General features: G+C 39.0%; 1 protein-coding gene across 1 annotated transcript; it reads right to left on the bottom strand.

Moving 5' to 3' along the window:
- Positions 1–10,430: 10,430 nt before the first annotated feature.
- Positions 10,431–102,851, bottom strand: adamts18 (ADAM metallopeptidase with thrombospondin type 1 motif, 18). Its single transcript, XM_049471147.1, has 23 exons — positions 102,617–102,851; positions 102,162–102,219; positions 99,428–99,753; positions 65,425–65,740; positions 63,767–63,975; positions 63,226–63,309; positions 62,953–63,112; positions 60,469–60,574; positions 58,287–58,424; positions 56,759–56,912; positions 51,209–51,304; positions 49,223–49,371; positions 39,832–40,004; positions 35,477–35,607; positions 35,144–35,267; positions 33,838–34,085; positions 26,524–26,644; positions 24,952–25,078; positions 17,344–17,548; positions 15,433–15,627; positions 12,805–13,038; positions 11,493–11,658; positions 10,431–11,242 (listed from the first exon to the last, which is right to left on the bottom strand). Exons 1-23 carry the CDS (start codon positions 102,677–102,679, stop codon positions 11,124–11,126), a joined length of 3,702 nt encoding a protein of 1,233 aa, XP_049327104.1. The 5' UTR covers positions 102,680–102,851; the 3' UTR covers positions 10,431–11,123.
- Between the last annotated feature and the right edge of the window lie 41,328 nt (positions 102,852–144,179).

Below are 144,179 nucleotides of genomic sequence, written 5' to 3' on the forward strand. Positions count from 1 at the left end.
TCTGGTAGTTAAATTTAATAACAGATATGTTAACGACTTCTGACTGATGGGAAAGAAAAAGTAAGGCTTAACAGTACAAATGACTATGACTGGCAAACTATTTGGCCACTGCTGTCCTTTCTATGTATGTATTGTAAATGCTTATTAACAGTTTATAAGTATTTACAACCTAATTACTAACATTAATAAACTATTTATGAACCCTTTAAATAAAGGAGCCCTATTTTAAAGTGGTACCAAACTGTTTATCTATCATTTTTAAAGGTAAGTTTGGTAACACTTCCTATGAACCCTGTATTCATAATGCCTTATGAATGCATTTATAATGAATTTTATGACATGCAAAATACCTTATAATGACTGTAATAAGCCTGTATAATTGCTCATAAGTACTTACAGCGGCATGCATAACACATTATAACTTACAAATATAAGGGTTTATAAAGAAACGGCGTGTAATGCCTTATAATATCTGTTTATAAGAACATTGTACAATGTAGTGTTATAATGCACTATAACACAGATTTGGTATATTTTGGTATAATGCATTAGTAGTTTCACATGCTTTGTTAAGTATAAGTGAAGTAAATTTTATTATGCCTCACTGTAATGTCTTATAGAGCATTATGAGTGCTCTTTATTGGCTTTACATGAAGTGTGTTTTAAACATGTTTTTAAACAGGTAAATGTTATTATGCCTGATTGTAGGCATTTGAAAAGGCATTTGAAAAAACACACTTCACTTAAAGCCAGTAAAGAGCACTCATAATGCCTTATAAGACATTACAGTGAGGCATAATAAAAATTACTTCACATTTAAAAAAGCATATGAAAACTCACTTCAGTTAAAGTCAGTAATGACTGTTTTTAAGGCGTTATAATGTGTTACACACTTTTATAAAAGCTTAATTTGGGAAATCATAGCTGCATATTATAATGCATTATGCCAAAATATACCAAATCTGTGTTATAGTGCATTACAGCAATGCATTGTACAATGTTCTTATAAACAGATAGAGATTATAAGACATTATACGCCGTTTCTTTATAAACCTTTATAAATGCTTGTAGTTTATAATGTGTTATGAATGTCGCTGTAAGTATTTATGAGTTATTATACAGGCTTATTACAGTCATTATAAGGCATTTATAATGCATTATGAACACAGGGTTCATAGGAAGTGTTACTGTAAGTTTTTTTTTTAACCAGAACGTTTGAAAACCTGCAAGATAAACCGGAAACCAGAATCCTTGGATAAAAAGTTTAAGGTTTTGTGTTTATTCTTTCAGTTGTTATTGAAGAAAATCTGTAAAGTTATTAATCACACCACCAGTGGTTTAAAACTTTTCAGCAGTGGTGTATGTTAGTCAATAAAACAGTTTCTAATCCTCGGCCAGATTTGGGCTCGAATGCACGCTTCTCTTTAGAACGATGTCAGAAAGCACCCGGGGCCTCGTCCAAACGGCACTTTGTTGCTTTGTTTGTGAATCAGTCATGGCTCTGACCTTGCCCAGATCACTTTGTGTTGTGTTAATGCTTTCCCCTGATTATTTGAGAATTCAGCAGTGCCCGCTGAGTGACGGAGAAGACGGGGGTTCAATCCACTGTTCGCCGGCACCGCTGCACCCCTACTGGGCTTTTTATTCTCTGTTTTGATTTGCATCAGAATCCGAAAGGTTTCTCGGCTGTGCCACATTAGCAAAGACTAATGAATGAGCTCATAAAACAGAGAAACGCCTGATGATCATCTGCATAATCAGGGTCTCTGACAAAGTGTTAAGGCATGCTTTAAAATTTCAGGTTCCGAAGGGTGCTTTGGTTCTCTAAATTTGGTTCTCTAAAGAACCTTTCAGTGGGTGGATGGGTTGTTAGTCGAAGAACATTTCCTAGTGATTTCCTAGTTTTTTCCTAAATAGGAAACTGGTTTTAGACCACAATAATTTATTGTGGTGACAGACAGTTCTGGTGGAAACAGGAGAGTTGAGGTGCACATTGAATTCTGTCGTGATTTGATCAGCCGTGGTTTTATGTTTTTTGGATACAGAAATTCAGGTTAGCACCCGAACATCCCTTTCAGACAGCTTCCTCTTAAAGCGTCCACAGTTAATCCTGTTGGATGTGGTTGGTCCTTCTTGGTGGTATGCTGACATTACCCTGGATACCGTGGCTCTTGATGCATCACAAAGACTTGCTGTCTTGGTCACAGATGCTCGTGTACCAACAATTTGTCCTCTTTTGAACTCTGGTATGTCACCCATAATGTTGTGTGCATTACAATATTTAGAGCAGAACTGTGCTCTTACCCTGCTAATTGAACCGTCACACTCTGCTCTTACTGGTGCAATGTGCAATTAATAAAGAAAGACCACCAGGCTGCTCTAATTTAGCCATGAAACCCACCACACTAAAATGACAGGTGTTTCAGTTTCATTGTCCAACCCCTGTACCTAGAAATATTTCTTTATTTCAGTATTTCAGTTGAAAATGTGTAGCTAATATATTATATATTTGTATTGTTGAGGATAATGGCTGACAGACAATGAAAACCCAATAATCAGTGTCTCAGAAAACCAGAATATAATATAAGACCAGTTGGTACTTTTGGCAGTGTGGGCAGTGTTCCAAGTCCTGCTGGAAAATGAAATCCACATCTCTATAAAAGTTGTCAGTAGCAGAGGGAAGCATGAAGTGCTGTAAGATTTTGTGGGAAAACAAAACTGAACTGACTTTAGACTTGATAATAAAACACAGTGGATCAACACCAGCAGATGTCTCTTTGTCCAAACCATCACTGATTGGTGGAAACTTCACACTAGACCTCAAGCAGTTTGGACTGTGTGTCTCTCCACTCTTCCTCCAGACTCTGCTCCCTTGATTTACAAATGAAATGTAAAATTTACTGATGATCAGTGATGGGAGAGATGGGAATTTCATTCATCCACTGCCTAGAAATTATAGCAAAGAACCCCATAGTAACCACCTGGCAACTACTTAGGAACATCCCTATATCAATTAAAAGCATCTGAAAAACCTTAGCATCCATCTATCAACATCCTAGCAACACAGAACAACATTGTGGAACAGCAAAGCAACTGTCTAAACCCCCTCGAAATGGCTTCCACACTAGCACCCCCCTAAAGCAGCATAACATCTATCTAGCAACACCTTAGCAACTACTAGAAACAGTTTTGACCAAGCAAAACCATAATAACCAACTGGGACACCACAGCAACCATCTGGGAACATTGTGGAACAGCATTGGGTCTACACCCCCTTAAAAAGGCATTCACCCTTGCACCCCCTTAAAGCAGCGTTACATCCATCTAGCAACACCTTAGCAACTACTAGAAACCCTTTCCACCAACAACCCCTCAAGAACAAACTGGGACACCCCAGCAACCATAGAATAGAATTCAATATTTGGTGGAATAAACCTGTTTTTTAATCACAGTTTTCATTCATCTTGGCATCATGTTCTCCAGTCTTACACACTGCTTTTGGACAACTTTATGCTGCTTTACTCCTGGTGCAAAAATTCAAGCAGTTCAGTTTGATGGCTTGTGGTCATCCATCTTCCTCTTGATTATATTCCAGAGGTTTCCTATTTTCAAATGTCTTGTTTTTCCTTTTCTTTCTCTTAACTCTTGCTGATGTAGTAAAACCACTCCAGATGATCCAGAACGCAGCAGCACGTCTGGTCTTCAACCAGCCAAAACGGGCACATGTCACCCCGCTGCTCATTGAGCTCCATTGGCTACCAATTGATGCTCGCATCAAATTCAAAGCTCTTACAATCGCCTACAAGGTGATGACAGATCAGGCTCTTCCTACCTGCACTCGCTCCTGAAGGCTTACGCTACCTCCCGGCCGCTGCGCTCCTCCAATGAACGTCGCCTCGCTTTGCCAAACATTCACACAAAGCAATCCAGACTGTTCTCATACAGAGTTCCCCAATGGTGGAACAAACTACCTTCCACTACCAGATCAGGAGAATCTCTCGCTATCTTTAAGAAACTCCTGAAGACAGAGCTCTTCAAAGAGCACTTACTCTCCTAACACCTCTAACACACTAACTACTTCTAACCTCATTTCCTTCTTCCCCTCCTTCACTCCTCTATCCTATTATTCCCCTTTGTCCTCCTTTTATCCCTATCCAAAGATGTTTTACCTTTAAACCTATTTTACATTGTACTTGACTATTGTAAGTCGCTTTGGACAAAAGCGTCTGCCAAATGTAATGTAATGTAATGATGTTCCATATTTTGCCGGGTGCTGGTATCATGAACCTGGCTGATCGGCTATTTGAGGGGGGTTTCATTAACGTCTTTGGTTGGCAAAGTCTTTCCTGGATTGACCATCACAGAATTTAAAAGGGGCACTCATAGAGTTTCTTGTTGCATCCAATTTATAACCAGCCATTGTCTGGCGGCTCCAGGCCAGTTTGCGGCTCTAGGTAATTGATTGGTTTGCTTGCCCTGATGCAATGGACCTGCACATATGAACACCCAAGCAACTACAGTACTTGAAACAGCATAGAAACCACCAAGCAACCCACAGTAACCACTTTAGGTGGTTTTTGTTTGCAGTTGTATCACCGGTCAATTGCGTATCATGCAGCTGGATTTAGGGCGTGTCTGTGTATTGGTATTTGGTATTGTAAAGATGCAAAAAAAGCACAAAATGCGCAAAAGACATGTACTAATTTTCTTAATTAAACATGGGTGTGTTTTGGGCATGATGTGAAATAAACCAATCAGTGTGAAGGTACTACAGCAGCTCATTTAAGGGAACAGCAAGGATATTTTATTCTATATTCTATTTATCAGTCTGCATGGCTAAGATAGTATTGGGCGGCTGACTGTTGACTGTTGTCAGGGTTTTAACCAGTCGGTGGAGCTCCTGTATTTCCCACCGCCAAGATAGAAACATGACAGAAATACCAGAGACTACTACTAGATACTTTTTTTAACAGTTTGTACAGTTTGTATCTAGTAAACTAATCATATCACTTTGTAATCAATGTATTATCATTATATTCACACATATAAAGCTTCATTACATTCCAGAAATCCACCTATTAGTGCCTTATTTTTTTCTTATTTTTTATGTTGTCTTTAAAGGCCAGAGTGAAAACCAGCAGCTCAGAGAACCCTTTGTATGATTATATGCCGGAGGTCAGATGCAGCAAATCCAGCTCAGGAGCAGCTCAATCGCAGAGCACTTCCACCCTCCAGTGGTTGGAGGGGGAACTGCAGTGGCTCTGCTGTTCCTAAGTCCAAGGGATGCTGTTCTCAGGAACGCCTCACCGGTGGGTAAAATATGCATCAGGCTGAGCCCCAGGCCCAGAGCCTCGGCACTGATGCGGGGGTGCCAGCCGCCAGCGCTGGAGGTGACCCCCCCATACACACACACACACACACACACACACATGCCCGGCCGCCACTGTTTGTATTACTATGTTAAATAAATCGATGTCCTCCAAACCAGCGTTCCTCCAGGGAAGGGAGGGAAGCGTTACGCACACATGAGTGTCTATGTTTGTGTGTGTGTGTGTATGAGTGTGTGTGTCTACTGAGTTTGTTACCATCTCTCAAAATACTGTGTTAAAAACAGGGTGTGTGTGTGTGAGGGGGGGGGGGTCTGAGCTCCGGGCATTAAATTGATTAATTGAAGGGTGTCAGGAGGAAGGTCTTCAGACTGGCTGCAGTTTTTAAAGGCAATCCATTACAACAATTTAGGAGTCATGAAACGCATCCGGGACAGGCCTTGGAGAGAGAGAGAGAGAGAGAGAGAGAGAGAGAGAGAGAGAGAGAGAGAAGAGAAAGAGAAGAGAGAAATTGTTTGAGTGTGCAAAAGTGAGGGAAAAAGCAATGAGAGAGACAGAGAATATGTGCACGAGAGACTGTGAGTTTGTGTGTGTGTGACAACATAGCAACCACCTAGCAACATCCTAGCAACACACAAGCAACCACCTATAATATTAAAGAAACATCAATCTAGCAACACCTTAGCAACCACCTGGTATATGTCAGCAACTACTTAGCAACACCATAGCAAACAAATTTGTATATGACAGTGATAAAGAGACATAGAGAATGAGAGTGTGTGTGTGTGTGTGTGTGTGCGAGAGAGAGAGAGAGAGAGAGAAAGAGGCATTACAGTAAGCAAAAGAGAAGAGAAAGAGGAGAGAAGGAGAGAGAAATTGTGCACAAGAGACTGTGAAAATGTGCGTGTGTGAAAGAGAGAGTAAGAGATAGAGAGTGTTTGTGTGTGTGAGAGAGATAGAGAGAGAGAGAGAGAGAGAGAGAGAGAGAGAGAGAGAGAGAGAGAGAATGAATGTTGAAAAAGTTGCAACACACTTATAGAACTATAGTTCCATCAAAGACAACATAGCAACCACCTAGCAACATCCTAGCAACACACAAGCAACCACCTATAATATAAAAGTAACACCAATCTGGTAACACCTTAGCAACCACCTGGTATATGTCAGCAACTATAGCAACCTAGCAACATCATAGCAACACACATGCAACCACCTATAATATAAAAGTAACACTGATCTACCAACACCTTAGCAACCACCTGGTATATGTCAGCAACTATAGCAACCCAGCAACATCATAGCAACACACAAGCAACCACCTATAATATAAAAGTAACACTGATCTAGCAACACCTTAGCAACCACCTGGTATATGTCAGCAACTATAGCAACCTAGCAACATCATAGCAACACACATGCAACCACCTATAATTTAAAGTAAAACAGATCTGATAACACCTTAGCAACCACCTGGTATATGTCAGCAACTACCTAGCAACATCATAGCAAACCAACTTGTGTACGACAGTGATAAAGAGACAGAGAATGAGAGTGTGTGTGTGTGTGTGTGTGTGAGAGAGAGAGAGTTGTATGAAAAAGAGAAGAGATACAGACACCACAGCAACCACCTAGGAACATCATGTGCCAAAGAAGTCTTTCAGTTCTCTAAAGAACGTTTTTACATGATGGTTCCTTGGAAGTGATAGTTCAATTGGGATGGTTTAAGAATTATCGTTGAAAAAGTTGCAACACACTTATAGGACTATAGTTCCATCAAAGACAACATAGCAACCACCTAGCAACACCTTAGCAACACACAAGCAACCACCTATAATAAAAAAGTGACACTGATCTAGCAACACCTTAGCAACCACCTTGTATATATCAGCATCTACCTAGCAACATCATAGCAAACCAACTTGTGTACGACAGTGATGGAGAGATGGAGAGAATGAGAGTGTGTGTGTGTGTGTGTGTGTGTGTGAGAGAGAGAGAGAGAGAGAGAGAGAGAGAGAGAGAGGAATAGTGTGTGTGAGAGAGAGGAAGAGTGTGTGTGTGTTTGAGAGAGAGAGAGAGAGAGAGAGAGAGAGGAAGAGTGTGTGTGTGAGAGGGGAAGAGTGTGTATGTGTGTTTGAAAGAGAGAGAGAGAGAGAGAGAGAGAGAGACAGAGAGAGGAAGAGTGTGTATGTGTGTTTGAAAGAGAGAGAGTGAGAGAGAGAGAGAGAGAGAGAGGAAGAGTGTGTGTGTGAGAGGGGAAGAGTGTGTATGTGTGTTTGAAAGAGAGAGAGTGTGTGTGTGAGAGAGAGAGGAAGAAAGAGAGGGTGATAAAGAGACATCAAGAATGCATGTGAGGAGAGAAAGAAAGAGGGACAGAGAGATAGAGAGACAGTGTGTGTGTGTGTGTGTGTGTGTGTGTGTGTGTGCGTGAAGGTCAGTGTGGTGGTCCGCTGTGTCTCAGTGGGGGAACGGTGATCAATTCCCTCACCTGAGGGGGAGGATCAGAGCAGCCGCTCGGAGGAAGACTGATGAGAGAGAGTCTGTACACACACACACTGATCAATACCTATCATAACACACACACGCACACACACACACACACACACACTCTCACACACACACACACACACACACACACACACACACACACACACACACACACACACACACACACACACACACACACACACACACACTCACACACACAAAATAATGGGTTTAATGGATGACCTGCAGCTGCAGCACACAACACTACATTCACCCCAACCACGTCCCACTTAGCCAGATCAGACAGATTACAGATTATATTACAGATTAGATTATATTACAGATTAGAAAACAGACTACAAATTAGATTATAAATTCATTACAGATTTTGGATTAGATTATAGATTAGATTACAGATTAGATTATATTACAGATTAGATTAGATTACAGATTAGATTACAGACTACAAATTAGATTACAAATTCATTACAGATTACGGATTAGATTATATATTAGATTACAGATTAAATATTATATTGCAGAGTACAGATTAAATTATAGATTAGATTACAGACTAAATATTAGATTACAGATTATATTACACACTACAGATTAGATTACAATTTACATTTTATTACTTATATTACTCATTTGACAGATTAGATTATGTTCTGTACTATAGATTGAATTACAGATTAGGTTACAGGTTTAACAACAGATTATATTACAGACCAGATCATTAATTATGTTACAGTTTCGAGTAAAGATTAGGTCACATATTAAATTGCAGATTAGATTACAGATTACTACAGGTTAGGTTGCAATGTATTTTACAGATTAGATTACAAGTTTCATAAGGGTTGATATTACATGATAGATTACAAAATAGATTAGGGCCAGGGTTAGGGTGAGGTTTTGGGTTAAGATTAATATTAAAATAAGGTTTGGGGTAGAATTGGGGCTAGGGTTAGGACTAAGGTCAGGATTAGAACCTAGGTTAAAGGGTTAGGGCCAACATTCAGTCTTTAAAGTTTTGGTTAAGGCAGTGGACCATTATTAGGCTCAGGATATAGATTAGGATTAGGCTTTTGGTTGAGATTAAGATTGGGATTTAGGATTAGGATTGGGTTTTGGGTTGTGATATAGGTTAGGGTCAGGGCCAGGAATGAAGAGCAGTGGAACTGTGTCCTCTGGAATGATGGCGCTCCATTCATTATAATACTTTTGGGCTAAGATGAGTTTAGAAATGGGGATGAGGTGAGATTGTGATCATTAAACATCCTGACCTCACGAAACTCTGATAGCAATGCGAATACAAAATTCAATAGAAAACCTTCTTTGGTTAGTAGAAACACCCTCTCAGACTTAGTCAGACTTATCTGACCATGGTCCCTCGTGGAAAAGCACTTTCAGCAAAGTCTGTTAACTGGATAAAATGATTTCAAGTGCATTGTACAGGTCTTACACCAAGAGGAAACACTTTTTATGCCCTCTTGTGGAAAGACCCAGAATATATATTTAGAGAGAGAGAAAGCAAGAGATAAAGAGAGAGAAAGAGAGAGAGAGAGAGTGTGAGAGAGAAAGAAAGAGTATGGCTGAATTTGTGACAATGGGATAACGCTACCAGTCAAACTCCAGCATGCCTGCCGAGCCTAAAGAGGGAGCAGCTGTCAGTCCGTCTGAGATGATAATCTCTCTCTCTCTCTCTCTCTCTCTCTCTAACACACACACACACACTCATACACTCACACACACACAGAATGCGACAAGCAGGGCCATGGAGCCTGCCATCTTTATATTAACGAGAAAAGGGCAATACAGTCTGACAGCTACAAATGAGGCTAGCGCTTCAGACCTGAACACACACAGCACCCACAAAACCCACGCAGACGCCTTAATCCCACCCCAAATAACCAACCCTGCCAACCGCACTCACTCAGACCAGAGAGAGAGAGAGAGAGAAAGAAAAAAGAAAGAAAGAAAGAAAGAAAGAAAGAAGCCAGTGATTAGAAGTACAAGGTAACAGGTATTTCTAACAAAGTATCCCAAGTATTAAAGAGCAATGAAAAGAAAGAAAGAAAGAAAGAAAGAAAGAAAAGATGGAGGCCAGTGATTGGAAGCACAACGTAATAGATTATTGAAAGTATTTAAAAACAAGGGAAAAAAAAGAAAGAATAGAAAGAAAGAAAGATAGAAAGAAAGAACACATCATCACCACTGTAAAACATGGTGGTGGCAGCATCCTGCTGTGGTGATGCTTTTCTTTAGCAGGGAGAGGGAAGCTGGTCAGTTGAGTTGATGGGAAGATGGATGGAGCTAAATACAGAACAATCCCAGAAGAAAATGTTCTTTTCTCTTTATAATTACGTGCTGTTTTTATGTTGATCTCTTACCTAAAATCTTTAAATAAATACGATTAAGTTTGCGGGTTGTAAAATGAGGAAAAGTTCAAGAGGTATGAATACCTTTGCAAGCCACTTTACAGTTTTAGACATTGCAGAAATGTTCACTCCAGAATTTCATGCATTTAATTTATTACAATTTATTACAAAAGCGTTTGCGTATTTAATTTAAAATAAAATAAGAACCTTTAAAAAAAGAAACACACAAGACACAACATTCAATGGGACTGTGCAGTTTATGTCCTTAATATCTTTAAGACAAACACAAAATTATTTCCACAAAATATGATTTTGCACCACGGATAGATATGGAATTATGGGTATTTACAGTACGGTCTAACATACAAAAGCACCAATACACAGAAACAGACAAATAAAACAGACAGAATGACGAATGATGTTTTTACTGATATGAACTGATGAAATTATGGTATGCTGTTGTCTGAGTGAGTTTATGAACAGGTCACGATACCAAAACAAGGTCAAAGGTCAGGTCAGATCTACGCTGGACAAATGCACAGTCACGACTTGATCAGAATAATTTAAAGGGACTCGAAATGTACAAAATATATAAATGAACTGAAATCAGCTGTATAAAGACCAGACTAGGCACTTTTACAGCACCAAACTTCCAGTTACGCCTCAGTTTCCCAGTCCTGGAGATTTTGTCCTGATCCCAGATGAGCAAAAACACCAAAAAAGTCCAAAATAAAGTTTGTCTTTTGTCCAAAATGTTTTGCCATCAGGTTCTCCAGGAACAAAAAAGAGCACTCCAGTTCCATATCTCTCTTTCATTTCTCTGCAGTTTCTTTCCCAAGTTAATCCAGTTTGGCTCCTCTGGGTATCCACAGGCTCTTGTATTCTCAGTCAGTAAGAGTCAGTGAGGGTGCTCATGGGAAATGTGGTCCTTCTAAAGCTTATTGGCTGAACACGACTTGCAGCACTGCTCGCCGTAGAACTTGTGGTTGCAGACGCCGTGTTGGGGCACCAGGTGACACCAGCCGAAGTAATCGATGCAGTTGTGATCACCTGGAGGAAAAAAAAAGAGAGAAAAAAATGTATTGAGGTGTTGATGTGTTTGAATCCCGGTCATGCAGCTTGCCTTCAGCTGCCGAAGCCCTGAGAGAGCACAATTGGTCTTGCTCTCTCTCTGGGTGGGTACAGTAGATGGCTCTCTTTCCCCTCTTCACTCCTAGGGTGATGTGGATCAGCACAAGGCTGCGTCTGTGAGCTGATGTATCAGAACTGAGTATATATATATAAGCAATGAGGTTAGTACCTTTGTGCACTGGTGGTAGTAGGAGTCCAGGGGCGGGGCAGAAGTGTGTGTTGCACGCTCGGGAGCTGACGGGTCTGTGGTGGGGTAAACATCCGACCGCAAGGCGGCCGTGCCTGAGGCACTGCACACTGCGGGTCTGCACACCTCCTCCACACGACACTGTACACTGAAACACACACACACACACACACACACACACACACACACACACACACACACACACACACACACAGGTTAACCTGATGGTCATTAGACATAATTCACACTAATATATTGCTAAAAACATATAATAAACGTATATAAACATATAAACTAATTAAATAGTAAAAATGCATCATAATGCTCCATAAAATTACGCTGACTTTCTTTATTTGTACTTTTTTTTGCAAAGTATATAGTGCTACTATATATAACGTTTTTATATACTGTAAAGTTGCCATTATATATATATATATATATATATATATATATATATATATATATATATATTTATGTGTATATATATATATATATATATATATATAGTACCAGTCAAAAGTTTGGACAAATCCTCTCATTCACTGTTTTAATGCATTTTTTTCAATACATTGTAAATTAATACTAAAGTGATCCAGACTATGAAGGAACACACATAATGAATCATGTAGTAACTTAAACATGTTAAGCAAACCTAAATACAAGTTTCTGAGGTTGGTAACTCTAAACTTATTCTGTACAACAGAGGAAACTCTTGCTCTTCATTTCCTGGAGCGATCCTGATTAATGCCAGTTTCATCATCATAACATTTGTGATGGTCTTTGCAGTGACTACACTTGAAAATACTTTCAAAGTTCTTAAAATGTATTCAGATTGACTGACCTTCACTTTTTCTTAAAGTATTTTATTTCTTTATTTAGCTAAGTAGTTCTTTCCATAATCTGGATTAGAGCATTACTCAAATATTCACTATTCACTGTATACCTGTAACTCTACCTCTTCACTACTTTACTCAACAACTGATGCTCTCAAACTAATATTAAGAGGAAAGAAATTCAAGTGATTAACTCTTGATGAGTTCAGCAGCACAGCTGTTAACTGAAAGCCTGAATTCCAGGTGACTCTACCTCATAAAGCTGAATGAGAAAATCCGGCAGAGATGTGATTTTGAAGAATGGCAATGGCTGTTTTTTTTAACACTTTTAAAGGTAAAGTTGTGTCCAAACTTTTGACGGGTACTTTGTAGAGTTGGAGTCCATTGGTTTACAGTATTGTGCTGTAGACAGACAGCATAGATAACATGTTCTCTGCCTCTCTGATGGTGATAATATGTACCTGCTGCCAGGGAGAGGAGTACCAGCCCAGCCCCACAGTGCTGCCCACTCTGCCCAGGCTGGGTGGGGGGAGCTGGGGACAGGGGGCTTTACTACAGGCCTGCTGGAGCTCAGCCTGGGGCTTCCGCACGTTCCGACAGCGGCGCTGAGGGAATTCTGTAAATCCTCCTGTGGAATCTCTCTCTCCACAGCGCAGCTCACGCCTCCTAAACCCTCCGCCACAAGAGACCGAGCACTGTGGGAAATAACACACACACACGCACACACACAAAACATAATACAAGGTTATTTTTTAGAAACACCTGTATACCTATAATGCACTCACTGACAAAATAAAATGACGCACCAGGAAAATGATTTGGCCTGTGAGTTGAACTGCTTGAACTTTTGCACCAGGAGTTAAGCAGCATAAAGTTATCCAAAAGCAGTGTGTAAGACTGGTGGAGGAGAACATGATGTCAAGATGCATAAAAAAAACTGTGATTAAAAACCAACCAGGGTTATTCCACCAAATATTGATTTCTGAACTCTCAAAACTTTATAAATTATGAACTTGTTGTTTTCTTTGCATTATTAAAAGTCTGACAGCTCTGAATCTTGTTATTTCATTCATTTCTCATTTTCTGTAAATAAATGCTCTAAATTACAACATTTTTTTTTGGAATTTGGGAGAAATGTTGTCTGTAGTTTATAGAATAAAACAACAATGTTCATTTTAATCAAACATAAATCTATTAATAGCAAAATCAGAGAAACAGATTTAGAAACTGAAGAGGTTTCTTAATTTTTTCCATAGATAATTTTTAATTACAGTTTTCATGCATCTTGGCATGTTCTCCTCCACCAGTCTTACACACTGCTTTTGGATAACTTTATGCTGCTTTATTCCTGGTGCAAAAAGTCAAGCAGTTCAGCTTGGTTTGATGGTTTGTGATCATCCATCTTCCTCTTGATTATATTCCAGAGGTTTTCAATTTGGTAAAATTAAAGAAACTCATCATTTTTAAGTGCTCTCTAATTTTTTTTCCAGAGCTGTATGATGGGTGCGTCACTTAACATCAAATTTAAGATCTCTTTACAGGTTTTCAATGGAATTTAGCTCCAAACTCATTGCTGACTATTTCAGAACTCTTCAGCGCTTCGTTTCCATCCATCTCTGTGATGGGATAAGTTGGGGAATTGGGGATGAGGTGCTAAACGCAATCAAATCGTCACAGCAAAGCTGCTCCAAAATCTAATACAGGTCTTCTCTGGACGGCAGAGACAGTTAATCCAACAAAAGCAGGCAAAACTCTTTTTAATAAAGAGGCGTCCCGATGCTTTGGGCCATATATTGTACATATATGCTCAGACATGCAAACCCAGACATACACACACACCACAGGGAACTGCTGGAGGCAAGGTCATCCATTGTCTCCATAGCAACAGGCCAATAGCGGCGCTTGTTTGAAGAGGGATGTTGAGAGCAGCCGAGCGGTACAGGGAATCACGCAGTGACAGTCTAGACGGCCGATATGAGAGCGAGAGAGCTCAGACTCTTCTCATCCACAGCCGTCTGGACGCTACAGAGAAGCAGTCATGAGCTGGATCTGGTTTATGTTTAAGAATGTTCATTATTTTAATAGTTTTGCTTATTTTAGAATAGAAAATAGCATCAGAACTAGGCAGAAATGCATAGAACACTGAGGAAGACCTGCAGAGGCCTGTAACCTTTTGTCCAAAAGGTACGTATTAGTGATTTAGGGATAATAGTGATAAGATGCATAAAAGATTGTGTGTAACTTTCACAGAAAAGCACAGGAAAGAGATTAGGGTGCACTCAGGAAGTCTCTAAGGCTACATTCACACAGTATGTACAAGTGATCCAAATCTGATTTTCTTACAACATCCAATGTTAAGTTTAGGCTGTTCACACAATACTTTAAAGTATTTATTTTTTCATTTAGTATTTAGTATCTTTATTTCTGTTATGCACATCTGTCTCCATTTTTTTCTCTGTCTCCTTCTGTCTCTCTCTATATTTCGCTGATTAGGTTTGGTAAGGGAGGGAGGAGCATCGCCTTGCCATCCAATAGATCTTCCCTGTTAGATGTACTGCCTGCCAATGACATGCAAGCTCAGACCAGATGGGGAGGGCATTCTCTAATACAGAGTATGCAGATCTGTCCTCAAAGCTAAATGTGCTAATTTCTAGAAATTCGGCTCAGTTTCTCAAAACTCTAAACACAAACTGAAAATTATTAACTGCTTTGTTGAAACTCCACAAATCACAGTATAAATATAAACCAATAGGGTGTCAGAATGGTTTATGTGTATACTTCTCTACATCCAATCACAATCAGATTCACTCTATCTGGATGGAGGGATTTATCTGGATAGGGGTTTTATTGAACGATGAGAAGTCGGAATGAAACGAATGAACGAGCTGAAACTAAATGAAAGACTTTTTTAAAAATGTTAGTAGTAGAAAGTTCAAATAATTGTGTGAAAATGTAAAATAATTACTCCAGTAATGTATAGATAACCAGCATTTCCACTTAAGTAAGGTAATGAAGTATATTTTCTCCGTTACTTGACTCCTCCGGCCCTCACTGTATGTACAGTATAGTGATGTTCAGGGTGGTCCTACCTCTCCCCAGTTCGAGGGGACCCACTGTAGTCTCTCGTTTTTGGGACAGCGGCTCAGCACACACGTCTCCTGCGCTTTGGGCTTCAGATTGAGTTTACACATGTTATCCGGTACCACCACCGTCCGGGAGCCCGGGTCAGAACTCCTGCAGAACACACTCCGGGTCTTCAGACCACGCCCACACGTCTTAGAACACTGAGGACAGAGGAAGAGAGGGGGAAAGAAAATCAGTGGTGTGAATAGTTTCTCTGGACAGTAGAGACAGTTACTCCAACAAAAGCAGAATAAACTCTTTTCAATACCCTTCATTGTGAAAGAAACTATAATTTAAGCCCAATCCCATTCTACCCTTTGACCCTACTACTTAGCCCTACCTCTACCTGTTCTAATTATCTTAATTAATCATGGGCGTAACATGAAATAAACCAGTCAGTGTGCCAGTTGTCATTCCTCTGGAATAGTATCAAGAGGAAGATGGATGATCACAAGCCATCAAACCAAACTGAACTGCTTGAATTGTTGCACCAGGAGTAAAGCAGCATAAAGTTATCCAAAAGCAGTGGGTAAGACTGGTGGAGGAGAACATGATGCCAAGATGCATGAAAACTGTGATTAAAACCAGGGTTATTCCACCAAAATTTAAGAAAGAGTATTTCTGAACTCTTAAAACTTTATGAATATGAACTTGTTTTCTTTGCATTATTTGAGGTCTGAAAGCTCTGGATATATATATTTTTTTTGTTATTTCAGTCATTTCTCATTTTTTGCAAATAAATGCAATATTTTTATTTTTACATTTTTTGGGAGAAATGTTGTCCATACAAAATGTTCATTTTACTCATGCATATATCTATAAATAGCAAAATCAGAGAAACAGATTCAGAACCTGAAGTGGTGTATTGAGTTTATTGAGTTAATGCTATTTAATAAGTAAAAGAAGTAATTTTATTTATATTGTAACTTTTTATGATGTAAAGCAAAGAAAACTGTATAACATATAATATTGTTTAGCCCTATAAAGAGTGAAACACACAGAAACACTCAACCTTTAAAATGTGTTTTTATGTAATTGCGCATTTTGAGCAGTAGAGGGAGGTATAATATAAGCACAGAAGCCACAGTCTATTGTAGGGCCGTTTGAGACCGTACACCATAGACTGTACCACATCACACACATATATATATATATATATATATATATATATATATATATATATATATATATATATATATATATATGTATATATATATATATATATATATATATATATATATATATATATATATGATACCAGTCAAAAGTTTGGACACACCTTTAGACACAGCCAGTGTTTTTGCATCATTTTAAAATGTTCTGTATTGTAAATTAATCCTAAATTCATCCAAACTATGAAGAAAAACTTACAGAATTATTTAGTAAACAGAAAAGTGTTAAACAAACCAGAATATGAGTTACGTATTTCTTCCAATTTGCTCTCAGTCAGATTTACGAGGTAGAGTCACCTGGAATTCAGGCTTTCAGTTAACAGCTGTGCTGAACTCATCAAGAGTTAATTAGTTGAATTTCTTGCCTCTCAGTTGAAAAGTAGTGAAGAGGTAGAGTTACAGGTATACAGTGAATAGCTTAATTTGAGTAATGTTCTAATCCATAGTATGAGAAGCGAGAACTACTCAACTAAGTAAAGAAAAAAGTAAATACAAAAAATGTCAAGAACTTTGCAAGTATCATTAAGTGCAGTTACCGCAAAGGCCATCAAAAACATTATAATGATGAAATTGGCACTCATCAGGACGGCCCCAGGAAAAGAAGAGCAAGAGCTACTACATGAGTAAATTAAGATAAAGAGAAACAGGTAGATAGAAAGATAGATCTGTGTGTGTGTGTGTGTGTGTGTGTGTGTGTTTGTGTACCTGTGTCCAGGTTCCGGTGCCCCACTCCGGTGGGCAGGCCTGTGTGTTGCAGGGCTGTGTGTGTGCCGCCGTAGGGGCGGGGCAGTGTAAGTGTGACCCCGCCTCCTCTCGCTGATACATGACCTTCCTCACACACTGTAGCGTCCGGACCTGCCGTCCACCTCCACAGCTCACGCTGCACACCCCCCACTCCCCCACACTCCACCTAACGGCACAGAGAAACACAGTGTTACACAGAGTTACACACACTAATACATGCTGGTTCAATAAGATACATTACAGACATTATTAATATTAAAAATTTGTAATATACTTAATAGAAATGCATTTCACTGTTGAGAAAACAAGCAAACACTAACACCAGTTTCCCACTGGAAGAAATGAAACACCCAACAAACCAATTAGGCTACTAAAGTACTAACTTGATATTCGTTTTAAAACACCACAGCCACAATCTGGGATACCATAGCAACCAACTCCCTAGCAACCACCTTGCAACACCCTGGCACTCAATTCAAATTGGCTTTATTAGCATGACTGTTTTAAAAAAAAACAATGTTGCCAAAGCACACAAATATCAAAACCGAACCTATAGTGAAACAACGATGAAACATAAACATCAATTAATTAAAGAAATAATAATAATAATAATAATAATAATAATAATAGAAAAATCACAATAATAATAATAACAACAATGATGATAATAGTAAAAACAACAATAATAATAACAATAGTAATAATAAAAAAATTATAGTGATTACAACAGTGATTGCAGTTCAGCGATTGCACTCACTGAACAACACCATAGCAGCTGCCTACTAAAATCAATTTGCAACAGTAAAAACCCAAATTAGCAAGCACTTATAAACATGAAAACTCATAAACACCAAAATTACCAGCTGATAACAGTCAGGATGGTCCTATTTTTGCATCTTTTTACATTGCTTCCAAAAATATCTGGATACAAATATATTCAAATCATTGAATCCAGGTGATCCAATCACTTCGAAGGCCGAAGGTGTATAAAATCATGCTTCTATAAAGACTGCTTCTATGTAGACTGCTTCTACAAACATTAGTGAAAGAATGGGTCGCTCTCAGGAGCTCGGTGGAAATTATAGGATTTCTGCTTTTGCTCATGAATATTCATAGCAATGCGAGGCAGTGAAACAAACAACAGAAACGTTTTAAAAAATTTTTTACAGTAATAACAGTCTTTGCAATGTTATATGTTACTTTACAGCATGTGTAATAATGCCCTGCTAAGTGCATTTCAGCCACTGACCTAGTCTTAGAGTCTCTGTAAAACGTAAAATCACCGGAGATCCTATTTAAACCTATAGTTACTCACACACAGAGGTGGCTAGTCCAGGTCCAGAAAGTAAAAATCCACTCCAGGGTTTTGTTGGCTGAACCACAGCAGAGTGGAGTGAATTTTTACTTTTAACTAGTGTAAACAGAACTGTTGTAAACATACACCTACATATCTCAATTATACTTCGCTGGGGGTGTTCCTCCATAGACAAATTCTAACTATTTGTTCCTTAGCTCTTAATTACTGGGCAAAACAGGTTGATGTAGACACGGTGCTTTTCCTGATCGACTTGTTTTTCTGAATATTTTCTTTTTCTAGCTACTCCAAACAATGGAAGTTGAGGAACAGTTTCATGTGCAGCATCATAAACAACTCAAAGAGACCCACTGTATTTCACAAAGAACTAGAAAAAGAGGATTTTATCGAAAGGAGAACTTTAAGATTATTGTTCAGGTTAGAGTTGGATGTGAGGTTTACATTCAATAGAGCATCATTTACTTTCACCATAGAGTTCAATAGACATGCAGTTGAATGACAAGTAAAAAATCTATAATCTATAATAATGGACTACCCAAATAAAGTGATAGCGCACATTTTATGAGATTACCTTCCAAACCACTTTGTACGGAGGACCAAAACTGCCAAAATTAAAAAATAAATAAAAAAATTAATTAATAAAAATGTAAGTAAATCACTCAAAAAACTAATATGGTGATTAAAACTACAAAGAATAATTATAATTAATATGAAAATAAATACATATACATAAAAAATAAATATCTCAAATTGTTCTTTATGGGTTTAATTTCTCTTTTGATTCTTTTGTTTATTTATTTACATATATATTTATTTCTGCATTCATTTATTTCCTGATTTATTTATTTCCCAATTTATTTATTTCTGTTTTTCCTTTTCCTTTTATGATAATGAAGGGGCTGTCCAGCAATTATGTCACAGTGTCTTAGCATTCCTATTGGTTAATTGATGTCAGATTGGCTGTACATGTCTTGCCACTTTGGCGGTAACTTTGGTTACGTAGAAGATTATTATAAAACACACCCCTTCATTATCATATAAGGACAAGGAAACACAGAAATAAATAAATCAGGAAATTAATGAGTGCAGAAATGAACAAATAAATAAAGAAAATTACTATAGAGTGATTTACTTACATTTTTATTTTATTTTATTTTTTCTTAATTTTGGCAGTTTTGGTCATCCATAACTTTGAGATGTTTTGCACACCACCAGTACTACACATGCCACAATTTAAGAACCACTGATGTAGAAGTTTTAATACACTGATGTTCCACCCCTGCCCTGTTCTGTATGATGAACCCAGATGAGATGGTCCACTGGTTCATCACCCTGCTGTTCTGAGCTCTGATAGATCCTGTATCTGGGTGCGTTTCCTGGCTGTGGATGAAAGCAGGCTCTAAAATAGCTGTGGGCTCGGCGCTCACAGCGAGATTACAGCAAATCACAGACCTGACCGGCTCTGCGGGCACCAGAGCGGCGCAGGTCACCCTGTTTTTATCAGAGACCGCGCCCACTGCCCTGAAAAAAAAAACACGCCCCTTCATTTCCCTTTAAAGCCCAGCACAAATTGGAAAGAGAAGAAGCTAAACTGCAATTTGCATCATGGGTAGAAACACAAGCCGTCGCACAGCGTCTGTCCGCCCACCACATAAATGACAATGTGTTGCTGGTCAGCGAGGCCGACCGCGCTCGGCTCCGTGTGGTTCCAACCCACACTTCTGCTGGAACCGTCCAATAACTCACATATTTCAGGCCATACAGTTAAACTGGGAGCATGTTTGGAGACGGTTGAAGACGCTGGAGGACGATGGAGGACGGCGTCCGCATTCTTCTGCCTGGCACGGCTTCAACGTCTGACCCAAAATAACGTGTTCCAGCGTTCTGGAGCACATTCCGACTCTTCTGATGAAATCTGAGCTACTGTTGGTCACACAGTGGGTCAAAGCCTGGAATTCTGGGACATGTCTTGGAATGTATATACAAATATACAGTACAGGCCAAAAGTTTGGAAACACCTTCTTTTTTTCAATGTGTTTTCTTTATTTTCATGACTATTTAAATTGTAGATTCTCACTGAAGCATCAAAACTATGAATGAACACATGTGGAGTTTTATGTACTTAACAAAAAATGAGCTGAACCTCCACAGTCACCGGACCTGAACCCAATCCAGATGGTTTGGGGTGAGCTGGAGCACAGAGTGAAGAAGGTAAAGAAGGGCAACAAGTGCTAATAAACACCTCTGGGAACTCCTTCCTTCAAGACTGTTGAAAAACTTTTTTTCATTTCAGGTGGCCACCTCTTGAAGCTCATTGAGAGAATGATGCCAAGAGTGTGCAAGGCAGTAATCAGAGCAAAGGGTGGCTATTTTGAAGAAATTAGAATATATATTTTTTTGTACATAAGTACATAAGTACATAAAACTCCACATGTGTTCATTCATAGTTTTGATGCCTTCAGTGAGAGGCTTTTCTTAAAGTTTAAAAGGGTTTTAATGAAGCGTGTCAAGAAGAGTGACAGTAGTTATGGTTAAAAAAAAAACATTTGTGGGCAGAGCCAGGAGAGGTTAAGTGGAGAAAGAGAGAGAGAGAGATAGAGAGAGAGAGAGAGAGAGAGAGAGAGAGAGAAAGAAAGAGAGGCTGGATTTGCTCTTTCTGACCGGCTAGACATATTCGCTCCCCATGGGGATGCAGCCTGTAGAGCACCATAATAAAACATGGACAGACCTGCCAACAGTGCAGATATTTTGCTGGAAAGATAAGCAGAGTTTTTTCCTCCCTCTCTCTCTCTCTCTCTCTCTCTTTTACTCTTTCTCTCTCGTTCTCTCATTTTTATTTATTTATTTTTTGAATACAAAACATCATTTTTCATTTTCCCTCTTTATGGTTTCCATAAATCAACACACACAATGCGTCAGTGAGTAAAGAATACATGTCAGAAATGCAGAGTCAGTGTCCAGTACTTATGGCAGGGGTGTTATTTAATACCGCGTGAGGGTCAGGACTCGTGCGCTGGGGGCGGCAGTGCGATTTAAGACCTGTCTGTCCATCAATCAGTCTGAGACTGCGTACAAGACAACCGTCTGACCCACATTAAAAAGCCTATAGCCTCTGGGTTTTAGATGTCTTAAAACTGGAACACGGCTGGAGGTGGGCTGGATGGGTCATCTGTACTGATAACTGAACCCAATATATTCAGCCAGGGAAAGCAGAAAACAGCAAAGTTACTGCGTAAAGATGCTTCTGTAGAGAACATTACGCAAAGAAACAGAGGGCAACAGTAAACTTGAACTCCAGTGATGCTACAATCAAGATAAAATCCAGCATTGCATCACGATAAACTCCAACATCACAAACCCAAGGATCTCCAACACATTACAATACAAATAAACTTTACTATTATAATCAAAATGAACGTCAACAATCTCACAATCTGAAAGAATGTAAATATTACTGACTCCAAAGAACTCCACTAATCTCACAATCCCAAAGAACACCAACAACGTCAAAATCCCAAAGAAAACCAACAACGTCACAATCCCAAAGAACACCAACAACGTCACAATCCCAAAGAACACCAACAACGTCACAATCCCAAAGAACACCAACAACATCACAATCCCAAAGAACACCAATAACGTCAAAATCCCAAAGAAAACCAACAACGTCACAATCCCAAAGAACACCAACAACGTCACAATCCCAAAGAACACCAACAACGTCACAATCCCAAAGAACACCAACAACATCACAATCCCAAAGAACACCAATAACGTCACAATCCCAAAGAACACCAACAACGTCACAATCCCAAAGAACACCAACAACTTCACAATCCCAAATAACACCAACAACGTCACAATCCCAAAGAACACCAACAATGTCACAATCCCAAAGAACTCCACTAATCTCACAATCCCAAAGAACATCAATATCACAATCTCCAAAGAACTCCAACAACATCACAATCTCCAAAGAACTCCAACAACGTCACAATCTCCAAAGAACACCAACAACGTCACAATCCCAAAGAACACCAACAACGTCACAATCCCAAAGAACACCAACAATGTCACAATCCCAAAGAACACCAACAATGTCACAATCCCAAAGAACACCAACAATGTCACAATCCCAAAGAACACCAACAACGTCACAATCCCAAAGAACACCAACAATGTCACAATCCCAAAGAACACCAACAACATCACAATCCCAAAGAACACTAACAACGTCACAATCCCAAAGAACACCAACAACGTCACAATCCCAAAGAACACCAACAACTTCACAATCCCAAAGAACACCAACAGTCTCACAATCCCAAAGAACACCAACAACATCACAATCCCAAAGAACTTCAATGTCACAATCTCAAAAAAGAAAAAAAACTACAACAGCCTCACAATCCCAAAGAACACCAACAATCTCACAATCCCAAAGGACTTCAATATTACTATTTTCTAAGAACTCCAACAATCTCACAATCCCCAAGAACTCCAACCTCACAATGCCAAAGAACTCCAACCTCACAATCCCAAAGAACTCCAGCAATCTCACAATCCCAAAGAACTCCAACCTCACAATCCCAAAGAACTCCAACAATCTCACAATCCCAAATAACTCCAACTTCACAATCTCAAAGAACTCCAACCTCACAATCCCAAAGAACTCCAGCAATCTCACAATCCCAAAGAACTCCAGCAATCTCACAATCCCAAATAACTCCAACTTCACAATCCCAAAGAACTCCAACCTCACAACCCCAAAGAACTCCAGCAATCTTACAAGACCAAAGAACTACAACATTACAATCCCAAATAACTCCAATATTACTATTTCCAAAAAGACTCCAACAACCTCACAATCCCAGTAAAACTCCAACATCACAATATCAAAAAACTCCAACCTCACAATCCCAAAGAACTCCAACAATCTCACAATCCCAAAGAACTCCAACATAACAATCCCAAAAAGACCCAATATCACTATTTCCAAAGAACCTCCAACAATCTTACTATGCCAAAGAACTCCAACATCACAATCCCATTGAGCTCTAACATCAAAATCTCACTGAACCCCAACAGCACAATAGCAAAGAACTCCAACAACCTCATGATCCCAATGAGCACTAACATCACAATCCCACATTTACCATTTCTATGAACTCCATCACAATCCCCCTCCCAAGAAACTTCAACATCAGAATTCCAAAGAACTCTAAAAAACACCACAATCCCAAACATCCCAATCCTGCCCAGCCTGGTGGTTATTTCACTGCTCCTCTCTTATTGGATTATTTGTCAGGCTTTGAGGAGACAAGCCAAAAGCAGTTAAGATTTTGTGCTGTAAGGAAACACTCATATGGTCTTGATTTCCCCTTTAGACCCAACCCCTTCACCCCCCACACACACTAAATACACTCTACCTCTCGCCAAGATCCGTCGCTCTACACACAGACAGGCAGACAGCAGCAGGACAGAGGGGACGAATAAATGGTGTACAAAGATTTTGTGGCAACCACCTAAAAACCCCCTACCGACCATTATAAACAACATGGCAACTGCATAAAATCACCACGCCACACTGTATGGTGTTTATTACTGATGTAAAAGTTGGGTTTGTGTACCGTGGGGCGTGTCTGTGTGGCCAAGATAGCAATAAACATCTGATTGTTGGCGTTTGTCTAGCTTGTATTCAGTCAGTGGCGCACCTGTGTTTTACGTTGCAAGAATAGCAATAACACACTTAATTTCCAGAACACCACGCCCATCAGTGCAAGTATATTTATAGTATCTGCTGCTATTTTAATGACGTAGAGGAAAGGTGTGAAAATGGACTGTTGGTGGGATAAGATGTAAGATAGCAATGAGCATACCAAAAAACCTTGCACAGGGAGTAAGATATTGGCCACTTAGCCACCTCCACCTCCACATACACCAAACTATCGCAACCACTTCATAGTAACATCGTATTAACTACCTGGCAACCCTTTAGCAACACCATTGGAACCACCAGGATACTGCAGCAATCATTTAGACAGCAGACACCTCCCCTTAAAAACTATAGCAGCCATCTAAAGGAAAATGTAACAACAAATTAGCAACGAGCATCGTGGCTAAACACCTAGAAAACAATTAGCTACACCATAGCAACCACCTTTTTTTATCCGAGAATGCATGAGAAAACACACACAAACACACACACACACACCCAGAGATCTATACTATAAGAATAAAGCCATGTATCGTACTGTGCAGGGCAGGGGTGTGTGTTGCAGAGCTGGGAGCCCATGGCTGGTCTGGTCTGAGGGTTACAGTGTGAGGAGTTAACCTGAGTGCTCTGGTCCTGCAGGCAGATGGCCTTCATCGACACACGTCCTGAAAACACAGAAATAGATTCAGTTTTATTATAGTAACTTATTTTTATATACAGCACAATATGTCCCAAACAACACTATCTAGAAGAGGGAGCATCTCTAAGATCATAAGAAAAAAACACAAAGAGGTACCAACACTCAAAGACCTCAAATGTAGAGCATAAATAGATACTGTCTTCTCAATATACTAGTTCATCAAAAAGAAAAAATAAAGAATATCATTGAACAGTCATTATATAGTTTATTTCAGTAATTCGGTTAAAAAAAGTGAAACTCATTTCATTGTTGATGATTATGGTTTACAGCCAATGAAAATCCAAAAGTCAGTGTCTCAGAAGATTAGAACATCATATAAGACCAATTGGTACTTTCGGCAGTGTGGGCAGTGTGCCAAGTCCTGCTGGAAAATGAAAGATTTTGTGGGAAAACAAAACTGCACTGACTTTAGACTTGATAATAAAACACAGTGGATCAACACCAGCAGATGACAGACATGTCTCTTTATCCAAACCGTCACTGATTGGATGACTTGGAAACTTCACACTAGACCTCGAGCAGTTTGGACTGTGTGTCTCTCCACTCTTCCTCCAGACTCTGATTTCTCCCTTGATTTTATAAATAAAATGTGAAATCTACTGATGATCAGTGATGGTTTGGATAAAGAGACATGTCATCTGCTGCTGCTGATCCACTGTGTTAATTGTTTCTTGTAACTTATATTTTTCAATTTCTTCTGGAAGTAACTATTTTTTAAATTTATTTCTAGTATAAAATGGTCTGGTAAAGGGGATGAGCGGTAGAGCTGCACTGACTCTAAGTGAAGGAGAGAGAGAGAAAGAGAGAGAGAGAGAGAGAGGGAGAGAGACAGATAGAGATGTGTGCTGTCATAGCTTTGCCTGTTCGTCTTCAGCTCCCACTGAGAGTGTATGAATGGAGACTGTATGAATGACACACACACACACACACACACACACACACACACACCACACACACACACACACGCACACACACCACACACAAACAATGATGAGTGAATGAAAGGGTGGGCCGTGGAGAAGGGAGGAGTGTTTTTGTCTTTCACAAAGGTGCTTTTGATAAATTCAGGCAAAATCCCTGGCACACACACACACAAACACACACACACACACACACACACACACACACACACACTCAGTGTTGCTGTTCTTTTCATTCCCAAATATAAAGACACAAAACTCTGCACTCTCTTTCTCTCTCTCTCTCTATCTCTCTTTCTCTTTCTGTTTCTTACTCTCTACCTCTAACTCACTCTTACTCTCTCTCTCTCTCTCATGTTCTACCTCTCTCTCTCTTTCTTTCACACTCACACTCTCTCTCTTCCTCTCTCTCTCACTATCTTGTGCTCTCTCTCTCTCTCTCTCTCTCTCTCTCTCTCTCTCTCACACACACACACACACACACTCTTACCCCCAGCGCAGGGTGCGGAGCAGTCGGAGCGGATGATGCTCCAGGTGTAGTTGGGTTTTCTCTCCTGTAGGGGGAGTGTGTACTCCCACACCACGCCGGGGTTCTTCCCCTGCAGTAGGATCTGCAGAGAAAGATAAAGAGTGTGTGAGTGTGTGTTTGTGTCTGTGAATGTTTTTGCATTTTTTCTCATACTTACATTTTTCAGAGTTTTCAAGAAATCACTTAAGTAGAACCTGTCTGACAACAGATCTTAAAAAGTAAAACATCATGCCGTTATAAGAGCAAATTCATGAACAGGTGAGAAAACAAAGTTATTGATCATCTATCAGTCTGGAAAATGTTATAAAGTCATTTGTAAAGCTTTGAGACTTCAGAGAACCACAGTGAGAGCTATTATTTACAAACGGAGAAAACACAAAACACTGGTGAACCTTCCCAGGAGTGACCGGCCGCCTGAAATTACTCCAAAAGGGCATGGACAACTCATCCAGGAGGTCACAAAAGAACCAAGAACAACATTTAAAGAACTGCAGGTCTTACGTGGGGTAAATATCAGTAAGACAAAAAAGCAAAAACAAAATAAATCTGTATAGGGGCAAACCCTATTCATTACACTGATCAATAGGACATTAAAGAGAATAGAAGAGGACAGGGAGCAGAGAAAAAGAAAGAATAGGCATTTATCAAAGCTGTGGAGTTTAAGACCTGTTTATCGTTGCTGTCAAATTGTGAGATCATCTGTAACACTGATTTACACTGAAACACACTCTTCCTTTCCTTCCTTCCATGGCTAAATCCGCCAGTTAAAGAAGACCCAGTGGTCAGACGAGGCACTGACCACTGCTCAGACACTGGGAGGATGTTTAAATGAGTATGTATACAAGTCCGAACTGAAGCGTACCGTTTTTATAATGGGTCATAAACCAGGTCTAGAACAGATCTGTGAATCAGCGTTTTTTGTGAGAATGTGAGAATACTTTATGTGATCTTATCATGGAGTCTGCTGTGTGTTATTACACTGTTTATATCACACACAGGAGTGTGTGTAGTGTTGATGATCAGGTGGGTGGTCCTGGAGAAGAGCTCTGAGTGAGTCAGGTTTGGGACAGAACCGAAGAGGAAGTCCACTAGACCTGAGCCGGGCTGAGGTTGAGTCAAATGGAGTGTAGAAAGAAACAGTGTTCTTCTTCTGCTTTATAAAAAAGAAAGGGATTTCTTTGCTACCTGGCAACCTTCAGCAAAATGAATACAAGTTCAGATTGAATTATATGGAGCTTAAAGTGGGACAATGAAGCTTTAGCAAAGCTACAATTAGGTTGACTAAGCAGGTAGTCCTGATCTGAGTCTAAGAGCAGTAGGTTGGGTATAACATGGCTGTTCTAAAATTATATAACTATATAAAATATTATTTTTCCACAACCACAGCTTTGTAATGTGTGCAGCAGGTGTTTTTGCATTGTCTTGTTGAAAAATGTTTTGTTTTGTCAGTTCAAACAAAGAAAAAGGCAAAAAAATGAGAGGGGTAGTTGAGGAGGGGCAATGGGTGATGTATGGGTTTAGAAGAGGGACAGGAGGGAGAGCTGATTGGTATTAGTGAATATAGTGACTATGTATTGTAGTAGAGAAGTGGGCGGAGCTTCTGAACATGGTGAATATAAGGCTTGTGTTGTGTACAGTAGTAAAGTTGTAAGTGGTATTAGTGAATATAGTAACTCTGTATTATAGTAGAGAAGTGGGCGGAGCTTCTGGTCATGGTGAACATAAAGTAAGGCTTGTGTTGTGTACCGTAGTAAAGTTGTAAGTGGTATTAATTAGTGAATATATTAACTCTCTATTGTAATAGAGAAGTGGGCGGAGCTTCTGGACATTGTGAATGTGTTATAAGGCTTGTGTTGTGTACAGTAGTAAAGTTGTAAGTGGTATTAGTGAATATAGTAAATCTGTATTGTAGTAGAGAAGTGGGCGGAGCTTCTGGTCATGGTGAATGTGTTATAAGGCTTGTGTTGTGTACAGTAGTAAAGTTGTAAGTGGTATTAGTGAATATAGTAACTCTGTATTGTTCTAGAGAAGTGGGCGGAGCTTCTGGGCATGGTGAACATTAGGCTTGTGTTTGTGTACAGCATAGCATTTTAATTTAGGCCAAAAAAACAAAAATACAGTAAAGATAAAAGATTAAAAATCACATCAAACATCTGAGTTCCAGAGTCATAAGTAAGTAAGAACTTCCAAGGTGGACAATACACCCCCCCCAAAATCACTACCTCCCAAAGACCGACCCCCCATGAGCCCAGGGAGCGATGGTTTAACAGGAAACGGGTCGTGGACTTGTGCTGAAGAGGCAGATTATCTGTGATCTGGGTTACAACAAACACAATATCACTGTTCAGTTCGGCCTGAGAGACGCTGTCAGATTAACGGTTTAGCTTCAAGCGCAAAAGCCCTGCAGGCTGGATCAGGTTCAGTGACGGGGGGCATATAGGCTTTACATATATACATTCCCTCCGGAGCCGGGCGGCCTGCTGCGGATTTGTGTGTGTGTGTGTGTGTGTGTGTGTGTGTGAGTGTGTGTGTGTGTGAGTGTATGCATGTCCTGTGCTTGTTGGAGCAGGACGCTAGCAGAGCTACAGAGCTGATCCTCAGACAGGTGAGACACAGCCATGATTGAATAAACCAAACCAGATCTCATTCAGCATCCAGGTTCACACTAGAGCTATAAGGCTAATGTTGCTGGCAAGTCATGGAAGCTAGTACGTAGCAATTAGCATTGGTGCTAACCAACTGCATGGTTTCCTTCCTTAATCCATGTGGAGATGGATGGGTTAACTTTATGCATCATGGGGTAACTACTTGTATTGTCCATTATGGATGCCACATAGATGCTCGCCTAACATTCAACAAAAAAATCAACTAAATATCCATTAAATGTCACTGTACTGTCAGCTAAACGTAAATGAATCTTAGAAATGGAATCTAACACTAACCCTATTCTAAACCCTTAATTAACCCTCTCTACCTAACCCTAACATTGACCTAAAAAGTAGATATAACCATAAATTAACTCTTAAATATTAGGGTTAGTTATAGAGTTAGGTTCAGATTTAGATGTAGGGTTACATTAAATAGAAAGCTTCCTTATTGTGATATAACAAATAATAAAAGGAAACCTGTATATTGTTCTGTTATTTGTTTGTTGTTTGTTGTTTGTTTGTACTGAGCGGGTCAACCCGAGTAGGATGGGTTCCTCGGACTGAGTCTTGGTTCCTTCCAAGGTTTCTTCCTCTTAAAGGGAGTTTTTCCTTGCCACTGTGTCACCATAAAATTGGAATCTCTGTGGTGCTGCTCATAAGAGGCGTGGACCTGTTTTTCCTGTAAAGCGGCTTTGTGACAACCTTTGTTGTAAAAAGCGCTATATAAATAAAATTGAATTGAAAAAATAAATTGAATTGAATTATAGAACCACCCTGGGACCCCCCATCCATCATCCTTAACCAGAGCCCCATCCACTAGATCAATTGAAAAAATTAAATTTTGGTTGAGAACCTCCTACAGTATTACCCCGCAGACTTCATCCGTGTGAGGGACCTGTACCTACTCTTCTTGAAACATCAGCAGCTCAGATACTCTAAATCACTGAGGGAGCTCTACGCTCATTGAAGCAGTGATATACACTCATACAAAATCAATGGGGGGAGATCAAAATACTCTACACTTCTGGTCTTATTACCCTTTCCTTTTGTCAAATTTTAGATCACTAATAAAATCTGATAAAAAGCTGCTGAGCTTGCACAGATCTAGTGTTAAATGGCTGAAATAACAAAACAGATGCAGAGCTTTCAGACCTCAAATAATGCAAAGAAGAGAAGTTCATTTTCATAAAGTTTTACGAGTTCAGAAATCAATATTTGGTAAAATAACCCACTTTTTTTCATGCATCTTGGCATGTTCTCCTCCACCAGTCTTACACACTGCTTTTGGACAACTTTGTCTTTACTCCTGGTGCAAAAATTCAAGCAGTTCAGTTTGGTTTGATGGCTTGTGATCATCCATCTTCCTTTTGATTATATTCCAGAGGTTTTCAATTTGGTAAAATCAAAGAAACTCATAATTTTTAAGTGGTATATATATATATATATATATATATATATATATATATATATATATATATATATATATATATTATATTTATTTGAACTGAATTACTGTAGTAACTTTTCAATACTATTCTAATTTTTTGGGATGCACCTTTTACCCAGAGTGACCTATTCACTCTTGAACTCTCAGTTTTAAAGTTTTAAAGCATAAGGGACCGTTGCCGAGTCTACCACCCTGGAAAGCTTCCATGAGTCCTCGCACGCTAGCCTGTCCACAATCCGGGCCGAATTTACAGCCGGTTCTGTAACACGGAGAGAACGGTTCCAGCTTTAGCTCAGGAGGGGGTCCCCTGTCCATTTGCAACACAGCAAGACACCTGCCTGCAGACCTCCCCCGGACGGACCCGGCGCGGGGGACTGCGCTCCGACCGGCCCGGTCTCCAGTTTCAGCCTTAACCATCCGCACATGCAGCTCGACCCAGAACCTCCAGAACCGTCACTCAACACCTGAGACATTGCTCTCCATCCCAGTCCTACAGAAAACCCGGCTTTAAACTGAGATCTGGACTTGATTTGGACTCCACGCAATGGAGCTTCACTAATATATAGAATGGTTCCAATAGGTTCCTGCTGCAGAGAGTCCTATTGTATTGGCAGTACTTCATTATTGAGACTTAAATTGTTGGCAGGTGCTATGTAGCTAGGATGCTAGTAGCTTTGCAAGGCTGTGGTTAAATGGATATAGTGGTGCTTTAAGTGGTTGCTAGGATGTGGCTGGGTGGTTGCTGTGGTCCGGTTAGGTGGTTGGGTTGTGACTGTTACAGTTTTGTGCTTCTAGGAGGTCACAAGTGACTATACTGTAAATGTTTGCCCAGTTAGCAGTTGTGAGGTGGTTGCTAAGGTGTGGCTGGGTGGTTGCTGTGGTCTGGTTAGGTGGATGCAAGGTGACTGCTAGTGTGCTTCTAGGTGGTTACAAGGGGGTTGTTGGTCTGTGGCTATACTGTAAATGCGAGCCCAGTTAGCACTTGTGAGGTGGTTGCTAGGATGTGGCTGGTGGTTGCTGTGGTCTTGTTAGGTGGATGGAATGTGACTGCTATTGTGATTCCAGGTGGTTACAAGGGGGTTGTTGGGCTGTGGCTATACTGTAAATGTTTCTGGATTTATAAATCACTTCTATATCACTTGTTTTAATTACATCAATATCTTAACTTTCATTTTTGGGAATGCTACTTTCAAAATTTCCAGAACGTTAGTATTTGTCTAGCTGGGAACATCTAAAAATATTGTGATACAAACCATTATTATGTCACATCACATATTTTTAGAACGTTCCTGGAATAATATTTAGGTAACATTATATTGTAGCATTAATTTTCAAAATGTTGCTAAATATTCTTGCAATGTTCTCCGTTAGCTGAGTGGGTGCTGTGGTGCTTCAGGAGGTTGATATGGCGTTGCTTGGTCAATGGTACATGTATTATATATGGCTGCTAGAGCATTGCTTGGTATGGCACTGGTATGTCAACGTTATAAGAATGTTTAGCAACATTTTAAAGATGTTTCAGTAAGGTTCGCCTGTAACATTGACGTAATAATAATATTCCAGGAACGTTTCGAAAACGTGTGACATCATAACGGTTTGCATCACAGATTTATTAGAATAGTTATAGTTTCTGACATAACGTCCCCAGCTAGACAAATGCTAGCATTATGAAGACGTAACGTTAAAGTAACATTCCAAAAAAAATAAAATAAAACAATGATGACACAAGTGATGTTGCAGCAACGGTACAAAAACTTTTTAAAAAGTTAAATAAAAATGTTCTAAGACTTTTCAGAAAAATTGACATTCTAAACATCCAAAGAACAGTAATTGTAACATTCTGAAAATGTTCTACTTAGTAAATGAGTGTGAAAGTGAGTGAGGGCTCTGACAGTGCAGGCTGTGGGTTTGAGGGCATTTCGATGCCAGTGTGTTAAGCTGGCCTTAACTGACCCCAGCAAAACTCTGCCACAAGAATGCCAGTCCTAAACTAACCTGCTCCAGTGTTTCAAACAGAACCGCGTCAGGTTCTGCAGGACCGGTCTGTTATGTCTGCTGTGGACCACCACACCACACTCCAGCTCAGCAAGTTCTGAACTGACCCAACACGCTGACCCACCGAGAGTGCCCACCTCAGCTCAGTCACAGAGCAAATAGCTTTATTCCCAATATTTTAAAGGTCTTCTTCCTCTAAAATCAACCTTTTTCTTGTTCTTTGTGAAATACAGCAGGTCTCTCTGAGTTGTATATGGATGCTGCACATAAAACTCTTCCTCAAACTCCATTGTCTGGAGTTACAGCTCTGTTTACACCAGCTAGATAATGTTATCTATCTTGTGTGGACGTAACTATAGGTTTAAAACGGATCTCCGGTTGATTTCCGGTTGCATTTTTCAGAGACCTTAAATATATACACTAGGGAAGTGGGTGATGGTGGGGGTTTGTGGTGTTGGGGTTGTAGGGAGTTGCTCGTCCACGAGGCAAGCAGCCCTACGGACTAAAAAAAAAATTGTTTAAGAAAGGGTTAACTTTACCCAGCACCCAGTGCTGTATCTTTATAACTAAGGCTGTATCTCTGAAAACATTTTCTCCTTTGAGTTTTAGAGCTGTAAAGATGACTGTAGGGGAAGGCAGGTAGGCGTTCTCTGCTGCAGTGCTGTTAGCCAATCAGAGGCGATATATTTGCATGTATGAATATTCATGAGCAAGAGCAGATATCCTATTTTTTTCAGTAACCCAATTGTAATCTTTTTATCTTGGTCACCTTATTAGAATTTATTAGAAACACCTACCTAAAACCTTGTGATTCCACTCACTGGCCACTTTATTAGAAACACCTACAGAATCGTGTGATTCCACTCACTGGCCACTTTATTAGAAACACCTACAGAAAAAGCTTGTGCTTGCACTCACTGGCCACTTTATTGGAAACACCTACAGGAGAACTATGTGCTTCCACTTACTCTGGCCACTTTATTGGAAACACCTACATAATCTTGTGCTTCCACTTATTGGCCACTTTATTAGAAACACCTAAAAAACCTTGTGCTACCACTTACTGGCCACATTATTAGAAACATCTACAGAATCTTGTGCTTCCACTCTCTGGTCATTTTTATTAGAAACACTGTGTTAAGTGTGTAATATATTGTGTTAATGTGAGACAGTACTGAGACTCACCTCGAACACCAATGTTTCGTTAGTGGGTCCGGCTGTGTACAGGCTCTCCGGCTGGCTGAATGAACGCTGGTAGTGGAAAGTAGTTCCGGCGAAGTGGAATTTCCCTGGCCAATCCACTGTCCAGTCTCCGGTTAGATAATAGGAGCCACGTTTCGTCCCTCGGACCGCCAGGTAACTGGAGGAGATGTCCACTTCCTGAACACGGATACTGCGGGCACCAGGGGGCACTGTCACCACTGAGTAATACTCTACAGAGAAAAGGAAATTATACAATAATTAGATGCGCAGGTGTCTCAGTACTTTTGTTCATATAGTGTATTTTAAAAAATAATATCAGTTATTAAAAGTGAAACTACCTCCACCATGTAAGAAAGCTGTACTTTATTCTAGCTAGCTCCCATTGTAAGTTGCAATTGAAACTACCTCCACCATGTTTGAAAGCTGTACTTTATCCTAGCAAGCTCTCACTGTAAGTTGTAAATGAAACTACCTCCACCATGTTTGGAAGCTGTATTTAAATCTGGTTTGCTCTCACTGTGAATTGTTGATGAAACTACCACCACCATGCTTGGAAGCTGTACCTTAGCCTAGCTAATTAAACTACCTCCATCATGTTTGAAAGCTGCACCTTAGCTTGGCTAAGTAAACTACCTCCACCATGTTTGGAAGCTGCACTTTGTCCTGGCTTGCTCTCACTTTGAGATGTTGATGAAACTACCACCACCATGTTTGGAAGCTGTATTTAAATCTGGTTTGCTCTCATTGTAAGTAATTGATGAAACTACCTCCACCATGTTTGAAAGCTGTACTTCATAGTGGCTAGCTCTCACTGTGACTTGTTTATAAAACTACCTTCACCATGTTTGAAAGCTGCACTTTGTCCTGGCTAGCTCTCACTGTGAGTTGTTGATGAAACTACCACCACCATGTTTAGAAGCTGTACTTTAAGCTGGTTTGCTCTCGCTGTGACTAGTTTAGGAAACTACCTCCACCATGCTTGGAAGCTGTACCTTAGCCTAGCTAACAAAACTACCTCCACCATGTTTGGATACTGTACCTTAGCCAGGCTAATGCAACTACCTCCACCATGTTTAAAAGCTGTACTTTAGACTGCCTAGCTCTCACTGTAAGTTGTAGATGAAACTACCTCTACCATATTTGGAAGCTGTACCTTAGACAGGCTAATGAAACTACCACCACCATGCTTGGAAGCCGTATTTAAACCTGGCTTGCTCTTACTGTAAGTTATTGATGAAACTACCCCCACCATATTTGGCAGGTGCATAATAGCTGTACAGAACTTTACCGTTGGCTCTGTGCTGTAGGGTGTACTGGCCGCTGTAGAATTTGCAGGTGGAGTTGTCTCCTTTGCAGACCCCACAGGCATCCAGGGCAGCGGTGGACCCCAGCACCTGGTCACAGCCCACCGGCTCCACAAGTGAAGAGGAAACAGAGACGTGAGATTAGAATGACTTTATGAGCTGAAGCAGAAGGATACAGTGCTCAGAATAGATGAAAATGACCGTATATCATGTAAAATTACAATTAAGCAGATAAAATCACCTTAAAACTAGTAAGAAACCAATAAATCAGTAAGTAAGAAACAAGATTAAACCAGATTTGGGTTCCATCTTCTTACCTCACATATCCCATCAATACACACGTCCCGTTTGTGATCAGAGCAGGACGTCCCGTCCTTGACCTTACTGGACATGGCGAAGAAGAAGTCAAAGTCCTCTGCGATGCAGTACAGCTTGCAGATATCTTCATCTGTGTAGAAGGTAAAAAATCATGTGTTATATCATGCATTATTATGAATAAATACAGTCCAAATACACTACATACAAAAATATATTGGGACACTTGCTAATTTCTATTTTACTGATGAAATAAAGGCTTTGTATTACGAAATAAAGGGGTTTATTCTGCTTTAGTTGGACTAACTGTCTCTACTTTCCTACCAGGACAGACTTTTTACCACAGCATTGCTGTGAGAATTTGACTGCATGCAGCAAAAAGAACCAGGATGTTGGATGATCACCTCTTATCCCCCCTCATCCAAACTTTTCAATTCAACCCATCCAAAAGTACCAAATGGAGCACCATCATTTCAGAGAATGTTATCATTAGGTATGGTGCAAACAGGTTCATGTTTATTTATCTGCTCCATAGAGTTCTACAATTTAAAGCACTTATGCTTTAACTTCTTTTTTTGTATAAACAAATATTTACTGAATTACATTTAAAGCAACAGTCCCTAATACGTTTTATTTTAATTTGAATGCAGTAGTATTCTTGAGTTGGCAAAGGACAAAAAAAATAAATTAATGGCATCAGAGTCTTGGCGTGAGCTTTTCTAAAGAATAAAATACAGTATATTAATTCTAAAAAATATATATATATATAATGAGTGGTCTGGTAGGCTGATAGTTGGTTGTATATACTCTCTACATTTTGTTTTTCTAAATTTTATTTCAAAGTTTTACCCCATTTTCTCCCCAATTTACACGGCCAATTACCCAACCCACTCATTAGGACTCCTCCATCACTAGTAATGCCAGAAAACCAGAAAGGTGAAAACTAGCACACGCCTCCTCCGATACATGTGAAGTCATGTGATCATCACCCTTTGGAGTGATGAGGGGAAAGAGCACCATCTACCCACCCAGAGAGATTGAGGCCAATTGTGCTCTCTCGGGGCTCCGGCATCTGATGGCAAGCTGCATGATCGGGATTTGAACCGGCAATTTTTCCCGAACATAGTGGCATAGTGGCAATAAAATGAACAAAACAACAAACTCAAACACTAAATTTCATGTTGCACAAGCTCTGTGCACTTACACATACCTACCAGAGAGGTCTCCAAATCCCCAAATCCTTAAATCCACAAAACTTACAGACTGTATCTTTAATAATAAAAAAAAAAAATCAGTGATATAAAATAGTTTATGAAGCTTCGATTTTACTTTAAGAACCTCACACTGTTCATATGTGTGGTATTTTAGTGAGATGGACAGTGTTTGGTAATACAAAAATAGTAGAATTTGATTGATGACACAGATGTTGATTTAGTTCAGAGTTTATAAAGCAGCTCTCCACTGTTTAACCCACTCAGACTCGGGACTGTGAGTGTATTATCTCTCTCTCAGAGCTAAATGGATCTGTACTCTTGGCTCTGGTCTTGGATCTGGTTCTGTCTGTTTCTCGTTGGTCCATATTTCAGCTTCAGCGGGGGGCTGCACCCCTCACATTCCAGCTTTATGGCTCCATTTGTAACTACATGTCAGGTTGTAGTCTTGTGTGGTGTAGTTTTTACAGTTTGGTGTATTTAGTTGATCTCGCTGTAGAAATCCAACACTTACATCAACACCATAAAAGACTACAGGTGTAGAAAACCCAAGAACTGTTTATTTGACACTCTTGCTCACTTTAACGTAGGCATCCTTACTACTGCCATTTAATGCATGTTATAATATTCCCTGGACAGTTGAGACAGTTACTCCAACCAAAGCAGGAAAAACTCTTTATAATAGTCTTGATTTCTGATTTGGTGATACTTTGGGTACGTTCTCAGGTCCCATTGGCATAACACATGCATACAATGAAGAATTTTTTTCTCTCAGTTCTCTCTGTAAATAGACTCAGTGTGTGTTTTAGAGGTTAAGCTCAGCCCTGAGGCTGATTTACAAATCCAGCTCTGCTCATCTATCACCCACAGCGAGTGAATACATGTCTAAACTCAGGAGCGTTCAGAGGTTCTGCTGCAGATCGGATCGGGGAGATAAGCCAGGTTCTGCACTGAGACACACACTCAACTCCACTGAAACACACAGCATCCGTTACAACCTCGAAATCCACCACGAATTCAGCCACAGGACAAGCACAGACACACCTGACAACTCATACACATACACACACTATCTGGCCACTTTATCAGAAACACAGATTAAAAACCCAATTCTGCTCTACTTAAGGCCAGTGAGCGGAAGCACAAGGTTCTGTTGGTGTTTCCAGTAAAGTGGCCAGTGAGGGTGTTTCTAATAAAGAGGCCAGTGAGTGGAATGCAATGTTGTGTAGGTGTTTCCAATAAAGTGGCCAGTGAGTGGAACCACACGATTCTATACGTGTTCCCAATAAAGTGGCAAGTGAGGGTCTTTCTAATAAAGTGGCCAGTGAGTGGAACCACACGATTCTTTACGTGTTTCCAATAAAGTGGCAAGTGAGGGTGTTTCTAAAATAGTGGCCAGTGAGTGGAAGCACAAGGTTCTGTTGGTGTTTCCAGTAAAGTGGCCAGTGAGGGTGTTTCTAATAAAGAGGCCAGTGAGTGGAACGCAAGGTTCTGTAGGTGTTTCCAGTAAAGTGGCCAGTGAGGGTGTTGCTAGTAAAGCGGTCAGTGAGTGGAACGCAATGTTGTGTAGGCGTTTCCAATAAAGTGGCCAGTGAGGGTGTTTTTAATAAAGAGGCCAGTGAGTGGAACGCAATGTTGTGTAGGCGTTTCCAATAAAGTGGCCTGTGAGGGTGTTTCTAATAAAGAGGCAAGTGAGTGGAACGCAATGTTGTGTAGGCGTTTCCAGTAAAGTGGCCAGTGAGGGTGTTTCTAATAAAGAGGCCAGTGAGTGGAACGCAATGTTGTGTAGGCGTTTCCAATAAAGTGGCCAGTGAGGGTGTTTCTAATAAAGAGGCCAGTAAGTGGAACACAATGTTGTGTAGGCGTTTCCAATAAAGTGGCCAGTGAGGGTGTTGCTAGTAAAGTGGTCAGTGAGTGGAAGCACAAGGTTCTGTAGGTGTTTCCAATAAAGTGGCCAGTAAGGGTGTTTCTAATAAAGTGGTCAGTGAGTGGAACCCCACGATTCTATACGTGTTCCCAATAAAGTGGCAAGTGAGGGTGCTTCTAATAAAGTGGCCAGTGAGTGGAAGCACAAGGTTCTGTTGGTGTTTCCAATAAAGTGGCCAGTGAGGGTGTTTCTAATAAAGTGGCCAGTGAGTGGAAGCACAAGGTTCTGTTGGTGTTTCCAATAAAGTGGCCAGTAAGGGTGTTTCTAATAAAGTGGCCAGTGAGTGGAAGCACAAGGTTATCTAGGTGTTTCCAATAAAGTGGCAAGTGAGGGTGTTTCTAATAAAGTGGCCAGTGAGTGGATGAACAAGATTCTGTTGGTGTTTCCAATAAAGTGGCCAGTGAGTGGAAACACAAGGTTCTGTAGGTGTTTCCAATAAAGTGGCCAGTGAGGGTATTTCTACTAAAGTGGCCATTAAGTGGAAGCACAAGGTTCTGTTGGTGTTTCCAATAAAGTGTCCAATCAGGGTATTTCTAATAAAGTGGCCAGTGAGGGTATTTCTAGTAAAGTGGTCAGTGAGTGGAAGCACAAGGTTATCTAGGTGTTTCCAATGAAGTGGCCAGTGAGGGTGTTTCTAGTAAAGTGGCCAGTGAGTGGAAGCACAAGGTTCTGTTGGTGTTTCCAATAAAGTGTCCAATCAGTGTGTTTCTAATAAAGTGGCCAGTGTGCGGAAGCACAAGGTTCTGTCGGTGTTTCCAATAAAGTGGCCAGTGAGGGTATTTCTAATAAAGTGGCAAGTGAGTGGAAGCACAAGACTCTGCATGTGTTTCCAATAAAGTGGCCAGTAAGGGTGTTTCTACTAAAGTGGCCAGTGAGTGGAAGCACAAGTTTCTACAGGTGTTTCCAAAAAAGTGGCCAGTGATTTAAAGCACATGATTTAATGTGTTATCCAATGATGTGTTTCCAATAAAGTGGACAATTATTGGAATTTCAAGGTTTTAGGTAGGTGTTTCCAATAAAGTGGCCAATCCTTGGAAGCACAAGTTTATGTAGGTGTTTCTAATAAAGTGCCCAGTGAGGGTGTTTCTAATAAAGCGTTTCCAATAAAGTGGCCAGTGAGGTTGTTTCTAATAAAGTGGCCAGTGAGTGTACGCACAAGGTTCTGTAGGTGTTTCTAATAAAGTGGCCGGAGATCATGTTAATACTAATCTGGCTGTACCTTCTACTTTAGTGTAGGGCTTCCACTTGTAGTACCATCCTCTGAAGGGTTTGCTGTTGTACTCGGCGCACTGCTGGGCGCGGAAGTCCGTGGCGCTGGGCTGGCAGGGTGAGGTGTTACACAGCTGGTGAGCGCGGCTCGGACCCTGGCAGAACCTTCCGTTGTGCTGTGGGCTTTTAGAGGGAAAGCGATGGTTAGAACATTAGCAACAATTAGCTAGAAGTGTTACTCTGAAGAATCTAAAATATAAAATAATATCCTGCTTTTGTTTAAAAATGTTAAAACTTATTTTGTTATTATAAATAACTGTGTAGAAATATTGTTTCAGGGATGTTCTGAAAACGTGTGATGTAATCATCAGAGTGTTATTAGAACGTTTCTCACATAAGGAAGTTCACAGCTAGACTAATATTAACATTGTAGAAACATTAAAAGTAACATTCCTAAAACTAAAACTAAAAAACACTGACACAAGTGACATTGTAGTGACAATACTAGAACATTTAAAAGTGTTGTAAGGAGTTTTTTTACTAACCAAAAAATTGTTCACTGTGCCAGCATAAACAAGCATATAACACAGAAAAAACTATCCAAACTATTTATTTATATAAAACTTTTTAAATTATACAGTGTCCAACAGATTTCTTTTGTTTTTGCTTTTTTTGTCATAGTATTGTTTTAATTCAAAAACATTGGAGGGTTTTCAAGCATAAATGTCTTGTTTAAGATCATCCACAGCATCTCAATTGGACTTTGTTTTTTTTTTTGTTTTTTTAAACATTCAGAGCTTCAGACTTGTTTGTGTGCTTTGGGTCATTGTCCTGCTGCAGAACCCAAGTACACCTGAGCTTGCGGTCACGACCAGATGGCCGATCCCTAATTCTCCTTCAGAATTTCTGGTTCCATTTATCACAGCAAGTTGTTCAGGACCTGAAGCAGCCCCATACTATCGCACTACCACCACCATGCTTTGCATTCAGTATGGTCAGTATGATTTTTCTAACAATATGTGTAACAAAACACACAAATTCCAAAAAGTTCCACTTTTGTTATTTTAGTCCAAGGGATTTTGGATTATTTAGGATAAAGTGTAAACAGTGTAAATAAAATCATACAACATGATAAACATTAAAAAATATCAATTATTTAGCAAAAAATCACCAAATCAGCAAAACACGGTACATTATTTTCAATCTGTCTGTATCTGTAGTAACTTTATGTCAGAGGAAGCTACTGATGTATCAGCATAAGCGACTCCACCAGACGTCCCACATGAATTGTCACGTTGGAAAGCGTCCAGAGACTTTGTGGGACACTAAACCATATCCGCAGACTGAAATGCAATCTCAGCAACCCAATTCATCTTCATAGGCTTTTGTCTTCTCTGTGTTTTTGTTTTAAAAAGCAGCTTTTTTATTGCCTCATTGTGGGAGTTTACCTCTAATCTATGATGGAGATTCATCACTGGAGGACTCAGATCTGCAGGATCTGGCACATCGGCCGGACTCAGATATATAAAAATACACCACATGATAAAGCAGCGCAGGATAATAACACTAATGCATGAACCAGGTGTGCTGTAATAAATACAGTGAGGGGTTTATGTACATATATAAACACATGGGCTGTTCTACCAGTAATAACCTTTAATTTTTACTTTTTTTTTTTTGTATTTCAAAGTTAGTTTAGCAGAAAGTGGAAAAAGTTTCTTCTGAATTGAAGACTATTAATATACAGCTCTGGGGAAAAAAAATAGAGACCACTTAAAAATGATGACCTTTTTTTTTTTATTTTACCAAATTGAAAACCTCTGGAATATAATCAAGAGGAAGATGGATGATCTCAAGCCATCAAACCAAACTGAACTGCTTGAACTTTTGCACCAGGAGTAAAGCAGCATAAAGTTATACAAAAGCAGTGTGTAAGACTGGTGGAGGAGAACATGATGACAAGATACATGAAAACTGTGATTAAAAACCAGGGTTATTCCACCAAACTCTTAAAACTTCAAAAAGTTCATGGAACTGACCATGTTTTAATTAAAATTTTGAAATAAAAAAAATATATATTTTTACATTTTTTAATGTACAGACTTTAAATCAATTCACACAAAAGTTGTCTTTTCAGTAACAGTTAGATAAGAATGTATATTAGTTGAAAGTATAAGGAGTTTGATGATTCATTACATGGATTATTACTGTGACAGAATACATGAGCAGCACCAGGGGGATTTATTTTAGATTATTATATTTATTTATTTTTAGATTTATTTTCTTGATATTTCCACCTCTTAGTTCTGTTTGAGGGCTGGTAGTCTCTAAGCTGTTTCTCTGGACAGTACTGGGTTTATTTAAAAGTAATTTGATTTCATTCCTCAAATACATATTTTACAAGCACTAGAAGTAAATATTATTGTCTGAAAAAAGTTTTTTTTTTTTTGTTGCATTATTTATTTATTTATTTATTTATTTATTTTTTGGGAAAAATCAGCGCCAACAATGACGTCATGAGATTTACCACAGATCCCAAAGTGAAAGTAAACATGTGGATTACTGTGTTTTTAGACAATAAATGGTGTTATAATGAAAGAGTATTCATGGTAATATGGACATAAGCTTGTTCTTGAGGTGTATTTCACAATCGATTGTTCAAAAACACTTCAGTTCAGTGCAGGGTTAGTGCTATTTTTAGAAACAACTGCAAGCAGCAATTCATAGTTGTGGTTCTCTGCAGCTCCTCCAGAGTGACCATGGGCCTCTTGTAAAGCGATACCAGACATTCTTACAGTGAAGACTAAATAGAGATACTACAGAAACTGATAGTAGGAGTCCATCAGGATCCTCTCAGTTACAGATCTAGTGTCTCCTGAAGATACTGGACGTTTACAGTACGTTAAGAAACGTCCCAAAACCTCAGCAATACCACAGTGCACCATCAGAACCACCCTCTCTCTGCAGGGGGAGCAGCGCCACGACCACACTGGTACCAGGACATTCAACGCAAAAGGCAGCAGTGTGTGTGTGTATGTGTGTGTGTGTGCAAATAGTCCATCCACAACTCTTCTCTGGTTGTTCACACTTAAAGATCAGAGGGAACAGGTGGGACTTCCACAAGCACTTAAAGATCAGTCATCAGCCTCACCATCAAACACACACACACACACACACACATTCCAGCAGAACACACACCTGACACAGAACCCTCACACACCACCATTACACCCTGATGACCACACACACACACACACACATACACACCTGAACACAATAAAAAGTTCCTCGAGCGAGAAAAAAAAGAGAATAGAAAAGAGAAGAGAGCGAAAGATAGGAGCTAAGAACAGATTAGACAAGACAAGAGAAGTTAAAAAGAGATGAGATGAGACAAGATGAGATACAATGAGTTAAGAAAAAATAAAGATCAAGAGAGAAGAAATTAGACCAGAAAGGAAGAGTCGAGAAAAGAAGAGAGGAGAAAAGATGAATAGAGAGATGAGATGAGATGAGATGAAAGAAAAAAATAATGGAGAGACAAGATAACAGAAGAAGAAATGAGAAGAGAAGAGACAAGATAAGACTAAATGAGATGAGAAGAAAAAAGATTAATTACGGGATGTGCAGAAGAGACAAAATGAGACCAGAAGGGAATAGTGTAAAGAACATGACAGAAGAAAAGATGAATAAACAGAAGAGATAAAATGAGATGAAATAAAAAACAATGTAGAGATGAGACTAGACGAGACAAAAGGAGACCAAAATAGAAGAGTCTAGACAAGATGAGTGGATGAAAGCTAAATAGAAGCATGAAACGAGGCTAGAGGAAAGAACAAAATGAGATGACAGAAGAAATGAGAAGAGATGAAAGTAGATAAAAAGAGATTAATGAAGGGATGAGATGAGATAAGATTAAATGCAAGGAGAAAAGTGGAAAAGAGATTGAGATGGAGAGACAAGACAAGAGACAAGATGATGCAAGACGAGAAAAGATAAAAGAGAGATCAGATGAAACATAAGTGAAAAGGTAAAACTAGAGGAGACAAAACAAGGAAAGAAGAGAGGAGACAAGACAGACAATTTAAGACATGATGAATAAATAAGAAAGAGAAGCGACAAGATACGATGAGACTGAATGAGATGAGACAAGAAAAGGTGAATTGAGGGATGGGATGAGATGGGATGAGATTAAATGGAATTAGAAAAGAGCAAAGAGATGAATGGAGAGACAAAATAAGATGAGAAGAGGGGATATAATATAAAGAGAGACATGAGAGATAAGAATAAGGTAAGTGGAGAGATAAACCGAGATGAGACACTAAGACATGAGACAAGAAAAGCCTAGGAGAAAAGAAAGGTGATTTGAGATGAGATAGGAGAAACAAACGAGTGGAAAGATGAGATGAGATGGGAAGAGACTAGAAGAGATATATTATTATTATATTAGATAATAAGAGGTCAGTCAGACTGATATTACTGTACACTGTACATCTGTTAGTAGAGCAGCAGGAGATGCCATTACTCTAATGAGAATAGCAGAGACACAGCAATAGAGAACATAGTCAGTCAGATTTCCAACCATCTTCTGTCTTTATTTGACCAGAGAACATTTTATAGACTTTAAAACCGATTAGTGGCCATTTAGTGGCCGATTAGTGGAAGAATAGTCAACGATTAGTGGCCGATTAGGGGCCGAATCATGAACGATTAGTGGCAGGTTAGTGACTGTTTAGAGGCAGATTAGTGGTCGAATAGTGGCTGAACAGTGGCCGATTAGTGGACGAAAAGTGGCTGATAAGTGGTCATTTAGTGGCCGAATAGTGGCCAATAAGTGGCCGATTAGTGGCCGATTAGTGGCCGATTAGTGGCTGATTAATGGCTGATTAGTGGCTGAATATTGGCCGATTAGTGGCTGTTTAGTGGCCGAATAGTGGCTGTTTAGTGGCCGAATAGTGGCCGATTAGTGACCGAATATTGGCCTATTAGTGGCCGAGTAGTGTACGATTAGTGGGCAATCATTGGCCGATTAGTTGCTTATTAGTGGCCAATTAGTGGCCAATTAGTGGTCGTTTAGTGGCTTAATAGTGACCGAAAAGTGGCCGATTAGTGGCCGATTAGTTGCTGAATAGTGGACGCTTAGTGGGCGAATAGTGGACGATTAGTGGCCGAATAGTGGCCGATTAGTGGTCGAATAGTGGCCGATTCGTTGCTGAATAGTGGCTGTTTAGTTGCCGATTAATGGCTGATTGGTGGCCGAATAGTGGCCGAATAGTGGCCAATTAGTGGCTGTTTAGTAGCTGAATAGTGGCCGATTAGTGGCCGATTAGTTGCTGAATAGTGGACGCTTAGTGGCCGAATAGTGGCCGATTAGTTGCTGAATAGTGGTCGTTTAGTGGCCGATTAATGGCCGAATAGTGGCCGATTAGTCTCCGAATAGTGGCCGATTAGTCTCCAAATAGTGGCAGATTAGTCTCCAAATAGTGGCCGATTAGTCTCCGAATAGTGGCCGATTAGTCTCCAAATAGTGGCAGATTAGTCTCCAAATAGTGGCCGATTAGTCTCTGAATAGTGGCCGAACAGTGGCCGATTAGTGGCCGATAAGTGGGTTATTAGGGGTTGATTCATCTATAAGTAGCCATAGACTCTAGTATGAATTCATAGCGTGGGTAAGGGTTAACTGAGGCTCATGTATTCCTGAAGGCTGTAGGTTATGCTGTTCGCTATAGGCTGACCCACATGACTCCGCCTGTCTCAGCATGTTTCCTTCTCCTCTCTCTCGGGAAACATTAACATCCTTCAAGAGAAAAGAAGCACACGGCCGCTCAGAGCACACTTACACACACTGTGTGCACTGCAAGATGGTGAGAAATCTACAACACACTGATACAGGTGTGAAAAAGTACAGAAAAAACAACTTAAAGTTGATTTATAGATATTTTTAAAGGGGCACTAACCCCACAGATTTTTTTCAGAAATTGAAAAAAGGCTAAAAAATGTGAGGGGTAGTTTGGAAGGGGCACTGGGTGATGTATGGGTTTAGAGCGATGAGACGCAGATGATTGGAAGACAGCAGGAGAGCTGACTTTATTATTATTTATTATTATTGATTAACTGATCTGCATATTGTGATTATCTGCGTACCAAAGTACACGGAAACATCATCCACGCCTACAGCACATCTGAACCTGAGAGGGCGCTGCAGAGACTCGAAACGTGAAAAATACACGTACTAATTCTCTTAATAAATCATGGGTGTGTTTTGGGCGTTACGTGAAATAAACCAATCAGTGTGCCAGTGCTCATTCCCTTTAAGAACCAGGTGAGCTCTGACTTTGGCGCGTTCGTATCTTAACAGTGCTGCGCTTTTGTGCGTCTCAGCAGAGACAGATACAGAGTTATTTTATTATTTATTCTTTGTATTCACACACACACACACACACACACACATGCATACACACACACACACACACACCATGGTTCTCCTTGCCAGACGTAATCTTCAGCACTCCAGTGTTTTACTGCCAACTAGAGCAGAGGCAGTGGAGGATTCAGGCTTTAATAGAATAGAAACACACACTCTATATTCTCCAGACCAAGGAGTGTGTGTGTGTGTGTGTGTGTGCTGAGGGGATTTCCTCTCCAGTAGAAACAGAGGGATGCCAGTCGGGAGCCGAACACTGATGAGGAAACAATTCATACAATCCATCTAAACACCTGCAGATACAGACCCTCACAGATACCTGCCGACACACGCACACAGGAAGCAGCTGGCCTCACACACACACACACACACACACACACACACACCTGTGCAAATGAATATCCAGGAAACATCCACTTATGTAATGTGTACACAATATACAGTACCAGTCCAAAGTTGGGACACACCTCTTTTACATTGTAAATGTAATATTTTAAAGACTATATTAAAGCCATACAGTAAAACATGCAGAATTATTATTCTGTAAACAAAAAGTCCAAAAGTTCAAAAGTTCAGATCTGCAGACTCTTGGTGAGATTTTAATCTCAGCATCTTCATGAGGGAGAGTCACCTGGAATAGTTTTCTCAGCGTCTTGAAGGAAGGAGTTCCTGGAGGTGCTGCTGAACAATAGTTGCTGCTTTTCCTTCACGCTGTGAAAGAAGCTCCAGCTCATCCCAATTAAATCACCTCAAATCACCTTAATCTCAGTTCATCAGGTTTAGATCAGGGATCAATGTGGAGGACAAAAAACACTTTTTTTTTACTGTTTACTATGTAATTCCATATGTGTCTCTAAATTGTTTTTTTTTTTTTTACACATTTACGACTTTAAGAGGGGGCACACCATTGGACTGAGGAGAGCAGGATGAACTTAAGTGATTCAAGTAATTGCTTGCTACAGTGTGCCACGTCCTGGTCTTGTCTCATGTCTCTGTGTGTTATTCCCACGTGTTTCTCACGTCTTTCGCCCCTTCCCCAGGTGTTTCCAATTCTAGTGTGTTTCCTGTTTCTTTAATAGATCCCCTGTGCAACTTGTCCCTCGTCGATCTTTGCACCAACTCCTGTTGTTTTGTCTTTCTAGTGTTTCTCTGTTTCATAGCCTCTGTTCTTCACGCCTTAGTTTCTGGTTTGTTCTGTTTATTTCGTGTTCTTAGTTATTTGGTTATCTTTTCTAGTTTCTTGTTTTATTTCACGTTCCCTAGCTCCTTGTATATATTCCCCTTTTGTTTATTATTTTCATTATCTCTAGTTTGTTTATGTTCTCTAGTCTCCCTCGTTTATTTTGGTTTATTATCTTTGTTACGTGTTTACTTGTTTCTTTGTCTGTCACGGGATTGACCCAGGCAGGGAGAGGAGGAGACGGACGCAAGTGCAGGTAAGGGCGAAATAAATAATTTATTAAATAAATAACAAAGAAACAAAGAAACAAGTAAACACGTAACAAAGATAATAAACCAAAATAAACGAGGGAGACTAGAGAACATAAACAAACTAGAGATAATGAAAATAATAAACAAACAGGGAATATATACAAGGAGCTAGGGAACATGAAAAATCAAGAAACTAGAAAAGATAACCCAATAACTAAGAACACGAAATAAACAGAACAAACCAGAAACTAAGGCACGAAGAACAGAGGCTATGAAACAGAGAAACGTGAAGAACAGGGGCTTTGAAACAGAGAAACACTAGAAAGACAAAACAACAGGAGTTGGTGCAAAGACCGACGAGGGACAAGTGGCACAGGGGATCTATTAAAGAAACAGGAAACACACTAGAATTGGAAACACCTGGGGCAGGGGCGGAGCTACAAATGAGAAACACGTGGTGGAAAACTACTGAGACAGGAGACACAGAGGAGCACAGGTCACGTGGGAATAACACACAGAGACATGAGACAAGACCAGGACGTGACACAGTGGTATGAAAAAGTTTGAGCACCTCTGATCTTTTTGATGATTTTCCTTTATAAATCATTGGTTGTTCGGATCAGCTAAATTTCAGTTAAATATATATATATATTATATAGCAGGTGAACACAGTAATATTTGAGAAGTGAAATTAAGTTAATAGGATTTACAGAAAGTGCACAATAATTCTTTAAACTAAATTACTAAATATAAAATTGGACACCCTTATCATTCTTTTTTATTTGAATACCTTTAGCACTAATTATTGAAACACAGAATTTGTTTGGTAAGCTCATTGACCGCGTTTAATCCGATTATGAGAAAGGCTTAAGTGGGCCAATTGCAAGATTTTCTCCTCTTTGCATCGTCTCAGGGGGCTATCTAAGGCCCTGCCACTATGATCATGAGATCGCTGGTTCGAATCCTGTTCATATAGCTTGCCATCAGCTGCCAGAGCCCTGAAAGAGCACAATTGGCCCTGCTCTTTCTGTGTGTTTAGATGGCATCTGTGAGCTGATGTATTGGAACTGAGTGGCTGTGCTTTCCTCCAAACGAGCTGCAATGCTACACAATAATGCTAAATCAGCAGCAGTTGGAAAAGAGGCGGAGTCTGTCTTCACATGTTTCGGAGGAGGCATGTGCTAGTAGTCTTTTTGGGCATTATTAAAAACAATGATTTATAAAGGAAAAATAAATCATACCTCTTTATCTAGGCCAAAAAACAAGAAACCGCTGCAAAACGAAACCATATTGTCTTTATCAGCTAATCCACAGTGTCACATGTACACCAGGAACAAATCATAGAAGGATGGATTATTATCACCCACAGTGGACAGTGCAGCAGTCGCACTGTGGTAATGATGGTGCATGCATATCCCACAGCTCTGTACAGTGTCCTTCAGTTTTCATGGGGCGTGGCAAAAGTCATGGGACACGATACTAGTCTCAGACTGCATAATGTGTTTAATCTCAGTGTATAAAGAATGTATTTTGAGGATTTAATAATTACCTGGGGCTGTTGCAGGATCGTTCCCGGTGCATCACCCCTCCCCCGCAGGTTCTGGAACAATCCGACCAATCAGACCAGCCCGACCACTGTCCGTGGACCGCCTTCGGACCGTGATCCCCCAGCTTCACACACTGACCCCTCCGACACCACTGCACTCAGATCAGACAAGAGATGAGACATGGATGGATTAAAAGATACAGCATGGATTATCCATATCATTACTTTCCAATAAAAACCTTGAATATTAAAAATGCCAATTTTACAGCAGATGGAGATTCAACTTTCAATAAAAAAGGATTTGAAGTAATTGAATTAGGCATTTATATTGGTTCATTCATTATGGAATTCTGATACAATGTATAAAACGAGAGCCATATTTGGAAAAAGGACAAAGGCACAAAAAAAAAAAAAACTAGCGGTGTCAATAGATTTAAAAATGTAATCCGATTAATCACAACAATATTCTGTGATAACTGCAATTAATTGCACTTTCCCTTCTTAAGATGCAAGATTTATAAGATTTATAGAGGATATTAAAATGTAAATTAGCCCATGTTTGTCCATGTTTGCTCCAGAGGGTCCTATTCTAGTGGCAGTACTACACTTCAGGGACTAGATAAGTTACGTGTGTGCAGTTGCTCATCTGTGTCAGCAACTGAAGTGCATGTGAGACATAGATACATAGAAGAGGGAGAGAGAAAGAGAGAGAGAGAGAGAGAGAGAGAGAGAGAGAGAGTGTGTGTGTGTGTGTGTGTGTGTGTGTGTTTAGGGGAATGTGAGGTTAAGAGGATGTGTGGATGAATGTTGGAGTGTGCTGGTTTGGAAGAAGCCCAGTAATACACCTGGAGAACAGGGCCGAGCGGAGCCAAGCCTCACACACACACACACACACACACACACACACACACAACCTCTCACACACATCAACACCTCTCCTCCACACTCTCTCTCTCAGCTTACACAGCGGAAAGACGAGGAGAGAACCGAATCCTCACAGAACGTTTAACACACACAACCCAGGAGGCCTGCAGGTGTGTGTGTGTGTGTGTGTGTGAGGATAACGAGAGATAGAAGACTGAAAGACAGAAATAGTCTGAGAGAGAGAGAGAGAGAGAGAGAGAGAGAGAGTGAGGGTCCATTCTATGTGGAGAGAATAGAATAGTTGACTGTTGGAAAGAATGAAGCTCCATATATCCTCATTTTTGACATACTTACATTTAATCAAACAAACTTTAATATCAGACAAATATAACCTTAGTAAACATAAAAAGCACGTTTTAAATGATGATTTAATTTATTAAGGGACAAAAAAATAGGGACTATCCAAACCAATCTAGCCCTTTGGAAAAAAGTGTTTGCCCCCCCATAAATTAACTGAAAACTCTGATAAACTTCTCTTCTCTTCCTAAAGAGGGCCTGATGAGTGCCAGTTCCATCATAATGCTTTTGAAGGTCTTTGCGAATACTTTCAAAGTTCTTGAAATGTTTCTGATTGACTGACCTTCATTTTTGCTTAAAGTATTTAATTCTTTACTTAGTTGAGTAGTTGTTGCTTCTCATAATCTGGATTAGAAAATTACTCAAATATTCACTGTTCACTGTATACCTGTAACTCTACCTCTTCACTACTTTACAATTGATGCTCTCAAACACTTTATTAAGAGACAAGAAATTCAAGTAATTAACTCTTGACGAGTTCAGCAGCACAGCTGTTAACTGAAAGCCTGGATTTCAGGTGACTCTACCTCATAAAACTGACTGAGAAAAAGTTCCAAAATGTGCAAAACTGTCTAATCTAAGCAAGAGTAACACAATATAAATCATATTCTGGTTTGATTAACAGTTTTTTGTTCATCAAATTAATTTAATATGTTTTTTTTTTCTTTATAGTTTGGATGATTTAGTACTGTAAGTGAATTTGTCCCAGGCAAAGTGTCATTGAGTGCATGTTGGATTGTTTATGTGCTTTTATAGAAGATCGCTCACCATGTCCTGCCCACAGATGGTGCCCTCTGCAGCGGGCATGAACTTGGTTTCGCATCGATGCCCTGTCCTGTGGCACCACAATGACTTGCAGATATCCTGCATAGAAAAAAAAAAACACAGACTTTCAGAATTGTCTTTGTTTTATTTTAAGAAACATACTCCCAACTGTCTTCAGGACAGCACTGACTGCACTGTAATTAAAGGTTTTTCTTCCTTAGGCAAGTGCCATATCGTACAGTGCATATATATATATATATATATATATATATATATATATATATATATATATTATAAACATATCATTATTATAAACATATCAGCTTGGTTGTAAGGGTTTCTATGTTTCTATGATCTGGATCAGTTGATGAGTTTATTAGTGTTTATTTGGAGTTTGTTTCTCCCTCTGTTTGGTTTGGTTTCACACAGGCATAAAAACCTAAACGCACCAAAATGCTCACCAATAAACCACGCGAGCACATCATCTCCTCTGATTGGTCAGAGCTGTCTGGTGCAGGAGCAAGAAAGTAAATATAATGAGTAGAGACTGTGTTTAGTGCAGTGCACTAAAAAATTGCTGCTGCACTTTCAACCACAGTGTTTTCAATGGAGCGAGCAGTGAACGCTGCACATACCGTGCTCTTAGTGTGTAAACAGCATGGAGCAGCAGAGACAGTGTTTATTCATAGCAGTATATTATCTGGCTGATAAATCAGATTAAACTGCGCCTTATTAGCAGTTTAGCTCAAATAAAAGAAGTATATTTGATAGCTGCATCAGATCGAGACCAGATCACGTTCTCACCACAAGCAAACTGATCCAGAAAAAAATCGGTGCGTTGGGCGGAGAAGGGGCAGATTACGGTGGAATTTGGAGTCAAACTTGGTGGTGTATTTAATTGCATAAAAAAATTATAACACGTTACTGATTCCAAGTTATTTGTGTGTGTGAATGTTTTCATTTAAAGATAAAATGGCAACATGAAAAAAAAATAATAATAAATAATATATATATATATATATATATATATATATATATATATATATATATATATATATATATATAATTTACGGTTAATGTTTAAGAGTTTTTTTTTATTTAATAATAGTTAAAAACTTTAGTTTCTTGGTCAGATTACTTGATCATTACTTTTTTATATTTCAATATATATATATATATATTTTTTTTTTTTTGTCTCTACTAAATGTTTGAAACTGTTATATTTACATTAAATACATTACACATTTTTTACATTTGTTTTGTTATATATATATATATATATATATATATATATATATATATATATATATATATATATATATAAAAGTTTTTTTTTAATATCGCCAAAGTATTGCAAAATTTCTAATTCCTAAAATGTTATAAAAATGATATAAAATAATATCATTTTAGTACCATACCACCCACCCCTATTTTCCACTGTTTTTTTTTTTTACTTTAGCACATTAGAGACATCAGAGAGGGACAGTAAATGGAATCCCAGTAATTCTAATGAAATTTCCTTAATTTAGTTAATCATTACATAAAAGAAACACAGAATAAAACTACGCATTCAAAAAACGCACTTATTGCGTCACCCAAAAAAATCCTACTATCCTCCTACTATTAAAACAGCCACTCTCTTCCCACAATGTAGGTTTTTGAGAGCCAGCCAATGGCTGGCCGCTGGCCCGATGCATCTGGCAGACTCTGATAGAGGATCCTGCACTAATTTACAGTTGCTACATCAGACCCACCGATAATTACTCCACTAGCAGTACGTGATGAGAACACCGTCAACACCAAACAACCTAAAAGCACCGGATCAGGACATCTGCAGTCCTGCTACACTGATCAAATCATACACACTATATACCCACATGTTTGTGAACAACCCTTTTAATGTTTTGGGCGGGATGAGAAAAAAAAAAAAACAATGAGTATTTTACTTATCATTCCCCTTAAGAGCCAGGTGAGCTCTGACTTTGGCACGTTCGTATCTTAAATACTGATACTGACCTGTGCGTTCACGCTTTAAAGGTGTGCCAGCAGCTTATTTAAGGGAACAGCACTGTTATTTTATTCTTTATTCTGTTCATTATTGAGTTAAAAGCTGCATTTTCATACTGCAGCGCACTGCAGCAACTATTGACTGTTGTCAGGGTTTAAATCATTCAGTGGAGCACCTGTATTGTTCATTGTATTGTGCAAAGATAGAAACACGCCTGATATTTAACTGAACACACCTCTATAATGGGATCTCTAAATGACTAAAAATACATCGATTTTTTTTTTACTCCACTACAGTGTAACATGTCATATTGTACATAATATATTGAAACACAATACTATCAAAATGTAAATATATATATATATATATATATATATATATATATATATATAAATATATATATATATATATATATAATAGCTTATGTTTGCAGTTGATATGCATGTATAAAACATTCTGCACTTCAGATTTTTGGCTACATTTTTATTTTTTATTTTGTTACATTACTGAAGATTTCAGCTAAATGACTGAAACTGTTATATTTACATGAAATACATTACATTCCACTTATTGCTGGCACACTACAGATGTGCAAATGCACAAAAATATAGCGTTTCTAGTCTCTGTACAGAGAGAAGTGTTCCTAATAGACTAGGACTGTCTAATTACAGACAAGCAAATTTGAATCTAAAGAGGTTCTCTGGAATGATGGAGCTCTACCTAGTACTTTTGGATCGGATGAGGTGGGGATGAGTTGGGGATGCATTGGGGATGAGGTGGGGATGCGATGGGGATGAGTTGAGGATGCATTGAGGATGAGGTGGGGATGAGTTGGGCATGCATTGGGGATGAGGAGGGGATGCGATGGGGATGAGTTGGGGATGCATTGGGGATGAGGTGGGGATGCGATGGGGATGAGTTGGGGATGCATTGGAGATGAGGTGGGGATGCGATGGGGATGAGTTGGGGATGCATTGGGAATGTGATGGGGATGAGTTAGGGATGTATTGGGGGTGAGTTAGGCAATAAGGTGGGGATGCGATGGGGAAGAGTTGGGGATGCATTGGGAATGCGATGGGGATGAGTTAGGGATGTATTGGGGTAAGTTGGGCATAAGGTGGGGATGAGGTGGGGATGCGATGGGGATGAGTTGGGGATGCATTGGGAATGCGATGGGGATGAGTTAGGGATGTATTGGGGTAAGTTGGGCATAAGGTGGGGATGAGGTGGGGATGCGATGGGGATGAGTTGGGGATGCATTGGGGATGAGGTGGGGATGCGATGGGGATGAGTTGGGGATGCATTGGGGATGAGGTCGGGATGCGATGGGGATGAGTTGGGGATGAGGTGGGTATGCGATGGGGATGAGTTGTGGATGCATTGGGAATGTGATGGGGATGAGTTAGGGATGTATTGGGGTGAGTTAGGCATAAGGTGGGGATGCGATGGGGATGAGGTGGGGATGCGTTGGGGATGAGTTGGGGATGTATTGGGAATGCGATGGGGATGAGTTAGGGATGTATTGGGGTGAGTTGGGCATAAGGTGGGGATGAGGTGGGGATGCGATGGGGATGAGTTGGGGATGCATTGGGGATGAGGTGGGGATGCGATGGGGATGAGTTTGGGATTCATTGGGGATGAGGTGGGGATGAGTTAGGGATGCATTGGAGATGAGGTGGGGATGCGATGGGGATGAGTTGGGGATGCATTGGGAATGTGATGGGGATGAGTTAGGGATGTATTGGGGGTGAGTTGGGCATAAGGTGGGGATGAGGTGGGGATGAGTTAGGGATGCATTGGGAATGCGATGGGGATGAGTTTGGGATTCATTGGGGATGAGGTGGGGATGAGTTAGGGATGCATTGGAGATGAGGTGGGGATGCGATGGGGATGAGTTGGGGATGCATTGGGAATGTGATGGGGATGAGTTAGGGATGTATTGGGGGTGAGTTGGGCATAAGGTGGGGATGAGGTGGGTATGCGATGGGGATGAGTTGGGGATGCATTGGGGATGAGGTGGGGATGAGTTAGGGATGCATTGGGGGCGAGTTGGGCATAAGGTGGGGATGAGGTGGGAATTACTTGATATCAAGAAACAATGGGAACCTTTTAGAAGTCTCAATACTTGTACAATGTAAATTTGTAAATACAATACAATGTAAATTTATATTAGCTCGTACTACATTACTACATTAGCTTTACTTGTAGCTCCAGTATAAAGTTAAATAAATGAAATTTCAGACACCAAACATGTCTTGTTGGATCATCAACTACATTCAGAACAAGAGCTAATCTACTGAAAATGGGATTTCTTTTCCAAACCCTTGCTGCAGGACGTTCCCATTCCTGGGAATTCCAAATCTAAAAGAGGATTCAGGAGAAGTGGATGTTTTGAGGAGCCACACAAAGATTGTTTAGGACAGTCTGAAAGAAACAGGCTGTAGCACAACATCTAATCCAGCAAAGCGACCCCTCGAGGTTCTCTTCCCAAGCCCGAGGGCCTCCGTCCTGCGTCCTCAACATTTACATATCAATACAGGAATCTGATGTTAAGGGTTTGTGGGAGGCCAGCGGAGGCCCGAGTGTGTCCTCAGTTGGAGGGTTATGAATGGGATTTGGGCGCTGAAAGTTGGGAAACAGACTCCTGCAAATCAACAAGTACGTCCTGACTGAGAACGGCCAATCACAGCGCTGCTAACAAAACCAAAGAGTCAATTAAGGAGGAGATTTCTGTCCTGGAGTTTTAAATAAGCCTTAAAGTTGGTCAGTGACTGGAACTAATAAGGAAAATATACAGTTTTGCTAACTTTTGCAATTGCTAACACTCTAAAATGACATAAAACTGACACACAGAGGACATAACTCTTCTCAAGTCTCCAACAATCTGATATAAAGTCACATGTTTCCATGTCGAAACAATGCCATTATAAATCATACAACATGAGACCACCTAAAAATGATGAGTTTCTTTGATTTTACGAAATTAAAAACCTCTGGAATATAATTGAGAGGAAGATGGATGATCACAAGCCGTCAAACCAAACAGAACTGCTTGAATTTTTGCACCAGGAGTAAAGGCATAAAGTTATCCAAAAGCAGTGTGTAAGACTAGTGGAGGAGGAGAACATGGCAGGTAATTCCACCTAATATTGATTTATATTTATTAGAGGTCTGAGAGAGGGGGAAAGCAAGAGTAAGAGGGGAGGAAGAGTTAAAGGAAAAGGTAGAGTGAAAGAGGAGTAATGAGAGAGGGAGGAGGACTGAGACGAGAGGAAGAAGTTCATGGCCAAAGAAAACAAGAACTTTTGAATGAAATCAGAGCAACTTTACATATTTATGTCATCAACTCTGGACTGACAATGCAAGATGCTGGACAGTGTTTAAAAACTCCAGCAGCACTGCTGCTGTATCTGATCCACTCACTGTACCAGCAGCACAACACACACCAACACCTCATACCCCACCACCACCATGCTAATCACTGCTAATCACTGCAGTGCTGAGAATAATAATGACCCACCACTACATAAAACATTTATCTTTACCTTCACAAAGTCCAGGTTGCAGAGTTTGGCCTTGGAACCGAACTGCCACTTGCACTGAGTATCAGCATCATACAGCTGCCCCGGGAGCTGCTCCGGGTATTTATACTGACCAATCAGCTTCGGCTCATCCACCAGACAGGACGCCTGAGCTGTGCTGTGAACAACACGCACACAAAACACACACAAAACACACACACACACACACATATATATGCACATTAGTGTCTCCCACTGCTAAAAAAAACTTGCACAGTATTTATCTAAACCAGTATTTTGACACCTAAAAAGTTATTCTAAACATTTTCTAAACACTTTAATAGTGATTAGACACATTCAAACAGTCACTCACACACTTACAGTGATTCTAAATATGTATATGTATTATAAAGTATTTAAACTTTAAAACAGTGATTTTAAACATTTAACAATGATTCCAAACTTGATGCAAAATGATTTAAAACCTTGAAAATAGTCATTTTAAACTTTTAACTGTGACTTCAAACTTTAAAACACTGATTCTTGCTCTAAGTCCTACATGTGTAACAGTGACTCTAATCTTTTAAATTGTAATTTTAAACATTTTTAATTAGTGATTATGCATTTTTATTTATGCATTCTGAAGTAGTGATTCTAAATTTATACCAGTGATTCAAAAACTTTAGAAATAAGTCTAAAACTTCATATTTATTGTATAACGATTGTAAACTTTTGTTCAAAAAGCGATTGAGCATTTTAATGCATGTTAGTGGGGATTTTGAATTTCTAATAGGAATTTTAAAAATCTAAGATTCTAAGAAACACAGTGATCCTAAACATTGTAAAACGATTCAAAACTTTCATTAGAAAAAAATGTAAATAGTTATTCTAGACTTGACATTTTGATTCTGAATGACTCTTTATTTTAAAAGTGATTTTAAACTTTTAAACAATGTTCCATTTTTTTATTGCTTTTTTTTATTGAGCGATTCTTGCAATAGCTAATGGTTGCTAATCATTAAAACAGTGATTGTGGGTTTTTATGCATTTTAGTGGTGATTTTAAACTTCTAAAAGTGATTTCTAAAAGATCTAAAAGTTCTAAAACAACAAAGTTCTTAAACTTTCATTTAACATGTTCAAATAGTGATTCTAAACTTGACATTTTGATTCTTAATGACTCTTTATTTTCTCCATGACTCTCCTTTTTTTTTGATTGCTTTTTTTTATGGAGTGATTCTCGCAATAGCTAATGCTTGCTAATAGTTTAAACAGTGACTGTGCATTTTTATGCATTTTAGTGGTGATTCTAAACTTCTAACAGTGATTCAAACACATAAAATTGATTCTAAATAAATAAATAGTGATTTTAAACATTGTAAAACAATTGTAAACTTTCATTCAAAAAATTTAAATAGTGATTCTAAACTTGACATATTGATTCTGAATGGCTTTTCATTTGAAAAGTGATTCTAAACTTTGAAACAATGTTGATTTTTTTTTTTTTTTTTTTGATTGCTTTTTTAAATTTTTCCAAGTAGAGTAAAATTTACCCCAGGAAGCGGCTGAGGTACCGGCGGCTGCAGGCTGACCAGGAGAAGACCCCGTTGTTTCCAGCCAGAGTGGGAGACATGATGTTCCCCTCAGCCTTCCGACAGGGATTCCCCTCTCCGTCATGGATCATTCCGAAACTGGGGGAAGACAGATGGAGAGAGAGAGAGAGAGAGACGGAGAAAGAGAGAGAGAGAGAGAGAGAGAGAGAGAGACCCCCAGAGACCATTAACACAGAGCCTCAGGACTGAAGCCCATCCTTGAATCAGGTGGGACGTTACTGCTGTAGCCTGGCTACGTTTTTTTTTTTATATATATATATTTTTTAGCGGAATTCTATATAACTCTATAAAAACCTGCACAGTCTCCACAGAGCAGGGTTCTCACAGGTTCTCACGCTATCACTCCCCAGATCTTCTATAAACGCTCAACGTAGCTGCAGAGGAACAGACACGGCCAGCACATGTGCCGTCTGACCGGACATGTGACCGGGTCATGTGATCTGAAGTTATATCATTGGTGATTAATGTGATTAATGGCTTTTGGAAGGGAAAGGCGTGTTTCTCTCCCTGAAGCAATTCTACACGTTCTCGTAATGATTTCTCATTATTAGTCCGAAGCGATTAAGCCGTTGAAAGTGACATGAGGTTGCTAGCGTGTTAGCGTATTAGCGTGTTAGCGTATTAGAGCGTTATCGTGTTAGCCGCCTGGTGCTTCTCTCGTCTCTGCAGTTTATATTGAGCCGGTGCCAACTGCTGCCATAAAGCGGAACCCTCCCGTCAGATATAAACCTCCCCTGGATGGAAACGCGTAAATACAAACACAACCGCGCCGCCTCTGGCGCTGTTTGTGGTTTTGTGCATTGTTATAAAGAGGATGAGGTAATAATGTGAGTGTTCTGATCTTACTGAGACTCTTACTGAGGTCTAAAACTACTGAACTCTTTAGGTTTTTGATTTGCATACAATATTAAAGTGAAAGTATATATATATATATATATATACTGAGTTTATTGGGGGAAACTGTACTGTAATAAAAAGGAGAATCTAGTATCCTGTTAGGTTTCCAAGCCTGGATACAAGATGAGATATGGTTTAACTATGGAGGTATGCAAGTTTGTATTAGGGGTGTTGAAAAGAATCGTGATTCCTAGTCCTGGAGATTCGGAATCAGTTCAGAATGTCTCGAAATCAATTTAAAAATGCGCTTAGGTTTTATTTTTTGCCGCTCGTACTCCCGACAGTACTGGGGTTGCAAAAATAGGGCTGTTACAGTTGTATATTGTGTGTTTGAGATGTAGATTCGAGGTCCAAATCTTTACTGAAGTGTTCTAGTGTTTATACAGTTCTGGGAAAAAAATAAGAGACCACTTAATGATGATGTTTTTTCTTGATTTTACCAAATTGAAAACCTCTAGAATATAATCAAGAGGAAGATGGATGATCACAAGCCATCAAACCAAACTGAACTGCTTGAATTTTTGCACCAGGAGTAAAGCAGCATAATCCAAAAGCAGTGTGTAAGACTGGCGGAGGAGAACATGATGCCAAGATGCATTAAACTGTAATTAAAAACCAGGGTTATTCCACCAAATATTGATTTCTGAACTCTTAAAACTTTATGAATATGAACTTTTGTCTTTGCATTATTTGAGGTCTGAAAGCTCTGCATCTTTTTTTGTTATTTCAGCCATTTCTCATTTTCTGCAAATAAATGCTCTAAATGACAATATTTTTATTTGGAATTTGGGAGAAATGTTGTCTGTAGTTTATAGAATAAAACAACAATGTTCCTTTTACTCAAACATAAACCTTTAAATAGCAAAATCAGAGAAACTGATTCATAAACTGAAGTGGTCTCTTCAAAAGAATACTCACCTTTGGCCATTTCCTGTTTTTAATACAGTAAATAAAGATAAGTACCAGAGTAGGATATAGGGTGAATATTTGACCTGTCCAGCTGAAGGTCAACCACGTTTTCAGTGAAACACCAGCTTGGAGCATCTAATCTGAAGCTGGAACGGCCGGTTTTCTCTAAATAAGCAGCTCAACCCTGTTTAAAAAGTGGTGAAATGAGTAGTTTGAAAGTGCTGGGCAAATTCCAGCTCACCCCCAGTGTTCCGGCAGGCAGGTTTATGTGTATTTGCTGGTGTGTGTGTGTGTGTGTGTGTTTGTGTACACATACTTGTGTCCGGATTCGTGGGCGATGGTGAAGGCCAGGCCCAGTCCAGTGTCCTCGTTTATGGTGCAGCTGCGATATTTACTGCACATCCCACTAATAGGAGCAAAACCTGCAGGGAAAAATTATTTTATTCTTTTATTGTTTTACATTTTGAACAAATAATTCATTTTACTTCAGAAAAAAACACAGTTAAAAGACGTGTTACAAAATTAGATTAGACCAGGCCTGCACAATGTTGCTAAATTCTTTATAAAATGATGAGTTTCTTTGATTTTACCAAATTAAAAACCTCTGGAATATAATCAATAGAAAGATGGATGATCACAGGCCATCAAACCAAACTGAACCGCTTGAATATTTTCACCAGGAGTAAAGCAGCATAAAGTTATCCAAAAGCAGTGTGTAAGACTGGTGGAGGAGATCATGATGCCGAGATGCATGATTAAAAACTGTGATTAAAAACCAGGGTTATTCCACCAAATATTGATTTCTGAACTCTTAAAACTTTATGAATATGAACTTGTTTTCTTTGCATTATTTGAGGTCTGAAAGCTCTGCATCTTTTTTTTTTTTTGTTATTTCAGTTATTTTACACAGTAAATGCAGACTACAGTCCAATAATACTCACCTCTGAACCGCAAAAGAGATAGCACGGTTAGCGGATAATGCTAATGCTGCTCCAGTAGTGCTAGACAGGGTTAGAAGCAGGCTACAGGCCGATAATACTCAATTCTAAACTGCAAAAGACCTAGCGCTTAGCATGGTTAGCGGCTAATGCTAATACTGTATAACTCTAAGCTTCAGCGGAGTGGCTTTACTGCTGATTTAATACCTGACTAATAAAATTCATACAAAAGGTGCACCAGATTATAAGGCTCCCTGATGATTTTTGGGTAAATTAAAAGATTTTAAGTGCGAAAATTATGATATTCTGTTAGCAGGAAAAGACTTTGCTCACACTAAAGCCTGTACACACTCTCTGAACACACAGATCCAGCAGTGGTGGGCTGAATTACACATCACACAAACCAAAACAAACCCCTCTCTCCTGCAGCACACCTCCACACACTTCCACTGCACTGCACGCTTGTGGTCTGAGAGTTTGGCTGCTGTTTCTGTGAGGAGTGAAGTTCAGGAGGCTGCCAGTGGAGTGTAAACTGGAGCAGCAGCTTCGTTATGGGGGGAAAACCCCCCTGCCCCAGGCTGCACTCAGCTCCATCCCACCCAGAACCAGCTCCACCTCAATTAACCAGCTAAAGACAAGAGCTAACATTTCAGTTAACATTTTTAATATGTTCATTATGTCAAGTCAAGTTTTTATTTAACCCTTTTAATTGTTCTTGTTTCTGTGTTTTTATGTTTCGGGAATATTACTTCTTTTTTTAAGATTTATTTATAATTTTCTCCTATTTTTAACCCCAATTTAGACTGGGGAGACAAGGCCAAATTCCCATTCAGCTGCTACTCAGCTCCGATACATGTGAAGTCAGACTCCGCCTCTTTTTGAACTGCTGCTGATGCAGCATTGCCGAGAAGCATCACATTATGCTTGGAGGAAAGTGAAAGGGCAGCGACTCGGTTCTGATACATCAGCTCACAGATGCAGCCTTGTGCTGATCCACATCACCCTTTGGAGTGATGAGTGAAAAGAGCGCCATCTACTGTAACTTAAATGTGCTCTCTCTCGAGTCTCTGGCAGCTGATAGCAAGCTGCATGACTGGGATGCGAACTAGTAAGCTCCCAATGATAGTGGGAAGATTACTTTTAACCTTTTAACCTTTTAATCATTATTTCCTGGAATCTTTTCAAAACGTTGATAAGCATTCTTTTTACTTAGCATACTTTTAATTTTCTGATAATATCGCTGCAACAATACTTATGTTAGTGTTTTTATTTTTCGTTCTGGGACTGTTTAAACAACTGGATTACCAGCATACGGTGGATTAACCTGGATTACCATCTTTTCAAAAGCCTTCACCATTAAAAACAAGCTTAGAAAATCTGCGAAAAAAGTTATCATAACATGCCAGATGTTTACCATAACCGACAAGATCGTTTTCATCCACCTGTTGCAGCTTGACCAAATAATGTAGTCAACCAGTATGAACAGCTGGTCTTCCATCCAACATCCTGACCTTGTAATGCTCCAAAATTTAGGACAGTACAGACAGTTACTCCAACAAAAGCAGCAGGATAAACTCTTTTAATACTCCTGATTTCAGAAGAAACTATAACTAGCAGGTGTCCCAATTCTTTGGTCCATATAGTTTCTTCTATATCTTCTAGGCCTACAGTAGAGTTTCCCAGACCATTCAGTATCTCTCAGCAAAGGAACTGGGCTATGTTAGACTTTATTTTTCTTTTTTTGGACCTAATGATGTAAAATTTTTGTTCATGTATTTTGTGGCCAGGGTTAAACCTCACGCCACTGACCTTAAACGGCACTCCATTGGGACTTGGTGGGATTAAGATAAGTTGAGTCTTACCCAGAGTGTCACACGGTTCATTCTTCCAGGAGCAGATGTCCAGGCCGGTCAGAAGAATGGCGTGATCGTGCCGCTTGCCGTTTTTACCCAGCAGCCCCGACTGCCACTGGCAGAAGCTGTTCAGGGACTGGTCAGCATGGTGATTAATGGAGAGACCCAACTGGAACCAATCAGGGATAGAGAGAAATAGAGAAATAGAAATAACTGTGACTGGTAAAGTAAAGTACATGCTACCTTTCAGGGTAAAAGTGTATGTATAGAGAGCCATCTTACTGGATCTTGTTCAAGTAGAAGCAGACTGACAACGACGATGTTGATATCGCTTCCGATGGTGCCATCTTTAAAGAGACTAGAAACCTATTAAAAAAACACAAACATGTAGACAAACTTTAAAGCAATCGATAGATAATAAAAAAAAAAATATATATATATATATATATATATATATATATATATATATATATATATATAGAAACTGCTTACAGCTCTGACTGTGAGTTGTTGATGAAACTACCTCCACCATGTTTAGAAGCTGTACTTTATCCTGTCTAGCTCTCACTGTTAGTGTTGATGAAACTTCCACCACCATGTTTGGAAGCTGTACTTTAGTCTGAATAGCTCTCACTGTGAGTTGCTGATAAAACTACCTCCACCATGTTTGAAAGCTGTACTTTATTCTGGACAGCTCTTGGTGTACAGAATTTTTTTTTTATTTTATCCATATAGTGTATGTTAGAATATTTGTTGTAAGTATATTTACTATAATGTTGAGAGTTGTTAATCTGTTTGATGTTATTAAGATGATGTCTCTCACCATGTTCATAACAGTGAGGACGTAGGTGGTGACGTTCTCTCGCCCGTGTTTCTCCAGCATCTTCCTGTCAGCCACCACCAGAGTCTCCACGTTCAGCCCACCAGGCTTAGATATCTTATTAGAGGAGATCGGGGAGCGCTTGGTCCGGCCTGGAACATCAAACTCATCAGGCATGATAAATCCATCATCTGCAGGGGGCTGAGGAGTGTCTGAAATAAAAAGAGAAAAAAAGAGATAGAGAGGGAGGGAGAGAGAGAGAGAGAGAGAGAGAGAGAGAGACTTACACTATCTCCACTGACAAACATTGTTATTTTGCTTAGTGTCAAATCTGTAACAAATGATAGTTGAAGTGAATTGGAGAAATTCATAAAAAAATTATATTTAAAAAATTACATTTCCTCTAAAAAAGTGTTTAAAACCCTAAAGATTTATTTTTGCTTTAATTCTCCAACATGCACCATCATTATCCAACAAATACCATCATTGTCCAATCAAACACCACAATTCTTCAATTAGACATCATCATTCTCCGAACAAACACCATCATTCTTCATTTAAAAACCACCATTCTCCAACAAATACCATCATTGAACAAACAAACACCACCATTCTTCAATCAGGCATCATCATTCTCCAATCAAACACCATCATTCTTCAATTAAAAACCACCATTCTCCAACAAATACCATCATTCTCCAATCAAACACCATCATTCTTCAATTAAAAACCACCATTCTCCAACAAATACCATCACTGTCCAATCAAACACCACCATTCTTTGATTAGACATCATCATTGTCCAATCAAACACCATCATTCTCCAATCAAACACCATCATTCTCCAATCAAACACCATCATTCTTCAATTAAAAACCACCATTCTCCAACAAATACCATCATTGTCCAATCAAACACCACCATTCTTGGATTAGACATCATCATTGTCCAATCATACATCATCATTCTCCAGTCAAACACCATTATGCTCCAAACAAATACAATTGTTCTCCAATTTTGCATTTCTTTTGGGTTGTTTTGCTTTTTTTATCTTACATTTTAATATGAGACGAAGATAACCTGAGTCAATATGAAAAAATAATTAAATTATATTTTACAAACGATTTTAAAGACTTTGGTTAAAATGGGCAAAAATAAAAGTTTACCTTTTTGGGTACCACTTTAAAATAAGGCTCTTTAAAAAAAAGGGTTTATAAATAGTTTACAAAGGAGTTTATTAATGGTTATTAATCAGGTTATGAACCATTAATAAGCAGTTACAACACATAAATAAAAAGTGTAACAGTACCAAAAAGTGATTCCACATTCGATTAAACTGTTAAACCTCAGATATTACTAGATGCTTATTTTAGTTTAAAGTTATTTAAAAACGTATTTTATAACCATTAATAAATACCTTCAAAAACCATTTATAAACCCTTTATGAAGGAGTCTTATTTTTTACAATAAGAACATCAACAATGCATGCCATTTAAACAGAGGTGCATAAACGTCTGCTGAACAGCAGTTGTATGTTTTGGAGAAGTGGTGTCGTTAGTGGGCTGGGCCTCAGAGGGCACTGGGCTGTTTCTGTAGGGGGTTAATGCATTTTCCTGCTGCCTGCAGAAGAAAACAGAGGAAGGAAAATTGTCCTTACATACATTGCTTGCGGCGTCCACAGAAGTGCTGCCTCTGAAACTTCCCATGCCGGTAGTCCTGCTGGTTGTGGTGCTGATCATGATGATGATGGTGGTGATGGTGGTGATGATGATGAAGATGGTGCTGGTGCTTCGTTGCTGGTGTTGAGCCGTAGCTGGATCGTTCCGAGCTGTCCCCGTTGACCCGACGCTCTGCTGAACGCTTGTAAATCACGTGTGGGTGGTGTCCAGCGGGGGCGCTGTAGTTGTGCTCCAAAGCCAAATGTTCAGGCAGTGAGGTGATGAAGAACTCGTCACCTGACATCCGGATCAGACCTGACTGAAGAACAGAGACATACAGAACATCCAGATCAGTTTGGTAACTGTGGCTTTGAGTTTAATGCATTTTCCAACAAATATCAACACAATTCTCCAATCAAACACCATCATTTTCCAATCAAACACCATCATTTTCCAATCAAACACCATCATTCCCAACAAATATCATCACTCTCCGAATAGACATCATTATTCTCCAACAAATATCATTATTCTCTAGACAAATACAATCAAACTCCAATCAAACATCATAATTTCCCAACAAATATCATTATTCTCTAATCAAACAACACAATTCTCCAATCAAAGACCATCATTTCCGAATCAAACACCATCATTCCCAACAAATATCATCACTCTCCGAATAGACATCATTATTCTCCAACAAATACCATTATTTTCTAATCAAATACAATCAAACTACAATCAAACATCATCATTTACCAACAAATACCAACATTCTCCAACCCAACACCATCATTCTCCAATCCAACATGATCATTCTCAATCAAACACCACAATTCTCCAATCACATAACATAATTTGCCAACAAATGCCATCATTCTCCAATTAGACATCATCATTGCCCAATAAATACCATAATTCTCAGAACAGACATCATTATTCTCCAACAAATACCATTCATCTATAATCAAACACAATCAAACATCATAATTTACCAACAAATACCAACATTCTCCAACCAGACACCATCATTCTCCAATCAAACATGATCAATGTCCAACAAGTACATCATTCTTTAATCAAACACCATCATTCTCCAAAGAATATCAAAATTCTCCAATTAGATATTATCATTTTCAATCAAACACCACAATTCTCCAATCAAATAACATCATTTGCCAATGGCATCAATCTACAATAAGACATCATCATTCTCCAACAATTACCATAAATCCCCAATCAAACACCACAATTATCCAATTAAACACCATTAATCTCTAATCAAACACCATGAAGTGAAATCAAACCTAAGTTTGAAAACTTAAGAAACCACCAGTCATCTTTAGTTTAGACATTTCAACCTAAAAAAACATATAATTTTAAGTTTTCAAAGATTTTTCTAACAGAAATTTACTACTTAAATTCCTGTAGTTGGGCGAACAGTATAGTTTGGTGTAATGTAGTGCAGGTTTTCCCTCCATTGCAGTAATTAGGTTTCCTGGTTGAAGCTCTCTGAGCTTAAAAGCTTCTTACTCTGTTCGAGGAGGTGAAGGATCACAGAGCTTCCAGCTGAAAATCTGCAGCTGTAAAAAAACAGCTGTGCTGAGACTCCAGGACTGTCCGTCAGCAGAGCTCCAGCTGTCCACACCACTGAGAGACCGCAGTGATGCAGGGCAGCCTGGGGCATCTGAGGAACTCTTCAGGTACCCCCTCCCCCCCAAACCCCCAGCTGCTTCAGCAAAAACCCACCAGACTAAACACATCCTATTTTTTTTACTGCAAAGACTGAATTGGCTGTGAGCCAAGCATCACAAACTGCACACAAACTGCATGTTACATGGACAAAAGTATTGGGACACTTGTTCATTCATCATTCCAGAGAACACAATGATGCTGCTCAATACTGCTGCTCTGCCCAATAATTAATAATAGGGTAAGTGGGGGATGAGGTATGGTGGTGATCATTCATCAATAAATTCCATCATTCTCCAATAAACACCCTAGTTTTCTAATCAAACATGTTCATTCTCCAATAAACACCATCATTCTCTAATCAAATACCATCATTCTCCAATAAACAGCATCATTATCCAAACAAACACCATCATTCTCCAACTAATTCTACTATTCCCCATTAAATCCAATTATTCTCCAATCCAACTCCATCATTTTTTCAAACAAATGCCATAATTTCCCAATAAATACCATCATTCTTCAATAAAACCATAAATACCCAATAATTACCATCATTCTCCAACCAAACACAGTCATTCCCTAATTAAATGCCATCATTCTCCAATCAAACATCATCATTCTCCAATATATTGCATTATTCTCCAATTAAACACCATAATTCCCCAATCACACATCATCATTCTCCAATATATCCCTTTATTCTCCAATTAAACACCATCATTATTCAATCAAACCTCATCATTCTCCAATAAACAGCATCATTTCACAATGAATACCAACAATTTTCAATCAAATACCATCGTTCCTCAATAAATACCATCATTTTTCAATTAAAAGCAATCCTTCTCCAATCAAATACCATTGTTCTCCAATAAACATCATCATTTTCCAATCAAACACCATTATTCCCCAATTAGATGCCATCATTCTCCAATCAAACATCATTATTCTGCAGTCAAACTCCATCATTCAGCAATAAAACACTGCAATTCTCCAATCAAACACCATCATTCAGCAATAAATACCATAAATGTCCAATCTAACACAATTCTTCCCCAACAAACATCATCATTCTCTGAGTATTGTAAAAAAAAAATTAAAAATAAACTTGATGTGTTAACACAGACGACAATGTAGGTGTAAAGACCCAAAGGGTGTTTTTTATTCTTTTTTTTTTGTTTTACTTTTTTGGATGGATCCAACATCATGACCTCAATAATTAAGGCTTTGAATGATTTTGTGTCATGATTTCAGAATAAATGAATGAATGAACATGAGTTCTAATCAGCACTAATCCTACTGAAGACTATGATGCTGCAGTGATATAAACTCTAAACTCATGTAAATGATTGTTTTCTTCATTTCTGAATGCTGCAGTAGTGGATTGTATAGATGCTGAAGTGGTCAGAACTCCATGGGGAGTCTGGGCTGATCTAAACACACATGCTGAAACACCTCTTTTGCAATAAGTCAGGATGTTTAGACAGACGGCCTCTTAAGTTGCTGCTGTTTTTTAAACTCTAAACCGCTCTGGTGCTGATGCTATTTCACAGTAAACACACTTTTCCCATCACATGGGGGGGTTGGGGGTCTCTAAATTAATATAAACTATTAGGTATTTTACTGAGGAACTGAGGAGCGGTATATGTTTGCTTATATGAAACTAAAAGGTAAAGTATTTAAAGTATTTGAAAGTAATTAAAATTTTATAGACTGTAAAGTACCAAGTAAAAAGTCATTCAGGCTATGAAGAAACACATAATCATGTATCATGTAGTCACTTAAAAGGGTACCACTTTAAAATAAGCCTCCTTTATAAAGGGTTTATGAATGGTTTACAATTAGTTTATCAACGGTTAATAATTAGGTCGTAAATGCCTTAAAAATCATTAATAATCAGTTATAACACATACGTAGAAAGGGCAACAGTATAGATGGCTGTGGGTTCACTATTTGGCAAACAACAGGTCATTGTTGCCCTTTCCATATATGTGTTATAACTGATTATTAATGATTTTTATGATTTTTTGATAAACTAGTTGTAAACTAGTTTTTTTTTTTTTTACATAGTACAATATAATATAATACAAATACAATTCTATACATTCCTTTCTCCAGTATTTTGCATTATTCACATCAATTTTAGGCAGTATATAAAAAGTACAAGATGGATGCAATAAAAATAAAAAAAATATATAAATAAATAAATAAAAATCCACTCCTGAATAGTTCATAGCCACATACACACTGAGCATTCAAAAAGAAATGTACAAATAAGAGATGGACCGCAAAGATCAATGGTACCGCTAATACACATAGTAAAATTCCTTATTGTATAATTAGATGCTCAACAGGGCCCCACCGCTTGGTAAAGATCCGTTTTTGAAGCCTTAGTGTATATGTTATTTGTTCCATCTGATAGACATCCCATAGTTTTTGTATCCATAGATTGTATGTTGGGGGGTCTGGGTTCATCCATTTAATTGTAAGGCATTTCAAAGCTACTGTAAATAATATTCCAAGTAAATATTTTTTGGACCTCCCGACCACACCATCGGGAATAACTCCCAGTAATGCCACTGTAGGATTATTATTATTATTAGGAAACTATTTTTGACAGGACTAGCTGTAGTTGTGGAAGCTGTGTATATAACTGACTGTGTGTGTGTGTGTGTGTGTGTGTCTAGATCTTCAGGATGATGATTCATGTAGTTATGGTGGCAGATGATACATTTATGGTCTTTTTTGACCTCAAACCTCATTTATCAACTCGCTCAACCTCCTTCTCCACTGTCAAACATGCCATTACACACACACACACACACACACAGACGTTAGAGTGTAATAGGCCTCATTTGCCAGCAGTGACAGCAGCACAAGAGGTATAAAGACCACAGAGGACCGTCTCTGTCAGCAGCAGTGATGGATTTTCATGTTGGGGTCTCTAAAGACAATACAACTGACCTGAAGTCACCTTTATAAAGAGTCCAATGACTGTATATAAGCATGGAAAGCGCAACATATCTCAAAACTGAAGCCACCACAGGTCTAGTACCTCTGACTGCAGTATTGGGTAATGGTTGCAGTATACTCTGATGGAGCCTAACCTCACCTATCTATGTGTATCTCTGTATCTTCCTGAGAGGGTCCTTTTCTATTGGCGGTACATCTCTCTCTACAGAGACTCGATATGCTTATACAACTTATCCTAAAGTAGCTACATGTCTTAGAATCAAGTTTAAGGTTTTTTTTATTAGTTTATAAATCAATTAATTGTTTAGCACATTCACACATCTCTGAAATGCTGATTGAATATGTTCCAAATCGTATCTTAAGATCATCAACTGATAGACTCCTCCAGATCCCCCGTATGAAACTCTCTGTTTTTATGCACCAAAAATCTGGAACACACTACTGATAAATATTCGTCAAGCAACCTATTTTACTATTTTTAGAAATAGAACAAGCTAAAAACATATCATTTTATATTTGCTTTTAATTAGACCTTATTCTTAATTTTCTAGCATTAATTTAGACCCTTTTTATTATTTATATATTATAACCGTTTTATCATATATTGGTTCTGATTGATGTTTATCTGTCTGGTTTTGAGTGTATTATTTTATTCTTTCATAATTTTCATTAATCTGTTTTTGAGTATTATATTTTATTAATGTTCTTATTTTATGTCTTTTTTTAATGTATTTCTTACTCTTTCTTACTCTTTTTCTGTATGTAAAGCACAGCTGAACGCTGTCAATCAAATCCTTACAACAATGTTCCAAAATCTGGACAGTAGTGACATGTAACCCTATCAAAAACACCCTTGATTTCATAAGAAACAATGAATAAATTAGTACTTAACAACATCCAGTCTAAAATCACAAACTAACGCTCTTGCAGCTAAACGCTATCAATCAAATCCTTACAGCAATGTTCCAAAAGCATTCTCTGGACAGTAGAGACAGTTACTCCATCAAAAGCATGATAAACTCGTTTTATACCCTGGATTTTAGAAGGAACAATGAATGATGAACAGTACTTTTGTCTATATACTGCAGTTGTAAAGATGCTAATTGGTGTTAGCAGTACTCTTGTCCTCAGTGCCCTTAGGCTGGGGGGCCCACTGTCCTCGCTTTCCCCCTACACACACACACACACACAAGGCCAGAGACCCTCACCCAGCGTCTGCTGAAGCACACATTCCGCCTGTCAGAGGAATGCTGCCTAATCTCGCCCGTCCAGCGTAAATCCCAGCAGAAAAGCTGTGCATTCACTTCTCCATTTAACCCTCTTCAGACTCCGCCCCCGTCTGTGTGACCCCACCGCACACCCCTGTACCCTCGCAGGTGGTAAAGTAAACAGCAGGGCGAGCTGTGAAAACACTGGCAGCCACTGGCAGACTGCCATCAAGCTATTGGCCCACTGGCTCCCACCGTAACAGCTTAGGGCCACAGGGTTCCTCGCCCTCTGCGCCCTCTGGAACATCAGCATCGCTACAAACAAATTTGGCAACTACAGGGGTGGAAACTACAATGAAACTGAAACACCTGTCATTTCAGTGTGGGATTTTAGGTTTCATGTCTAAATTGGACCATCCTGGTGGCCAATCTTCATTAATTGCACATTGCACCAGTAAGAGCGTGAAGAGTGTGAAGGTTCAATTAGCAGGGTAATTAGCACAGTTCTGCTTAAAATATTGCAATGCACACAACATTATGGGTGACATTCCAGAGTTCAAAATAAAAAAAGGACAAATTATTGGTGCACGTCTTGCTGGAGCATCTGTGACCAAGACAGCAAGTCTTTGTGATGCATCAAAAGCCACGGTATCCAGGGTAATACAGGGTCAACATACCACCAAGAAGGACCAACCACATCCAACAGGATTAACTGTGGACGCTGTAAGAGGAAGCTGTCTGAAAGGGATGTTTGTCAGGTGCTAACCCGGATTGTATCCAAAAACCATAAAACCACGGCTGATCAAATCACGGCAGAATTCAATGTGCACCTCAACTCTCCTGTTTCCACCAGAACTGTCCGTCACCACAATAAATTATTGTGGTCTAAAACCAGGTGTTTCAGTTTCAGTTTCATTGTCCAACACCTCTATGTACTCCACAGTACAGTACAGAAAGTCACAAACCTATATTAAAGCCTAATCATGCAAAAAAAATACAAAATAAAATAATAAAAATACTGTGATATACTGTATCAGGTATCAGTGAGCCTTGGGCACCCATGACTCTGTCGCCAGTTCAGAACATGATTCTTCTGTAGGTTCATTTTACTACCTCTGCTATAAGCTGTGGTAGTTGTGTATATGACTGCCTACGTGTGTGTGTGTGTGTGTGTGTGAGAAATTGCCCATGTGATGTTGCCCCACAGACACACGAGTGACAGTGTATAATTTACTCTATTCAAATAACAGGGTCAACCTTGGCTTTTGATGGTAAATACACAGAATCTCCCTATTATTACAGAATTAAATTACAGTGCAGATCTGTACAAATGTATTCATATCCGCTACTCATAACCGTAGATCGATCCATTTACTGCAGAACCAAAATACGACCCCATAAAAGAAAATACCAGCTTCTGGCTCTGCAGCTTTCTTCAGCTTTCTGTATGTATGTAAAAGATGTACAGTATTACTAGTACTGTGATTACACTGCACTGAAATCATCATCTAAACATTTAATTTATTTCTCCAAGCTCTCTGGATCTACAATCAGCATTACTACAAAACAAGCACTACAAACTGAACCTGATTGGCACTGTGTTGGTCTAACTATGACCTATCAGTGTCTGGACTCTAAAAGACCTCTGAAAACATTGTCAACCTGCCAATCAAACAATCACAATGTGAATATTTTTAAATAAATACAAGATAAAGAAAGATTCAATAGAGTAATAAAAGATGCATCAAAACGCATTGATAATAATAATACATGTTTTATAATCGCATTGCAGACTTCTGAATCATAATCGAATTGAATCGTAAGGTGCATAGAAATTCCCACCTGGATGGATGGATGGATGGATGGATGGATGGATGGATGGATGGATGGATGGATGGATGGATGGATGGATAGATAGATATGTACAGGACTGAGAATTGAATAGAATGGGAGACACTATATGTACAATATAACAAGGACACAGATGGACAAATGTAAGGCAAAAAGACACAAGACAATATTGCAATATAGCAAATAGATAGATAGATAGATAGATAGATAGATAGATAGATAGATAGATAGATAGATAGATAGATAGATAGATAGATAGATAGATAGATAGATAGATAGATAGATAGATCTCAATCTGAATCTGAAAGTAAAAGATGCATCGAAATGCATTGATAATGATAATAAATGTTTTATAATCGCATTGCAGACTTCTGAATCGTAATCAAATTAAATTGAAAGGTGCCTATAAATTCCCACCTGGATGGATGGATGGATGGATGGATGGATGGATGGATGGATGGATGGATAGATAGATAGATAGATAGATAGATAGATAGATAGATAGATAGATAGATAGATAGATAGATAGATAGATAGATAGATAGATAGATAGATAGATAGATAGATAGATAGGTAAAGGACATACAGAGAATTGAGAATTGAGAATTTTATTACTCTCCTTCCCAGAAGTTACAGCAAGTACAGAAAAATAACATTTTAAATATAAAAGAATGGAGACACTATATGTACAATACAACAAGGACACAGATGGACAAATGTAAGACAAAAAGACACAAGACAATAGTGCAATAATATAACAGTAAAGCAAATATAGACGTATAATAAATAGATAGATAGATAGATAGATAGATAGATAGATAGATAGATAGATAGATAGATAGATAGATAGATAGATAGATAGATAGATAGATAGATGCCATATTTAAGCTAAGCATTTACCACATTTTAGTCTTAGCTTGTGCTAAATGGCAAAACACAAACACTCCAGTTCATAATTAACTGTGATAAAAACATAAAAACTATTATTTGAATGTGACTTGTCACGGATAGCAGGTACAGATCCCTCCCTCAGACAAAATCTGCTGGCTAATACTGATATGTCTGAGGTTCTCAACCAAAATGACTGAAATGGTGTTTGTTCAACTGCTCTAGTGGGCGGGGCTCTGGTGGTGGTTGACAGGTGAAGGGGTGGAGCCAGGGGGTGGTTCTATACAGGTTTATTTGTATTGTGATGTCACAATAAGGAAGCATCCAAATGGCTCATAGAAGAAAATGATTCCTGACACCCAAACTCTTTCAGCTGATTCACAGAAACAGAGGATTTTTTTTTTTTTTTTTTTTGGTGCTTGGAGTGTTTATTGAACAGTCAAGCGAATTTTGCATAACATGTCCCCTTTAACTACAGGTTAAGTACCTGTGTTGTACTTTCACCTATCCTCAAATGTCTTCCAGCAGCAGCAGCGTTAGCATTAGCATTAAATTGACACAGCGAGCTCAGTCACATTCACAGATTCACAACTCAAAACACAGGAACCTTCAACAGCCGCCTCGTCCAGAGTGCTGTTCACACGTCGTCCGGGAGCTCGTTATCAGTTTCCTGTAGAGAATCTCTCCCACAGACTCTCAGCCTGAAGGAAGCTACGCTGCTCTCGCGCTTCTGACGGACCGGTGGCTCCCCCGCGGCCGACCCCACTCAATTATCACACGTGTATTCCATTTGTCTCAGAGACATACCAAACTTTACTGTCAGATATCTAACAACATCCCCCAGCATTTAGCACACACTGCTCCTAATGGGAGGAAATCAGATCCAGCTGCTGCACTACAGCCGGCTTTCTGCTTTAACTCTCTGCAGAGTGTGAGAAGATTCGGAGGAGGAGAAGTAGGCCACAAATCAGGCTGCAGTTATTAATTAGTGTACGTCAGTCAATGAGGAATACAGTGATTAGGGCTGGGTATCGTTTTAAATTGTTCGAATTTGCTACCAATACCCAAACGATACTTTTTACAATACCTTTTTTCTAAATTGCAACCAAAAAAAAAAAAAAAAAAGGTTATTATTCTCAAATAACAGATTTATTTAACAGCAGAGATGAGCAATCTTATTCTCATAGTGTCACTATTAAAGACTCCATCTTTCTGGAAAAAAGAATACTGCTTGTGCTTGAACTACAAATATTTTTCCAACACATATTGTTTTATGCATTTCAGTTCCAAAAAATATCAGAACTGCATAAACAAAATTAATTAGTTATTATAACTATATTAGCGTTGTCAATCATTTAAAATATAATTATAGGGGGAGCCGAGTGGTCCCACCAGGTGGGTAGATGGCGTTCTCTTCCCACATCACTTAAGGTTGATGTCCGCAGCACAGGGCATCTGTGAGCTGATGTATCAGAACCGAGCCGCTGTGCTTTCCTCCGAGCATTAGAGCAGCATCTCAAAAAGAGGCAGGGGGTCTGACTTCACATGTATCAGAGGAAGCATGTGTTAGTCTTCCACTCTCCTGGTGTGTTGGGGCATCACTAGTGATAGGGGGAGACCTAATGAGTGGGTGTGCAAAATTGGGGAGAAAATTGGAAAAACTAGAAATAAAATTATATAAATATATATATATATATATATATATATATATATATATATATATATATATATATATATATATATATATATATATAATTGTCCATGCGTACCAGCAATTGAATCTGGTACACATCTACAGTCACACTACATTTGGCAGACTTTTTTTTTTTTCCAAAGTGAATTAAAGATGCGAATAAAAAAGTACATTTTGTAACAAAAGACATAGGTCAATGCAACAGAAGACACATATCCCACAGGGTCAGTATAATATTTATTAATTTAATTAGGTCAATATAATGTTTATTAATTCAATTAGGTCAGTATAATCTTTATTAATTACATTTTCTGACCATTTGAAACCTAATGTAAACACTTTAAATTGTATGTAAAAACTATTTTTTTATGTTGTGCAGTGTACAAGAAATAAGTTTTCATCCATTTTTCCAATTTTTGTTTTTTCATCTCTGCCTCTCACAATCATTATTTCAAGAAAAATGAAAAAAAAAAAAATATATATATATATATATATTCTGTTTTTTTTTCTATTTTAGCATTTTGCAAATTGTATTATACCATCAGATTTGTGTGACACATTACAAAAATGGACAAATCTAAAAATCGAGAGAACATTACATTTTTTTTCTTGAAATTCTGTTTGCGAAAGGCTACAATGAAAAACTTGATAACTAAGAAAAATTGGATGAAAATCGATTTCGTCTTAATTTTGAATTTAGCTTGATACAGTCAGAAAATTAAACTGTTTTTTAGCTTTAAACAGTTTGGTAGCTTTAAAAAGTCCCATGACTTTTAGCTGTATGTTTTACAGATATAATACAATATTTTACAGTTTATAACACATAGATAATCAGAAATAGCTTGAAATTGCTTACATTAAACTGTTATTATATAGTATTCACACACATCCCGTATGAATAGCAGTCATCTTCTCCTATGCAGGTACCAACACAATTTACACCTCAAAGCATGGAAACTCGTTTCAAATAATAGCTTCAAAAGTTTCTGAACCGTGTCTTCTTTCATTTAAAACGCATATAAACTAAAAACATGTCATTATGTAACATAAGCTCTATAGGGATCTAATCATGCATATATATATATAAGACTCTTTAAGTAAAAGCTGTGGAACAGGTGCTGTGTACCCTTCACATGTACAGTAAATACTGTTTTCCAGCAGACGAATCCAGACCTAAAGGCTTCTAATGTGGCTTCACACCGCGGCACAGCCTGTAGTTATCTCTTTACAGGTACACTTGTAAGGCTTGGGGAGATGAGAGGTTTCTGAAGTAAAAGCTGCTGCTTTCATTAACACACGTTTAACCCTTTAATACTGAGAGAACAAACCATGTTTATTCTCCCTTTAATTGACTCTTAGTTTCTAAAAATGTGAATTCTCAACACAGGTGTGACTTCTCTGCAAAAAGAAGCCAAGCCAATCGATCCCCTTTAACCCATGCCTTATTTATGCCAGTAGATTCATTTTAATTTGCTCCAAAGTGTCCTAATCTTTTGCCAATACTTCATTTTAGGGACTAGACAAACTTAAATCAGACTTAAATCTTTTGGTTGAGACTCAATTTTGACCCACATCCAAAAACTTTAGAGACTCAAGACTTAACACATTGACTCACTCAGAGAGCTGAGACTTGGTTCAGACTCACAGCAAGAAGCTTGTAACTCAGCTTGGGCTTGCACCTAGAGAACCTGACTCCGGCTCATTCCCAAATGACTCAAACAACATGAAAACCCAGAGACCAAAATCAGATCTGCCCCATACAACCCCAAGAGGTTCAAGACAACCCAAACCTAGACTTATTGTAAAAGACTCAATAAAACCCTGCACTCTAAGACACAAGAATAATTTTGGGCTTTAAACCCAGACATCTTATTTACACTCACTCCCAAAAAACTTGCTCCATGATTCAGGCTCACATCCAGACTCAATTAAGATTTGCACCCAGAGACTCAGGACGCATTTTAGATTCACACAGAGATTAAAATCAGATTTGCTCAAAGCAACTCCAAGGTACACAAGACTGGTCTTAGATTTGCAATTTAGAGACTAAAAGACAGAAGTTGGACTTGTACTCAATGATGATAATGATTAATGACTCAAGACTCAATTAAGACCTGAAACCAAAGCCAGATTTGCAAGCAACAGCAAGAGATTTAAGACTTGGCTCAGATTTACAATTTAGAGACTGAAAGATTTAATTTGGACTTGCACCCAAAGATTAAAATCAGATTTGCTCAAAGCAACTCCAAGGTACCCAAGACTTGGCTCAGATTTACAATTTAGAGACTTAACGACAGGATTTGGACTTGAATTATGAGATTAAAAGGAAATTTGCTCTAAGCGACACCAAGAGACTCAAGACTTGCTTTAGATTTACACCTTAGAGACTTAAAGTTTGGATTTAGACTTGCACCCACAAGATTAAAATAGGTTTGCTCAAAGCAACACCAAGATACTCAAGACTTGGCTCAGATTTGCAATTTAGAGACTAAAGGACAGAATTTGGACTTGCACTCAAAGATGATGATAATGATTAATGACTCAAGACTCAATCAAGACCTGAACCCAAAGACAGGTTTGCTCTAAGTGACACCAAGAGACTCAAGACTTGGTTCAGTTTTACACCTCAGAGACTTAAAGATTGGATTTAGACTTGCACCCAGAGATTAAAATCAGGTTTGCTCAAAGCAACTCCAAGGTACCCAATACTTGGCTCAGCTTTACAATTTAGAGACTAAAAGACAGAATTTGGACTTGCACTCAAAGATGATCATAATGATTAATGACTCAAGACTCAATCAAGACCTGAACCCAAAGACAGGTTTGCTTTAAGCGACACCAAGAGACTCAAGACTTGCTTCAGATTTACAATTTAGAGACTTAAAGACAGGATTTGGACTTGAACCCAGAGATTAAAATCAGATTTTCTCTAATCAACACCAAGAGACTCAAGACTGGAATCAAACCCACGCCCAGAGACTTAAGAGACTTGACTATCTAAGACACTGGAAATGAGCTAATAATCAGTGTCTCTTTCTAAAGACTGATCTAGGAAAGCCCTAACCGAACCGGTTTCTTCATGTGGTTCCTTGTGGGCTGTCTTTGACGACAGAACATTACCAGTTTCCACCATGCGTGTCTTCGGCGCAAGTATGGGAAACAATTTATTGCCCGCCTTTGAGTCCATGAGAGGGGAAAACATAATTAGCATCTCTTTGTGTAAACTCTAGCTGCTTCTAGGCCTTCCAAGCATGATATTACATTCTAAATTAGTAAGTGCTTACATGCTGTTAAAGGCCTGGAGAGAGCGCCGAGAAACCAGAGGGCGCTTATTATCGGCCTTTTAAACACATCTGCATTCCAGCACCGCGCTGCGTCCGACCGCAGCGGGGTCGCCTCCGCGGCGGCAGCTGAGAGACAGATCCTGCCTGGGAGAGGAGCTCCCCGGGTCAAAGAGTGAGGGAGGAGTGCCGCTGGATCCTTTAATGCCTTTCAAACCGGCTTGAAAAGCTGAGAGTTGCTTTACAGTGACAGGAGGCGAACTTTAAAGCGCGATCAGTGATTTACAGAAACGGTTTGGCAACATGGACTACGCTGAGTGTCTGAAGTTTCCTTCTTTAGCTTAGCACTGGAGCACTGATGCTAATGTTGATAACTACTAATAGAAAACTCCAGATTAAACTATACTAGGGCTGCATGATTTTGGGGAAAAAATACATTGCAAATGTTCTTTTTTCTACGATATTACACAATGCAGGGCCCATGTTGTCACCAGCCCCGCCCCCTGAAAGACGCTTGCACAATCACAGTCACAGTCACAGACGCCCAGCAAATATTTGGCATGCTAGATATCTGACCCAGTCTGTGACTGGTAGTCAGAAAGAAGTGGCTACATACTGCCAATGGAATTACAGAGAAAAAGAAAAACACGGGTCCCCATAGAATAAGACTCTCTGGAGCAGGGGTGTCCAAACTTTTTTTGTTGGGGGCCAGAAGGAGAAATATATTTGAAGTCACGGGCCACAGACTCTGTAATAAAACAAATAATGAAATATACCACTTTAAATAATAGATTTTTCCTGATTACTTTCATTTACACGCCATTTTACTTGACATACTATCTTTATCTATATTTGACAGTGTTGTGTAAACTAAGATTTTTCAAACTGATGTTTCATTTCATGATGTCTCTTAATATTAAACTCCTTAATTACGGACACTTTTAGACTCATTTGCCCTTTTTCTGCGCTAAAACTGCGCACTCTCTCTGCTTTTAGACTCTTTGGCCCGTTTTTCTGCGCTAGAAATGCGCACTCTCTCCGCTTTTAGACTCTTTGGCCCGTTTTTTTGAGCTAGAAATGCACACTCTCTCCGCTTTTAGACTCTTTGGCCCGTTTTTCTGCGCTAGAAATGCGCACTCTCTCCGCTTTTAGACTCTTTGGCCCGTTTTTGAGCTAGAAATGTGCACTCTCTCCGCTTTTAGACTCTTTTGCCCGTTTTTGAGCTAGAAATGCGCACTCTCTCTGCTTTTAGACTCTTTGGCCCGTTTTTTTGAGCTAGAAATGCACACTCTCTCCGCTTTTAGACTCTTTGGCCCGTTTTTCTGCGCTAGAAATGCGCACTCTCTCCGCTTTTAGACTCTTTTGCCCGTTTTTGAGCTAGAAATGCGCACTCTCTCTGCTTTTAGACTCTTTGGCCCGTTTTTCTGCGCTAGAAATGCGCACTCTCTCCGCTTTTAGACTCTTTGGCCCGTTTTTGAGCTAGAAATGCGCACTCTCTCAGCTTTTAGACTCTTTGGCTCCGTTTTTCTACACTAAATCTTCACTCTCGCCGCTTTTAGACTCTTTTGCCCGTTTCTGACACCTAGCGTTCAAACTTTGAATCTCACATTGTAAAAACCTGCTTAACAGTGGGCCAACTTTCATTCTATTTCTTAAATACCTCGCAAGCCGCTCCAAAAAAGGAAACGGGCCACAAATGGCCGACGGGCCATAGTTTGGACTCCCCTGCTCTGGAGCATAAAAAAAAACATGAACATATTGGAACTATGCCTAATGAAAGGTGTGGAGTACCGTCAGTATTGAGCTATAGAGAAGAGGAACTGTGGTTTCTGGAATAATGGAGCTCCAATCATTTTGAATGGGATGAGTTGAGGAGTTGGGGAAATCTAATAGTAGTATTCACCAGTGAATAATAAGAAACAGTGAATAATAAGATGTTCCAATACTTTGTCCATATACTTTACTGTTACAACATTAAGGTTCATGATGGATTCTATTACTGGCAGTTAGTTGACTTATGACTCAACTCTATTAAAATTAGTCATGCCATTTCCTCACAGCCTGAGGTGGCGCCAGGTACGGCATACAGTAGCTTCCATTAATGAGCCTTTACTACACTTAATACAGTTTTTTACAGAATGCAAAACAACCATGTCAGCTAATAGTTTTGATAACAAGTATGCTAGTAGAATAAAGCCTACCAGCTTAAAAAAAATCTTATTAGCAAATGTAGATGAAGTTTTAGTAAGGTTCAGAGCATTTTTTAAGTTTTAAAAAGTGCATATACCATTATGTACAGTCCACAGATCAACCAATTGTACTTTTTTTTTCTTTCAAAGCTTTTCTATATTAAGATGCTTGGTATGGGATCCCAAATCAAACCTGAGATGTTTAAGAAGTTAACTTTTGCACAATGCAATTTCTGTAGCTAAAACAAGGCTACACTAAATTATATCCTAAAAAATAACTCAAATAAAACTCACAGCTCTGAGACTCAAGTCTTAGCTTGGACTTTCACCCCAAAGACTGCATACTTGATTCAGACGCACTTAAATGTGCTTACACCCAGAAAACCAAGACTCGATTCAGACTCACTGCTAGAGATTTGAGATTTGGCTTGAGCTCACACCACAGACACTCAAGACTCAAGCCTGGATTTACTCCCAGAAACTCAAATTTGCAACCAAAGACTCAATACTCTCAATACTCTTAAACTTTCACCTACAAAATCAAGACTTGATTTGGATTCAGTCCTTTTTTAGATTTTAGAGACTTAAGATTTGCCTTGGGTTCACAAACCCATAGATTTTGGACTCAATATAGCCTGACATCCAGAGACTCCAGACTCACACCACAAAGACTTAAGACTCGGAAACTAAAGTTAAGACTAAAGACTACATTAAGACTCTACCTAGGCTCACATGCATAAAATCCTGGACTAGCACCCAGAGAGTAGACTTAGACTCAAACCCAAAAGTTTCAAAATCAATTCAGACTCAACTTACATTTGCCCCAAGATTTAGGTTCACATCCAGACTCTCCAGAAACTCAAGACTAAACTTTCAGTCATACCTAGAGTCTCAATTCTTAACTAAAACTTTTGTCTATAAAACCAAGATTGGGGTTTGACTCATTTCTAGAGATTTGAGATTTGGTTTGAGTTCAAAAACCCAGGGAGTCAAGACTTCGCAACTCAAAGACTTCAGATTTAAGATCAGATTAGCATCATGAGACTCAAGATCCAAGACTCAACATAGACTCTCACTCATAAAATCCTGGACTAGAACCCAGAGAGTAGACTCAGACTCACATCCAAAGTCTTCAGACTTGATTAGGACTCATATAGAAAGCCTCAACTTGGCTTTGCTTTAAGATTCAGATTCTAATCCAGAAATAGAAACTCAAGATTTCATTTAGACTCACTCTGAGTTGAGTCTTAATACTCAACTTAGACTCACACCTATAAAATCAAGACTTGATTTGGACTCACTTTTAGATACTTAAGATTTGGCTTGGGTTTACAAGCCAAGAGACTCAAGACTTAGCCTGGACTTGTACCCAGATAGCTGACTCAGACACACCCCTCAAAGACTTCAGACTTTATTCAGATTTAAAGCCTGAGACTCAAGACTCAGCATAGACTCAAAATCTTGGACTTGCATTCAGAAGGTCGACTCAGATTTACAAACAAAGACTTCAGACTCAGATTAAGACTTGGGTTTGCTCCAGGATTTAGATTCATGTCCAGACCCAGAGATTCAAGACTTATTTTAGACTAACATAATACTCTTGTACTTGTACTCTGATATTTGACTCACCTGAAAGACTTTAGACTTTATTCAAATTTAAACCCTGAGACTCAAGACTCAGCATAGACTCAAAATTATGAAATTTTGTACAAGCATTTAGACAGTCGAATCAGAATTACACCCAAAGGCTTCAGACTGAATTAAGACTTGGATTTGCTCTAAATATCAGATTCACATCCAGACTCAGAGATTCAAGACTTAAACAAAACTCAAATCAGACTCAACTCAAAGTTACACCTAGAAAATCAAGACTTGATTTAGACTCACTTTTAGAGATTTTAGAATTTGGCTTGGGTTCACAAACCCAAAGACTTTTGACTCAACTTCCCCTCACATCTACAGACTTCAGACACAATTAAGACTCAACTCAGATTTGCTCTAAGATTCAGATTTGCATCCAGACTCAGAGACTTAAGTTTTAATTCACACCCATAGGTTCAATTTGGATTTGCACCAGGAGAATAAACACAATGATTAAAAAAAAAAAAACCAAAGTCCTTAAAACTTGACCCTAGAAACAGAAGACTCAACAAAAAATCCCAATAAGCAACCAATGATTGTTAGCTATGTTTCCTCATAACTCTGGTGAAAGTATCAAGTTAAATACATTAAATATATTTTAGCGTTTAGATTGACTAGATTTGGAGGGAAATGGGAACACTGATTATATTCTTTCTTTATGTACATTAAAGCAATTGTAAAATCAGTATCACTGCACAAAAAAACATATATAATATAAATGTACTTTATATACAATTTTATCCCAAAAACAATTCAATTAATCAAACCTTCCACCACCAGTGGAACACCTGCCTGGCGCTCAAGGTTTTCCCAGAGTTCAGAACCCACGTAAGCCCCTGACCCGGCCTGCTGGACTCTTTATGTACACAATGTCAATACGTGACACGTCAGAGTTACTGGTTAACTCATCACTACTGAGGGCAGCCTGCCGTATCACATCTATCACCGTGACCGGCTGTGATAATGCCGGCTGTGTCTCCTGCCAGGCCTGAAGATTTATAGCCTGAGGAACAGGTCAGATCATTTGGCATCATTAGCTGCCGCTGTGAACAATAGACGCCCACTAAGCGTCCTCCTCAGCGTAACAAAGCAGAGGTGGAGCTGGAAACATCCTGGTTAATGTGGCTCTTTCATCTGAGTGATCCCGTGGGCATGACTCTTTCTGCCTCTTGCTGTTCAGTAGGTAACAGTGGGTGTGAGAGGAAGACTACCCTGCAGCGTGATGAACCAGGAGGTCAGATATTTCCCAAAGATAACTCCCTAAACAGCCCTGAGTTACAGACAGACTTGCTTACCGGGCATCTCTTCTTAGTATGTGTATAATTTAGAATATAGTATACTAGTATGTATTTACATTTATACAATTTACTATAGCAGCAGCACTAGAAGCAAAGCTTGCAGCTGTAGAAGTAGATATAGCAGTAATAGTAGTAGTAGTAGTAGTAATAGTGGCAGTAGTAGTGGTAGTAATAACTATTACTAACAGTGAGAGTAGTAATTAGTTGTAGTAGTAGTCGAAGTAGTAGTAGCAGTAACAGTGGTGGTAGTATGAGTAGTAGTAGTAGTAGTAGTAGTAGTAGTAGTAGAAGCAGTAGAAGTAGTAATAGTAATAGTAGTAATAGTAGCAGTAACAGTGGTAGTAGTAGTAATGGTAGAAGTAGCAGTAGCACATAAATAGAAGCATCAGTAGAAGTAGCAGTAGTGGTAATAGTAAAAGTAGTAGAAGTATTACTAACTGTACAGTAGTATCAGTAGTAGTGGTAGTAGTACCAGTAACAGGGGTGGTAGTAGTGATAGTGGTCATAGCAGTAGCAATAGTAAGAATAGTAATAATAATAGTGGCAGCAGCAGTAGTAATAGTAGTAGTAATAGTAGTGTTAGCAATAGTAGAAGTAATAGTAGTAGTGCGAGTAACAGTGAAGGTGGTAGTAGGAACAGTGGTAGTAGTAGTAGCAATAGTAGGAGTAGAAGTCATAGTAATAATAGTAGTAATAGTAGTAGTAGCAGTAACAACAGTAGTAATAGTAGTAGTAGTAGTAGTAATAGTAGTAATAGTAGTAGTAGCAGTAACAACAGTAGTAATAGTAGTAGTAGTAGTAGTCATAGTAGTAATAGTAGTAGTAGCAGTAACAACAGTAGTAATAGTAGTAGTAGTAGTAGTAGTAAATGTACAGTAGTGGTATTAGTAATAGTGGTTGTAGCAGTGACAGTGGTGGTAGTAGTAATAGTATAATAATAGTAATAGAAGCAGTAGCAGTAGTAGTAGTAGTAGTAATAGTAATATTAGCAGTTACAGTGGTAGTAGAAGCTGTCCATTAGTAGAAGTAATAGCATTAGCAGTAGTAACACATAAGTAGAAGTAGTAGCAGTAATAGTAGTAATAACTGTAGAAGTAGTAGTAGTAGTTTGACATAAGTAGAAGTAGTAGCAGTAATAGTAGTAATAACAGTAGAAGTAGTAGTAGTAGTAGTTTGACATAAGTACAAGTAGTAGAAGTAGTAGCAGTAGTAGTAATAGTAGTAGTAGTAACTGTACAGTAGCAGTATTAGTCGTAGTAGTAGTATTAGTAGTAATAGTAGTAGTAATAATGACATTATTGACAGCAGCAGCAACCGTATTATTAGTAGTAGAAGTAATAGTAGTAGTAGTAGTAATAGTAGTAGTAGTAGTTGTAGTAGTAGCAGTAACTGTACAGTAGTAGTATTAATCAAGGTGGTAGTAGAAGTCATAACAGTAGTATTAGCAAAGTAGTAGTATTAGTAGTTGTAGTTAGATCAGTAATAGTAGTAGTATTAGTAGTAGTAATAGTAGTAGTCTTTATACTTCTACTTTATGTTCTGTATCAGCAGCTTCACATCTGGACTTATTTTAGTTTGTTTTGATATTAAGGAATGACAAAAGCATTACATCAATGTATTTTTTTCATTAAAGCCATATTATAATAAAATATCTATATTTTTAGTCACAATAGTTATAGATATAATTTATATGTATTCCAGATTTAATAAGTGTAAATGTTTTTAACATTGTTACTGAGTTAGAAGATAAACTGCATCCAGAAAGGTCTTCCACAGTCTGAGAACTCTGTTTATTTCTGACAGAAAGCTTTAGAAGCAGAATGAGTGAATAAAGAGTGAAGGCTGGTGGCTGGCGATGCAGTAGGCCAGAGCATCTGCAGCTAATCACGCTAACAGGGCATCTCCCGGAGGAAGAACGCATTAAAGATCGTCCGCTTTGTTGCGAGCACTTACTCCAGCCTTTAACAGCTCGGCCTGACATATGCTGTGTAAACAAAAAGAACATTTGCAGAATTCGCAGCCCTCCGCTCAAAGCTAGCGTCCGGCTATTAGCCTGTTATTAAACCCTCTCCATTTCAGAACAATGGAAACATGTCCGTCCAGCGGATGAATTCACTGCACGGCTGTAGCTGACTGGGTGTAAGCGCTCAGCTCTGAGATGCTAAAACACCCCACCCGGCTTCAGAGTCTCCACACTCAGCTGACATACATCAGTGACATCAGAGCGTCCTCATATAACCTCTTCCTTACTGTCAGAATAAAAGTGAAGAAGCTCAGCTTATATGATCATGTCATTAAGAGGAAACTGGAGATCCAGGAAGCAGCACCTCCCAGTAAGGGGTGGGCGATATGGCACTAAAACAATATTGCGATATTTCATGATATTTTTGCGATAACGATACACCTTTGGCGATTTGACAAAACACTGAATGAAAAAAAATAAAAAAAATAAGAATGCACTACTACTGAAAATTAACATTTATTATGGCATACGATATGATATGGCAACCCCTAACTGAGATATTAAACAATACAAGAATTAAAGTAAAATAAATGAAACTGGACAGACATTATCTGTCTCTAGTAGATATATAATAGGAAATGAGAACAGTGTGATTTTTTTCTTTTACTTAAAAAAACAGCAAAAAAGTAATACCCTGATGTGATAATTAGGTATGGGTGATATGGTGACGATATTATCGAGTACGACACGATACGGCACACATCTACCTCCCAGTGTAATTTATATACATTAACGGGTAATTAAATGTGATAATAGGGGTATCACAATATTTCAGGGCAATTTTGCGATAATGATATTCTTGGCAATCCAACAAAATATTGATTTTTTTTTTAAATTAATTTCAACAATATACTACTGCAAAAAAAAATTCTGTTTTATATATTCAGCAGAAACTAAAAATGTTTACATATTTCATAATCAGCACCATACCAAGCTTTTGATTTTGTATAATGTGACAAAAACAAAAGTCTACCACAAAACTGAAGTGCAAAATATTTAGTGCATGTAAACTGCAAACAAACAATTAAAAGTAAACACAAAAAAATGTAGTGCTGCTGCACCCAGCCTTAGTGTAAATCTGGAAATCTAAGCTTACTGTCAATTAATGGAAGCACTTTACTCACCCAAAAAAAACAAAGTTTTCAGGAGAGAAATCTGAGTAGATTAACCTCCAGTACTCGATTAACTTTAAAAGATTTTTTTTTTTTTTTTTAGAATTGCCGTTCTGTTTACTTAGCTTAGCTTTTAGTTACCTCCTGACCACCACCCAGCACCCTAGTGTACAGGGGTTGGACAATGAAACTGAAACACCTGTCATTTTAGTGTGGGAGGTTTCATGGCTAAATTGGAGCAGCCTGGTGGTCAATCTTCATTAATTGCACATAGCACCAGTAAGAGCAGAGTGTGAAGGTTTAATTAGCAGGGTAAGAGCACAGTTCTGGTCAAAATATTGCAATGCACACAACATTATGGGTGACATACCAGAGTTCAAAAGAGGACAAATTGTTGGTGCACGTCTTGCTGGAGCATCTGTGACCAAGACAGCAAGTCTTTGTGATGCATCAAGAGCCACGGTATCCAGGGTAATGTCAGCATACCACCAAGAAGGAACAACCACATCCAACAGGATTAACTGTGGATGCTGTAAGAGGAAGCTGTCTGAAAGGGATGGCTGATCAAATCACGGCAGAATTCAATGTGCACCTCAACTCTCCTGTTTCCAGTGAAGCCTAATATAAGTACAGTTTCTCAGCAGTGCTACCCATTAGTCACTAGGCACAATAACTCCCTCTGTGATGTATAGGAAGTGATGGGGGAGGCCATGTTGCCCCTCCGTTAGTGAAAAAAAAAAAGCCTGTTCCCTCTGGCATCTCCCAACAGCCACTACATCACTGTCACAGCAGAGACCACCAGGGACCACCAGGGACCACCAGGGAACGGCTCCCACAGACTTATTAACATGGCACAAGGGCCCGTGAGTTATGAGAGGGGCCACGGGAACACTTGTAACTACAAAGAAGCTCAGTGCTGCTCTTCTCTCAATTATACCAGCTGAACCCACGAAACGAGGACGTGTACAAACAACCGGTGCTCCACCTGCAAATCCCCCGCGAGGATTTCTGCTCCGGTAATGGCATCCCTGAGCACTGTAGCCGGATCACTGTCCAACAGCCGAGCCACATTTTTCATCAAACAAACTTTCATATCAAACAAACATAACCTGAGTTAATATAAAAAGCTGATTTTAAATTATGATTTCATTTATTAAACTAATACAGATTAGCCCTTTGGAAAAAAAATGCTCAATCCCCCACAAATTATCTGTGATTAATCACTTTTTGGAAAGCTGAGTTCAATTTCACTACTAACCACAACCAGGCCTGATTAGTGCCAGACCTGTAGAATCAAGAAATCACTTAAATAGAACCTGTCTGACAACATGAAGTAGCTAAACAATCTCAAAAAGAAACTCTCAAAAATGCCACAATCTGAAGAAATTCAAAATCAGATGAGAAAACCAAATTATTGATAATCTGTCAGTCAATCAAGAAATGGTTACAGTCATTTTTAAAGCTTTGGGAGCTTTTAGGAGCAAACCACAGTGAGAGCTATTATTCACAAGTGGAGAAAACATGGAACACTGGTGAACCTTCCCAGGAGTGACCGGCCGACCAACCGAAATTACTCCAAAAGGGCATGAACAACTCATCCAGAACACAGAACTACATTTAAAGAACTGCAGATCTCACTCGCCTCAGTTAAGGTCAATGTTAATGATTCAATAATAAGAAAGAGACTCTTACTACATCTTGTATAAAAAACTAATACATAATTTCAGAAAAAGAACATCATACTGAACGTAAAACATGGTGGTGGTAGTATGATGGTCTGGGGCTCCTTTGCTGCTTCAGGACCTGGACAACTTGCTACATTGGATGGAACCATGCCAATGTCCGGCCATCTCTTTGTGACCTCAAACTAAATGAAGGTTCTGGAGTGGCCTAATCAAATGAGTCTGAATTCCTCCACAGAGATGTAAGACTCAATGTCAGTAGGGGTGGGCAATATTATATCGTATACAATATATCGCAACGCAGAAATATCATGATATTAAAAATCCATATCGTGATAATAGGGCTGTTCTGTCTTAAAAGTAGTTTATTATTTACTGTGAAGCTTTAGGTGTATTTATTGTATAATTGTTTTAGTTTGTAGTTTATATGCATGCACTAAATATTCTGCAATATTTTTTGCTGCATTATATTATTTTATGCTATATTATTTATTTTGCCACATTATGATTATACTGTTATACTATTACACTATATTCCTGAAATGAATGAATTATTTTAGTTTTCCTATATCGCCAAGTATATCGTTATCGCAAAAATACCCTGAAATATCGTGATATTATTTTAGAGCCATATCGCCCACCCCTAAATGTCAGAGCTTTTTACATTAACTCAGGTTGTCTTTGTCTAATATTCAGGTTGTTTTGATAATCTGGAAAATATCAGTATGACAAAAAAGCAAAAATGGGGTGGGATTATGGCAACTAATACATAATGGGGGTCATATACTGTATGGGTGGAACATAGGCTGGGTGGGTTCCAGGTAGGGTTGGAAGTCCAGTTGTGAAATTTCCTCACTAATACATATTCCACAGTCAACTGTCAGTTGTCATATTATAACACAGTGAATGTGACTATGGACGACAGCAATGAGTTTCTGTGTGGTCAATTGTCTCAGACCAAAACTTTATTTAACTTCAGATTAGCTCAAGAACAGTAGAGTGTAGAGAGCTTAATGGACGAGTAGCTCCATCCAAGCCTCGCGTCACCAAACGCAAAGCAGGCGTGATACTTTTTTTGGCAATACAGTATAAAGTATATAGTGTTTAAAATGTTTAAAAATTTTGGATCATTGCTGTGAGGATTTGATAGCATTCAGTTAGTAAGGGTTAGTCATAATGTTGAATGTTGAATGTTAAACTCCACCACATTCCCAAAACCCCAAAATACAGTACTTCAATCAAATGCTCTACATCTCAATGTTTGGGGAATGTATATCCATAGATGTTGGAGCATTGCTGTGAGGATTTGATGGCATTTTGCTCTTTCTAAAAGAACTCGTTTCTAAAAGAAGCCATTTGAACTTTTAAATCAAGTGAGTTCTTTAAGGAACCAGATTTAATATGAGGAACCTCTGCCTGTGGAAAGTATCTCACTGAAATAAATGTTTGTACAGGCCTTAAGAATCCTTAAGAATTGGGTTATTCAAATAACTTTCTATTAAAGATTCTAAAAATAACCTTAAAATAGCAAAAGTTCATCAAGGATCTTGTCTTTTTAATAGTGTCCCAGCCTAGTCAAGCAGGATATCTGCTTTAATCATCTTAGACCAATCAGAATCTAGCTAATGAGCATCAAAGACCAGCTTAAACCATCATATAGCTGCTCAGAACATCTACCAGCTTAATTCACTGTAAGCTGGATGTTTTAGTGCAGTAGAACAGCTGTGGATAGGTTTCTGTAAATGCTGTAGAATCGGTTTACATGTACTACTCTGTAATGTCCTAAAAACATCAACGGAAACCCATTTTCCAACAAGCTACCGGAGTTAAATGGTCCATGTCTCATTGTGTCCAGCACTTCACATGGACTGGCCTGGACCTGACAGCTCCCCTCCTCCTCCCGCACAGTGGGAGGCAGCGTCTTCTAACTGGCCCTAAGTGGAATCCCACACGTTAACACACCAGCCCTAAAGCAGCGAGTCCACGCTGAATAAACACAGCTGAAGTGCTGCAGAGACACACACTCACACGTCTGTCCACACCTCATACACTCCCAGACACACCAACAACACACACACACACACACACCTCTGTCCACACCTCATTCACTCACAGACGGTCCAGTACCCAGGAGGTCAGGGAGTCTATAAAACCCTGCTGCTTCTCCGTCCCACAGAACTCCTCACCCCACTGGGTGACCCACTCTGGTATGAAAAGTCAATAAAACCAATCGTCCCAAGCTAAAACCCAACCGTGCCATACTAAAACACAACCATCACTCACTAAAACACAAACATTACACACTAAAATCCAACCGTGCCATACTAAAACACAACCATCACTCACTAAAACACAAACATTTCACACTAAAATCCAACTGTCCTACACCAAACACAACTATCACTCACAAAAAAAACAACCATTACACACTAAAACCCAACCATACCACACTAAAACCCAAACATTTCACACTAAAACACAATTGTTCCACACCAAAAGCCAACCATCCTAAACCAAAACCCAGCCACCCCACACTTAAACCCCAACATTCCGCACTAAAACCCAACAGTTCCACACTTAAACCCAACCATACTACACTAAAACACAAGCATCTCTCAATAATACACAACTGTCCAACACTGAAACCTAAACATCCAACACTGAATCCAATCATACGACACCAAAAACCCAACCATTCCACACCATCCCTCACTAAAATCCAACAGCTCCTCACTAAACCCAACAATTCCACATCAAAAACTCAACCGTCCAACACTGAAACTTAACCATTCAACACTTAATCCAACCACACAACATTAAAAATCCAACCATTACACACTAAAACACAATTGTTCCACACTAAAACCCAACCATTCCACATCAAAAACCCAACCATCCCAAACTAAAACCCAACCGTGCCACACTAAAATAATCATTCCACACGTAAATACAACTCTCCCACATTAAAACACAACATCCCACACTAAAATACCACTGTTTCACACTAAAACTGTCCAACACTGAATCCAACCATATCACAATAAAAAGCCCAACTGTTTTAAACTAAAACCCAACCATCCTACACCAAAACCCAAGATTACCTAACTAAAACACAACTGTTCTTCACCAAAACCCAATCGTCCCACACTAAAATCCAACCATTCCACACTAAAACCGAACAGCCCTACACCAAAACCCAAACGTGCCACATTAAAACCCAATGATTCTACACTAAAACCCAACAGTTCCAGACTAAAATCCAATCGTCCAACACTGGCACCATCCATACCACACTAAAAATCCAAACATTCCAGACAGAATCCAACCATCCCGCACCAAAACCCAACCATCCCACAGCACAAGCATATCAGTGGTCTATTTAGTGGCTTGTTTAACATGAATCCATAAACAAAGACAAACAGGTTTGCAAAGGCACTGATTCTGAGTTTAGCCTACACCTGTAAAATGTGTGTAAAAAGTGTTTTTAAAGTGTTTTATTGTTGTTGTTACCATTAAAATCCACTTACACAGTATTTATGTGTAAGGAAACATTTGAGCATCCTAAAGTAATTCAACATAGAACCCCTGAAATACTGTACCCTTTTACCTTTTATAGAGAACCATGACTACTATAATGAAAGATCTACACACAAAGTTCTACACAAAAAACTGAAAATAGTTCCATATAACCATTTTGCAATAAATCATGCATAACTAATTTAGCAAAGACCACAGCAGTCACAATATAAACCTCAAACTTTGCATTTTATAAGCCATTTATATAAAATGCCAGCTGTTCTTTACATTTTGTGCACATTTCATGATGCATGGACCAACACAAACTCTCCAAAATGGCATGAAATATAAGCTTATTACATTAACATTAATATAACGTTACTGTTTCTAGCGTTTGTTCCTACAACAGCCTGAAATTATAAGCATAACTAAAATCCACCGAAAGGGTCAAACCCAGGAATCCACAGCTCAGCAACTTCCAAATGCCCTCAGGTGAATTAATTAATCAGAGAAATTAAACAAGGATCCCACAGAGTGCATCTAAGGCTGCTGCTGCTGCTGCTGGACTGGAACCGGGTTTGGATAGTCTGCTCACCCGGCCTGTAGGAACATGTCTGCCCAGGCAGGACTGGAGGAGGTAAAGAGGGGAGGTGCTGAACCTGTTACCTGGAGAAGGGAACAGTGACCTGGGGGAGACCTGAAAGCTTAGATTTATCTGTGTGCACTTTCACAGGTATGTTCTAATTCATAAAAGGTACATTTAGCTCTGGACAAAAAATGAGACCACTTATAAATGATGAGTTTCTTTGATTTTACCAAACTGAAAACCTCTGGAATATAATCAAGAGGAAGATGGATGATCACAAGCCATCAAACCAACGAAGCTGAACTGCTTGAATTTTTGCACCAGAGGTAAATCAGCATAAAGTTATCCAAAAGCAGTGTGTAAGACTGGTGGAGGAGAACATGATGCCAAGATGCATAAAAAAACTGTGGTTAAAAACTTTGCATTATTTGAGGTCTGAAAGCTCTGCATCTTTTTTTTGTTACTTCAGCCATTTCTCATTTTCTGCAAATAAATGCCTAGATCTAAATTACAATATTTTTATTTGGAATTTGGGAGAAATGTCGTCTGTAGAATAAAACAAAAATGTTCATTTTACTCAAACATAAACCTATACATAGCAAAATCAGAGAAACTGATTCAGAAACTGAACTGAAGTGGTCTCTTAAATTTTTCCAGAGCTGTAGATGGTCTTAAAAACACTATTATGTCAGAGATTTACCTTAAAATAGCAGATTTAAAATTGTGCTAAAGTTCTAATGACCTAAATGAATAATGAATTTGGCTCACATTATGGTCAAAAAACTTCTTGATGATCCCAGGGACTCTGTGGGCTGATGTGACAAAAGTGGGACTTTTTGAAAGGTGTGTGTCCCCCATTACATCTGGCGTAAGACTAACATATAATAATAAAAAAAAAAGAACTTTATACTGAATGTAAAACATGGTGGTGGTGGTGGTGGTGGTAGTGTGATGGACTGGGGCTGCTTTGCAGCTTTGTAATATACGGAACCATGAATTTTGCTCTCTAACAGAAAATCCTGAAGGAGAATTTCTGTCTATTAATTCCGAACTTTAAGCTCAGGTGTACTTGGGTTCTGCAGCAGGACAATGACCCAAAGCACAACAGCAAATTCACTTCTGAATGGCTCAAACAAAAAAAACAGGCCGTTTATGTAGGGAGCAAATAGTTTTTCACAGCGCTGTAGCTAAAGAAGTCTAGCCTTCCTCCTCCTCCTCCTCCTCCTTGCTGTTAAAGAGCCTTTAAGAGCCTTGCAGCCGACCAAGAACCAGCTGTGTGATCTTCTGAGGAGAGAGAGCACAGCGCTGCACAGTAATTAAAAACTCTTCTTTAAATAATGAAGGATTTACAAAGTAAATCCTCCCGCCGCCTGCTCTCGATTTAACAGCACAATCCCCCTCCATCTGTTCTGCTGTTCCACTGTCTAACACAGGCCTAAAGAAACGCACCAGAGCCAGACAACACTTTCTAACACTACCCTGATCAGATCACTGATCATAGAACCACATATACGTACAGTTATATATTAAATACTGTATATTATACACATACATCTCCATATACAGCTCTGGAGACAATTAAGAGACCACTTCAGTTTCAGTTTCTGGATCGGTTTGTCTGGTTTGCTATTTTTAGTTTAATTCTATAAACTACAGACAACATTTCTCCCAAATTCCAAATAAAAACATTGTCATTTAAAGTATTTATTTGCAGAAAATGAGAAATGGCTGAAATAACAAAAAAGATGCAGAGCTTTCAGACCTCAAATAATGCAAAATCCAATATTTGGTGGAATAACCCTGGTTTTTAAATCACAACTTTCATGCATCTTGGCATCATATTCTCCTCCACCAGTCTTACACACTGCTTTTGGATAACTTTATGCCTTTACTCCTGGTGCAAAAATTCAAGCAGTTCAGGAACCTATTGGTACTAATCCAATTGAGTTTGGACAGACTAACAAAATTAAGTTGGTTCTGCTGTAAACTGCAGTGCATTAACTTTGCATTTGCAAATGCAGTCTCTTATCATTACATAATGTTTTATATGTTTTAATTCAGCCACATTCGAGAGATTTCCAGCATGAACGGCCTGTTTAAAATCATGCCACATCATCTCAAACAGACTTTGACTAGGCCACTCCTAAACCGGGTCATTGTCCTGCTGCAGAACCCAAGTATGCCTAAGCTTAAGGTCCCAAACTGATGACTGGACATTGGCTTTAAGGATTTTTTGGCAAGGAGCAGAATTCATGGTTCCATCAATGTAGCCCCAGATGATCACACTACCACCCCCATGTTTTACGTTCAGCATGATGCTCTTCTTCTGAAATTATGTGTTAGTCTTATGCCAGCTGTAACAAGACTCGTACCTTCTTCCAAAAACTTCAACTTTAATCTCTTCAGTCTACAAAATATTTTCCCAAAGTCCAGAGATCATCAAGATTTGTTGTTTGTGAGACAGGTCTTTGTTGTTTTCATTGTTTTTGGTTTTCTTTACTCTCCCATGACTAAAATTTTCGCCCAGTCTCTTTCTTATTATTGAATCATTAACACTGACCATAAAGGGGTTGAGCGAGACCTGCAGTTCTTTGGGGATTGTTTTGGGTTCTATTGTGACCTCCTGGATGAGCTGTCCAAGCCCTTCCTTTTGGAGGAATTTCGGAAGATTCACCAGTGTTCCATGTTTTCTCCATTTGTGATCTGCTGTAGTCCCAAAGCCTTAGAAATTACTTGAGTAGTTAATTAAAGTAAATGAATGCAGCATTCATTAAAAAAGTTGTCCACAAACATTTGCACATATATTCCGAGGATTAACCAGGGAATAAACCTATAAATCTCTAAATATTTAAAATGCTGTGTATTCCAAAACTAGTTACTAGTCTAATCGCCAACTAGAAAACCAACAACACATTTTTTATATTTGTGGTCTACAATTAATGAAATTAAAGTTGTGTTAATTTCACCCCTTGAAGAGCTGTCTCTTTAACTCTTTTTTCTCCAGAACAAAAGCTCTTAGGTTGGCTGTTATTCCCTGTTAATAACCTCTCAGAGCTGGAGGGTCTGCGGAGGATCAGCGAGGATGAATGGCTCCTCATTCGTTCTTAATCCAAAGCTCCTCGTCAAGCAGAGATGACACGCAGGGGTTAAACTCTGTCGGGATATGCATTTTTTCTGTTTTTTCTTTTTATTCTGAGACTAATAAGGACAGGAAGACAGTGCTCTCTCTTTCTTTCTGGGGACATCTTCCTTTCTTTTTTTTTTCTTTACTAAAAGCTCAGTGAAAAGTGAAAGGAAGGACTATACTCAGGCCTATTTACAGTGCCCTCAGCCCCGAGTATACTGTATGAAATATATTTAAAGTGCTGGTGTTTGTCTGCAGAGCGCCCATGGCCCAGGTCAAGCCTGAAAAAACAAGGGGGAAAACGAGGGGAAAAAATGCAGCACTGGTGGTGCTACACTGTAAGCCCGGATTAGTTGAATATACTTTAAAAAAATGAGGAAACCGGTTGCCTTAAAAAAGTTAAGGAATGCGGAATGAAAACTTGAGTTAGCATAAATTAAAACATTAAGTTATTACAACTAAAGGGGAAGTTGATTTAACTTTTTTATATTTTTGTTATACTCTATAAGTCCAGAAAAGTTGAGTTTACTTAACTTTTTTAAGGCAGCTGATTTGCTCTTTTTTTTTTCTTTTAAAATAATAGGGAATGAAAACTTGAGTTAGCATAAATTAAAACATTGCGTTATTCCAACTAAAGAAGAACTTGATTTATTTGTAAGGTAGTCCAGGGGGAATCACTACACACTGATGGTGAGTGTTAGTCAGAAACTGTTGGACACACCCCCAGTATGCAAATAGATTGTGACAGAAGCCAATAGAAATAAGCTGCCAATGGCAACAGACTAAACTTTTAAGTTAAGTTATTATAAGTTGGTTCATCTAAAAAAAAAAGATCTCAGTTTGAATGGATTGAATGTGCCCACAAATGTTCAACTAACTCAAAATAGTTGAGTATTTGAGTTCAAACAATGTTTGGGTTTACAGTGTAGTCGTGGTGCTGCTGGTGGTGGTGGTGCTAGTGGTGCTAGAGCTGGTGGTGGTGGGCCAAAGGGGGTGCAGATCAAAGACTCGTCCCAGTCTATTCAAATGCAATTGCTTCTAAATCACATGGAGCTGTTGCACAGTTTTAAAAGAATGGGTCACTGGCGTTTTATGGTGGAGAAGCTACCGCTAATGAAAGGGACAATGCGGAGATTATCGCTGCCAGCCAAGCGGCTGGAGCTTCACTCCGGCTTTAATTGCAGTGAACAAGGGCGACGGGGAAGCAGGGCAAACACAGGACAAAAGATCCACAATCACAAGAGGAGGAGGAGGAGGAGAAGGAGAGGATTTTCACCAGCCTGGAGGGATTGGAAGGTAAGGCTTCACCTCAGGCACCAAAAGAAAACAAAATAGAGTAAGTGTAGAGTAAGATCTTTTTCAAAGTACCTGCCAGACAAGTTCGTCCATTGTACGTACAGCACATGTCAAAATCTTGGACACGCCTTCTCATTCAATGGATTTATTTTTTTCATAGTGATCCAGACTATGAAGGAACTCATAAGGAATCATGTAGTAACTCTAAATAAAAGCGTTAAACAAACCAAAATAAACTTAAATTGAGGTTTCTGAGGCTGGTGACTCTGATAAACTTATCCTGTGCAACAGACGGAACTCTTGCTCCTCCTTTCTTGGAGTGGTACTGATGAGTGCCAGTTTCATCATAATGTTGTATGACAGTCTTCGCTACTGTCGTTCAAGATGCTTTTAGTTTTTAAAATGTTTCAGATTAACTGACCTTCATTTCTTAAAATATTTTTTGAGACAGGAAATTCAAGTAATTAACTCGACAACTTGATGAATTCAGCACAGCTGTTAACTAAAAGCCTGAATTCCAGGTGATTCTACCTCACAAAACTGACTAAGGAAATTCGGCCGAGATGTGCACATTTTTCATAGTTTGGATGAGTTTAGTATCAATGTTTAGTACTGTAATGTAAAAAAATATATAAATTACTGAACTGAACGTTTGGCTTGTTCTCAAATGAATACAAATATATGTCATGTCCTAGCACCAGAAACCTTTATACAGCTCTGGAAAAATAAGTTTCTTTGATTTTACCTAGTTTGAGTAAAGACATAAAGTTATCCAAAAGCAGTGTGTAAGACTGGTGGAGGAGAACATGATGCCAAGATGCAAGAAAACTAAATGAAACCAAATATTGATTTATGAACTCTTAAAACTTTATGAATATAATCAGAAAAACTGTGTGGCAACTTTTATTCTTCCATTAATTTCATACCCGATTAAAATATATTATATATAATATAATCTCCAATTAGTTCTCTGTACAAATCACCCTTATTGCAGATTCATAAAAAAAACCATAAAACTACTGTAAATTCATACTGGATTAAAATAATGTACAAACCCATGAACAATGCATTCTGTCAGCTCTCAGACCTAAAATATATACTACACAAATTAATAATTTTAGAATTTAAATGATTGCACAAGTACTACTGCAAGACTGTAAAAATGACACACAGCAGATTCATACTGGATCAGTACCACACCATACTTACTACAGGCAGACTCATACTGGATTCAAATCACTCCACAAATACTACTGTCAGACTGCTTCTGACAACATTACTTAATAGGTGATTCATACTGGATTCAAACCACTCTGCATTGTACAAACTACCCTGTTTATTGTAGATTCACACTGGATTATTATCCTCTAACTTTACAATTATTAAGGTCAGATTTAAAGTATAGCCCTGTATAAATACATGTTGTTGTAAAACTTCCCACACTGCAAATTCATATCGGTACTCAGACATACTGTAATACAGCTCTGGAAAAAAATAAGAGACCACTTAATGATTAAAAACCTCTGGAATATAATCAAGAGGAAGATGGATGATCACAAACCATCAAACCAAGCTGAACTGCTTGAATTTTTGCACCAGGTGTAAAGGCATAAAGTTATCAAAAAGTAGTGTGTAAGACTGGTGGAGGAGAACATGATGCCAAGATGCATGAAAACTGTGATTAAAAACCAGGGTTATTCCACCAAATACTGATTTCTGAACTCTTAAAACTTTATGAATATGAACTTATTTTCTTTGCATTATTTGAGGTCTGAAAGCTCTGTGTCTTTTTTGTTATTTAATTTTATTTGCCATTTCTCATTTTCTGCTAATAAATGCTCTAAATGACTCTAAATATTTAAATTTGTTCGTAGTTAATTTTACTCAAATTTACGGTGGTCTCTTAATTTTTTCCAGAGCTGTATGTGTGTGAGATGAGCTGCTTACCAGTCCAGTGCAGGTGGAGATGGCTGCAGATGAGGCGGAGTGGTTCCTCACGGTTCCCTGATACAGACAGTTCTGAACCGCGGGATCCAGTGCGGTGGTGGTGGTGATGCCCCCCGGGCCGAGAGTCTGTACGCTGAACCCCTCAGCCAGCAGGCCGGCAGGCCGCAGGTCCAGGTGTAAGTCCTTCCCGAAAGCAGAAAGGTGGTAATGAACTGGGTTCTGACCCGCAGGATCCGACAGGGATCTCCTGCTGCGACGCCGAGAGACATCGCGAGAAACAAAGCCCCCGAGAGAGTCCACCTCAACTGGAGTCACGATCATGTAGTCTAGAGCAAAGCCACAGAGCAGGAGGTTCAAACCAGGACATACAGTACAGGTAGATAAACATAAATAAACATACAGTAATCCATTGTTTTTTAAGGTCTTACTATGATATACAGGGGTTGGACAATGAAACTGGAACACCTGGTTTTAGACCACAATAATTTATTGTCCTGACGGACAGTTCTGGTGGAAACAGGAGAGTTCAGGTGCACATTGAATTCTGCTGATTTGATCAGCCGTGGTTTTATGTTTTTTTGGATACAATCCGGGTTAGCACCCAAACACCCTTTCAGACAGCTTCCTCTTACAGCATCCACAGTTAATCCTGTTGGATGTGGTTGGTGCTTCTTGGTGGTATGCTGGCATTACCCTGGATACCGTGGCTCTTGATACATCACAAAGTCTTGCTGTCTTGGTCACAGATGCTCCAGCAAGACGTGCACCAACAATTTGTCCTCTTTTGAACTCTGGTATGTCACCCATAATGTTGTGAGCAGAACTGTGCTCTTACTCTGCTAATTGAACCTTCACACTCTGCTCTTACTGGTGCAATGTGCAATTAATGAAGATTGGCCACCAGGCTGCTTCAATCTAGCCATGAAACCTCCCACACTAAAATGACAGGTGCTCATTTTCATTGTCCAACCCCTGTAGTTGTCGGTGGATAAGGTGTTTACTGGGTGGTTGCTAAGGTATTGATAAGCTTTTTTCTAAAGTGTTTTTACGGCAGCTAATGTGTTGCTAGTTGGCTGCAAAGGTGTTGCTAAGCAGTTCCTAAGGTGTTGTTATAGTACAGTTGTTGGATGCTAATGTGTTGCTAGGTGCAGTGGCGGACTTAGCAATTTGGGGGCTCAAGGCGAATTTAGCTAGGGGGCCCATCAACATTAATATGCGAGAAATAGGGTTGTGCCGATGGATGATATCATCGTCCATCCTCATTTATGACCCAACATCGCGATGGATGGTTACCATTGCGATGCAACACCCACTGTTTTTTTTTTTTTTCCAGAAACATGCACTGACCTTCTTTAGGTCTCCTTCACCTAAAACTTTAGCAGGGATTGTACAGAAAAAGATCAAATATAACTTAAATGAATTAGAGTCAGGGATGAAAATTAAAAACTTATATTATTCTGTGCACTATTAGATAGCTTTTGATTGTGTTTTAAATGAGTTTTTATTTTATATTAATTACTTTTTATTAATTTTAAATATTTTTAGTATTTTATTTATATAAAAAAAAAGTTTATCAGTTTTGGAAGAGCATCTGTTTTTAGTTTAGCCTCTTCCTTCTTTTTTTCTTTTTGTAGCAAGTGGCGCTTCATGGCTTCGCTCAAAACCCACTTGTACACTTAATTTCACCTTAATTCCGCTGGTTCGTGGTTCAGGACATGGCCACATGGCATGGATGGAATATTCCATTTTAACACGAAAGAGAGGGGGTGTGGACTGAACTGTATTTCTTTGTAATTTATTGTGTTGTCTTTGTTTCCATTTTAAACATACAAGAATCACCATTTCTGAACGCACTGTGAATTACTGTCCAAAGGGCCCCAATTACCAGCTGTAGGCCTATGGAAAGTTTGCAGCTAGTCAGGGGGCCCCTACAGTGGGCTGCAGTGGGAGGGGCCCAAGGCAGTTGCCTAGCAATGCCTCTATGCAAAGACCGCCTCTGGCTAGGTGGCTGCTAAGGTGTTGCTAAACAGTTCCTATAGTGTTGCTACAGTGAGCGTCAGAGCTTTAACTATATTTAGACTATATTATAGTGTTGATCATCACTGACACACTGAACATGAACAAACAGAAGCTCTCTCTCATTTCTTCTTCTCTCTTTCTTCTTCTTCTGTCTGTCTCTCTTTCTCCATCTGTTTCTCCAAATAATCTACATTTTTCTTCATCTGTCTCTCTCTCCTTTTTACCCTGTTCTCTTTCTCCCTCTCTTTCTCTCTACATTTTCATCTCTCTTACTTTTTCTCGCCCTATGCCCTCTCTCTTTTCCCACAACTTCTCTTTCTCTCCCAATCATCCTAATCTGTTTTTCTTTATTTATTGGTCTTTTCTCTCCCTCTCTCTTTTCATCTTTCTCTTACCTTTTCTTGCACTGTTTCTCTCTATCATTGCTCATTTTCTCTTTCTAACTCTTCTATTGCTCTCTCTTTCCATTTTTCTCTTTTTATCTTCCTCTTGCTTTCTATCTTTCTTTTCCCACAATTTCTCTTCCTTCTTCTTTTCATCTTTTTCATCTTTCAGTCTCTTCATGTCTTTCTCACTCTTCCTCAATCCCCTTCCCTTCTTACTCTATCACTCTATCTCTCATAATGCCTAATGAATGACCCATTCTTACACACACACACACACACACACACACACACAGTACATAGGTTCTACAGGTGTTGAAACAGAAGCTCACCTTGGTTGAGGCCGGTGGCATCGGGGCAGGAGCCTGAAGCTGCTGAACACTGATGAGTCTGCACAACACACACACACACACACACACACACACACACACTGTTATAACTGCATTAGGGTATTTAGGAACTTTTGCAAAAGTTCAACATACACACACACACACACACACACATTTACACGTGTTCATGCAAACATAAAGCATGAAAATTTATATGCATTCAGTACAAACAGGCGTGCATTCACATGCACACATTGGCACGCATTTGTTAACACGCGCGCATGCATGTTTTCGCACTATCCTATATGCATGCGAAAATAAAACACACGCACGTGCATGTTTACGTATAGGTGTACAGTATGTTCGCGTGCACGTGTGCGCACATTCTCTTACGTTCACTGTCCAGATGCATCTCCGGACAAACAAACAAACAAACAATTAAACAAACCGTCACGTGCCTTGTGTTGTCCGTGGCTCGAGCCGAGCGCAGCGCACAGGAGCAGCAGCAGCGGTAGATCCATGCGGACACACACACGCACACCTCCTCAGCAAACCGGTGACCGGGAGTCCGCGGGCGCGCGCGGGCCAGCGTCCGGGCATCGCGTGCACACACTTCCCTCCTGCTCGCGGACAGGTAGCGCTCCCCGTGCGCGTGAGCGGAGCAGTGAGTGTGTGAGCGAGCGTGTGTGTGTGTGCGCGCGTGCGCTGAGAGACTCTGCTCAGCAGGAGCCGAGCGGCAGCCGGGGGAGGGGGGGAGTGCAGGGGGTGAGGGGTGGACCAATCAGAGCACAGCAGGAGGATTGGTGGGGGTTTTTTTTAGGGATGCACAGAGAGAGAGAAAAAGAGACAAAAAGAGACAGACACAGTGAGACAGAGCGAGAGAGAGAGAGAGAGAGAGAGAGAGAGAGAGAGAGAGCAGCAACGAAGGGAGGATGAAAAAAGAATAGGATACATAAGATAGTATAGGATAATATAGAATAGTATTATAGGGTAATAAAGGGAGTATAGGGTGGCATACGATACGATGGTATATGGGAGTACATAGTATTATAGGGTAATGCAGAGTACTATAGAAGGTATATAGTGTATATGTTAGTGCAAGGAGGAGTATAGTGTAGTATAGAGTGTATATGGTATATTCTAGTATAGGTAGTTTAAATAGTATAGGGTACTATAGGGAATATAGGGTAGTACATGAAAATATATGGTAGCATAGGGGGAATAAATGGGGCAAATAGAGGGGCATATAGTAGAATAGGGTAGTACAGAGAGGTATAAGGAAGTGGGTTATTGGTGAGTATAGGGTTATTATAGGTTAGTACAGGGTAGTACAGGAAAGCAAAGAAAAGTACAGCAAAACATAGTACTATTAGTACTATTGAGTAGTATAGAAAAGTACAGTGTATGATACACAGTATAGGGTTGTATATAACAGTATATGGTAGTTTTGAAAAATATAGGATATTATAGGGTACTATATGGAATACAGGGTAGTATATGAAAATATATGGTAGCATAGGGTAATATAGGGTGAATATAGGGAGAATAGAAAAAGGAAAAAGTATAAGGGGTAGAGAGTAGTATAGGGAGTGAGAAGAGAAGTATAAGGATAGTATAGGGAGCATATGGCGGTATTGATTAGTATAGAAAACGTACAGTGTATTATACACAGTACAGGGTTGTATATAACAGTATATGGTAGTTTTGGATAGTATAGGATATATTAGGCATGGTAGTATATGATAGTATAAATAGTAGTGAATGTGGTAGTTTTGGACAGTATAGGGCATTATAGGGTAGTACAGGAATTAAATTGGTAGCATATGTTGGTCTACAGGGTATAGAGTATTACACTGTAGTATATGATCGTATAAGGGGTATAGAGTATTAGGGCTATAGGATAGTACATGAAGTATAAGATAGTATATGGGTAGTATAGAGAAGTATAGAGTATTACAACTACTGAGTATATTATATTATATGGACAGTATTGTATAGTATAGGGAGTTTAGTGTATTATATAAGGGAATATATGGTAGTACAGGTTGGTTTAAGGAGTAGTTAAGGTAGAATAGGGTGTAAAGTGTATTATAAAGTAGTATAGAGGAGTATATGAGTAAAGTAATATAGGGTATATAGGGTAGTATAGGGAGTATAGGGTAGTATAGGAAGTAAACTACCCTAAATTCTCCTTATACTACCTTTTGCAACATTGATCACCATAAAGGACCATTAAAACAAGTTTTAAACTATTTGTATAAATGCCAAAAAAACAATCGTATGTTATTGTCATCACAGTAAACAGTTTCCCGCCAACTTCTACAAAACGACACCACCACCCCTCCCCCCACCTCCCTGCAATATGCATATTTGACTCATAATCACCCTGTTAGCAGCCCCGCTTAGCCTAATCTCAGGATCAACAAAGCCAACCCAGATATTTACCGTCTTTCAACCAGTTCATTTAACCGGAACTTTTGACTCTAAAATATCATTATTGACAAAATAACATATTGTGATGAACTGTGAGTGATGACAGATATCAACACAGAGAGGTTAGATGAAAAAGAAGGCTCCAATTACACCATTCAACACTGGGCCACACACAATGAAAACGACTGCACTGTAAATACAACAAATGGACAAAAGTATTGGGATACCTGGGATTGGGATATTCACTCTTTCTTCTAAAATCCAGGATTTATCCAGTTTTTTTAGAGTAACTGACTTTACTGTCCACGTAAAAACGTTCTACAGCCATGATGTTGAAGCATTGCTGTGAGGATTTGATTGCATTCAGCTATAAAAGAGTAGCTTCCCAACTCAACCACCATCATTCCAGAGAACCATATACAGCTCTGTTTCTGAATCAGTTTTTCTGATTTTGCAATTTATAGGTTAATGTTTTAGTAAAATGAACGTTGTTGTTTTATTCTATAAACCACGGACAACATTACTCCCAAATTCCCCCCAAAAATAATGTCATTTAGAGCATTTATTTGCAGAAAATGAGAAATGGCTGAAACAACTAAAAAGATACAGAGCTTTCAGACCTCAAATAGTGCAAAGAAAACAAGTTCATATTCATAAAGTTTTAAGAGTTTAGAAATCAATATTTGGTTGAATAACCCTGGTTTTTAATCACAGTTTTCATGCATGTTGGAATGTTCTCCTCCACCAGTCTTACACACTGCTTTTGGATAATTTTATGCCTTTACTCCTGGTGCAAAAAGTCAAGCAGTTCAGTTTGGTTTGATGGCTTGTGATCATCCATCTTCCTCTTGATTATATTCCAGAGGTTTTCAATTTGGTAAAAATCAAAGAAACTCATCATTTTTAAGTGCTCTCTTATTTTTTTTCCAGAGCTGTATTATATTTACCAACAAGCACTTACGTAGTTTTATTTACCTTGTTAAAACACAAAGCTCTGCCAGCATGGTCACTGAGCCGTGTCCACCTGCACGGCAGCGTAAAAAGTCCTCAGCAGTTCACAGCCCAGCGTGAAGTCTTTAAATCCTGGAGGCAGATGACACTGGCATTGTGGGCACCAATCCACATGAAAGTAGGCCTAGCAGCCAATGGGCTGGGAACTAGGTCAGGACATATGTTGCCTTTGCCCCCTGTTGACTCAATGCGGGGTGTAGCAAGAGGGCAGCAGGATGCCAGCTGGACTCGCTGCACCAACACAGTCCATCAGTTCACCTCCAGCATGTGACTAACACATCCAACAACCAGCATGTAGCAGCAGGGCTTGAGCTGCCTCACCTTCCCACAGGTGGGGCAGCATAGACAACCACATCAACAGGTGACTTAGAAGGCCTGCAAATACATGAACCATAATAAAGGGGAGTGTAGGGTAGTATAGGATAGTATAGCACAATATATGTAGCATAGGGTAGTATATGGAGTATATGGTAGTATAGGATAGTATAAGGTAGTATATGGAGTAAAGGATAGTGTAGGAAGTATGTAGTTTAGGGTAATACTTGGAGCACAGGGTAGTATAGGAAATATGGGGAGTATACAGTAGTATAGGGCAGTTTAGGGAGTATTGGGTAGTATTGGATAGTTTAGGGTAGTATATGGAGCATAGGGTAGTATAGGAAATATGGGGAGTATACTGTAGTATAGGGAGTATATGGTAGTATAGGATAGTTTAGGGTAGTATATGGAGCATAGGGTTATATAGGAAATATGGGGAGTATACAGTAGTATAGGGTAGTGTAGGGAGTATAGGGTAGCATTGGATAGTTTAGGGTAGTAAAGGAAATACAGTATGGGGAGTCTACAGTAGTATAGGGGAGCATTGGATAGTTTAGAGTAGTATATGGAATATAGTGTAGTATAGGAAATATGGGGAGTATACAGCAGTATAGGGAGTATAGGGTAGTATAGGATAGTATAGAGTAGTATATGGAGTAAAGGGTAGTATAGGAAGTATGGGGAGTATACAGTAGTATAAAGTAGTATAGAGAGTATAGGGTAGAATAGGAAGTAAAGGGTAGTATATGGAGTAGTATAGGATAGGATAAGTGTAGTATAGGAAGTATGGGGAGTATACCATAGTATAAGGTAATATAGGGAGTATAGGATAGAATAGGGAGTATAGGGTAGTTAAGGCAAGTATGTAAAGTATAGGGTAGTGTAGGGTAGTAAAGTGATATAGAATAGAATATGACAGTATAATGCATTATAGTGTAATGGGGTATAGGGAGTATAGGGTAGTATAGGATAATATGGGTAGTACAGGTAGTAGCAGAATAGAATAATCTGTGGTAGTAAAGAGTAGAATAGTCCACAATACAAAAGGGTTAAAGAGTATAAAGAGTATATGGTAGTATAATGTAGTATAAAGAGTATAGGGGAGTATAGGGAAGCATAGAATAGTATAGGGTAGTAAAACATAGTATAGGGCGTACAGATAGATAGATAGATAGATAGATAGATAGATAGATAGATAGATAGATAGATAGATAGATAGATAGATAGATAGATAGATAGATAGATAGATAGATAGATAGATAGATACTTTATTGATCCCCGAGGGGAAATTCTTGACCACAGACCACCTTGAGAGCAGCTAAGATCTAACGGTTTGATTAGAACACTCTAATTTATACTAAAAGTTTTGGGAGCAGCAGCATATTGGTTGATCATAAATTGGTTGATTATAGAAATGCCCACATCTGTATGCATACCTTGTGAGTGAGGTTAGGCACTAGCCAGTATGCTCATGGCAAGGCCATGTGAATTATGGGAGTTGGTTAAAATTGTGTGAATATTTAACATAATATAAGGCACTTTTTCAGCCACAGTTAACAGCTAACAGGAAGCATGGGGAGTATACAGTAGTATAAGGTAGTATAGGGAGTATAGGGTGAAATAGGGAGTATAGGGTTGTTAAAGAAAGTATATAAAGTATAAGGTAGTGTAGGGTATAAAGAGACATGTAGAGTATGAGGTATAATGTTATAGTGTATAGTAATGCAATGTTGGATAAAAAGAGTAGTATATGGAGTATGGGGAAGTATATATTAGTACAGAGGGTATAGGGCAATAAAGGGTAGTATATGGAGTATAAGGTATTATGGGGACTACAGAGCAGTATTGGGAGTATATCGAGTAAAGTATAAAGCACAATATATAGAGAGTATATGCTAGTATAGGGTAAGAAAGGGCAGTAAAGGGACAAATATATGGATTATAGGGTGATATTGGGTAGTAGAAAGCAGTATATAGGGAGTATAGGGTAGTGAAGGGGGTTATGATAGAATTATCCGTAATTCTGCAAAATCTGCAGGACCTATAAAACAATATTTGATCTGTTTGGGTGGTATTACCACCAAACACCATTAGGAACCTCTACAACTCCACGTTGTTGTGTTACATGTCCTTTATACTCTATTTCTGTATTTGTAACTCAATAAACATGACCATCAGTTGCCTATATAAACTATATTTGTAACTATTTATTTTACTTTAAATGTAATTGATCTCAAATTTTTGCATAAATTAATAAACTCTAAACTTAGACCCTGAACATTTGCTCTGCAGAGCTCACTCTAGTGGTTCTGCAGGTGCAACTTGACGACCTGCTCCAACTTAAGCCAAATTCACACCTCCATCCACTTCACACTTTCAGCTCTACCCTGGTGAGGAGGCCGGAGCTCATATGGAGGAAGCATCTGTGCATGGAGGCCCTGCAGGCTCTTCTTCACACCTCCCGCTTTCTCTTTCTCTGTTTATTTGTTTGTTTTTCCTTTATTAGTTTGGTGAACCGTTCTCATAAAACTCACTGCATTTGGTGCATTAAAAAGTTTATGGTTCGTAGCAAATGAGAAGGAAGAAATTCAGCCAATGCATGAAAGAATTAGGTATGAATCCTGAAGTAAAGCGAATTGGTTTTGCGAAGATGGTGCCAAAGTGGCGGAAGTTAATACAAGCACATGGTAATAAAAGCATAAAGTCATCTTAATGGAATTATCCTGATAGCCTACTTAAATAATATGATTTCAATCAGTTACTCTCATTAAAATGCATCCTGGATTAGAACACTCTTCACCCAGTTTACAGACTTTGAGAGGGGGTGTAGGATGAACACGACCTCAACAAAATTGCCCATCATCTAGGCCATTCTTCAGCCTACAGATTGGTCTGGTTTGAGTATGGATGCATCATGCTAAGCCTTTCTATCCTGCCTTTTTTGCAGTTGCCCCTGCCCAGACATTTATAAAGTACTAGAGATCCAGACTTAAGTAAAAGTACTACAGACAACATTTCTCCCAAATTCCAAATACATGGGTGAAATATCAAAAAAAGATTCAGAGCTTTCAGATACCTGCAATGCAAAGAAAATAAGTTCATATTCATAAAGTTTTAAGAGTTCAGAAATCAATATTTTGTGCAATAACCCAGATTTTTAATCATAGTTTTCATGCATCTTGGCATCATGTTCTCCTCCACCAGTCTTACACACTGCTTTTGTATATTCTCCTGCCTTTACTCCTGGTGCAAAACTTCAAGCAGCTCCGTCTTTGGCCTTCCTGGCCATTAAGTTTATCAGAAATTGACCATTTATGGGAGTAGCTGGGATGCCAGCTTCAGTAACCTACCTATAAGTGTAGAGCAGGATCTACAGGCCCAGCTGTGGTCAACATCTGTGGGTAAATGTGCTGCAGGATGCTGTATACAGTAGAACCTGTATACCTCCATACCCAAACATCTGTATCTTATATTGTATCCAGACTAAAGGCGCCCAACAGAATACTAGAGCCTCCTTTTAATTATAGTGCATTTTCTTTAGTTTCCTCAATAAATGTATCCTTTCACTCTAATATTGCATATTGCAATATCTCTTATTGGTGCATTATTATATATATTTTTTGTCAATGAGTGTAAACATGCATTTTCAACCCATTATAAGCCGTGCCCTGTTTTTAACAGCTCGTAAAGACAAATGTTGTCAGATGGTTAAGTCAGCGCTGGCTGTATTCTCAGCCTGTCCAAACTCACCCCACCCCAGTGGGCCCGGGGACCACGCTTCCAACTGGAAGATGGGCAGCGGACTGGAGGTTTTGTTTTGACTACACTGTGGTCATCTGTCATATGGTTCTTGTTTCTCAGCATTTCTGCCTTTGGTTCTGAAGCCGTGTTCTGAAGCTGTAGTAGTTGGGCAGAGTGGTCACAGATGCTCGGGAGAACCACTTTCCGTAGCCGTGGAGCGCTAACGGACGGGTTTATATTCGGCACGCTAAATCTGGTGTTAGGAAGCCCCTGGAGTCAAGACGTCCACCACACTCCCCGAGGCCAGTCTAAGAACGTTGGCTTTTTGTTTCTCTGGATTCGGAACCACTATCAGGTTACACGCGTGGGGGCCCAGTCCTGCCCTAGTGGGTGCTTGAAAAGCCGATCATGTTGGGCCACCACCATCACCACACCCCATAAAGAATCATGGATGGAGAGCAGAGCTTTTAAGATGCATCGACTGACAAATGCTATTTTGTTTTTTGTTTTTTCATTGGTATGTCCTTGATTTTATTGGTTTAAACAATGCTATATGGACAAAAGAACTGGAGCACCCAATTATTCACTAGATGTGACCAGTGTTCTTTTGAAACCAAGGGTATAAAAGTAGTTTGGCCCACTTTTTCCAGTTGAAAAAAATGTCTCTACTGTCTCTACTGAAAGGTGAAGCTTTCCACCAGATTTAAGCAGCGTAGGAGCATTCATGTGAGGATTAGATTGGGTGCAATGATCACCTTCATTTCTAAGTGCACAGTTCAGACCTGACATTGCATTAATAATGATGCCAATACTTCTCTTTAGGGACTAGACAAGCTGTGATTTTGTGTGCATGTGCACATTTGTGTCAGCAGTGGGTGTAACTAAATGTAAATGAATGCATTCATTGGACATACTGTATAGTTTATTTGATCCCAAACTCATTTAAAACACCACCAAATGCCAATGAGTGTTGGTATCACAACAAGGCAAACTAATACCTTTACTTGTTGTAATCTGGTGGAGACATGCCTGGGAAATCCTTGCTGTGTGGGGGCGAGCATTATCCTGCTGAAAGATGCCAGTTGGAAGCCCTGCCATGACATGCTACACATGTGGCTGCAGGATGTAGGATCACTGAACTGTTATCGTTCCTTATATTACTACTAGGGGTAACTGACTCTCATTTGCGATGGCTCATCAGATCATCACCCCAGAGGTTGAGGCTGTTTATTGCTCCACAATAAAGGAAAAATTGAAGTGCTCGACACATATTTGAACATAATTATCTTTAGTTGCTGTCTGAGTTGTATGGGACTTTGGGGAGCATTAGGGAGCTCATTGGTGTCATTAATGTTATGGTTGATTCCCTCCTCCCATCTATGTTTTTTAAGAGGCAGTCGTTAGTGATGGAGAGTAAGATATTTCATGGGTGTAATTTACCTGATGTATTTGAGTGTTTGTTTCTTTAAATCAGGGGCTCACATGTCCAAGGAATGGGTGGACCAAAGACCAAGTTTCCAGCAGCATTACTATTTTTGTTAGGACATTACCTGTTAAGGATTACCTAATTTTCCTATGTTTTTTCTGCTTTTTTATAGGGTCCTCCACGGTACCTTTTTTATTTTATGTGATGTTGAATGTTGTATTATTAAAGAAGTGGTTCCAAAATTTGTAAGAAAAGTGTATAGCCAACGTTAGTGATGGTGTTACAAATTTTAACGTTAGGGTGTTTTAGGGTTAATGACACCACAGCAAACAAAGGTAATTAATGCTGGCTGGCAAATATGGTCCAAATAGTCCAGATAGCAAGCAGATACTGTAGCTCTCAACCCAATGATTTACCACTTTTCAAAAACTGCCAACTGGGCGAAATGTCTTTAAATGTGTGTGGTAGAGGCATATCTTACCAGACAATGATCTTTCACCAAGAGGTACACTAACCAAAAGTAGCCTCTGACAGTCAAGACCCACGGCCATATTTTAGTGATCCATTATTGGGTATAATGTAAAATAAACCAATCAGTGTGCCAGTCATCATTCCCTTTAAGAGCCTGGTGAGCTCTGACTTTGGCACCTTCGTATCTTAACAGCACAGCAGAGGATACTGACCTGCACATTCTTGCTTTGTAGGTACGCCAGCATCTCCTTTAAGGTAATAGCAATGTTTTATTCTTTATTCTGTTTATTGTTGAGGTTAAAGTTGCATTTGTGCTTTGCAATGTGTTTATTTGTGTGTACACGCACTGAGGGTGCACAGCACAAATGGCGCTCCTGCATGATTGCCTAGCTGACTGTTGACTGCTGTCAGGGTTTTAATCAGTCAGTGGCGCACCTTGATTTCCCGCCTAGATAGGAACACACCAGACATTTACCTGAACACACTTCACTTCTAGACCACCACGCCCATCAGTATAGATTTATTCCTAAACTCTGACACTATTTTAACAGTGTGGGCACAGGGCGTGAAAATAGACTGTTGAGGGAGTGTAAGATAGCAACGAGCATCGCTACATGCCTTTATCTATTTATCTATCTGCTTGAAACTTTGCTGCATTTAATCTGGGTGCATTTGTTTTATTTTTTTTTTGTCATTTACCAACTGTGTAAAAACTTGGCAAATGCAACTTTCTCATTAATCCTAAATACAATAAATCTAAGCTCATATTTTTGAACATTTGTGTTTTGTCTTTGTTTGTGCTTTGTGCTGTTTCAGAAGTGACTTTTCCAGTGGCATTGCCAGCTGGACTAACGATACTAGTTACGCTAGCTGCTATATCTGCTCCCAATTTACAATCTGATGCTGCCTTGTAATTTCACTGTCTGTCTTTGGGCATCCCTGGGTGAGTTTTTTTTTGAGTCATTCTTGCCCTATTTAGAGGTCTGTGTGCTGAGCGGTTTCCACGGTGGCAGCCACATGACCGTCCGTCCGTCCACACTCATCTCCAGACAGTCGTCTATTCGAGGAAGATTTACCAACCACTTACTGAAGTGGTCAGGCAGGACCTGCCCTGAGGCCGCCCTGCCAATTCAGGCTTAGTGCTCAGTGAACATCTTTTTCCTTATCCTTATATGTTCAAAGCAGTAGTGTAGAATTAAAGCACCATCACTAATTGTCTGGGTGGTGTTTTACATGGGTGCTGTCATAACCTCATATCTCATAAATCATCATTTTATAGAAAGAGGGAGAAAGTTTCTTTACTTTACTTTGATGTAAATTTATGGTGTGACATCTTTTTCCAAGTGTGTTTGGGTTTGGACCATTTCTATTGGTCTGCTCATCAGTTAATGTTTAGTTACTCAAAAAAAGAAGGTTATTTTTACCTTTATGCACTGTGTCTATTAAAGGGGACAAGTTATGCCAAAAATTAACTTTTCGTGTACTTCCACTTGGGTTTTGACTGACCCTACAAACATTTAAACCCCCACCAGAGACCCACCCACTAGAACAGTTGAAGAATCACCATTTTGGTTGTTTTGGTTCAGAACCTCAGACAGTACACAGCAGGATTAGCCAGCAGACTTTATCTGAGTGAGGGATCTATACCTACTGTCCATGGCAAGTCAGCAGATGAGGGAGATGTAAGAACTTTTACATAATACATTTTGTGCTTTTATTGCAGATAAGCATGAACTAGCTTTAGCACAAGCTAACACTAACCTATGGTTAACACTCAGCGTAAACTTGCCTTAGCCAGTGACAGAGCCCTTAAACGGCCCATTCTAAAAGGGTGTGACACTAGTAAGGATAGAGCTGGTGAGATCTCTTTATATAAGAGTGATTTAGAACTTCAAGAACTTCATGGCTATGCTTTATATAGACCATACATAGAGCTATTGTATTAACTTGTGTAAAAATAAAAGTTACAATATGTCCCCTTTAACAAAATTGTATCTTAAATAAACTTTTATTTCATATTTTTTCAAGAAATCAAATGTGGTCACTCTAGGTTCTAAGACCTCCCCCTTTTTGTGATTGGTCCTAGTCACTTTTTGGTCATGGTAGTTTTCAAAACTCTTTGTGGCTATGCTTGTTCCAAACTTAAATGTTAATGTAAAATATTATATCAGTACATTTTCTAGACTTGGATTGGAGACTCATTTTTTACTTTAGTTCTAAACATAGCATCTTCTTATTCTGTAGACCTTTGACTAACTTTTAATGGTAATAAATTACTATCTCACCAAATCTGAGACCTTCCTTCTGACTTTGATTGGTCCAAGTCACTGTCTTACTTGTTCTAAGAACTCTTTATGATTTTGATTGGTCCCAGTTGCTGTTTTGGCACTAATTAATGCTTTACTAGATTTTAGACCTTGTGATTGGTCCCAATCACTGTCTAAATTGTTCTGAGACTTGTCCTTCGCTGTGATTGGTCCAAATCCTGTTCTTATTTGTTCTGAAACTGTTCACTGTCTTTGATTGGTCCTAAACACTGTCTTGGTTGGTTTGGGACCATTTGTGACCATTCTATTCACTGATTCGCTTGTTTCAGGACCTCTTTCTAGCTGTAATTGATACTAATTACTGTATAGTTTGTTCTGAGACAGCCCTCTTACTGCAGTTGTCCAAATTAGTCTGTTGATTGGTCTTAATCATTGTGTAAGACCTCCCAAAGCATTTCAATCTTTGACTGTGATTGGTTAAAATAACTGTCTCTTTTGTCCTAAGACCTCCAGTCTGACTCCCATATGTTCTGCTGGTTCTGAGACATCCCCATGGCTTTAATTGGTCCTAATCACTTTCATGCTGTGGTTGGTGTGGTGCAGTGGATAACACCACCACCTGCTAGCGAGCTACCATGTGGGAGACTGGTTTCCTAATTACTTATTACCTTGTTTTGAGGGTCTGTCATTCGCTTCAATGGCTGAACTGAAGGTGGACAATTGAGTAACATAAGCAAATATTTTTTAATACAAAATCCAATGTAAAAAAGCCTTTATTTATTTTATAAACTCAAGTTTCCATCGAACTCCTGACCAGTCCCACTGGTTGCGTGTGTCGTGTCCCCTCTGGTGGACGCAGTGCTGCTGATATCTTTGGATCTGCTGAGAGAAGTCAGTGCAGCGGCCAGACGGAGGTGTTGACTGCGAGGCTCATAAATCATAACGCATGATGGGATCCATGCATTAGAGTGTGGACTTCCCCCCCAGCTGCTTATTTAGCCACGTCAATGAAAACCCAAACAGTCTGGCCCCAGTGTTAAAGCCAGAGCTGACCTCATAACTTCACCCCAAAAACACCCAGAGAACATCTCACACATATCAGCCGTCCAATCTGAGCCCACTGACAGCTAACACTAACCTTACCACCCAACCGATACGACACAGAGAGAGAGAGAAAGAGAGAGACAGAGTGAGAAAAATGAGTCTAAATGCAGGTGAAATAAAGAAGAAAATTAGAAAGAGTAAATGGTAATATAGGCTGGTAAAGAGTAGTATATAATATAATATCTATAATAATTATACGACTATATTACTTATACCACCCTATATTACACTATACCACACTATACTGCCCTAAACCTCCCTATACTCCCATATACTATCCTATAGTACTGCCTGTACTTTCTATACTACCCTATAACACCCTATACTCTCCTATACGACATCTATACCTCCTACATTAATATAACCCGCTCTATACTCAATGATACCCTATATTACCCTATGGTCCCTATACTACTCTATAACCCCCATTCTCCCTATGTTCTCTATATCTCTATACTACCCTACATTACTCTCACTACTATTCTATACTATCATACACTGCCATATACTATCTACATGCCCTACACTTCACTCTATACTTCAATATACTATTTTATACTAAGATATAAACGCTGTACTACCCCATATACTCCCTACAATACGTAATACTACACTACAATACTCTATACTCTCCAATACTACCATCTACAGTACACCCCCTATACCTCACTGTACTTTCCTATTCTCCCTATATTTCACTATACTGGTTTATACTACCGTATAATCTCTATAATACCCTACATCACCATATACTCTCTACAATACCCTATACTACACTAAACTACTCTATACTATTATATACTCTCCCATACTGCCCTATACTATCTACACTCCCTATACCTCACTGCACTGTACACATGTCACCCCGCTGCTCATTGAGCTCCATTGGCTACCAGTTAATGCTCGCATCAAATTCACAGCTCTTACAATCGCCTACAAGGTGATGACAGAAGAGCTCCTTCCTACCTGCACTGATCACTCCTGAAGGCTTACGCTTCCTCCCGGCCGCTGCGCTCCTCCAATAAACGTCGCCTCGCTTTACCAAACAAACATTCACACAAAGCAATCCAGACTGTTCTCATACAGAGTTCCCCAATGGTGGAACAAATTACCTTCCACTACCAGATCAGGAGAATCTCTCACTATATTTAATAAACTCCTGAAGACAGAGCTCTTCAAAGAGCACTTACTCTCCTAACACCTCTAACTAACTACCTTCTACTACCAGATCAGGAGAATCTCTCACTACCTTTAATAAACTCCTGAGGACAGAGCTCTTCAAAGAGCACTTACTCTCCTAACACCTCTAACTAACTACCTTCTACTACCAGATCAGGAGAATCTCTCACTACCTTTAATAAACTCCTGAAGACAGAGCTCTTCAAAGAGTACTTACTCTCCTAACACCTCTAACTAACTACCTTCTACTACCAGATCAGGAGCGTCTCTCACTATATTTAATAAACTCCTGAAGACAGAGCTCTTCAAAGAGCACTTACTCTCCTAGCACCTCTAACTAACTACCTTCTACTACCAGATCAGGAGCGTCTCTCACTATATTTAATAAACTCCTGAAGACAGAGCTCTTCAAAGAGCACTTACTGTCCTAACACCTCTAACTAACTACCTTCCACTACCAGATCAGGAGAATCTCTCACTATCTTTAATAAACTCCTGAAGACAGAGCTCTTCAAAGAGCACTTACTCTCCTAACACCTCTAACTAACTACCTTCTACTACCAGATCAGGAGAATCTCTCACTACCTTTAAGAAACTCCTGAAGACAGAGCTCTTCAAAGAGTACTCTCCTAACACCTCTAACTAACTACCTTCTACTATCAGATCAGGAGAATCTCTCACTATCTTTAATAAACTCCTGAAGACAGAGCTCTTCAAAGAGCACTTACTCTCCTAACACCTCTAACTAACTACCTTCCACTACCAGATCAGGAGAATCTCTCACTATCTTTAATAAACTCCTGAAGACAGAGCTCTTCAAAGAGCACTTACTCTCCTAACACCTCTAACTAACTACCTTCTACTACCAGATCAGGAGAATCTCTCATTATCTTTAATAAACTCCTGAAGACAGAGCTCTTCAAAGAGCACTTACTGTCCTAACACCTCTAACACACTAACTACTTACTAACTACTTCTAACCTCATTTCCTTCTTCCACTCCTTCACTCCTCTATCCCATTATTTCCCTTCGACGTCCTTTAGGCCCTATCTAAAGATGTTTTACCTTTAACTTGCATTACTTTTGTACTTCACTATTGTAAGTCGCTTTGGACAAAAGCGTCTGCCAAATGTAATGTAATGTAATGTAATGTATATCCTTGACTATGTACAACCCTCAAACTTGGACTCGTTTATGGTATGTTTGCTTTCTCTTGCTGCCGTTCACTGGTTTTGACTCTAGTCATTTTGGCTATCCCTTGTATTGCCCCTTTTGATGATAAACCTATTTTATTGTATTTTATCTGCATGTGTCTGAGCTCTGCATAGCCATGACATAATCCTAGTGTTTGGAACATTGCTATTCATTGGGCAGTGGGCTTATTGGCCTTTCAAAATGTTGATACATTGGCATAAATGTTTAAAAAAGTATTATAACATAATAACAAGTAAAAAAAAAATGTTTTTATAACATATTATAACATCCAGCTGCTGAGAAATGCAAAAAAAAAGTTTGGTGGTTGTTTGGATGCATGAAAGGGAGAAATAAAGAGATCAAGACAGAAAGCAAGAGAAATAGAGTGACACTGAGAAACAAAGAGAAAAAGAGAAAAGAGAGAGATGTCAGACAGATTAAGAGGCAGTGAGGCTGTGGAGCATAAGGAGGCGGAGTCACATTGGCTGGGTTTGAGCTGTTTGAAGTTCTGGACGGAGCTGAAGATCACAGTACACTTTCTGCTCTGGACAGACCCACATCTTCTGCTGGACCCATCTGATCTCAACTAACACTCACGCGATCTGTCGCTTCCTGGAGGAATGATGTGTCTGAGACTGCAGGGGGCTCTGTTTCCCCCGTGTCTCTGTGTATGAGGAGGGGGGGTGTACATTTCCAGTATATAATAAAACATATGGAACATTTTAATACATATGTATTATAAGACATGGACCATAAGATGGTACTTAGAAATCGTTGCTGTGCAATGAAAAACATATGTCTCCAAAACAGCAACTTTACAGGAGAGAAAGAAAAAACCTTCTTAAAAAGGAAATCAATGTAAAAAGTTTCTTTCAGGCCATTTTGGAGAATTTCTATTGGTCCATTCATGAGGAAATTTTGACACGATGTAAAAGACAGTTTGTGTGTTCAAAGTATGTAGTAAACTAAAAATCTACAAAAATGAAGGTACTTGTTCTCCATGGGACAGCAACGAAATACAGATGGTTGGATGGATGAATGGACGGATGGATGGATGGATGGATGGATGAATGGATAGATAGATTTCAAAAAAGATCTGGAAGCCATAACCATAATACAGACATAATCAGTATGTGAAAAAAACAGACATGAGTGAGACAGAGAGATTCCAGAGTTCAGAGTTTACTGATTCAGGATTCCTAAAAAGATTCAGGATTTCTAAAAAGATTCAGGATTCCTAAAAAGATTCAGGATTCCTAAAAAGATTCAGGATTTCTAAAAATATTCAGGATTCCTAAAAAGATTCAGGATTTCTAAAAAGATTCAGGATTTCTAAAAATATTCAGGATTCCTAAAAAGATTCAGGATTTCTAAAAAAGATTCAGGATTTCTAAAAAGATTCAGGATTCCTAAAAAGATTCAGGATTTCTGAAAAGATTCAGGATTTCTAAAAAGATTCAGGATTTCTAAAAAGATTCAGGATTTCTAAAAAGATTCAGGATTCCTGAAAAGATTCAGGATTCCTAAAAAGACTCAGGATTTCTAAAAAGATTCAGGATTCCTAAAAAGATTCAGGATTTCTAAAAAGATTCAGGATTCCTAAAAAGATTCAGGATTTCTAAAAAGATTCAGGATTTCTAAAAAGATTCAGGATTCCTGAAAAGATTCAGGATTCCTAAAAAGACTCAGGATTTCTAAAAAGATTCAGGATTTCTAAAAAGATTCAGGATTTCTAAAAAGATTCAGGATTCCTAAAAAGACTCAGGATTTCTAAAAAGGACTGGAGTTCTTAAAAAGTGTCCAGAGTTCTTTAAAATCTCCAGGGTTTCAAAAAATTGTCCCGAGTTTCTAGAAAATTGCTTGATTCCTAAAAAGTTCCTGAAAATTTTCAGACAATCTTATCCTAAAACATTTTCCTGAAAATTTATTTTATCATATATTTTGAGTGAAATAGGTAAACCAATTTAGAAAACTCTGGAATTCCCCCCCAAAAAAACTTCAGAATGACTGAAAATGTTTGAATTTCTGAAAACTATCAGATTTTATTAAAACATTCTTAATTCCTAAAACATGCCTGGAATTACAGAAAGATTGCTGAGATTCTAATTAATTTTTCAGTAAATAAGCTAGACATATGACAGTATGTGGTGCTGTCAAGTGCATAGAATAATTAGCTTCATTTGAACCTCTGGAAAATACTTAAGCTACACATTTCTATCTATTTTTATTATTTTTTTTTTTTACATTTTATGATTATTAAGAGATATGTGTTTTTCTTAGGAGTTTTAGAAAATGTCCAGAGTTCCTAAAAATCACCAGAGTTTTTGAAAATATCTTAAAAATCTCCAAAGTGTCTGAAAAGTTTTAGGATTCCTAAAAAGTGTCTAAAAAGGCTTCATGAATTCAGAATGGCTTCAGAATTTCAAAAAATAAATTTTACTTCCAAAAAATGGTTAGTTTTCATGAATGTTTCAAGGATTCAAGGATTCAAGGATTCAAGGAGATTTTATTGTCATTCGCATCTTATGTGGTACATGAGGTGGAACGAAATTGTGATCTCACGATCCAGTTTACACCCAAGAGCTGTTATTAAATAGATATATAGATAAAAGTACAATAAAGGAATACAATAAAAATAGAATATACAAAATAGTTAAAGATAAATACCCCAAAATGAAATAAATAGAAAGAGTAGACAGGTTGCAGCAACAAGTCCAGAGTGCAAATGTGCTATAGCAGCATGAAATGAATTAGAGCAGTAGAAAATAAAGTGTCTCAGTGCGGGTAAAGTGACCGTGTTTGTACAGTAATTGTCCTTGTGTGTCAGTGCAGTGTGTTGTTAAGTGGAGTTTAAGAGTCTTACAGCTTCCGGAATGAAGCTGTTTCTCAGTCTGGTTGTTTTGCACTTGATGCTCCGCAGCCTCCGTCCTGAGGGAAGCGGGAGAAAAAGTGCATGTGCTGGGTGGGTGGGATCCTTCCTGATGCAGGTGGCCCTCTTCCTGCATCTGGAGGTGTAGATGTCCATGGTGCTGGGGAAGCTGACTCCAACAATCCTCTGTGCAGCCTTCACCACCCTCTGCAGAGCTTTCCTGTCTGCAGCAGAGCAGCTTCCATGCCACACGTTGATGCTGGAGCACACGACGCTCTCCACCACACATCTGTAGAAGGAGGTGAGGACTGCGCTCCCGAGTCCAGCTCGTCTCAGCCTCCTGAGGAAGTAGAGCCGCTGATGTGCCTTCCTGACCAGAGTGGAGGTGTTGTTGCTCCAGGTGAGGTTGCTGCTCAGGTGCACCCCTAAGTACCTGTAGCTGTCGACCACTTCCACCGCAGATCCTCCAATGTGCAGGGGGAGGTGGGCATGCTGGCCTCTTCTGAAGTCCACAATCATCTCCTTCGTCTTCTTTACGTTGATGCAGAGGTTGTTCTCTCTGCACCAACCCTCCAGGTGTTCCACCTCCTGCCTGTAGCTGGACTCATCTCTGTTTGTGATGCATCCAACCACTGCTGTGTCGTCTGCAAACTTCACAATATGACAGCCTGGATGGAGAGGTGAGCAGTCATATGTGAGCAGTGTGAACAGGAGGGGGCTCAGCACACAGCCCTGAGGGGAGCCAGTGCTGAGGATTATAGTGGGGGAGGAGATGTTGTGAATTCTCACAGACTGCGGCCTGTTGGTCAGGAAGTCTAGGACCCAGTTGCACAGCGAAGAGCTCAGTCCTAGTGAGGAGAGTTTATTTATCAGGGTCTGTGGAATCATGGTGTTGAAAGCGGATGTGAAGTCCACAAAGAGCATACGGACGTAGGAATCCTTCTGCTCCAGGTGGGTGAGGGCAGTGTGGACCACGGAGGAGATGGCATCCTCTGTGGATCGGTTCTTCCTGTATGCATACTGGTGTGGATCCACAGTGACGTTGATGGTGGCTTTGATGTGGGTCTGAACCAGTCTTTCAAAGCACTTTGTGACTATCGGAGTGAGGGCCACTGGCCGGTAGTCATTCAGACCTGTCACTGCGGAGCTCTTGGGGACTGGGATGATGGTGGCGGTCTTCAGGCAAGTGGGGACAGCTGCCTGGATGAGGGACGCGTTGAAAATGTCGGCCAGGACGTCCGAGAGCTGGTCTGCGCAGTCTCTTAGCACCCGTCCGGGGATGTTGTCCGGGCCAGCAGCTTTCCGGGGGTTAATCCTCCTCAGCGTTCTCCTTACTTCTGCTGGTGTCACGCTGAGGGGCTCCTCTCCTGGTGAGTGTGGGAGTCTGGTGCTGGGGGGGTGTCAGGATTCTCAAAGCGGGCGTAGAACTTGTTGAGAGCCTCAGGCAGGGATGGGTCTTTGGAGCTTTGTGCAGCATTGGATTTGTAGTCCGTGATGCACTTGATGCCCCTCCACATGCTCTGTGGATCCTGGGAGGAAAAGTGTCCCTGGATTTTCTGAGCATATGCAGCTTTTGCCCTCTTAACTCCAACAGTCAGCTCTCTTCTAGCCCTCCTGAGTTCGTCTGGGTCTCCAGACCTGAAGGCAGCATCCCTGGCTTTCAGCAGAGAACGCACCTCTGCGTTCAGCCAGGGCTTCTGGTTGGGGTAGCAAGTCACAGTCTTGGTGGTAGTGACATCCTCAGTGCACTTGCTGATGTACCCAAGAACAGCAGATGTGTACTCCTCCAGATCCAGCTCCCCCTCACACTCAGCAGCATCCCTGAAGACCTGCCAGTCTGTGCAGCCGAAGCAGTCCTGCAGCACAGCGTCGCCGTCACTGGGCCACACAGTGATGGTCTTCTGTGTGGGTTTGGAGCGTCGCAGCGGGGGGTGGTATGCGGGGACCAGCATGATGGAGATGTGGTCTGAAAGCCCGAGGTGGGGGCGCGGGAATGCCCTGTAAGCGTCTTTCACGGAGGAATAAACACGGTCTAACGTATTATTACCTCGCGTTGGGATGTTCACGTGTTGGTAAAACCTCGGCAGCGTGTTCTTCAGTTCTACGTGGTTAAAATCCCCCGCTACCACGTAGAACGCGTCCGGATGCTTGTTCTGAAGCGAGCTGATGTTCTCATGGAGCTCCTTCAGCGCGTTCTTAGCATTAGCATCCGGCGCTATGTAAACAGCAATCACGAACACCGCCGAAAACTCACGAGGCAGATAGTGAGGGCGACACTTCACAGTCAGCTGTTCTGTCGCCTCGGAGCAGTGGCTGTTTACCAACACGCAGTTTGTGCACCAACCTTTGTTTATGTAGACGCATAACATATGCGTCTACGTATATGAGTAATCTATGAGTAATTTATTAATAAATGCTGAGAATAGTTAGCTTCATTTGAGTCTCATGAAAATACTTAAAGTTTTGTTACGTTTTCTGATTTTTAAGAGAATATATGTTTCTCTTTAGAGTTTCAGAAAAAATCAGAGCTATTGAAAGGACCTGAAATTCCTAAAAAAATCTCCAAAATGTCTGAAAAAGTTTCAGGATTCCTAAAACAAAAGCTGTGAATCCTTAAAAGGCTTCAGAATTTCTGGAATTTTCTTTCAAACAATGTCCCTGGAGTTCCTGGAAAGTTTAAGGATTCCTAAAAAGAGGACATGAGTGTTTGAAAATGACCAGAGTTTCTGAACATTTCAGGGTTCTTAAAACAATGTAGTTTTAGAGTGTACATATGACAAATCCTATTAGTCGTAATTCCTAAAATTTCTGTGATTTTGAAAAAAGTCAATACAATTTCTGGGTAAATAGGATTCCTGAGATTTTTAAATGGTTTATAGTTTCAGAAAGGGTTTAAGTGTTCAATTTACAAAAAAAAAAAAAAAAAAAATTGTGATTGTAGTTAATGAGAATACTTATTATAAAACAAATTTATCTAAAAAAATCAGCTAAAAGCAATAGACTAGAATCATCAGTTCTGCTCACAGTGACTTGCCTCAGTTTCTTTATCATTTTGAGTAGAGCCGTGTTCAGGCCTCTTCAACCCACCAAAATCACAGAGTGGGTGCTCTGGCTGATCTGCACAGTTAGCTGATGTTAGTCAAAGCTCAGTCGCCCCCCTGAATCCTGAAACCGCAGCTACGCCCTCGGTCCGGCGGTCTGTGGACCTGTAAGTGGTATAATTGACCACCACAGACCATCATCCTTCATCCTTCACCATCTGGTCTGGAATTCCCCCCTAACTAGAGCCTGACCAGTGCTGCTGCCGCTGTTTTCTTGCTAAGTGTGGAAATCTGGAACTGCAGCAGAACTGGGTCCAGAATGAAGAGGCAGTAATTTGTCGGACCGACCACAGTGACCAGAGAGAGAGCCTGGGGATGAGGAGTGGCCGGACTGACACTCCAAATATAATAAACAACACACAGATCTGGCACTCGCTGGAATCTCAGCATTCTGAAGCTGGATGGGTCCAACCCGCTGAGGTCGAGACCAGTTTGGCTCTAATTTTGAATGCCACCCACTTTCACTTTTTTATTGAGGGTACTTTGTTTAGAGATGCTGTATTTCATCAAGCATACAGTACACTATAGTGTATCTGAAAAAAATAATGGAAGATCGTTAAAAAGTTACTTTATTTCAGTAATTCAGTTTAAAATTTGAAATTCATATGCAGGGGTTGAACAATGAAATTGAAACACCTGTCATTTTAGTGTGGGAGGTTTCATGGCTAAATTGGAGCAGCCTGGTGGCCAATCTTCATTAATTGCACATTATTGAACCAGTGAAAGAAGAGTGTAATAGTTCAATTAGCAGGGTAAGAGCACAGTTTTACTCTAAATATTGCAATGCACACAACATTACGGGTGACATACCAGAGTTCAAAAGATGACAGATTGTTGGTGCACGTCTTGCTGGTTGGTACAAGTCTTTGTGATGTATGAAGAGCCACGGTATCCAGGGTAACAGCATACCACCAAGAAGGACCAACCATATCCAACAGGATTAACTGTGGACGCTGTAAGAGGAAGCTGTCTGAAAGGGATGTTCGGGTGCTAACCCGGATTGTATCCAAAAAACATAAAACCACGGCTGATCAAATCACAGCAGAATTCAATGTGCACCTCAACACTTCTGTTTCCACCAGAACTGTCTGTCACCACAATAAATTATTGTGCTCTAAAACCAGGTGTTTCAGTTTCATTGTCCAACCCCTGTATTTTATAGATGTATTACACACAGAGTGATCTATTTTAAGCATTAACTGTATTTATTTTATTGTTAATGATTATGGCTTACAGCTGATAAAACAAAAAACAAAAATCAGTATTTCAGAAAACTTTTGTTGGCAGTGTGGGCAGTGTGCCAAGTCCTGCTGGAAAATGAAATCCACATCACCGTAAAAGTAGTCAGCAGAGGGAAGAAGCATGAAATGCTGTAAGATTTTCCAGGAAAACATCTTACATCTAAACTGACTTTAGACTTGATAATAAAACACAGTGGATCAGCAGCAGCAGATGACATGTCTCTTTATCCAAACCATCACTGATCATCAGTAAATTTTACATTTCATTTGTAAATCAAGGGAGCAGAGTCTGGAGGAAGAGTGGAGAGACACACAGTCCAAACTGCTTGAGGTCTAGTGTGAAGTTTCCACCAATCAGTGATGGTTTGGAGAGACATGTGAACAGATTTTCCTGTGGATCTCTGCAGCTCCTCCAGAGTGACCTGTCTTGTGAGTTCCTTGGTTTTTGTGATGCAGTTTGTTCAATATTGTTCTCTAATAAACCACTACTGATGCCTTTAGAGAACAGGTGTATTTATACTGACACTAAATTACACACGGCCAGACTCTATTAATTAAATAATTAAGTGAGTTCTGAAGGCAGTTGATTGAACTGGATTTTATTTAGGGGCTTCAGTGTAAAGCGTGCAGAATACATTTAACATTTTCACAATTATGTGCTTCTTTGTGTTGGTTTATCACTTAAAATTGCAATAAAATAAATGTAAATGTTTGCGGTTGGAAGGTGACAAAAGATTTTTAACAATAGGTCTATTGGCATATCTTTGTCTCAGAGTGACGTTAAGTCTAAGCCGGGTGGACTGGATTAGCCTCCAGGTCAGTGTGTATCTCTGAGTGTGTCACTGGTTTCCAGTTTCACTCCACCACAAACACAGCTCAGATAAGAGCCCATTAAAGCGCTGCTGAACGGTGGTGGTCTCAGACAGCCCTGGACCTGCTCTCGTCCACCGTCGCCTCGTTCATCACACGGATATCTGCTGACCCTGCTCCTCAGGATTTATCTCCAGGAGGGCAACATGTACATCTGACCCCTCTGACCACCCATAAACCATGTGGTACTGTAATCTACACCCTTCTGGAGGCTGGAGTGGCTCTTTGATCACATGCAGAACAGCGGAGCCCGGAGAGGAGGAGGGCCCACCTTACTGAAGACTGGAAGAAGTGGAGATTTTGGAAATTTAAAATAGTATTTTTTGTTTTACTTTTATACTAAAATAACAATATCCAATACTAATAACAGCAATAGAAAATAATAATATATTAATTTATAGCACTAACAATGTATTATAAATAGGAATACACAAATGTATTGTGCTAAAACAAGATTTTTTATGTATAAATATAAATTTTATTGGAAACACATGCAGCACCTTTTGTTTCCACTCACTGGCCACTTTATTAGAAACACCTACAGAACCTTGTGTTAATACGCACTAACTGGACACTTTACTGGAAACACCTACAAAATCACTAACCACCTTAATGAAAACACCTACAGAACCTTGTTCTTAAACATAGTGGCCACTTTATTAGAAACAGCTACAGAACATTGTGCTTCCAATTACTGACCACTGACCACCAGATGCTCTGGCCACTTTATTAGAAACACCTACAGAACCTTGTGCTTCTGCTCATTGGCCACTTTACTGGAAACGCCTACAAAACCACTGGACACTTTATTAGAAACACCTACAGAACCTTGTGCTTACACTTACTGGCCACTTTACTGGAAGCGCCTACAGAGCCACTGGCCGCTTTATTAGAAACACCTACAGAACCTTGTGCTTCCGCTCATTGGACACTTTACTGAAAACGCCTACAGAACCCCTGGCCACTTTATTAGAAACACCTACAGAACCTTGTGCTTATATAACTTAACTGGCCACTTTACTGAAAACACCTACAGAGCCACTGGCCACTTTATTAGAAACACCTAGAGAACCTTGTGCTTATATGCACTAACTGGCCACTTTACTGAAAACACCTACAGAGCCACTGGCCACTTTATTAGAAACACCTACAGAACCTTGTGCTTCCACTCACTGGCCACTTTGCTGGAATCACCTACAAAACCACTGGCCACCTACAGGACCTTTTGCTTCCGCTCATTGGCCACTTTATTGAAAACACCTACAGAACCTTGTGCTTTCACTCACTGGCCACTTTACTGGAAACACCTATCACCTTTTGCTTCTGGTGACTGGCCATGCTTTCTTGACAACCTAAATAAAACATTAACAAAACTTTTTGTTAGGCAAAGTACAACCAAATAAAATCCAACATTCTGGCTCCACAGTCTTCCAGTATCTAATCGAGAGGCTTTTTAACATGCTGTTTAAATTATTTTCCCACAGTCATCTTGGCTTGGTCACTTCACTGCCCTTCGCTGTCCTGCCACACAGCGACTCACATGTGCTTACAGTTTTCCTGCCCTCCTCAATTAGCTGTGTTTAAAACTCACACCCATACGGAACACACCGGACCCGGCAATTAAAGACCCGATTATGATTTAAACACACTGCGGGGACGCTGCTGCAGTCAGCGGTGGGCTGTAAAATACGAGGAATTGTTTAAACAGAGTTTACACAGCCTGGGATAACCATGCCATGAGGTATTACAGCATTGTGTGCCATGTCTTATTTCACCAATCTAAATATTAGTTGCAATCGAATGGCTCTGGAATGTAGAGTTCTTTAATTGAAGGTCTTCTGGGCTGGGCTGGAAGGTCTTCTTGAACTTCTCAAATGTCTCCTGACCCCAGGGTATCAATTGACTGTAGATTTTATCAACCAGAGATTGCGAAATAATATATATCTATAAATATGATTTACAGGCTGGTCATGCAGCCAGACTTTGTGTGGTATGAATTCTGTTTTGTGCATCTGTTGAGCTGGTTCTGATCCAGCCAAGGTCACTCAGATTCAAACATGTAATAGTCTAAAAATAAAGCTCTTACTTTCTGAACAGACTCCATCACTCCATCACTCGCCCGGGGTAAACGAGGCCGCGGCTTAGTATCATTCCTCTCATCAGATCAGGCAGAGCTTTATGAAATGATTGTGAATGGGCGTAAATTTGAGATGCGCTCGGCTTATCGGCACTGCGATGGCTCAGTGATCGCAACTGACATTTATACTTCAACACCATCAGACCGGAGAGTTCACTGAGCGGAGAGAAAACGAGAGAGATTTAATAACCTGATGATGAACCTATCCTGCCATTCCTGCTGATTAATCTCCTGTCATCTATTAATAACATGATTAATAACCTCACTGAAACTGTATCTCTGATTAATAGATGCTTATTCAGTCCATGTCAGAAACTCATAGGATTTATAGCAAGCAGTGTTTATACTGATCATGAAGTTTTACCTCAGAAAAAGCCCTTTTTATTTCTAATTTTCCAACATTTCTCCCAATTTAACTATATACCAATTGTCCCAACCATTCAGCTGCTACTCAGCTGTACAGGGGTTGGACAATGAGACTGAAACACCTGGTTTTAGAGCACAATAATTTTATGTTTTTTGGATACAATCCAGGTTAGCACCCGAACATCCCTTTCAGACAGCTTCTTCTTACAGCGTCCACAGTTAATCCTGTTGGATGTGGTTGGTCCTTCTTGGTGGTATGCTGACATTGCCCTGGATACCGTGGCTCTTGATGCATCACAAAGACTTGCTGTCTTGGTCACAGATGCTCCAGCAAGACGTGCACCAACAATTTGTCCTCTTTTGAACTCTGGTATGTCACCCATAATGTTGTGTGCATTGCAATATTTAGAGTAAAACTGTGATCTTACCCTGCTAATTGAACCTTCACACTCTGCTCTTAGTGGTGCAATGTGCAATTAATGAAGATTGGCCACCAGGCTGCTCCAATTTAGCCATGAAACCTCCCACACTAAAATGGCACGTGTTTCAGTTTCATTGTCCAACCCCTGTATATCCCACATCACTAGTGATGCCTTAGAGTTACAGGTATACAGTGAATACCTCTATTTGAGTAATGTTCTAATCCATATTATGACAAGCAAGAACTACTTAACTAAGTAAAGAAAAAAAATGCTTTAAGACATAAATGTCTGAAAAGCCTAAAGGACCATCCTTCTTCTCTTAGTCTACACTAAGAGTGCACAGTTTCCACGGAGCTCCTGCATGGCTAAGATAAGATTGGGCAGCTGACTGTTGACTGTTGTCAGGGTTCTAATCAGTCAGTGGCGCACCTGGGTTTTTCTTGCCACCAAGATAGAAACATGCCAGATATTTACCTGAGTTATCTTGTATTTTAATGCTAATTTGCTGTATAATATATAATATTATATAATATTGCTTTTTTAAAGGTTTGGTAGAACTTGACTATAAGAACTTAACTAAAAAAATAAAGTTAACTATAAAACTTACTATTTACTAAAAAATGACTATTCCATTATGGCATTCTTCAAGTTAGATTGTTCTAAAAATGTGAGACCAAAAACTAAGCGTATAAAAGAGTGTGTGTGAGAAACAGAGCTGTGTGAAGGTGAATGGAGCTGGAACTGAAGCAGCCGTGCAGATGGGTGGACGAGTTCCAGCATGCTGAATTCACACTATAGCCCCCTGCTGGTCAGCCTGACAGACGCTGAAAGACAAGCTCTCTCACACACACACACACACACACACACACACACACACAAACACACACAAACACACACACACACACTCACACACACTTGCAGATGATTTGTTTACACTTTTATATAAATCCCCTCCCCCTCCCCCGCTCCTTTCACTCCGCCACTCGTCCGCTGAAGAACACTGTGGCAGGACGCCATTATTCTCGGGACAGAGGCTAAAGCAACGTTTCCTAACATCAACAGGACACTTGGCCTTTTTGTTGGCCTTTTCTCTCACACACAAATACACACACACACACACACACACACACACACAGCCTGCTTATCTTTCAGCTCCTCAGGCCACCCAAAGAACAGACAGTAGCTCAGTACCTAACTTACACTTAGAATAAAAACGAGTGTAAGCTAAATATTGCAATTATTTGTATGAAAAAAACGTGAGGTTTTGTATTTTCGTAAAAAAAAAAAGTTGTTTAAAACAAAATATATAATTTTTAAAATTTGTTTTCACTTTTACCAAACCAAAAAGTGTGGGGGTAAAAAACAATCAAATGAATCACATTAATCAAACTACGTTTTAGCAATCGAAACTCCCTCGTTCTATTTAAATCGAACTGAATGTGTAAATATAATTTATATTACTTTCAAAATAAATCATACAGAGACTAGGTCAGTATATGGAGTGAAAATCATTCATACTTTCATAGTGGATGCTGAGAATTCACACTGGATACGGAATTTCAATATAAGTAATAAGTAGCAGACACTAAATAATTCATAGTAATTAATAAGTAATCCACAGATATAAATCTACCTTTATCATTTATTGGGGTTATTTAGTATTTCAATACTGAGTAATCCATACTGGATGCTAAATAATTCATAGTATATACTGAGTAATCCAAAGTAATCCGGGTACACAAAGTAATACATGCTGGATAGAATAATAAATAGTAGACACTGAGTAATATATGCTGGGTACTGAATAATTAATAGTAGATACTGAGTAATATATGCTGGGTACTGAATAATTAATAGAAGATACTGAGTATTATATGTTGGATACTGAATAATTATTAGTAGATACTGAGTATTATATGTTGGATACTGAATAATTATTAGTAGATACTGAGTAGTATATGCTGGGTACTGAATAATTAATAGTAGACACTGAGTAATATATGCTGGGTACTGAATAATTAATAGTAGATACTGAGTATTATATGTTGGATACTGAATAATTATTAGTAGATACTGAGTATTATATGTTGGATACTGAATAATTATTAGTAGATACTGAGTAGTATATGCTGGGTACTGAATAATTAATAGTAGACACTGAGTAGTATATGCTGGGTACTGAATAATTAATAGTAGATACTGAGTATTATATGTTGGATACTGAATAATTAATAGTAGATACTGAGTAGTATATGTTGGGTACTGAATAATTAATAGTAGATACTGAGTAGTATATGTTGGATACTGAATAATTAATAGTAGATACTGAGTAGTATATGTTGGGTACTGAATAATTAATAGTAGATACTGAGTAGTATATGCTGGGTACTGAATAATTAATAGTAGATACTGAGTAGTATATGCTGGGTACTGAATAATTAATAGTAGATACTGAGTAATATATGCTGGGTACAGAATAATTAATAGTAGATAATGAGTATTATATGTTGGATATTGAATAATTAATAGTAGATACTGAGTAGTATATGCTGGGTACTGAATAATTAATAGTAGACACTGAGTAATATATGCTGGGTACTGAATAATTAATAGTAGATACTGAGTAGTATATGTTGGATACTGAATAATTAATAGTAGACACTGAGTAATATATGCTGGGTACTGAATAATTAATAGTAGATACTGAGTAGTATATGTTGGATACTGAATAATTAATAGTAGATACTGAGTATTATATGTTGGATACTGAATAATTAATAGTAGATACTGAGTAGTATATGCTGGATACTGAATAATTAATAGTAGACACTGAGTAGTATATGCTGGGTACTGAATAATTAATAGTAGATACTGAGTATTATATGTTGGATACTGAATAATTAATAGTAGATACTGAGTAGTATATGTTGGGTACTGAATAATTAATAGTAGATACTGAGTAGTATATGCTGGGTACTGAATAATTAATAGTAGACACTGAGTAATATATGCTGGGTACTGAATAATTAATAGTAGATACTGAGTAGTATATGTTGGATACTGAATAATTAATAGTAGACACTGAGTAATATATGCTGGGTACTGAATAATTAATAGTAGATACTGAGTAGTATATGTTGGATACTGAATAATTAATAGTAGATACTGAGTATTATATGTTGGATACTGAATAATTAATAGTAGATACTGAGTAGTATATGCTGGATACTGAATAATTAATAGTAGACACTGAGTAGTATATGCTGGGTACTGAATAATTAATAGTAGATACTGAGTATTATATGTTGGATACTGAATAATTAATAGTAGATACTGAGTAGTATATGTTGGGTACTGAATAATTAATAGTAGATACTGAGTAGTATATGCTGGGTACTGAATAATTAATAGTAGATACTGAGTAGTATATGCTGGGTACTGAATAATTAATAGTAGATACTGAGTAATATATGCTGGGTACAGAATAATTAATAGTAGATAATGAGTATTATATGTTGGATATTGAATAATTAATAGTAGATACTGAGTAGTATATGCTGGGTACTGAATAATTAATAGTAGACACTGAGTAATATATGCTGGGTACTGAATAATTAATAGTAGATACTGAGTAGTATATGTTGGATACTGAATAATTAATAGTAGATACTGAGTAATATATGCTGGGTACTGAATAATTAATAGTAGATACTGAGTAGTATATGTTGGATACTGAATAATTAATAGTAGACACTGAGTAATATATGCTGGATACTGAATAATTAATAGTAGACACTGAGTAATATATGTTGGATACTGAATAATTAATAGTAGATACTGAGTAATATATGCTGGGTACTGAATAATTAATAGTAGATACTGAGTAGTATATGTTGGATACTGAATAATTAATAGTAGATACTGAGTAGTATATGTTGGATACTGAATAATTAATAGTAGATACTGAGTAATATATGCTGGGTACTGAATAATTAATAGTAGATACTGAGTAATGTATGCTGGATACTGATTAATTAATAGTAGATACAGAGTAATCCATACTGAATCCTAAATAATACATAGTACATACTAGGTAATACATACTGGAGCCTAAATCATTCATAATAGTAGATATTGAGTAATTTAGACTGGATCCTGAAGTATTAATTCTGCTCAATGTATCCTGAATACATACTGAATATTTTAAACTTATTCAATAGTAAATAATTTACAGTGCATCGTTTTATAATAAATATTGGATACTTAATCATTCATATTAGACACTAAATAATTTCTAGCATGTAATACGTTATCCATATAGAGAATAGATAATTGTTTATTTATTATGTATACACAGTAATTTTCATACTTAATACTGAGTAATTCATTTTGGATACTGTTTAATTCACAGTAGTAACTCCTAATGTCCTTTTTAATAAACACTGAAAGACTCATAAGGGATCCTGAGAAATTTGTGGAATCATTTCTGGATATTGAATAATAATTTATATTTACAATTCAGGAAACTACTTCAAAATAAGGCTCTGTTATAAAGGGTTTATAAGTGGTTTATAAATAAGTGGTCTATAATATTATTATTATTATTGTGTTGTAAATACATTAAAACCACTAATAAGCAGTTACAACAAATAAATAGAAAGGGAAACAGTGACCTGTCCTTTTCCAAATAGTTATTCCACATTCATTTATACTGTTTTTCTATGTCTTTTTCATCAATCAGCATTAACATATAACATAATATGTTAACAACTTTATTAATTTAACTACCCATTAATTAAATATTTATCCAGTAATTACCATATTTTATATTAAATTGACTTTCTGTATTATTTTATTAGATATTGTATGTTGAAAAGACAAAGTAAGATAAGCATCCAGGACACTGTTGCCTGTTGCTCTTTCTATTGATGTGTTGTAACTGCTTATTAATGATTTTAATAAACTTCTTTATAAACCCTTTATAAACTCTTTATAAGGGGGCCTTATTTTAAAGTGTTACCGAATTCAGATTAGACTATAATAATAGAGTAATTTGTGCTGTGTACTGCATAATTTACAGTACTCTCTGTTAATATAAACTGTAGTCAGTCATCTACCGCTCGTCGTATTCTTGTTTAGGTAGTAAACTTTACTGTAGAGGTAATTCTGCAGTTTTAGCCTGAAGCAGGAGTTAACCCTCACCTCCTTCACTCCTCAAAGCCCCTTTATTCTGGGATCAGCAGCACAGAGGATTACAAAAAACACACAGTGGCTCGTCTTCCAGCGTCTGTCATAATGTGATATGAGTTTCTTTAATAGAAGCTCAGATCGAGCCTCGCAGGACAAATATTTATCTTTCAGAGCGACGGCAGCAGACAGGCATGAGGAGACACGCCGTAATCCATGCAGGAAAAAAAGCAGCATTTATTCACATCCACTCGATAGAACCTCCAGAGGAGCGTTCAGCCTCCCGCCTCTACCCTGCTCTCACCCGCCCGCCTGCCCGCCTCGCTGACCCACACGCAGGAAGCTCCAATTACCCAACACACAATACCAGTTTATGACCTATTTACTACCTCTCTCACTCTTTCACTCATTCGCTCTTCCTCTCCTGTTCTTCTGTCTTTCATACTGAGCTTCTATTCAGCCTGGAGTCAAAGAACGAGAGAGAGCAATACATCATCCTCCTCTCATCCTCATCCTCCTCATCCATCCTCATCTCACATCCCTGAAGGACACAAAACTGCCACACATAATCTCATTGTTTAGCAGCAGCTTAGAATTCACAGCATTAAAAGTCTCTGGCCACTTTATTGGAAACACCTATGGAAGAACCTTAAGCTTCCACTCACTGGCCACTTTATTGGAAACACCTATAGAAGAACCTTAAGCTTCCACTCACTGGCCACTTTATTGGAAACACCTACAGATAAACCATGTGCTTCCACTCACTGGCCACTTTATTGGAAACACCTACAGATAAACCATGTGCTTCCACTCACTAACTGGTCACTTTATTAGAAACACCTACAAAAGAACCTTAAGCTTTCACTCTCTGGCCAGTTTATTAGAAACACCTACAGAATAACATTGTGCTTCCTCTCAGTGGCCACTTTATTGGAAACACTCACAGAACCTTGTGCTTCCACTTACTGTGGCCACTTTATTAGAAACACCTACAGAAGAACCTTAAGTTTCCACTCACTGGTCACTTTATTGGAAACACCTACCTAAAATATTTTGCTTTCAGTCACTGGCCCCTTTATTAGAAACACTTACAGAAGAACATTGTGCTTCCTCTCACTGGCCACTTTATTAGAAACACCTACAGAACCGTGTGCTTTGCTTACACTCACTGGCCACTTTATTTGAAACACATACAGATAAACCATGTGTTTCCACTCACTGGCCACTTTATTGGAAACACCTACCTAAAATATTGTGCTTTCAGTCACTGGTCAGTTTACTGGAAACACCTACAGATAAACCTTGTGTTTCCACTCACTGGCCACTTTATTGGAAACACCTACCTAAAATATTGTGCTTTTAGTCACTGGAACTTTTAGGTTTATTGGAAACACTTACACATTACTCTTAGTACATGCTAAATGTTTTAATAATAAATAAGTAACGCAAAGTAGCTACTGATTATTAGGAGTAAATAACTTTAATTTAAGTTGTTATTTTTTTTGTACAGCAAATAATTATTGATAATTATTATACTCATTGATAATTATAATAATTATTTGTTAAAGTACTAAATTATTAATAGTAAATACTAGGTAATTAACAGTAAATACTGAATATTTCACATTATTATGCTGAATTTATGTTGAAGATCTGATGTCTCCAGTAACCGATCCAGTGGCAGGTCTGACTCATTCTCTAACTTCTACCACATCAGCACATCCTCCCGGAGCCCGGTCCGCTCTGCCGGAGCCGCGGTGGACAGTGCGTGAGTGAGGGATGGGTCAGCGGCGTGAGATGGAGAAGACAGGAGCGTCTCCAGCCTTTTCCTGTCAGCAGCCGTGCTCCACAGACCACCGGGGCCAAATCACGATCTGCTGCTATGTTCACAAAGCCATAAATTACCACCCAGCCTTCTAAACTGGGCCAGCTCTGGTCTGTCGCGTATGTGCTTCCTCTGATCTGTTGCTGGAATAGACATAAACGTCTCAGGGTAAACATGACTGGTTACATCTGAAGCTCTGAAGTGCATATGCTGGAAAAACACGGCCTCACTGAGATTTATGGCTTTGGACTTGACTCAGTAAACTGTTATCTATTAAAAAAAGGGACCAAAATACACTGAATCACCAAGAAGTTGATGTTGGAATGTATTGAAGCTCTAGGGGCACTATTTTAGCCATTCCCTTTATGAGCCGGGTGAGCTCTGACTTTGGCACATTTGTATCTTAACAGTGCAGTGCTTTGTGCATCTCAGCAGAGACAGATACTGACCTGCATGTTCATGTGCGAAGATACATCAGCAGCTCATGTTATTTTATTTTTTTAATCTGTTTTTTGTCAAGTTAAAAGTTTCCAAACTATGAAGAAAAACCTATGGACTTAAGTAAACAAAAAGTGTTAAACAAACCAGAATAAGTAGCATCTATTGCTTAGATGGCAGTTTTGTACAACTTGGCTGGATTTTCTCAGTCAGCTTTATGAGGTAGAGTCGCCTGGAATTCAGGCTTTCAGTTAACAGCTGTGCTGCTGAACTCATCAAGAGTTAATTACTTGAATTTCTTGCCTCTTAATAAAGTGTTTGAGAGCATCAGTTGTAAAGTAGTGAAGAGGTAGAGTTACAGGTATACAGCGAATAGCTCTAATCCATATTATGGCAAGAACTACTCAACTAAGTAAAGAAATATACTTTATGAAATGAAGGTCAAAAATGTTAGGATGAAACTGGCTCTCATCTGGACCTGGCCCCAGGGAAATTGTTGCACAGGACAAGTTTATCAGAGTTACCAGCCTCAGAAACCGCAAGTTAACAGCTTCACAGATAAGAGCACCTAAAAGCTTCTTCACAGAGTATTTTGGTTTGTTTAAAGCTTTTAAGTTACTACATGATTCCTTATGTGTTCCTTTGTAGTCTGGATCACTTCAATATTCATGTAAATGTAGAAAACCGTGTGCACCATTTTAAGGTGGAAAGGAAAAATGCAAACATGAAATTTAAAGCTGCGTACTGTGGTAGTTGTAGTGTTGAGGAACGTATTTTTAACTCATATGAGTAGTTCTACAAGTAGTCGTGCAGTGGATCAATACACCAAAGTATACAAAAAAATTAAGCTAAAATTGTAAGGATTGTCAGTTCAGTAAAGCATGCACCTGTGCTGTACTGGTTTCTCATTACACCTTGAAGAACAACTTTACCATACCCAATTATTACTATATAATTCGCATCCTGCTTATGCAGCTATCCACAGAGTCGTAATCTGTGTGAGTGAACTTTTTTAAAGAACAGCTGCTAAGTGAACTTCAGCATGAATGCTGCTGTTTGCTCTGACTGGCCGTGAGCTCTTTGATCTTATTGTCCTCATTCTCCTCTTCTGAAGCTTCATATAGAGGTCATAGTGTTTCAGGAGTGACTCTCGTTCAGTGTCATTAACACACAGTCAGAGCTCTGTTTACACAGTGTTCACTACAACAGCAGTAAAGAAGAGGATAAACACCACACTAATCCAGCACTGATCCTATTCAGGCCAGAGGTTAAAGGTCATCTCCCGACATTGTCTAGCTTTAGAGGACAGAGGCAGGACCGGGGAAGGGGCGGGGGGACATCGGGGAGGAGGGGTGATTAGCTGCCACACTAAAACACTAACCCACAGTTACCAGCCCAGTACAAGTGTCTGGAGGAATGGAGATTTACAGAGATGGATAAATGGATGGAAATATGGATGGTAGGTGGACGGATTGACACATGGGCAAAGATAGATCTTAGGTAGATGGATGGATGGATGGATAGATGGACGGACGGACAGACAGACAGATAGATGTTAGGTAGGTGGACAGATGGCCAGACAGACAGACGAATGGAGAGACAGACAGATAACCAGAATGGCAGAAAGACAAATAGATGGAAAGATAGATCTTAGGTAGATGGATGAATGGATGGATGGATGGTAGGTAGACGGATGGACGGATAGACAGACGTATGGACAGACAACCAGACAGGCAGAAAGACAGAAAAATATATGGAAAGATAGAACTTAGATAGATGGATGGATGGATGGATGGATGGTAATAGGTGTGTGGGTGGATGGATGGACGGAGATGGATTAATGCATGGAGATGGATTAAATGGTGAAAATGGATAGATGGAGTTGGAATGAAGGACTAATAGATGGAGATGGATGGATGATTGAAATGGATGAAGATAGAAGAATGGATGGGTAGATGAATGGAATGGAATAAAGGTCTGATAGTACTCATTTATCCATTGCGAAAAAAATACTTTTAATATTATTAAACTTGTTATTAATTCAACAAATTTTTGTTTGTTTTAAGTTGTATATCTTAAAAGAACTCAATTATTTCCTGAATCGCTTTAGGTAACTAATAATTAGAAGTACGTTAATAATTTTTGTAATGCTACAATATTAATATAATAATATAAAAAATATAAATATTAGAATACATATTAGCACTTCTTATATATTATTGTTTAGGAGCTTTAGGAACAATCCTACAAAAGAGAGTTTAAAAATTAAGAGCTTCTTTATCTGGGCCGGCTGTGGGGAAAGTCCAGGTTTGGTCAGCCGCTCCTCAGCCCAGATCCCTCAGACTCTCACTTGTGGCATCGGTGGAGCAGTCGTTTACATCAATAATTACAGACTACATCCCCCAGCATCCCTCAGCATCCCTCAGCTCCCCACCGTACACACCACCAATACATACCGGACAGCGCTATAAATACATCACACTGATCACTCCACCCAGAGACTCCACGCTCACCACCAAACAGGGGAATTAACCCCATAATCACACACAACAAGTGTCCTGGAGAGAGAGAGAGGCTCTATAAATAACCCCTGCCAGCCCTTCCTCGCTCGCCCGCCCGCCCTTTATTCATCCCTCTTTCAGTTTATTTTTACAGGAGATGTTTATCCTCTAGAGCTGAGTGCGCTGTAATTTAAAGGCTGGAAACTACTGATAGGTTCAGAGAAAGAGAGAGAGAGAGAGAGAGAGAGAGAGACAGCTGTAAGATTTAGGCCCCTTTTCTAGTGATCTATAGGCAAGACATCAATTACGCATCACACATCTGGATTTACGGCGTGTTGGTGTGTTTTTGGTATCATGAGGGCGCAAAAAACACGCCTTAAGGCATGAACTAATTCTCTTAATTAATCATAAATGTGTATTGGGCGTATTTAAACCAATAAACCAATCAGTGACAAGCCAGTTGTCATTTGCTCTAAGAGCCAGGAGAGCTCTGACTTTGGCACATTCGTATCTTAACAGTGCGGCACTTTTGCTTTTGTGTCTCAGCAGAGGATACTGACATGTGCGTTCATTCACGCTGTGAAGATACACCAGCAGATCATTTAAGGAAACAGCAATGATATTGTATACTTTATTCTGTTTATTTTTGAGTTTAAAGTCAGGTTTGAGCACTGCTGGGAGCACCTATAGGAATGGACTCTGATGATTGACTGTTATCTAGGTTTTAATCAGTCAGTGGCGCACCTGTGTTTGTTTTTTCGCCGCCAAAATAGAAACACGCCAAAAATTTACCTGAACACACCTCACTTCCAGACCACCACACACATCAGTGTAGATTTATTCCTAAACTCTGACTCTATTTTAATGGTGCATTTGCAAGGCTATTAATAAAGACTGTTTACAGGCTGTAAGATAGCGATTAGCATCGGGACACTCCTTGAAAGGGGTGTAAGATGGGGCACTATGTCCATAAAACTGGATTTTTTTTTCTCTCTGGAGTGATACAATAAAGGCAATGATACATGTAAAATCAGACTCAACCTCTTTTACAACTGCTGTTGATGCAGCATTGCCGAGTAGCATCACAAAGCTAACGCTCGGAGGAAAGCTCAACGACTCGGTTCTGATACATCAGCTCACAGATGCAGCCTTGTGACGCCATCTACCCACCCAGTAAGAGCAAGGGTAATTGTGCTCCCTCAGGGCTCTGGTAGCCTGTGGCAAGCTACATAAACAGGATTCGAACCAGCAAGCTCTTGATCATATAGGGGCAGCGCTTAGCTCGCTGCATCAGTTGGAGCCCATAGAAATATACGCATTTTTAAAGGGGTCACAAACTTTTAGACATTACTGTACTGTAGTTATTAATTTTACGTTTATACAGTATCTCTCACCACTGCATGACTGACTCTGCGGTCCCGCCTCTCTGTGTTAGAGGCTCGTTTTGCACTTGGCTGCACTCTGTAGAATTAAAACCATTATTCCCACAATCAGCAGGGAAAACAAGGAATTTCACAATGTGGAAACAGAATCGCCGCCCTTGCAGCGTGTAGCTGTAGGGATGGGAAAACCATATGCACCGAGCTGTCAATTACCGAGCGACGGATTTTGCCCATGGTGCTTCAGAAAATGAGAAACCTGCAGCTCTTCATCCGCGTGGCTAATAAAGCTGCGCCGCTCTTTGTTGCGAGCGAGATCTGCCTGCTTTACGAGAAACGTGAGCCGAGAGCAGGGAAACCTCTGGAGTCTGAATCTGCCTATGGTGTAATTTTCAGCTTCAGTATAAGTTATAGGACACTGTAGGTCAGCTCATCTGATCAAGCTTTACTGTAAACACTGCAGAACCTCGGCTGAGCTCCAGAGGATACAAACACTCTACCCTTAATGATCACTGTAATCTACTGGCCCAGATTCACTACTCTACACCTTACTGGTGAAGAAATAGAGAATTAAATCCTTTATTCCTTTATAAGCCTGGATAAGGTTAATCTAGTTAAATATTTTTAATTAATCTTAATGTATAATCTACAATTTACACTGGAAAAAAATGATGAGTATTTTTTTTTTCGACTTTCTGCATTTGCTTTTTAAAATTATAAATAAAATAAATTTAAATAACTTCAACTTGGTTTCAAGATTTAAATGTTACATAGAGTAAATAAGTGAACTGAACTTCAGTCAATCCTTTCTTTTAGTAACTTTACTTCATTTCTGCATACAATATTAGCTAATTACAATTACTTCATTTATACAATATTAATCAAATCATTTATGATACATAATATATTATAATTCTTGAAATTAATATTAAATATTTTTAGTTAAAACACTCATATTACACTGTCTCAACACATACGGATGGCATGTAATACAATCTTTTTAGTATACTAAAATAATACATTACATGCCATCCATGTGTTGAGACAGTGAGACTTGGTCTGTTTACAAAATAAATCTTTGAGATTATGTAAATATTTGAATGTGTGTTTTAACTAAAATTATATAGAATAATATTGTATAAATGAAGTAATTGTAATTAGGTAATATTGTATGCAGAACTTAAGTAAAGGTTACTAAAAGAAAGAATTGACTGAAGTTCAGTTCACTTATTTACTCTATGTAACATTTAAGTCTTGAAACTGAGTTGAAGTTACTTAAATTTATCTGAAATTAAATTAACTTAAAACAGGAAATGCAGAAAATCATTTTTTTCAGTGTAGGCCTGGGGGAATGACTACACACTGAAGGTAAATGTCAGGAACTGAGCAGTCAATGGCAAAAAAAAAAAGCCTTAGTTAACGTTAAATTGTAACGTTATTGTAAAATATGTTGATTTAAATGTAATTGTTGCCACAAAAATAGTTGGGTAATTTTTGAAAATATACAATTTTACATAAAACAGAGTTAATTTATTTGACTTTAAACTAATTGTGGGTTTACAGTAAAGATGATGCACAGTTTCTATTAGAAATCCTCTAAACTTGTGACAGTTATATCTGGACAACAGCTGTCCTCAATGTGACCAGTGTGTTCTCACTGGTTCTCAATGTTTCCAATAAAGTGGCCAGTGAATGGAAGCACAAAGTTCTGTAGGTGTTTTTAATAAAGTGGCCACAGTGAGTAGAAGCACATGATTCTGTAGGCGTTTCCAATAAAGTGGCCAGTGATTGGAAACACAAGGGTGGGGTTTCTAATAAAGAGGCCACTCATTGAAAGTATGAGGTAGGGATAAAATGGCCACTCACTGAAAGTACAAGGCATGGGTTTCCAATAAAGTGGCCACTCATTGAAAGTATGAGGTAGGGGTTTCTAATAAAGTGGTCACTTAATAAAAGTACGAGATAGGGGTTTCTAGTAAAGTGGCCACTCATTAAAAGTATCAGGTAGGGGTTTCTAATAAAGTGGCCACTCATTAAAAGTATCAGGTAGGGGTTTCTAATAAAGTGGCCACTCACTGAAAGTCCAAGGCATGGGTTTCCAATGGGTTTCTTTATTGATAGTGACTATCAAGTAGAAACACAAGGTTGGGGTTTCCAATAAAGTGGCCACTTATTGAAAGTACGAGGTAGGGGTTTCTAATAAAGTGGACACTTGTTGAAAATATGAGGTAGGGGTTTCTAATAAAGTGGCCACTCATTAACAGTATGAGGTAGGGGTTTCTAATAAACTGGCCACTCATTAGAAATATAAGGTGTGGTTTCTAATAAAGTGGCCACTCATTGAAAGTATAAGGTAGGTTTTTATTGATTGTGACTAGCAAGTAGTAACACAAGAATGGGGTTTGCAATAAAGGGGCCACTCATCAGAAGTATAAGGTCAGTATGAGGTCAGTGTTTATGATCAAGTGACGACTTATTAAAAGTATAAAGTAGGGGTTTCTAATAAAGTGTCCACTCATCAGAAGTATGAGGTCAGTGTTTATGATGAAGTGACGACTTCTTAAAAGTATAAAGTAGGGGTTTCTAATAAAGTGACCACTCATTAGAAGTATGAGTACAAGTAGGATGAAGTATGAGTTCATTCGTAATGTAATTTGTAGACGAACGAAAAAACGCAAGGTTCTGTAAGTGTTTCCAATAAAGTGGCCAGAGAGTCACATGATCTAAGAAAGGAATTTTCTCCAGCACATTCCTCTGGCCAGCATGTCTCCTGTACAGTGTGTCAGAGTGATGTTAGAGTGAGGTCACACTAAAAACTCGTAAACTTGATCTTCTGCTTATCATTACACGCTGATACTAATCGCTCTCCACTGGATTAAAAACACAATCTTTTAGTTGTAATTAAGGATAAACGCAGGTTGTCAGGTTGATAAATGATGAGTCTTCGGTTCTGTTCTTCGCTGCGATGCAAATAATCTCCACAGATCTTTTTGTATTTGTAATTGATCAGGTCCGACAAAAACCATGGGAATCAATGGTCAGTGTAACGTTTATCAATTAAAAAATAAATAAATGCAAAATTTGGAAATTTGGATGTTTAATTTTTATTTTATTTTTTGTTTACGTAGTGCAGTGTGCAATGAATACATTTTGACCAATTTTTCCAATTTTTGTTTTTCATCTCTGCCCCTCACAATCAGAATTTCAGGAAAAAAATATGTACATCTTTTCTTCATTTTCTGATTTTTCAATTTTTGCATTTTGCAAGTTGTATTATAACATCATACATGTGTTATAAGACCCAAAAAATGACAAATCTAAAGATTAAGATATTCAAATTTTAATTTATTTTAATTTATTTTTTTTTTTTTTGCAAAAGGCTGAAATGAAAAACTAGATAATGGTAATTTGGATTACATTTTTTTTTATTTCTATTTTAACTCGCGGAGTGTTTATAACCAAACTGATTCTATTTCCTCGTCCTGTTTAACTCAGTTAAAAATCTTTTAATAAACAGTGATAATGGAACTGTGGTATAATCGCAATAATACACTTGAGCTTCGTGCTATAATGTGTCATATTGGCACTGCTGAGCTGATCTAAAGTACTCTCGCCTATGACCGCATCACAGCAGTGCCAATATTATACATTATAGCAAACGTGTAATACCTCGAGTGTATTATTGCTTAAATTATCAATGTATCAGAAAATAAAAGCTGAAATGTTGATCTTTTGCCTCATATGGCAAAATGTTTTCGGTCTATTGGCCTCGACTGGCTTAAGTTGGTCTCACTGTTTCAATACTGAAAATATGATTTCACCTGGTATATAACAGTGAACACACAGTGCGATGGCCCATGCTTTACCCTCTCAGCAGGTCAGGTGGTGAATTTGAGATCTGCTTTAAGCCGTCTGTTCTGACAGGGCCTAAGCGAGTGAATAGAGGGATCAGGAGTAATTGCTGTTGGGTTTTTCCTATTCCCCGATAACTCCCGATGGGTAATTATAGCATATCCCTGCATGTGCAGACTGTGAATTGCACTGCGAGGGACAGTGTGTATTACACCAGTGCCGATCTGACCTCATTTCTGCGCGGTTAGGAAATATACCCCAACACCTTCAGTCAAAATGCATAAATAAAAATGCACAGCTTATATATAGATATACTGTAAAGAGTGAAGGTTTTATCTTGCCCCAAATCTCCAAAGTTAAATTGCTTATGGGAGTTTAATATTCCATATAACGCATTTTTCACACTACTGTATATAGTGCACCAGAATATAAGGCGCACTATTAATGAATGTCTATTTTCTGGTATCGCCATGTAAAGCTAAGCTAAGTGAACAAAACTGTAATTCTTAAATTGAATACTTTCTTTTTAAGGTAAAATGAGTGCTGGATGTTAATCTACACATATTTCTTTCCTGAAAACCATTTATTTAGGTAATTAAAGGGCATCTGTTTATTTACTGTAAGCATAGATTTCCAGATTTCCACTATAGCTCGGTGCCGCAATATATTATTATTAGTAGCCAACCACT

The sequence above is a fragment of the Astyanax mexicanus genome, chromosome 23 (assembly GCF_023375975.1).
Source record: "Astyanax mexicanus isolate ESR-SI-001 chromosome 23, AstMex3_surface, whole genome shotgun sequence".
NCBI classification, from domain to species: domain Eukaryota; kingdom Metazoa; phylum Chordata; class Actinopteri; order Characiformes; family Acestrorhamphidae; genus Astyanax; species Astyanax mexicanus.

What these genes read in the sequence shown, in the direction of transcription:
- adamts18 (XM_049471147.1), bottom strand. Translation starts at nt 102,679, where the DNA reads ATGGATCTACCGCTGCTGCTGCTCCTGTGCGCTGCGCTCGGCTCGAGC. An exon ending in CGAGCCACGGACAACACAAG is followed by an intron (nt 102,220 to 102,616) that starts GCACGTGACGGT and finishes TGTGTTGTGCAG; the next exon opens with ACTCATCAGTGTTCAGCAGC. An exon ending in ACACACCCCTGCCCTGCACA is followed by an intron (nt 17,549 to 24,951) that starts GTACGATACATG and finishes CTGTGCCGTTAG; the next exon opens with GTGGAGTGTGGGGGAGTGGG.